Consider the following 115,373-nt stretch of genomic DNA (forward strand, 5'->3'; position numbering starts at 1 on the left):
CACACCCCATTTTATTATGACTGGAGCCCCCATTCCCTGCACCCCATCTCTGCCCCAGCCCTAAGCCCCTCCTGCACCCCAAACCCCTCATCCCTGGGACCAACCCAGGGCCTCACTCCAGAGCCTTCATCATCCCCAGCCAGAGCCCTCACCACCACCCCCTCACCCCAACTCTCTGCCCCAGCCCTGAGCCCCCTCCCACACTCCGAATCCTTCTGCCCCACCCCCACGACACATCACCTCCATATTAGTGCACATAACAAAATTCATTCCGCACATGGACGTAAAAAATAAGAGGGAACACTGCTGCACACCTCTTGCGGCAGCATATAAGATAGGTGTAGCCACATGCCACAATGATATGTAGCTACATGTATCAGTGAAAGGCTCTGTGGCGGGTGGCAGTGGGGAGCACTATATTTCTTTGCTGCCTCTCAGCTGCTGTAGCCTTTGCCCCCAGTGAGGAAAGACTCCAACAGCAGGATACTACACTGCTAAATATAGCAGTGTAGATGGGAAGGTCCTGCTGAGGTGAGTATAGAGAGTACATACCCAGAGTCCAGGAGTGTCTTTATTTGCCTAAGCCATGCCTCATCATGTACGCTGCTATTTATATCTGTGCTGGGGGTGGGATGCCAAAAGCAGTGTGCAGTGTAGACATACCAAAGTTTAGATAATTAAGAAACCATGTATTTAAAACTTAGGAAGGAAGGATGGTCCGTCCTCAGGGCGTGGCACTGGCCTTCTAGTTATGAAACTAAAAGCCTCTTCTGTAAATGTGACCCTGCTGAAGGGATAGACCACCAGCTGCAGAGCTTAAACTTGTTCCCACGGGTAGTAAACTTTAAACATACCAAAGAAGCACAAATATGAGTCACATTTCAGCTTAAACGAGGACTGGCTTATCGGGGAAAAAACTGTTGCTAAAAGCTACCTTGGATGCCCTAGTCAGACTTTATATTTTTGCCAGATAAGGGTTATCCCAGAGCTGAAGTGCACCATTTGACCAGAAACTTAATCAAATTCTAAATTTGACTTGTTCGTCAATGCTTGTGTTTTTATTTTTTTGCAGCTAAAAGTTGTATGTTCATGTATTCATTCTAATGAATAATCATTTCATGTGGATAGGGGGCTCAGATGATTTACAGTTTTACTCAAAGTAAGAGTGAAAGCCAGGGGGGTTGTGTTATGTGCTCTCCTTCAAAGCATTCTGTAGGGAATGTTTATCACTTCACTGCTATGGCATCTAAATCTTCAGTGAGAGAGAGTGAGGAGCTAATAGTTTAAATTAACTATCCAAAACCAAAAAATTATTATTTAAATCTATTTTCACAAAATACCTAGTAAAAACAAAGAATGCAGCATATGTGATTTAAGTTCTAATTGTACAAAACTTGCAGAATTAGGATTAAAGGCAGTAGTAGGCCTAGTCAAGGCTACAGAAATGGGTCAATGAAAGTTCCCTTGCATCTATCTATTTGTGTGTGTGTTTACACTGAAATTTGTCTCCTGCCAATGTGAGCATCCCATTATGGCAACGTAGTAACACCACTTCCCCAAACAATGTTGAGCCATAGTTGACACACTGGCGGGAGACAGAGGGTGAGTGTAAACACTGTGTAACCTATGGCAACCCTAACGGTCCTCAAGTAGCAATTATACAGTGCCTGACAGTGACCGGTTTGGTCACAAAGGTGAACTCCACTGCCCAGGGGTCATGGAGACTGGAAGCCACCCCTTTTCCACATCTAGCCGCTCTCCCTTGTGGTGTGCAACTGTTCAACTGCTCTAGATGTGCTCCTGCCTGGAGTAGCCAGGAGGTATTGGATCTCCTGGGCCTATGAGGAGAAGAAGCGGTGCAGGCACAGCTACGGCCCAGTCATAGAAATGTGGACATTTATGAAAAGATTGCCAGGGGGAAGCAGGCAGGCAAAGGGATCAGCACCAGTGCTGCGTGAAAGTGAAGGAGCTGCAGCAGGCATAACACATGGCCAGAGGGTCCAACAGTCAGTCTGGTGCCAAGCTGCAGATCTGCTTTTGCAATGAGCTGCAAGCCACATGTGGCTGAGATCCCACCAGCATCTTGCAGACCACCATGCGTACCTTTGAGGAACCCAAGACACAGATTTCGGCTCTGAACGGCAAGGAGGAGGGACCTGGGGCAGGGAGGAGGGAGGCGGTCCAGCTAATTCTGTGAGCCAGGATTTTTTTGAGCCTCCACCAGAGTCTAGCCAGTCCAGCCAAGCATAGATAAGCTCAATCCCGAGGAGCAAACTTGGGTAAGCGTGTGCATGAAGTCTCCCTTACCATGTTTAAATGAAGAGATGGTGCCTGGCCCATCCCCAAGTTAGCAGGGACACCAGTATCTACTTTTCATCATTTTACTCATACAAACGCCTCTACCTCTGTCTGTTTTTCATTTCTCTGTGGGATTAGGTGGGGGGACCGTGCGGAGCAATTTCCTTATGTACGTAGGGGTGTCCCTTGTATCCTCCTGAGTGAGCTTGATAAAACTTTCATGGAGATACTCTGCAGTGCTCTCCTAGAGGTTTCTAGGGATGGCTGCCTTATTTCTTCCTCTGGTGGAACGCTTTCTGATGCCACTCTGCAATGACTGCAGCAGGCACCATTGCAGTGAACAGGTCAGTGGCATACAGCCTGGGCACCTGTGTGCTCTGTGCCTTTGTGACCCTCAGAAGTGAGATACTCACTAAAATCACCAACGCCTGTGGAAAATAGTGCCACTGCTCAGTGCCATTGCCCTGTACTCCTGCCTATGGAAACTAGAGGCCTACATTTTGTTTTAATCAAACAATTTCCTTCTCATTTCCCCAGCCCTCACCCATGGCAGGCCATACTCACCCTGCCTGTGGCTGGAGAGCAGTGCTGTGCAGAGCCTGTCTTAACTGTCGTTAACCATTGTGACTGTAAATACGATGATACATCTGCCTGTTTTATCCGTAGCTGCTGCCATTGCAGCTTTGAGGGGTGCCCTCAAAAAAGCGGACTAGGGAAGACGTGTTCACCAAGGTCCTGCAAGCCAGTGCGGCATCAGATTGTGAACAGAGGGTCTAGAGAGTGAATATAGCAGACAGCCTGGAGAAGGAAAACACGGACAGGAGAAAGACCCAGCAGGAAAAGCAGAGGAAGATGCACCATAGAATCATAGAATATCAGGGTTGGAAGGGACCTCAGGAGGTCATCTAGTCCAACCCCCTGCTCAAAGCAGGACCAATCCCCAACTAAATCATCCCAGCCAGAGCTCTGTCAAGTCTGACCTTAAAAACCTCTAAGGAAGGAGATTCTACCACCTCCCTAGGTAACGCATTCCAGTGTTTCACCACCCTCCTCATGAAAAAGTTTTTCCTAATATCCAACCTAAACCTCCCCCACTGCAACTTGAGACCATTAGTCCTTGTCCTGTCCTCTTCTACCACTGAGAATAGTTTAGTACCATCCTCTTTGGAACCACCTCTCAGGTAGTTGAAAGCAGCTATCAAATCCCCCCTCATTCTTCTCTTCTGCAGACTAAACAATCCCAGGTCCCAGGACATAATGGGGCTTCTCAGGCTGCAAACACAAATGCTGTAGGCTCTTGTTGACCTGCAGGTACAATAGTCATGTGCTTGCCTCCCTTTAAAATCAATGGAGAACTCCATTTCACCCCCCACCCCGCAACATTCCACATGGCATCACAAGCCACATCCCACCCAGGCCACCCTGGGGGATAGCAAAGAAAACCACAGCTTCACATACACGGACCTGTGAGAGCCATGGTTGCTATATGTTTGGCAGAAAGGGACTGAAATGGCCACAATTCTCCCATTCTATTCTTAAGGCTCTGTTCTATAACTTTTTAAGTTTGCGCTATATTGTTTGTTTTTAATTGCATATTATTATTTTGCACTGTTTTTGCTATACAATAAGTTATTTGGAAATAAATTCATCTTTATTACTGGATAACATAGAGTGCAGAATACCTAGCGCTCCTCAAAGCACACATTACTTGTAATATAACAAGACCACAGTGTCTCTGTTCAAGGCAAGTTCAACTGTATTTCATGAGAACCGTGCAGGGCTGTGCAGGCTCCTTGCGTCTGTCAGAGATGGCAACCAGCGAAAGGTGCTGCATGGGTTTATGGCTTTTTTTTAAAAAGTGAAAATTATGGTTTAAGAATGGCATTCTAGGACAGAGAAAGTTTTATGATTGGTACTTGGCCCTTTGCTCCTAGATCCTCCCCTCCCTTCCCCCGCACGACTTGTGTGTCCTCCAAAATGTAGTGCGAAAATTCCCCAAAAGGCATTGCGCCAGAGGGTGGCATATGGCACACTGGGATACCTACCCATCATGCACCACACTCTGTGTCGACACAAGCAATCCTAGTGAGTGTCTGTGATAACTGAAGGGGGGGAAGGGGTAGCTTCCTTATGGACACCCAGCTAGACAGTTAGCTGAAAAATCCTTTTGGTGTCTGTTCTCTGCTTGCTTTACCTGTAAAGGGTTAACAAGCCCACAGGTAAAAGAAAAGGAGTGGGCACCTGACTAAAAGAGCCAATGAGAAGGTAGAATTTGTTAAAATTGGGAAATAAACTTTCCCTTTGTCTGTTGTTCTCTGGGCTGGAGGGATAGACCAGCAATGCTATAACCAGGAATGCTGTGTAAGGCTTGAATCAGGTATGAAAATTCATCAGATCATACCTAGAATTATTTATTTGAACTCCTCCACTCTCCCCCTCCCCCCCCAATATGTAAGTAAATTAGGAATGTTGGGCTCTGAATGGGCTCTGAGTGGTTTCACACATTGTTCTGAGGCGATAGATAGCTAAGTAATTGTGACACTTCTCTTGTTCAGGTCTTAGTGATCCTACCATTGTTAAAATATTTGTAGCTTTTAGCACATCAGAACTCGTGCATGAAATTTATTAGGGTCCTCCACACTAATGAGACCTTTCTACATTTAAATCAGTTCTTCAAACGATTGCTCATAGCTATTCCAATTAGGTGTGTGCATGCTGCATGCAGTCGTCGGAAAGTTTTTCCCTTAGCAGCTCCCGGTGGGTCAGCTGTGGAGCCCCCTGGAGTGGTGCCTTCATGGTGTTGAATATATGCCCCTGCCGACCTGGCGCCTCCTCAGTTCCTTCTTACCACCATTGACGGTTGTTGGAATTACGGTTGCTTGCAAAATAGCAAGTGCTTGCCTTAGCATATCTTCTAGTTTGTAGTTATAGTTTCCAGTTCACAGTTATAGTTGTATATAGTTGATAGATAAGGTTTGGGAGTGGGGTTTCCCCAATCCCTTACCCCTCCCTTGGGTTCCGGGGCATGCCTCAGTCCCAAGGATTTAAGCCCTGCAGAAACTGCAGCAAGCCTATGATAACAGGCGACCCCCACAACTTGTGCCTGAAGTGTCTGGGGGAGGTGCTCCAGACAGGTACAAAATCTGCACAGCTTTCCACCCCAGGATGAAGAAAGAACATGATTTCCATCTAAAACAACTCTTGTTGGACTCTGCTTTTCGCCTCCAGCCTGCTGCGGACCGTCAGGACCCAACACCAAATGCGTCCACGCGGAGAGCCCTGGTCTCCATACGCGACACAGTGCTGAGGAAGGACTCTGATCTAAGAGACCCTCAGCACCGGAGAGCAACAGGACTCAGTGGTCACCATGCCTCAACAGGTACTTGAGTCCCTCCGATGGTGGCTTCACCCTCGGGCAGTGTGCGAGGGAGTCCCCTTCAACAGCCCCCAGCCCTCCTTGTCCCTGGTAATGGACACATCAGCTCTGGGATGAGGAGCACACTTGGGAGGCCTCCAAATGCAGGGCCTGTGGTTGCAGGACAAACTCTCACTCCATATCAATATCAAGGAGCTGAAGGTGATGAAACTAGCATGTCAAACTTTTCAGGCCCCACTACTAGGACGGTGCGTGGCAGTTATGACAGACAACACCGCTGCCATTTTTTTACATCAACAAGCAGGGAAGAGCCCGTTCCTCTCCCCTCTGTCGGGAAGCCCTCCAGATGTGGGAGTTTTGCATAGCCCACTCCATTCATCTGTAGGCGTCCTATCTCCTAGAGTACAGAATGAGCTGGCAGACCACCTCAACAGATCTTTCTGCAATCATGAGTGATCCATCCGGCCAGATGTCAGACACTCCATCTTCCAAAGGAGGGGTTGTCCCCAGGTCAACCTGTTCGCCACCCGAAGCAACAGAAAGTGTCCAATGTTCTGCTCCTTCCAGAAACACAGCCTTCACGGACACATTCCTGCTACCCTGGGGAGACCGCCTATTGTATGCCTTTCCCCTGATTCCCCTCGTGCACAGTCCACAGAGACAAGGGGGAGTTAATTCTGGTGGTACCAGAGTGGCCTCACCAACATTGGTACACCACGCTCCTGGAGCTGTCAGTGATTGCCCCAATCACGTTGCCACTCCTCTTCAACGTGATCACTCAGGACCATGGTCGCCTTCATCACCCCGACCTCCAGTCCCTCCACCTCACGGCCTGGAAGCTTCATGGCTAAACCCCATGGAGCTCCTGTGCTTGGAATCGGTAAGAGAGATCCTACTTGGCAGCAGAAAACCTTCCCTAGGGCCACATACCTAGCAAAGTAGAAAAGGTTCATATTCTGGTGTGCTCAGCATCACACACCTCCACTCCAGGCACCCATACCAATGATCCTGGAGTATCTGCTGCACCGTCATCCATCAAAGTGCACCTTGCAGCCATTTTGGCCTTCTACCCAGGAGAGGCCAGACATTCAATCTTCGCCAACCCTATGGTTGCCCATTTCCTCAAGGACCTGAAGCAGTTATACCCACTAATTAGACAATCGCTCCCTGCTTGAGACCTCAACTTTGTCCTCTCCAGTCTAATGGGGAGGGCTTTTGAACCACTGGCGACTTGCTTTATTCTCTACCTGTCATGGAAGGTTGCCATTACCTCATGTGTCGGAATTAAAGGCCCTCACTTCCGACCCCCCACACATGGTTTTCCATAAGGACAAGTCTCATGCTAATGTCCTAGAACAGAGGCTCCATTCCTGGATGTTTGGAGGGCGCTAGCCTTTTACATCGAGCACACAAAGCCGTTCAGGAAGTCGAACCAGCTGTTTGTGGCAGTTGTGGACCGGATGAAAGGGCTCCCAGTATCATCTCAGAGGATCTCATCATGGATTACGTCCTGCATTCAGACATGCTACAAGCTAGCCAAGGTTCCATCCCTGGCCCTTATGGCACACTCCACAAGGGCGCAGGCTTCTTTGGCGGTATTCCTGGCCCAGGTTCCAACAGAGGAGATCTGGAAGGCAGCAACGTGATCCTTGGTGCATACGTTCACCTCTCATTACACCATCATCCAGCATGCCAGAGATGATGCAGCATTCAGCGGAGCAGTGCTCCAGTCAGCGATTCCATAACTCCAACCCCACCGCCTAGGTAGGGCTTGGGAGTCATCTAATTGGAATCAGTATGAACAATCACTCGAATTCTAGTAACTGTTGTTGTTTGAGATGTATTGCTCATATCCATTCCAATACCCACCCTCCTACCCCTCTGTCAGAGTAGCCGGCAAGAAGGAACTGAGGAGGGGCTGGGTCGGCAGGGACATATATTCAGCACCATGAAGGTGCCACTCCAGGGAGCTCTACAGCTGACCTGATGGGAGCTGCTAAGGGAAAAACTTTCTGACAACCATGCACGTGGGTGCACACACACCTAATTGGAATGGACATGAGCAACACATCTCGAAGAACAACAGCTACGAGAAGGTGAATAACCGTTTTTTTTCTGTTTAGTCAGAGACTATGCTAGTCTTTTAGCCATAATTTTTCAGTATGTCACAGATTAGCAACAGATTTTCATTTCCAAAATAGGAGGTGTTGCTTTATTTTCAGTGTGTGGAGGTCTGTTTCATGTTTTCTTGTATATATCTGGGCTTCTCTTTATCCTGATATGTTAGTATCTGGAGATGTGAATAAACTTTTAGTGGACACTGCCCTAACATAAGTCTCTTTTCTTCTGAGTTTTTCAAATAGAGCCTTTTCTATTCGCATATGAAATGGGTCACTGAAAGACACAACGTCATAGATAATTATGATAGTTAATGCTAACATAAATTTTGGAATTAATATTAAATCTCATGCTTCAGGATTGTGATGGGGTGTATTTCCTACACTGCCCTCAAAGAGTTGAATTAGACCAGGTGGGCCCAATCAGCCAATTAATCACAAAAGGGGGAGATTTAGGCTGTGTGGAGGGTACTAATTAGAAGGAAGCTCTTCTGTGAGGAGAAAAGGAGGACTTGTGTCACCTTCAAGACTAACAAATTTATTTGAGCATAAGCTTTCGTGAGCTACAGCTCAGTCGCTAAGGTGCCACAAGTACGCCTTTTCTTTTTGCGGATACAGACTAACACGGCTGCTACTCTGAAATCTGACATCTGTGAGGGGACAGGCAGGGCTTCTATAAAGCCAGGAGGCTGGCAACAGTGGTGGGGGCTGGAGGAAGCCTCCACTCTCCCTTTCTAAGATAAGGGAGAAGGAGGTGGGATAGGAACCCAGGAGGTTTAGCTTATAGACCTAGGAGAGAGGGGGTTGACTAGGAAGGCTGGTGAAGGAGAAGCTTAACGAAGCTCAGAAGGAAGTACTCCAGGGAAGAGAACAGTGAGATTGGTGAATACTGAGACCTTAACTGCTCCCTGTAGGGCCCTGGACTGGAACTGAGAGTAGAGGGTGGGCTAGGGTTCCCAGGTGTCTGGTTTTCAACTGGAACACCCAGTCGAAAAGGGACCCTGGTGGCTCCAGTCAGCACCACTGACCAGACCGTTAAAAGTCCAGCTGGTTGCGCAGCAGGGTAGGCAGGCTCCCTGCTTCCAGGAAGTAGCCAGCGTGTCTCTCTAGCTCCTAGGTGGAGGGGTGGCCATGGGGACTCCACGCACTGCCCCCAGCCCAAGCACCGACTCCGCAACTCCCATGATGGGGCAGCTCACAGAGCCCCCTGGCCATGGGGGCTCCACGCACTGCCCCCAGCCCAAGCACCGGCTCCGCAACTCCCATGATGGGGGCAGCTCACAGAGCCCCCTGGCAACACCTCTGCCTACGAGCCAGAGGAACATGTTGCCACTTCCTGGGAGTTGCCTGAGGTAAGTGCCACTTGGAGCCCACACCCCCTCCGACATCCCAACCTCCCGCCTCAGCCCAGAGCCCCCTCCAACATCCCAAGCCCCTCATCCCCAGACCCACCCCAGAGCCCACACCCCCAGCTCAAGCTCTTACTCCATCTTGTGCCCCAACCTCCTGCCCCAGCCCAGTGAAAATGAGCGAGTGAGTGAGAGTGGGGAGAGCAAGCGACGGAGGGAGCAGGGATGGAGGGCCGGGAGGGCCTCGGAGGGAGCAGGGATGGAGGGCCGGGGGGGCCTCGGAGAAGGGGCAGGGTTGGATGGGACCTCAGGACAGGCGCAGGGCAGGGGTGTTCAGTTTTCTGCTTAGAAAGTTGGCAACACTAGTTTGGGCCTGGGTTCCCCTGCCAACCACTGCAGAGTGGTATTGGTAGGAGCAGCGAATGGGAAGACTACCTGAGTCACTGTGGGAGTGACATAGGGCAGAGGGCAGGAGGACTGCCTGATGCTGCTTGTGCAGAGAAACTTTGAAAGATCTGCTCCCCCTGGAAGGGGAAATTACAGTGTGACCTGGCTGGAGAGCCAAGTCACAAGGTAGCAGTACTGTTACTTGGTGAGTGGGAGGAGAGCTGCATGGTGGAAGAGAAGTTCAACTGGGTGGAGTTAATCCCCAGAATTGCCAGAAGGTGGCATCACCCAGTGCTGAGTAGAGTACTACATTATAAGGATTTAAACCAATCTCTAACAAAAGGATTTAGGAGAAGACCTAATAAAAGGGCAGATTATCCCACAGCTGCCTAATGTAAGGTTTCTTCCATCTTCCTCTGTGACTGACCAAAAACTATTAAAGAAGGGATGCATTTTACTTATATATTTGGTTCCCCCGTGCCTTTCACAGATAAAGAATTTGCCTCTGAATCTAACCTTTGCTACCTGATCGCCATAATCTATACTCAGTTGTTTGGTTGGTTTTAATTATATTTCTAGCCCTAATGGTTGTGAAGACAATCTTTAAAATGTGAAACAAGTGAAAACCAATCCCGTGTCAAGGAAGAATTGGAGGTCAGATACAGGACATTAGTTGGAAATGTCTTTTGCATTGCATGTTGTGTTTGACGGCTTGGGGGGGACTTTTGGTTTGTTTGTTTTTTTTATAGGGGAGACCATTACATTTCTCAAGGAGGCTGGTAGGCTTGCTTTTGTGTAATAGGCATTGATAATAGCTGTTAACCAAGGTCATAATTGTCCCACCCTGATTTTTCAGCAGCCCAGTGGACAGTGTCTCACTGGCGGTTCTAATCCTTCTCAAAGCTTCTGATAATTCTATGGCTGTCATCCAATTACTACTGTTAAATTTGGGTTGTAAATAGACTCTCGGTTAAACAGGAAAACCCAGCAAATTATTTTTTTTTTGTCTTTGTGTGTGTGTGTGTGTATGTATAATCTCTGAGAGAGATACAGTAGCTGTTGGTAAACCCATACAGCAATAAAGGTTGCACCTAATTAAGATAACTATTTTGAAAATAAGTGTGTGTAAACCTACCACAGGCAGACTGGAAGAAAGCATAATATATGTGTAATTTTAAGATAGCGAGTGACTTCATAAAATGGACTGTGGTAGATTACTGAGGAAGTTGTGAGGTGGACTTCCTGTGCTAAAGCAGTTGACAGCTTGAAAAGGATGAGCAAAGGTAGAAAGGCAGAAAAGACATCATAATCAGTGGGTGATCAATTATGCTTATGCAGATCTGAGATTTCTTTATGTATTGTGTCAACCACTGAAAAAGAGAACCTGGCAGCACTGATATCAAGAATAGAATGGAATTTAAGTACACCGTGTCACGTGCTACTACAGAAGCAATGTATCCCCATGCACAAAGTTTCTGTGTTAGTATTTTGGGTGTCCACGCTTTCCTTTTGATGTCAGGAATTTGTCATGTGGCAGAACTTTATCTGTACAGCTGTGAATTTGCAAATGGTGACTGTAGAGATATGTTTGTAGAAGGTTATAATTTAGAGACATTCCTTCATAAGGAACAGTATTATGAACATGGGGATTTGGAAGTGTGCCCCTGAGGCGGGGATTGGGAACACCACATGGTTGTGTGCAGCAGCTCTCCAGTTTGTTTTATGAAAGTGTTATTCCTTTCTTATTCAGTGGTTTGCTATTTAATGCTATTTACCTTGGGGTGAGAGGCTCCCACTGGTATGGCCCTGCAGCTCCTAAGCAGCGGAGGGGCTGGGGGCAGGGCGGGGGGGGCTCTGCACCACACACTGCCTGCACCCAAAGACCCCACCCCTGCAGATCCCATTGGCTGTGGTTCCCAGACACTGGGAGCTGTGGCAGCTGGCACTTGTGCCCCTCCACCGTGTAGGAGCTACAGGGACGTGGAGCCGGGTAGGGAGCCCCTGCCAGCTCCGCCAACCCCCCCCCTCAGCACCAGTGGGGGTCCTGGGCCATGTGCTGCGGCCCGGCCCTCTCCCCACCAGCACCAGTGGGGTCCCGGGCACCTCCCCTAGCACCCCTGGACTGCCCCCCCCAAGAGCACCCATGGCCCCCCACCCAAGTTTTAGTCACAGGTATTTTTAGTAAAAGTCATGGACAGATCACAGGCCGTGAAATTTTGTTTACTGCCCATGACCTGTCCATGACTTTCATTAAAGATTCCCATGACTAAAACGTAGCCTTACTGACAATTGAGCTCTGGGAATGATTTTTCCAACCAGTTATGCACCCACCTTTATAGTAGCTCCATCTAGGTTGTATGTCGCTAGCTTTTCTGAGAAGTTCATGTGAGACCGTATCAAAAGCCTTACTAAAGTCAAGATATACCACAGCCCTCTATCCACAAGGCTTGTTACCCTGCCAAAGAATGCTACAGTAGAACCTCAAAGTTACAGACACCTTGGGAACGGAGGTTGTTCTTAACTCTGAACAAGACATTATGGACTTCAGCCACAGAGGGTTGGGTCTGCAGACGTAGGGGAGGGGAGGGTGTTAAGGCTCTGGGAAGGGGGGGGGGCTTCTGGCCCCTGGGGAACCAGGGCTCTGGGTGGGAGGTTCAGGGCTTCTGCCCTGCGGGAGCACAAGGACTCAGGGCTTTATATCTGGGGGGAGCTCTGGGGCTTGGGGCTTTAGTTAGAGGGGGAGCTCTGGCGTTCCCAGTTTCAGGGGACGGTGGGGCTCAGGGCTTTAGCTACAGGGGGAGCACAGGTGCTGAAACCAATGCTCCCCTCATAACTAAAGCCCTGAGCCTCGGCACCCCCCACAGAGCTAAAGCTGGGAATGGAGCCAGGGGCTGAAGTCCTGAGCCTCAGGACTCCCCCCGGATCTAAAGCCCTGAGCCCTGGTACATACATGGGGCAGAAGCTCTGAGGGTCCCCCTACACACTGTAGCTGAAGCCTTGTGGTCCCAGAGCTAAAGCCCCAAGGCAATACAGTATTTGCTGGGGTTTTTTTTATCTCCACTGCTTCCTGATTGATTACTTCCGGTTCCACATGGTGTCCGATAGACCAATAAGTCTGTAACTCTGGTGTTCGTATCTTTGAGGTTCTACTGTATCAGGTTGGTTTAACCAGTTGTTTTGTTTTTTTGACAAATCCATGCTGACTGTTACTTATCACCTTATTATTTTCTAGGTGTTTGCAAATTAATTGCTTAATTATTTATGCCATTACCTTTCCAGGTACAGAAGTTAAGCCAACAGGTCTGTAATTCCCCAGGTTGCCCTTATTTCCCTTTTTATAGATGAGCACTATATTTGCCCTTTTCCAGTCCTCTGGAATCTCTCCCTATGCACATATCTCTCTATGCTCATTTAATCTCCCATTTGGAAGATAGAGATTCTTATGCTTATCCTTCTGCATAGCTTCAGCACCAGAAGTGTACCACAAAACCATACATATGATCTATGAACATATTAATGGTGTTGGTACCTCTTTGGATGACATCATCCTCTGGGGTTCAAGGAAAGAGGAGCATGATCAGACTTGGGGGTGTCCTGGATGCAACTAGAGCTGCAAATTCAGACTAAATAGGGAGGTATGTGATTTAGGGGTTACAGAACTGACTTCCATTGGGGACTTTTTTTCCAACAAAAGTGTAAAACCTGGTAAGAAAAAGATTTTAGCCATTGAAATGATGCCACATCCCCAGTCAATGGAAGATGTCCAGCCATTCCTGGGAATGGTTAATTATCTTGGAAAATTTATACCTAATCTGTCTACCAAAGCAGCAGCTTTGAGAACTCCTAGAGCAGGGGTGGGCAAACTTTTTGGCCTGAGAGCCACATCTGGGTGGGGAAATTGCATACAGGGCCATGAATGTAGGGCAGGAGCAGGGCGTTGGGATGTGGGAGAGAGTGCGGGGTGGGGGAGGAGGTGTGATGTGCAGGAAGGGGCTCAGGGCAAGGGTTTGGGACAGAGGAGGGGTGCGGGGTGCAGCAGAGGGCTCAGGGCAGGAGGTTGTGGTGCAGGAGGGGCACGGGGTACGGCAGGGGGCTCAGGGCAGAGGGTTGGAGTGCAGGAGTGATGCGGGATGTGGGAGGGGCTCAGGGCAGGGGGTTGGGGTGCGGGGTGCAGGAGGAGTGCGGAGTGCAGCAAAGGGCTCAGGGCAGGAGGTTGTGGTGCAGGAGGGGCACGGGGTACGGCAGGGGGCTCAGGGCAAGGAGCTGGAGTGCAGGAGGGATGCGGGATGTGGGAGGGGCTCAGGGCAGGGGGTTGGGGTGCGGGGTGCAGGAGGGGTTCGGGGTGCTGGCTCCAGCCCGGCGCCGCTTACCTGGAGTGGCTCCGGGGTGGCAGCGGTGCACACCGGAGCCAGGGCAGACTCCCTGCCTGCCTGCTCTGGCCCCGCACCACTCCCGGAAGTGGCTGGCACCATGTCCCTTCAGCCCGTGGGGAGGGCACAGAGGGCTCCATGCACTGCCCTCACCTGTGGGTACCTCCCCCAAAGCTCCCATTGGCCACAGTTCCCCGTTCCCGGCCAATGGGAGCAGCGGGGGGCAGTGCCTACAGGCAAGAGCAGCGTGCAGAGTCCTCTGCACCCCCACTCCCTGGGGCCACAGGGATGTGGTGCCAGCCGCTTCTGGGAGCAGCATGCGGCCCGTGGTACCATGGGGGTGGCAATCCCACAGGCCAGATCCAAAGCCCTGACGAGCTGGATCCGCCCTGCGGGTCATAGTTTGCCCAACCCTGTCCTAGAGAATACAAATGAATGGTATTGGGATACAGAACAGGAGGAGCCACGGGAAGGTTTAAAACAACAACTCATAAAAGAATCAGTGTTGAAGTTCTGTGCACCAGGAAGGCCTATTAAACTTTCAGCAGATGCTTCACAGTCAGGGCTGGGTGCAGTGATTTTACAGAAGCATGAGGATTGTTGGCAACCACTGGCATATGCATCCAAATCACTGACTGAGGCAGAAACCAGATATGCACAGATTGAGAAGGACCTTTTAGTAATATTGTTTGCCTGTGTGAGATTTAATCAGTATATTTATGGCCAGATTGTGGAAGTTGAAATGGATCCAAAAGCCCCTGAGAGCATTATTTAGCAAACTGATAAATGACTGTATCTTAAGGATTTAAAGAATGATTATAATGCTGCAAAAGTATGATTTGGTTGTGACCTACATGCCTGGTAAATTCATATTCACTGCAGATGCACTTTCCAGAGCAGCGGCTCCCATGAAACTAGAGAAGACTTTAGAGACAGAGATGCAAGCCTATGTAGATTTGACTATGAAGTCAATTCCCATAGCTAACAGAAAACTGCAACAAATAAGAGAGGAAATGGAGAAAGATGAATTGTTGGGAATCCTTAAAGAAGTGGTTGTTAAGGGGTTGAAGAAATAAGCAGTTGCTGTCCAAGAAAAAGACTATTGAGACTGCAGACATGAACCTACTGTAATAGATGGGGTGATTTTCAAGGGCAGTACAGTTGTAATTCCAACAAGCCTCAATAAAGAAATGCTAAGGAAGATCCATGAGAGTCATTTAGGAATTGAGAAGTGCAACCAGAGAGCATGAGAGCTACTGTATTGGCCACCACTCAATCATGACATACTAATGTGGTAAGAAACTGCTTTTCATGCTTGAAATACAAGCCATGCCAGCAGGCAGAGCCATCCATGAATTTTGCCAGAAAGCCGGGAATGGGCAGCAAGGGATGGATCACTTGCTGATTACCTGTTCTGTTCTTTCTTTCTGGGACATCTGGCACTAGTCACTGTTGGAAGACAGGATACTGGGCTAGATGGACCGTTGGTCTGACCAAGTATGGCCGTCTTATGTTCTTACTCAGTTCCACAAAGGCCTTATGAGAAGGTAGGCAAAGACTTATTTACCTGGAAATCAAAGGATTATTTAATAGTCAATGTGACATTCTATACCTTGGGAGAGCCCTGTAACCCCCATATTCCTCATTTATATATATAATTGTGATCTTACCTTATATGGCATGCTTTATATGCATCAGCGGAAAGGTTATGATCTGATGAAAGTCACTATTGTATCTAAATCATTAATGCATATGAAATTATAAGAATTGTGTTGTATGGCTTTCACTAAAATATGCTGTCGGTTTGGGAAGTGCCCAGATACCAGCTCTACAGAGACCATGACAAGGGAAGAGGTAAACACTCCCCGGATAGGTGCTGAACAGACATCACCAGCCATTGTCCATCAGAGGAGTTACAATTCAATGACTCACTCACAGGAGACACACCACGGTATTGCTTCACCTTGTGACTCAGCAATGCCCACCAGACATGCCTGGACTTGTGTTCTCAGGGCATATGAACTACGGGTATAAAATACAACATGGGAACCCCATGCTTGGCCCATCTCCTTCCCCCACCTATGCTGCAAGCAACAAAGACACTGAGAAGACTGAAGACTCCCAACAGAGGAGACTGGCCCAGGTTTCAAGGGTGAGACCTGGGTACAATGTACTGCAATATGCAGTGGGGTAAGAAAAACTGCTTAATCTAGATGTTGCCCAGTCTAATAGGGTTGAGAGTTTAGACTGCGTGCTTATATTTTATTTTATTTTGGTAACCACTCTGACTTTTTGCCTATCACTTAAAATCACTTAATCTATCTTTTGTAATAAATAAATTTAACTGTTTATCTTTACCTTTATCAAGATGAGCAGTGCAAAATGGTATATTCCTGAGGTACGAGGCTGGGGGAATGTGGCTGGTGCCTGTCTCTGTGTGATTCCTGAGTGGCTCTGGGAGCATTCGTACATCTAGTTGGGTGTGGGGCTCCACATGCTGTTGTACTGAGTGATAACAGCACCTGGAGGGGTTTGCTGCTTGTCACTAGTAAAACATTGTGAGACAGCCCAGGCTGGAGATTTAAGGGGGCACAGCAGTCCCACAGTCCCAGGCTGCACCCCAGGATCCCATCACAGTCACAGATTATTATTCTCTGTACCCAGAAATGTGCACACTGCACAGTACTAATAGTAAGTCAGTGATAGCCAGCATGAAGGGAAACTTGACATGGAATTCCAGATGAAATCTTTAGCGATAATAGGCCACAATTTTCCAGTGCAGATTTTAGGCAATTTGCCATCAATTGGGATTTTCATCACAAAATATCAAGTCCAAATTACCCCCAATCAAATGGACTTGTGGAAAGGTCTATACAGACAGTAAAGAACCTTATGAAAAAGACTTTTGACCGGGGGAGGGGGTGTGATTTGTATAAAGCATTATTGATAGGGTTGCCAGGCGTCTGGTTTTCGACCGGAACGCCCAGTTGAAAAGGGACCCTGGCAGCTCTGGTCAGCACTGTTGACCAGGCCATTAAAAGTCCAGTTGGCAGCACAGCGGGGGCCCGGGGCTAAGACAGGCTCCCTACCTGCCTTGGCTCCGCGCTGCTCCTGGAAGCAGTCGCCCGTTCCCGGCAGCCTCTAGGTGCTGGGGCAGCCAGGGACTGGCCTGGCTCCGCGTGCTGCCCCCTGCCCTGAGTGCCGGCTCTGCAGCTCCCATTGGCTGGGAACCATGACCAATAGGAGCTGCAGGGGGAAACGCCTGCGGGTGTGAAGGGAGCAGGCACCGCACAGAGCTGCCTGACCACCCATGCGCCTAGAGGTCACAGGGACCTGGCAGCTACTTCCTCGGAGTCGCAGTAAACACCGCCAGGACCCCACACCCCCTCCTACACCACAACCCCCTGCCCCAGCCTGGAGTCCCCTCCCATGTCCTTCATCTCCAGCCCCACCCCAGAGCCCATACTGCAGCTAGAGCCCTCCCCCCTGCACTCGGAACACCTTAGCCCCAGCCTGGAGCCCCCTCCTGCACCCCAAACCCCTCAGCCCCAGCCCGGAGCCCATACCTCCTCCTGCAGTCCAACCGCCTGCCCCAGCCCGGTGAACGTGAGTGAAGGTGGGGAAGAGCAAGTGATGGAGGGAGGGGGGGATGGAGTGAGTTGGGATGGGGCCTCAGAGAAGGGGCAGGGAGAAGGGTGTTCAGTTTTGTGTGATTAGAAAGTTGACACCTCTAGTTACTGGTTTACTGAAGAACACCCCAGGAGAATGGCTTTTTTCCAGCTTACCTGTTAATGGGAAGAAGGATCAGATCTAATTTTTGAATCACTGATAACTTGCTGAAATCTTATAACAATGAAGATGAAAGAAACCAGAGGTGGAAGCAGAAATATTATTCTGACAAAAGGGGCCCTTGATCTCCCATCTCTTAACCCAGAGGCTAGAGCGTGCCTGAGGAATCACACCTCTAATACTTGGGGCCAAGAGGGTACCATTAAAGAATTGCTGCATCCAAGGTCTTATGTAGTCCGGACAGACCAGGGGGACCATTTTGATGTAATCAAAGGGATCCATGACTAATCCAAGAAAGCTCCAACACATTGATAGTAGATGTGGAGCCTGGCATTTCCCATCTAACTGATGCTCTATCATCAGTGCACCAAGGAGAAAGCTGGTTTTATATATGTATATAATCGTTAATTTGTTTTTCTTTAAGAAGGAAGATGTGGAGACACGTTTGTAGGAGATTATAATTTAGAGACACTCCCTCGTAAGGACAGTATTGTGAACATAGGAATTTGGAGATGTGGCCTGAAGGCAGAGATTGGGAACATCGCATGGCTGTGTGCAGCAGCTCACTACAGAAGCTCTCCAGCTTGTTTTATTTAAGTTGTATTCCTTTCTCATTGATTAACTGGCTTGTTATTTCATGAACCCTGAGATCATTACAATGACTACTCTCAAAGCCAGTTACCCAGACCATGGAACAACAGCTTTTAATATTGAAGACATGGGATAGAGTAGACATGTAGGTACAATGACTGGAAATGCTGCAGAGAGCACGTCAGATCTTGTCTCAATGAAAATGGCTAATTCAAACTAATTTAGGATTCACAGAGAGAGATAGAGAGTGTGCACCTAAATTTTGGATGTTGCTATTTCTCTAATAAGCCGGGCTATGCCATATAAAATTGTGAATTATGATCTGAGACTAAGTGCACTTATAAGGGTCATAGGATTCCTCATTTGGGGCTTGATCCTGCAAGATGCTGAGTACTCTGGCGCTTAGCTAGCAAATCATTGAAGGATGGGCTTAACGTTAAGTACATAAATAGTCCAACCCTATTGACATGAAAGTTAAGTACGTGCTTAAGTGTTTTGCTGGATCAGAGTCTGGGTGTTCTGCATCCTGCAGGACTGAGGCTTTATTAAGTCATGGGTAGGCAAAAATAGAAAACAATGTTCAGAAAGGTTAATTTTTCTGCACATTTTCCAATTCAGTCTTGTTCTTTTGTCACTGATACATTAGTCTTTTGGAGCAGAGAGTGGAGAGTGGGAAGCCAAGATATTTAGTGACTAAAGCTGCAAGTGCTGACCAAATTTCCTTCAAATACCAGTAAGTGAAAGAACTATCTGCTGTCCCCTTGTAAGGTTTCCGTGATTTTTCTACCTGGTAGGTGGAGAACAGAATGCACTCCCTCCTCCTGAGATCGCAGGTTCAGTTGAATGACCTAGAGACCATCCTAATTAACTTTTCACAATATCTGCTGATCTGTCTGCAGGGATAGTCAGTATCACCACTATTGAAGACAGACAGATAGCTAGCTAAGAATCTGCTGATTCTGTGAAAATATAGCTTGTGATGGAGGTGGTCCATGCAAAACACCAGTGCCCTGATCACATTAGTTAGCAATGATCTGTAGCTGTAGTAGCCCTCTTATCATAGAATATTAGGGTTGGAAGGGACCTCAGGAGGTCATCTAGTCCAACCCCCTGCTCAAAGCAGGACCAATCCCCAACTAAATCATCCCAGCCAGGGCTTTGTCAAGCCTGACTGTAAAAACCTCTAAGGAAGGAGATTCCACCACCTCCCTAGATAACCCATTCCAGTGTTTCACCACCCTCCTACTGAAAAATTTTTTCCTAATATCCAACCTAAACCTCCCCCACTGCAACTTGAGACCATTACTCCTTGTTCTGTCCTCTGCTACCACTGAGAACAGTTGAGCTCCATCCTCTTTGGAACCCGCTTGAGCCCGATGGTCTAGCCAGCTTTCTATCCACCTTATAGTCCATTCATCCAGCCCATACTTTTTTAACTTGCTGGCAAGAATACTGTGGGAGACTGTCAAAAGCTTTGCTAAAGTCAAGGAACAACATGTCCACCACTTTCCCCTCATCCACAGAGCCAGTTATCTCATCATAGAAGGCAATTAGCTTAATCAGACATGACTTGCCCTTGGTGAATCCATGTGGTCTGTTCCTGATCACTTTCCTCTCCTCTAAGTGCTTCAAAATTGATTCCTTGAGATGAAAGGAGGAAATGCATATTGCTTCCTACCTAAAGGTGGTGGAGCTGGTCTGGCAGAGTATAATCCCAGGGAGTTCTAGGACGAATTCTGGCTAAAGTCTGCCAAATTTCTTACTTGCGACACGAGCTGCAGGATGGCTCTGCAACACCCACTCCTGCAAGGGCTGTGGCTTAAGTCACAATCTTGTTTATAACTAGCAGGAAACAGGGCTGATACAGATGCATAGCAATGAAATAATTAACAGTCAAAGGGCTTTACATTTGGTCTTTATTTTCTCTGTAGTCATAGTCACTTTCCAATTACTGATGAGTTTAAGTGTCCCAAAATAAAGAATTCAACAAGAACACCATGCCGCATGACCCAGAGACATCCCTGAGAAGCACCAAAATGTAAGCACTGTATCCCTTGTATGAAGCTATTGCCACTTTCCTGTAAGTGGAATACCTCTGCAGTAGGCTTCTGGATCTGCTGTTCTGTTAGCAAAGAGCTGTTGCTTGCTCCTGGACAGATTATATTATTATTATTTGTTTATTTATTATATGTTCTCCTTGCTTTTCTCCATAATTACCAGTTGTTCAACCCTAGTCAGATGATCAAGCAGGTTTTCAACATGAGAAAGGGCCAGACTGAGTTTTCCTTTGTTTTCTCAAGTCCTCCCTCCCCTATGCCCAAAAAACAAAACAAGAGCAACCAGACAAAAATCTGCTGAATGAGTGGAATAACCAATTCTCAGAATGCTATTTCAGCACTGATTTCTTAAGTGGCAATCACCCTTGAGTTCACGTAGAGATGTTCCATTATGATTCATTGGCCAAGTAGAAAATAATGCCTCTCCAATTACAACTCATTCAAGGAGGAGTGTTAATGGGCCACTTCACCTTGAATGGTCCCTTGAAATATGTGTTAACTACTTATGCTAAACAATCTGTTCCACTTTGTATTTAGCTGGGACATGGAGTAACATGGAGTTAGTTTCACAGACCTGAAGAAGAGCTCTGTATAAGCTTGAAAGCTTGTCTCTCTCACCAACAGAAGGACCTTGAGTTCACGTAGAGATGTCCCATTATGATTCATTGCCCAAGTAGAAAATAATGCCCTCTCCAATTACAACTCATTCAAGGATTGCTATTTTGTTAAGAAAAATCTAGTGTGCCATATAGTACACATTTGGCTTCACTATCTTGAGTAAGAAGTTGCACTGGAAGGGTTTGATTATTCAACGATTCAGTGAGTCTTTCAGAGTAACAGCCATGTTAGTCTGTATTCGCAAAAAGAAAAGGAGTACTTGTGGCACCTTAGAGACTAACCAATTTATTTGAGCATGAGCTTTCGTGAGCTACAGCTCACTTCATTGGATGCATCCGATGAAGTGAGCTGTAGCTCACGAAAGCTTATGCTCAAGTAAATTGATTAGTCTCTAAGGTGCCACAAGTACTCCTTTTCTTTCAGTGAGTCTTGTGATTTTTCACTACCTGTGTGGAAAATATATATTCTATACAGATGAGGGTGTTTAGCCAGTTCTTCTAAATTTTGTAGAGGCAAAATCTATCATTTTGCCAGTGAGCACAGAAATCTTCCTAGCTACAGAAATCTAGATTTTCTGGAAATTCAGTTTTATCTAACCATTCATTGAGCATATTGCAATTTTGATTTCCTCTCCCTGTCTACCTCTTTCTTCCTCTAGGGGGAGTTCAACTCCTTTTAATGTCCATGAGTCATGACTAATCAGTGGTAAGCCTAAGGCTGGAGAATTTGCATAGGCAGAGATACTTCTGTGACTGCTGGCCAGCCCCCATTCCTAGGCTGTCTACTTTCCAGGTAGCCAGGCACTCAGATACCGCAGAATATGCTCCACAGAGAAAGTCTGGGATATACACTCAAAACTGCTTTCACCAAACAAGGACACTCCCCCAGAGAAGTAGTTCCCACTATGGAATGATACCCAAATATCCCAAAAGAACCTGCTTCAATGTAAAAATAAAACCCCTTCGGACCACAAACCCCTAGTTGTCATCTGCCACACTACACTGGAACCCATACAGGCTCTCATCAAACAACTACAAGCCATTCTTGATGAGGACCCCATATGAAAGAAATCTTTCCTGAACCCCCTCCTCTGCTAATCAAACACCCCCCACCCCCCAACTTCACCAAGCTTATCATCAGAAGCAAACTCCCCACAGACCAGGACATACCAACTCAAAGCAGCACCAGAATCTGCCAGAACAACAGAGGTAAAACCTGCGGACAGATCTCCACTGCTACAGTGATCAACACTGCCCCCACAACACACTTTTCAAGATGCATGGGCCCTACACATGCCTCTCACAATATGTGATGTACCTCATCCAGTGCACTAAATGTCCCAATAACAACTATGTGGGTGAAACCAGACAATCACTACACTCTCAAATGGAAAATGATAAAAGACGAAAACACCAGATCACCTGCGAGTGAACACTTTTCACAAAGGGATCACACTATATCTGACCTCTCAGTCCTCATCCTCAAAGGAAACACGTTCAAAAAATGAACCTGGAGTTTAAATTCATAACTTTGCTAGACACTAAAAAACATGGACTGGATAGAGACATTGGATGTATGGCTTATTACAACAATCTGTAACACTGACAACCCTTCCCTCCTCCCCTTGGCTGTCTTCCTTTCCTCCCTATGACTGGAGGGGTGTTAATGGGCCACTTCACCTTGAATGTTGAAATATGTTTCATCTTGAAATATGTGCTAACTACTTATGCTAAAAGAAAAGGAGTACTTGTGGCACCTTAGCCCTGGTCTACACTAGGACTTTAGGTCGAATTTAGCAGCGTTAAATCGATTTAAACCTGCACCCGTCCACACAGTGAAGCCCTTTAATTCGACTTAAAGGGCTCTTAAAATCGATTTCCTTACTCCACCCCTGACAAGTGGATTAGCGCTTAAATCGATGTTCCCAGCTCGAATTTGGGGTACTGTGGACACAATTCGATGGTATTGGCCTCCGGGAGCTATCCCAGAGTGCTCCATTCTGACCGCTCTGGACAGCACTCTCAACTCAGATGCACTGGCCAGGTAGACAGGAAAAGAACCGCGAACTTTTGAATCTCATTTCCTGTTTGGCCAGCATGGCAAGCTGCAGGTGACCATGCAGAGCTCATCAGCACAGGTGACCATGATGGAGTCCCAGAATCGCAAAAGAGCTCCAGCATGGACCGAACGGGAGGTACGGGATCTGATCGCTGTTTGGGGAGAGGAATCCGTGCTATCAGAACTCCGTTCCAGTTTTCGAAATGCCAAAACCTTTGTGAAAATCTCCCAGGGCATGAAGGACAGAGGCCATAACAGGGACCCGAAGCAGTGCCGCGTGAAACTGAAGGAGCTGAGGCAAGCCTACCAGAAAACCAGAGAGGCGAACAGCCGCTCTGGGTCAGAGCCCCAAACATGCCGCTTCTATGATGAGCTGCATGCCATTTTAGGGGGTTCAGCCACCACTACCCCAGCCGTGTTGTTTGACTCCTTCAATGGAGATGGAGGCAATACGGAAGCAGGTTTTGGGGACGAAGAAGATGAGGAGGAGGAGGAGGTTGTAGATGGCTCACAGCAAGCAAGCGGAGAAACCGGTTTTCCCGACAGCCAGGAACTGTTTCTCACCCTAGACCTGGAGCCAGTACCCCCCGAACCCACCCAAGGCTGCCTCCTGGACCCAGCAGGCGGAGAAGGGACCTCTGGTGAGTGTACCTTTTAAAATGCTATACATGGTTTAAAAGCAAGCATGTGAAAGGATTACTTTGCCCTGGCATTCTTGGTTCTCCTAGATGTAGTCCTAAAGCCTTTGCAAAAGGTTTCTGGGGAGGGCAGCCTTATTTCATCCTTCATGGTAGGACACTTTTATCACTCCAGGCCAGTAACACATACTCGGGAATCACTGTAGAACAAAGCATTGCAGTGTATGTTTGCTGGCATTCAACCAAAATCCGTTCTTTCTCTCTCTGTGTTATCCTCAGGAGAGTGAGATATAATTCATGGTCACCTGGTTGAAATAGGGTGCTTTTCTTCAGGGACACATTCCTGCTGGGCTGTTTGCCTGTGGCTGAACAGAAATGTTCCCCGCTGTTAGCCACGGGGAGGGGGGAGGGTTGAGGGGGTAGTCACGCGGTGGGAGGAGGCAAAATGCGACCTTGTAACGAAAGCACATGTGCTATGTATGTAATGTTAACAGCAAGGTTTACCCTGAAAGAGTGTAGCGACTGTTTTATAAAATGTGTGTTTTTAAATACCGCTGTCCCTTTTTTTTTCTCCACCAGCTGGATGTGTTTCAATGATCACAGGATCTTCTCCTTCCCAGAGGCTAGTGAAGCTTAGAAAGAAAAAAAAACGCACTCGAGATGAAATGTTCTCCGAGCTAATGCTGTCCTCCCACACTGACAGAGCACAGACGAATGCGTGGAGGCAAATAATGTCAGAGTGCAGGAAAGCACAAAATGACCGGGAGGAGAGGTGGAGAGCTGAAGAGAGTAAGTGGCGGGCAGAAGACAGGGCTGAAGCTCAAATGTGGTGGCAGCGTGATGAGAGAAGGCAGGATTCAATGCTGAGGCTGCTGCAGGACCAAACCAGAATGCTCCAGTGTATGGTTGAGCTGCAGCAAAGGCAGCTGGAGCACAGACTGCCACTGCTGCCCCTCTGTAACCAACCGCCCTCCTCCCCAAGTTCCATAGCCTCCACACCCAGACGCCCAAGAACGCGGTGGGGGGGCCTCCGGCCAACCAGCGACTCCACAACAGAGGATTGCCCAAAAAAAAGAAGGCTGTCATTCAATAAATTTTAAAGTTGTAAACTTTTAAAGTGCTGTGCTTAATGTGCTGTGTGGCATTTTCCTTCCCTCCTCCACCACCCCTCCTGGGATACCTTGGTAGTCATCCCCCTATTTGTGTGATGAATGAATAACGAATGCATGACTGTGAAGCAGCAATGACTTTATTGCCTCTGCAAGCGGTGATTAAAGGGAGGAGGGGAGGGTGGTTAGCTTACAGGGAAGTAGAGTGAACCAAGGGGCGGGGGGTTTCATCAGGGAGAAACAAACAGAACTTTCACACTGTAGCCTGGCCAGTCATGAAACTGGTTTTCAAAGCTTCTCTGATGCGTGCCGCGCCCTCCTGAGCTCTTCTAACCGCCCTGGTGTCTGGCTGCGCGTAACCAGCAGCCAGGCGATTTGCCTCAATCTCCCACCCCGCCATAAACGTCTCCCCCTTACTCTCACAGATATTGTGGAGCACACAGCAAGCAGTAATAACAGTGGGAATATTGGTTTCGCTGAGGTCTAAGCGAGTCAGTAAACTGCGCCAGCGCCCCTTTAAACGTCCAAATGCACATTCTACCACCATTCTGCACTTGCTCAGCCTGTAGTTGAACAGCTCCTGACCACTGTCCAGGCTGCCTGTGTACGGCTTCATGAGCCATGGCATTAAGGGGTAGGCTGGGTCCCCAAGGATACATATAGGCATTTCAACATCCCCAACAGTTATTTTCTGGTCTGGGAAGAAAGTCCCTTCCTGCAGCTTTTGAAACAGACCAGAGTTCCTGAAGATGCGAGCGTCATGCACCTTTCCCGGCCATCCCACGTTGATGTTGGTGAAACGTCCCTTGTGATCCACCAGAGCTTGCAGCACTATCGAAAAGTACCCCTTGCGGTTTATGTACTCGCCGGCTTGGTGCTCTGGTGCCAAGATAGGGATATGGTTTCCGTCTATAGCCCCACCACAGTTAGGGAATCCCATTGCAGCAAAGCCATCCACTATGACCTGCACATTTCCCAGGGTCACTACCCTTGATATCAGCAGATCTTTGATTGCATGAGCTACTTGCATCACAGCAGCCCCCACAGTAGATTTGCCCACTCCAAATTGATTCCCAACTGACCGGTAGCTGTCTGGCGTTGCAAGCTTCCACAGGGCTATCGCCACTCGCTTCTCAACTGTGAGGGCTGCTCTCATCCTGGTATTCATGCGCTTCAGGGCAGGGGAAAGCAAGTCACAAAGTTCCATGAAAGTGCCCTTACGCATGCGAAAGTTTCGCAGCCACTGGGAATCGTCCCAGACCTGCAACACTATGCGGTCCCACCAGTCTGTGCTTGTTTCCCGAGCCCAGAATCGGCGTTCCACAGCATGAACCTGCCCCATTAGCACCATGATGCATGCATTGGCAGGGCCCATGCTTTCAGAGAAATCTGTCTCCATGTCCTGATCACTCACGGGACCGCGCTGACGTCGCCTCCTCGCCCGGTATCGCGTTGCCATGTTCTGGTGCTGCATATACTGCTGGATAATGCGTGTGGTGGTTGATGTGCTCCTAATTGCCAAAATGAGCTCAGCGGCCTCCATGCTTGCCTTGGTATGGCGTCCGCACAGAAAGAAGGCGCGGAACGATTGTCTGCCGTTGCTCTGACGGAGGGAGGGGCGACTGACGACACAGCTTACAGGGTTGGCTTCAGGGAGCTAAAATCAACAAAGGGTGTGCCTGTACATCAAGGAGTATTTCAGGCAGGACTGCACGGAGGGTTCCAATAAGAAATGGTGCACCAAAGTTATCGTTCTTATTGGAACAAGGAGGTTAGCCTGGCCTCTGATTGATACATGGCTAGATTAACCTCGCTGCGCCTTCTCTGTGACTGACTGCAGTGTGATCTAGACAGGGGAGGAGGAAAATGAGTCCAAAACAAATCTGGTCTATGTCTTGTTCTGACCCACTCCATCGATCCTTTACATCTTTGGCTGGCAACAGACAAAAAAGGCGCGAAATGATTGTCTGCCCTTGCTTTCACGGGGGGAGGGAGGGTGGGAACGGGGTCCTGACGACATGTACCCAGAACCACCTGCGACAATGTTTTTTGCCGCATCAGGCATTGGGATATCAACCCAGAATTCCAATGGGCAGCGGAGACTGCGGGAACTGTGAGATAGCTACCCACAGTGCAACGCTCCAGAAGTCGACGCTTGCCTCGGTACTGTGGAAGTGCTCCGCCGAGTTAATGCACTTAATGCACTTAGAGCATTTTCTGTGGGGACACACACACTCGAATATATAAAACCGATTTCAAAAAAACCGACTTCTATAAATTCGACCTAATTTCGTAGTGTAGACATACCCTTAGAGACTAACCAATTTATTTGAGCATGAGCTTTCGTGAGCTACAGCCCACTTCATCGGATGCATACCGTGGAAACTGCAGCAGACTTTATATATACACAGAGAATATGAAACAATACCTCCTCCCACCCCACTGTCCTGCTGGTAATAGCTTATCTAAAGTGATCATCAGGTTGGGCCATTTCCAGTTCCAATTTCTGTTAGCCAACGGCCAAGGATGTTTGGTGAGGTGCCAGCTATGCCCGTTTATACCATCCGTGACTTTAACCGCTAGGACGCACTGTCCCTTCGCGGCGGGCAGCCCGGGCTAGGCTGACGGATGCCCCAAGGTCCTAACCACCCGTGACTTTAACTGCTAGAGCTCAGAGCTCCTTCGCAGCGGGCAGTCAATACTGACTGACAGGTGCCCCAATGGCAGCACTAAGAGCCTCTCCACACCCGTGACTTTAACTGCTAGAGCTCAGAGTTCCTTCGCAGCGGGCAGCCAGGATTGACTGACAGGTGCTCCAAGAGTTTGCCCCGTGGAGACGGCACAACTCAACGCTAGGCTCTTAGTACTCTCACCTAATGGCCAGGCTTTAGAGCCAAAACGGCTGAGGTTCTTTAATTGTGTTGGCTGCTTTACAGTAAACCAGAGAAAACAAGTCAGGCTTATGCACAAATGGTTACCAAAATTTATTAAGCTAGATTCTAATCATGTGGTTACAAAATTGCTAGTGCCTACTTATTTAAATGTAGAGATGTTACACACACAAACAAGTGCAGGAAATGGCCCAACTTGATTATCATGCACATTGTGTAAAGAGTTGTCACTTTGGATGGGCTATCACCAGCAGGAGAGTGAATTTGTGGGGGGTGGGGGTGGGTGGAGGGTGAGAAAACCTGGATTTGTGCTGGAAATGGCCCAACCTGATGATCACTTTAGATAAGCTATTACCAGCAGGACAGTGGGGTGGGAGGAGGTATTGTTTCATATTCTCTGTGTATATATAAAGTCTGCTGCAGTTTCCACGGTATGCATCCGATGAAGTGAGCTGTAGCTCACGAAAGCTCATGCTCAAATAAATTGGTTAGTCTCTAAGGTGCCACAAGTACTCCTTTTCTTTTTGCGAATACAGACTAACATGGCTGTTACTCTGAAACCTGTACTTATGCTAAACAATCCGTTCCACTTTGTATTTAGCTGGGACATGGAGTAACATGAAGTTAGTTTCACAGACCTGAAGAAGAGCTCTGTATAAGCTTGAAAGCTTGTCTCTCTCACCAACAGAAGTTGGTCCAATAAAAGATATTACCTCACCCATCTTGTCTCTCTACCTTCATGCTGCATGAAGGCTTTCTATGGCCTGGTCTAGCCTACAGACTAAGCAGCCTTACGTCGACCTAACTCTAAGCATCTGTGATGGGGTGGATCACAGAAACTCCCTTGGGAACTGCCAACACTATGTGCTGAGACTACCTCTAAGCCTGTCTTCCCTGCCAGCTTGGGACTCCAGAACCCTGCCTGGTTGTGCCAGAGATACTAGCCTGCTACAAACACAGACCCAGGTCTGAACCACGTCCCCCACAAGCTGCAGGCTTAACTGAAACAGCTTAAGAAGTGCTCCTGTCTCCAACACTCAGGTACCCAGCTCCCAGTGGGGTCCAATCCCCAAATAAATCCATTTTACCCTATATAAAGCTTATATATGGCAAACTCATAAATTGTTCACCCTCTATAACACTGATAGAGAGATATGTTTGCCCCTCCCCCAAGGTATTAATACATACTCTGGGTTAATTAATAAGTAAAAAGTGATTTTATTAAATGCAAAAAGTAGGATTTAAGTGGTTCCAAGTAATAAGAGACAGAACAAAGTGAATTACCAAGCAAAATAAAACAAAACATGCAAGTCTAAACCTAATAAAGTAAGAAAGTGATTACAGATGAAATATCACCCTCAGAGATGTTCCAGTAAGTTTCTTTTACAGACTAGCCTCCTAGTCTGGGTCGAGCAGTCACTCACACCCCTGTAGTTACTGTCCTTTGTTCCAGTTTCTTTCAGGTATCCTTTCGGGGGGGAGAGGCTATCTCTTGAGCCAGCTGAAGACAAAATGGAGGGGTCTCCCAGGGGCTTAAATAGACTTTCTCTTGTGGGTGGAGACCCCCTCCTCTCTCCTGTGCAGAATCCAGCTGCAAGCTGGAGTTTTGGAGTCACGTGGGCAAGTCACATGTCCATGCATGACTCAGACCTTTACAGGTGGCAGCCATTGTTCACATGCTACCTTGAATGTCCCCCGGTAGACTTCTTAGGTGGATTGGAGTCTTCCAAGGTTCCATTGTCCGTTAAGTGTTTCTTGATTGGGCACTTAACTTGCAAATTCCTTTCTCAAGAAGAAAAGGAGTACTTGTGGCACCTTAGAGACTAACCAGTTTATTTGAGCATAAGCTTTCGTAAAGCTTATTCTCAAATAATTTGGTTAGTCTCTAAGGTGCCACAAGTACTCCTTTTCTTTTTGCGAATACAGACTAACACGGCTGTTACTCTGAAATTTCTCAAGAAGCTGACCAAATGCCTTACTAAGGCTACTTAAAATCAAACAAGTACACAGCCAATATTCATAACTTCGAGTACAAAAATGATAAATGCATACAAATAGGATGAATATATTCAGTAGATCATAACCTTTACAGAGACATGTTACATAGCATATGTAGCATGAAACATATTCCAGTTATGTCATATATACATTCATAAGCATATTTCCATAAAGCATTATGGGGTGCAATGCCACAGCATCTACACTAAAATGTAGCTCCTGCAGATGTAAGTCACCCACTACACCAACTTAATAATGCCACTTCCACGAGAGGTGTAGCGGTTAGGGCAATGTAGTTAGGTCGACACAGTGTCAGGGTAGACATTGTGTTGCTTACATCGAGTGTTGCTGCCTTTCAGAAGCTGTCCCACAATGCCCCATACTGAGAGTTAAATCGGTGCAAGCGCTCCTGGTAAGGACGCACACCACTGACACAAGGAGCCTAGTGTGGACGTGTAAAAGCAATTTAATTGCTGCAATGGCTGTATGTCAACATAACTTATGTCAACAATTTGGTAGCGTAGACTTGCCCTAGTCTCCATCCCCTGGGGGCACGTACACACTACCACTTATGTCAGTATAACATATGTCGCTCAGGGGTGTGAATAAGCCAGCCTCTTGAGCGATATAAGTTACACTGACCTACGCGCTGGTGTGGACAGCACTATTTTGGCAGGAGAGTTTCTCCCTCCAGCATAGCTACTGCCACTAGCGGGGATGGTTTTATTATGCTCATGGGAGAGCTCTTCACCAGACACACTATAGCAATGTAGCTGCATCAGTGTAGCAAGTCTAGTGAAGACTATCCCTGAGTTCCTTGTTTCCCTTTTGCTCTGCTCCCTTTCCAAACTGCTCCTGTTTCTGTATTTCTGGCCCTTTCCCACTTCCGCTCAGTGCTGTTTTCCTACCCACTGTCTGAGTGCCATATCCCCTTATGCTCCATCTGCGCCACCATCCCCACCCCTGACATCCTTGGTGCTTCGTGGCACACAGTCATTCTGAAGCAAATTGGAAATTAGGTGGCAGCCTGAAACATAGCGAGAAAACACCCTGTCGAGTGGCTTTTAATAGATTCAAAACACAATCAATTCCGCTTTATAGAATTCAGTTTAAAAATCATTTTCTGTCTATTTCCCTGTGCCACTTTCCCATAGAATTCTGGGCTACAGAATATATGGCCCCTGAGCTAATTTTGTGTTTATTATCTTCACAACATGAGTCCTGATACTGTAAACGTGCAAGTGAATAGACCCATTGAAGCTAATAGGACTATTCCCATGAGTAAAATTAAACACGTGTAAGTGTGCTCAGGATTGGGACGACAGTTGAAGACCCCCAAATTTGTGTGCAGAGTGCTGGTTGCCACTTTAGTTCAGTGGTTAGTGGGGAAGGAGATTCTTTATTAGAATTATAATAATTGTTTTCTTCAAATCTCACTAATGTTCTGGGTTCAGCTTCAGTAAATATATCTTATGAATGTTTGTTTCTTTAATATTTATTTTTGCAATGCAATGCTTTGCTAGGGTTATATGGAATTGTTTATTAAATAACATTTTATTTATTTAAGACACATTCTTAGAAAAAAGAACATGGCATCTGAGAGTAATTCATTGTTAATATACAGTGTTTTGAGGGGTTTTTCTGGTGAGACAAACTATCAAATATCAACTTTGCCAGCAGACTGAAAGTAAACGTATACACTGAATTATTCATTAATCCTGTGGTGAAGCGAATGCAAATTCTGGGAGCCTCCTCGGCAATGCACACAATGATTTAACCAGTTATTCTAAAACAGTGTTTCTTGACCTTTCCAGACAACTGTACCCCTTTCAGGAGTCTGATTTGTCTTGTGTACCCCCAAGTTTAATCTCACAAAACCTATTTGCTTGCAAAATCAGACATAAAAATACAAAAGTGTCACAGCACACTATTACTGAAAAATGCCAACTTTCTCTTTTTTACCATATAACTACAAAAAAATCAATTGGAATATAAATATTGTACTTACATTTCAGTGTAATACTTGAGCCTGCTTTTCACTTGTGAACCTTGTCTGAAGCCCAAGCCAGGCGGCAGGGCTGAAGCATGGAACTTAGCTTCACAGGACCCCTGTGACAAGGGGCCCTGGGCAATTGCCTTGCTTGCCAACTCCTAATGCCAGTCCTGCACTTGCAACCCCCCTAAACCCACCCCACAGCCCCCCTGGGGGTCACAACCACCAGGTTAAGGAACACTGATCTAGATGAGTTGAGTATGCCCTGGAAGACCTCTGCATACCCCTATGGGCACATGTACTCCGATTGAGAACCACAACAGAAAAAAGTAAACACTGAAAATCTCTGTTGCTCTGTAGTTCCTAACAGGAAAAAAAACCCTTTGCATTTCATTAGACACTTAACATTCATAGCTAATGACTTGGGTTCAGAACAGAGTTTTTTAGTCTGAAAAAAGTTAAAGGCACAGTAAAGTTTTTCTACAAATAAAGATTCAAACTAAACAAAAGTCCTGGGCTAGAACTGGTTCCCTGGCTCCCAACCCAGCAGGGCTGTAAGCATTGTTCCACTTCTGCAAAGACACATAGATGGTGGCAAAAGATTTTTCTAACTGGATAACACATAAAATAGAGTAGATGGACACACAGATTTCTGTGGAGCCATGCTCCTTTGGAAGCAAAGTCACTGCAATACAGGGCTTTGATGAACGTAGGAAAATGGAAGTGAGAGAACATCATGGACCTGATATATACAAACAAACAAAGAGTAGCATTTCCAGATGTTAGAAAAAGGAAAAATTGTGGCCTGAATTATTTCACCCTTACACTAATCTTGAAATTTTCACCTATCTGCTAACATACAACCTTGGGTCCTGATGCTACAAACAATTGCACACCTAATTGTATAGACACTAGTGGTTTCCTGGAACTTGCTGGGACTACCTGCATGTGTAAAAAGAAAAGGAGGACTTGTGGCACCTTAGAGACCTACCAATTTATTTGAGCATAAGCTTTCGTGAGCTACAGCTCACTTCATCGGATGCAAGTAAACAAGTGTTTGTGGGATTGGAGTCTAGATATGCGTCTTCGAAGAAAGCTGGCTTTTATAGCAGCAATAAAAATGCTCTTAATGAAAGGCATAAGCCAACCTTTATAAAAGACATCACAAAAAAGTCACCTGAAGCATTCAAAAAGCAAATGTATTAACTAGAGCTAGTTTTTAAAAAAGCAGTTTCAAATAATGTCACTTTATTGGAATGTACCAGTGTATGGTGGAACTTAATGACAATTCCGTTTTTATATTAAGTCTGAGAATTATTTGATTTATTTCACTTGCATCTTAACTACATGTTCTTTGCAGCTGGTTTATAAAATAATATAAATGTGGTTGATATGGCTTTAAAAATGAACTTAAAGTGAAACTTAGTTACCCTTCCCCACACACACGATTAAACTAAAGAAAAACAGTTGAGTTTTCATTAAAAAATGACATATTTTAAAGGCTGAAAAGTTAATTAATTGTTCTGTTTAGTTATCTTCTTTCTCCCCATCCCTGTACCACGCACTGTTCTGTTTACTGTATCCTGGTACACTTTGTTTGGCCATAGAACTTCCAAATAATTAGCTTGTAGGGTAGTAAATCCCTACCGAAGCCTAGTGTTGTCTCCTCTCTAGTGAGACCCAAGTCCTGTAATTTGCTGAGGCCCAGATCCACAAAGGTATTTTGGCTCCTAACTTCCACTGAATACCTAAATACCTTTGTGCTTCTGGGCCTGTGTGACCAATGATTTCAGTGGAGCTCTGCAGTGATGCAGGATCAGGTCCTGTGATTGTTACGCTGTGGCTGCCAAATGTATTCAAGAATGTTTGGGTAGTACGGAGGTGGTAGCATTGCCCAAAGTAAATAAAATAATTGCAGCCGAAAACGGCTTGCTTTTTTGTTCACTGTCTGTGTCATATAAATCTAGAGGTTGCTTAATCAGTAAATGGCAGTGGTAGTCTGCTCATTAATTGGTGTATCTTACCTTGAGCAGGTGACATTAGTGCTCCAGTGTGCACAATGGCTACCTGTTGGTTTTCAGGTGGCATTCAACATGTTGAACTTACCACTGCCAAGTTATAAAGCAACTTCTGGGCTTGTTCTATTTGACAGAGAGAGTGAACAAATAAGCAAGCAGTTTTCTGCTGCTAGCATTTTAAAGTCTTAAATATCAACTTTATTGTCCATTAAAATTTATAAAAAATATTCACATTCTGCCAAGCCTCATTATGTCCTGTAAAACCATCAGATATTTGGTACATCCTTATCTGAGAAACTGCCTTTCTCCAGATGTGAGCCTGCCATGTTTGAGATGCATAGAGGTGCTAGAGTTGGACTTCCCTTAGCATACCACAGAGGGAGCTGCTGGCAGAGTATTTTCTGTGAGAACCCAGATTTGTTAACTTCTAGGATTTTGCAGAATGCTCATCTATTTGGGTCAGAGTTTAGCGAGTGTTGAGATGTGGGGGTGTCAGGTGAGGGATTAGGGCTTTGCAGGAGCTGAGGTTGGGAGATATTGGCTGTGTGGACTGGCTTCTTTTGTGCAGAGAAAAGTTGTTGGCTTGCTAATGCCATTTCTGCCTTAATTGGAAGGTACATTAATTCTGTCAGGGTGCCTAGAACCTGGGACAGGTTTTCCTTTCATGTTTCTACGTTGAACTAGAAATATAATTTTTTAAAACAAATATATTTTGGTGGGTTTATTTTTCTGCATTAATTTTATGACAGTAAACTTGCCCTTACTAGAGTCATAAATAAAACTTCAATCCTGCAGCTGTTACTCACATCAGTAATCCTTACTCATGCAAATAGACCTATCAGCTTCAATGAGACTAGCTGTATGAATAAAGATTACTTGTGTGAGTACACATTGCAGGGTCAGGACCTAAGTAAGGATTTATAATCATAGGAATACAAATGTAAGCATCAATAAATCAAAACCATTTCAGGGATATAAAGGTGGTAACCCAATACAGCGAGAAGTTTCATTAAGGTACACCACTTTCAAAGGAGACAGGAGAGACATTAAACCAGAATGACTCTGCTTAAAGATTTTTTGCTTGTTTGTTGTTTTACAAGACCTGTGGGCCCTCTAAAGTCTCCTTTCGGAGGGTGTGTTAGCAACTCTGCAAAATAACTTTAAAACTTAAAAAATAACTAAAATTTAATCAAAACATGCTTCTGATTTTCAGAGAACAAAATCAAAGGTCCTGCTTAATAAAAACCATGTGATCAGGAACAAAAAAGCATTGTTTCAGCTTCAATCACCAGGAAATGATGGAACAACCAGAAGAATGTGTATGTTGAGAAGTCCAAAGATAAACTCTGCAAACTGGTGTCGTCAAGACACAATGCATTTTATCATATAACTTCAGTCCTCTAACACAACTTGCATTTCAATAGCTTACTAATTGTGAGTGGCCACTACAGCCAATAAAAAAAAGAAATTAGTCCTAAATGGCATTGTTTAAAGAAACCTTCTCAACTCGGTATCTTGCCTATACTTTGTAGTTCTTATGAAGGGAAACTATTTTTAAAAGGTAAATTGTAGGATTATTTTTATTGTGGGGTAGGGGAAGCCTACAGACAATATCCTTCTCTAGGAAGGAAACTGCCGCAAAGCTCATTTACAGCTTTGCTCTGATGCTCAAACATAAATGGGGCGTTCTTGTGCACATCTTAAATTTTGGTCTTAAATAATGCTTGCTCTCACTGGTAGGGTTTCGTATGGTTCCCTCTTACTGCCATTCCCGATGAATGTTTCTTTGCAGTCACATGGAGAGATGGGGGCTCAATATTGTGTGTTCAGCTCTTGGAGGAACTGAGCATAGTTGCTCAATATTCCACAGAATGCCAAGCAAGACTTAGTACTATACCCAGCTAAACAGGATGGCTCACCATCCCACTAGACTGTGCTGGCAGTTGGAGCTAGAAGTCAGGTACTTAAGTGTGAATGCAGGTAAAGAAATAAGGTACTTTTAGCTGCTATCTCAGCCTAAAAAAGGAATGCCAGGTCCTGACTGTACTAGCTCCCTAGGCAAATACTCAGGAGCAGAATTTAGTCATGGCTGTACAGGACCCGTTCGAGACCTTACCCTTGGAAAACACGTGGAAATCCACCCAGCCACCTATCAGGCCCCTGTTTTATATTGTGATTTGTATCTTTAAAATATGTTGAGAAAGTTACAAAACACCAAATAGAAACTCAGGATTCCCAAGTGCTTTAGAAAGAGGGGGAGGCAGAGAACACATACAAATAGCAAATTTGATTAAATCTATAGATTTTTCTGCTTTGCAGCTCCTGAAAGCCACCCTGGACCATAAAAATGCAAATGATTAATAAGCAATGTGGGAGCATGGAGCCTTCTGTACTCATTCATTGTAAGGTGTATATTGTCTTCATCAAGCCAGAGACAATGGTGAATGTTCTCTACTATCTTCTATTCAAAGTAAAGCACCTTAGGCACAATAGGTTTGCTCTACCTGCAAGAAAAACTTCTTCCTCTTATCTGAAGGGAGGGGGTTTGGGAGCAATGGAAAATTACCAAATAGCACAACAAAAAAGACAGGTGACCCCAGCAGGGGTCTGTAAAGGGATTTACAGAGGGGAACTGGGAGAGAGTGCCATTTTGCACCAGATTAAAATGAGGGAGTCTGTTCAAGGGCAGAAGAGCCTGCCTTCCAGAACAGCTGATCTCCCAAGGGAAGGATGAGCTAGTGAGGGACATTGTGTTTAGGATGTTTTATTGTGTTGTATGATCTGTATTCTCCTGTGCTTTATCTGTTAAGTAAAGAACATAAAGTTGATAGATTGAACAAAATGTGTGTGTGTGTGGATGCACTCACTGCTTCACAACTGATGCATGCCCCTGAGAAAGTTGACCTGTGAACCAGAAGCATCATACCTTCTGGGGTGGAGCTTTGGGGAGTCTGAAGGGTCAGCACTGTGCCCAGAGGGGCTAGATAGCTGGGCAGTGGGTTCAATACTCAGAAGGGAGGGGTGCCAGTTAGAAGTTTTGTGCCCTGAGATTGTGCCTAGGAACCACAAGACTGGGGCAGTGGCTGGACTCAGTTCAGGCTCCAGGAGCTTAAAACACACTCAGGGATTCCAGAGCACAGTGTCTTAGATTCCCCTCACAGCTGTTCTAGTGGATGGCCAGGAAGGGGCGCATGCTGGGATCTCTCACACATTACACAATAGAAGTGGAAATAGCAGGGAAAACAAAATCCTGCCACCACACAAAACAAGGCCAGGTAGCCCTAACAAATTACATAGCATGTTATGCCTGAGAGATAATATAGCTGTACATGTCCCCCACTTATAAATATAACCTAACTATATTATTTTACTGGGTCAACATCAGGCTGTTTGGTTAAATAGTGCCAGGAAACAATATCTGTTTGGTGCCTGACAAACTCTGTTCACACACAGTTCTAAGTACATCAACAGCAGTCTCAGATCTGAAAAGCCACTGTAAAAATGCATGGTCCTTTCTGAACACAATTTTCTCCTCATACAAATATTGGTGAAAGCAGTATAGAGATGGAATTGCTGCCTAAAGTTTCTTTCCAATAGTGCAATAATTTCTCTCTTCAGAACTGACACTTTGGCTATAATGTGGCCACTACCTTTTCCAGCTAATCTCATTCTTTGGGGTTGCAGAGAAATTACTCTCAGTTTGAAAGCACTTACATCTGTTTCAGATATGGAAGGGGTTTTGAAAGAAGGGTAGCAGCTCTGAACTTTGCAAATGCCAAACTGCATCCATGCCTACTTAACGCGGTTTTTCATTTAACTTAGGAAATGGATTTGTGCTGTTAGCAAACCCAGAAAGAAATCTTTAATAGGAGCAGAGCCCTAGAAAATTCAATACATCTGAGCCAGTATTGCCTCAATTTTCTTTTTGTCAATCGAAATTCCTGCTTCGCTAATCAATTGGAAAATGTGATCTGGGCACTTGAAATAGCTCACATTTCTTTAGGTTCATTTTCAAATTGCCATTCTTGACCTTATCACAGACCATTTGTAAATGCATCTGTTCCTGTTCAAAAAATTTAGCACGTACCAGGATATCATCGGGTAATGACAAGATGAATGAAGCATGCTATGTAGTACCCTCTAGATGAGTGATTCAGATCATGGCCCTTTTTGGTGGGAAATCTCCAAACACAGACAATGCAGCTCTTTTAATTCAAGAATATTACACTCAAGACAAATTGTTCAATGATTACATAATGTTCTGCTGATAAAAAGAAAGGCCTTTTAACTAAATATTTTATTTTAATTAATCTATCTTAATTTGACTTAAGTAAATTGACAAAAAGTGGCTTATTACATTTACTACAATTGTTTGAATACATATACAGTATTTATTTGTAATACCAAATAAACTGTGTAAGTATACAGGACCTTAATTTTTTTTTTTTTTTGAGGAACTTTTGCAAACCTGCTGCATTAAGAAGTAAATTTTATCAAAAATGTCAAATTTTACTGGGTAGGAAATGTGACTTCTTATATTTGTATAGAACCTAGCACAAAGTGAGACTGCTGCAAACAAATAATCAAAAATAAGAGAGAAACTATTATAAAAATAAAGCCAAATAATTCAATACAAGTGTCCAGCAACTGCACTTAGTAGAGGACACAAACAAAACATAATTAGGCTTGGAAGGATTAGATTTTTATTGGCAGATGTTGGTAACTGTCAATTTCAGTGACCAACAACTGACAAATCTATTTCCATCAGTAATAATCAACATTTACAGACAGGCAAAGTTAAAAAAAAATGCTGCTTAAGAACTTAATTTAAGACTATTTACTTTGTATATTTTGATATGTGGTGTTGATAACTTTTAACTGTTATAAACTATAATTTTTAAAATCTCAACATTTACTGTCATTAAATAATTACTCTCTGACTCCCCCCCATTGCTTGACTCATCCATAATTTCCTGCAACCGTGAAAAGTTAAATTGACAAAAAATGCTTAAAACCCATAATTTTGCACAACCGTGAACATTTAAATGCATAAAAATTAAAAATTAACATAGATACTATCCAACAAAATTATAAAAAAAAATAAAAATCACATCCTGCCAAGCCTAACCATAATTTAATCCAGCAATGTCTTTCAAATAAGCAGGTAATTTCTATGTGTGCTAATAACAGGAACAATGTCTAGCTGTCACTGCTTATTAATTTAAGAGACCATTTTGCAATAATAATAATTGACAAAATATCCATAAAATAATCAGACTCACAATCAGGGCCAGGGACCTAGCCTACCATATTTTTATGGATATTGATTTTAAAGGCCCAAACAATTAAAATTAAACTCTTTCACTGTCCAACATTAAACAGTGATAGGTAGGTTGCAGGTCATTTAAAACAGAAACCTTGGGGTTTTACTCGGTTACTTGGGAAACACCCAAAAGCACTTGTTCACATTAAAAGTTTATTGAATAAACACCAAAAAAAACCCCAAGAAATTAAAACAGATATTTTTGTTGGGACTGGTGTTGAGTGATTATGCAAAGTAAACTTAGTCAAAACCTTTAAAGCCTTTCTCATTTTGGAAGCAAAATCAGTTTCTTATTTTCAGAATAACCTTTCTTCGATGAAAAGGAAAGGGTTCATTTCACTTTCTCTTCTGATGCATTGAGGGTATTTACTTATCCTGTTCTTAACAAACAGACAGACACAAACTGGAGAGGCAGGACAGAAAAGATGGGTAAAATACAGCTTTTGTGGATGTCTTTGAAATACTGAACCACTGATTAGTTACAAGGGGATGCTTTTTGGTTGGCAAGTCAACCCCAACACCTGCTGCTTGGATTCTGGTTTACGATCTGGTCAGGGAGGTCATCTGACTGGATCTTTTCTTCTCAGACAAGACAAGCTTGGATGAATACAGCATAGTTGACTTCAGGATTTCATGAAAAGCCAAGAGAGTGAGCGATAGGATAGAAGGAAAGAAAATAACACAAGGGAAGGGAAAACAATGCAGGGTCTTATGTGCCTCTGCAGTGCTGACAGTTAGATATCCCCACTGATGGGCTGAGGATTGGATGTCATGATGGTGTGGTGACTTTCAGTACTCACTGATGAAAACAAAGTTCCTTGAACAAGACTAAGGCCAGCCAGTCTTCCTCTCAGGAATAAAAGTCCGTTAGATGAGTTGACATGAATTGCATGAATTGCAGTGCTGGGTAGGGGCAGGGGATAGGAATGACTGCAATGCAAGGTGGGAGAGTTGATCTGAATTGAACTGATCATGTCTTTTTTCAAAGTCTCTTTTTAACGAACCCAAAAAGGGGGGAAAGTGGCAGTCATAGTTCATTTCCCTCATTATTTTGTCCTCCAATTAGGCCTAATATCTATCACACCAACCTTGGTCTATTAATTTCTAGTTCCACATTTTCTGTTTTTATACAAACATAATTTTAACAGTCCTTGGATTATATCCAGGGGCACTTTTTGGTTTAGACTAATTCAGCTTCTTTTGTCCAGGTCTTTTGCACTTGTAACAGTATTCAACAGTGGTAAACAACTTGACTGGTTGTCATGGTTATTGTAACATCTTATGAACTTTCAATACTACTTAACATTTGCACTTACGATAGAGATACACCTGGTATGCCCAACAGTCACAACAGGTCCTACTGGACCAACGCAAAATAGGGCAGCTATGGATTCTCTCAGCATGGGGAATCTTTGCCTTTTTTAAAGCCAGAATAGCAAACTTTATCCCAGCTCATACTGCAGTGGGCACATTGGGGCCAGTTGGCAAAGAGAAGCGCAGAGCTCAACTGTGATATACTCTGCCAGTCCCTAGCTACCAATTTTTCTACATGTATAAAAACAATGTTTTGCAAACTTATTTTTTTTAGTTTTTGGTCAACTGAAATATTATTCTACTTTTTGGTGTAATCAAGTCTAGCATTTTTAAAAATAAAATTGAAATGGCAAATATTTACTCTTGAAAACTGCTTTTGATGCATGTATAGGTGGATCCTTTCAATGAGTCTCATGCTGCTTTTTACTGATCACGCTTAGTGTTGGTTGCAGCAGGTAAAAATACATATTGACTTGAGAAACCATCATAGGATTATCTTTAAAATTAAAAATCAAAAATATATTTTTCACAATAACTGCTTCCATCAGCCCATTGGATAAAAAATGCCAGTGTATTACCGTCCCTTCAAGGCAATCACTTGGCCCTAACTTAATCCACTTGTAGTTAAATTTCCTAAAGTTGAGGAACTGAATATCAGTATTAATGGAATTACTTCAGATTTACACCAGTACGTGTCCTACATCAAAATCTGGCTCTCTAGCCTTAACCTCAACTATTATTACCCATAGAATGAAGTATATGCTGTATTGTAAAGTGCACAGACCCTCAGTGCAATATGTAGCCAGTCAGGGTGAAAACCATTTCTCAAGGAGACTTTTTAAACCAAAATTCTATTTCTATGACTTTAGCTCTCAGTGGGACTCCTCAAATAGACATATCCAGTAATACAGCCTAAGATTGTGTAGAACTCAGCATGCTTTGATGACATAAAGTAGGACGTTACTCTACTACAGATGACCTACAATAGTAAAAAAAAAAAAATTACATCTGAATATTTTAATGAGAACATCAGCAAATTTAGGTGAGGCTATTGACAAACCAAGTGCAGTTCTTTGTCTTCATAGGAGTATACTGAAGTTTCTCTCATGCTTGCTACAACTTCCAAGCTCAGGAGGATGCTTTTGATTTCCACTGTTGGTCTAACTTAGTTTTAGAGGCATTACTTGACTTCACTATATTTAGTTTGTCTTTGATCTATACAACATACTTCTTGGACACACAGAACACATAGTTGCTTGTTTGCCTTTGCCCAGGATAAAAAAGTACTGCTTGCACAGTTATTATTCACCTTTGATTGTTTTTTGATTTTTTGGAACAACTATCAAGAGTGTGTGTGTGTGCATGTTAAGTTTGTCATCTGTGGCCATTATGTGACACAAGATTGTCTGGGCATACAGCACATGCCAATCAGGGAGCAGTGCCCCATCATTGTAGACACGGCACACAAATACAACAAAAAAGATGATCCCTGATACAAAGTGCTAGCCATCTATGTAGAGCTTACATTCTATATCTAGGTTTGTGTAAGGTCACCCATCACTAGTATCTGAGTGCCTTCCAGAAGAAATAATCACAAAAAAATTATTTTTCCAGTCCAGCAAGAACAAACCTAAATGTTTCTTTTAAAATAAAATCTATAAAATGAGTTGTGTCAATGTTCTTTGCTGGCACAAAGGGTGTGTGTTTGTTTTGTGCAGGGGAACTGTCATCTGAAGTTAAAAAAACCCCAGCATAGTTAAGTGCTGACATACAGGAATTTAACAGAGTTAAAAATGCACCTTTCAAAAAGCAAAAACTGTGCTCAGTAGCCATTGAGAGCAGAATACACCATATACCAGGATAGGTTTATACTGGAAATACACAGTGCAGAGAGATAAACATGAAGAACAGGTGGCTAAAGCTGATTTTTAAAAAAATCCCTAAAAAATAAATAGTAGAAGCAATAAGGCCCTCCTCATTACAAAAGAGTGAAAGGACTAAGAGGGAAAAATTAGAGGATGATAAAATAGCAGAGAATGCAATTTTGTAGCAGTGTTTACCATAAATGGTGAGTCTACGTCCAAGGACATTTTTCATGTGAAATCAGAGCATGGCTTTAACGGAAACTGAAGTTATGAAGCAACTTTAACAGTTGAATCACTAGCACCGGATGAAACCCACTAAGGAGATCTAAAGGAAATGTAAAATAGAAAGAATGAGAGATTCTTTAAAAACAGCAACTGTTCCTAAAGACATCTCTAGTGTGATGGTCATCTTCAGAAAAAGAAACCAGTGGAGATCCTAGGAATTACATCATGGAGTCTCACCTCAGTTGAGGGGAAATGACTGAATGTAATTAAGAATACAGCAGTACAACACTTGGATAGTTATAAGATTATTCTAATAATAGCCAGCATGACTTCAATAATGGAAAAATTATGCCTGTTGGACTTTGGAAAAGACTAATAAAGATAAGCCACTGGGGACAGTACCTTTATTAAAAGATTTTTGATTATCTTTCTGTAGGACCATAAGGACAATGGTGAGTAAGGATCCAAGTCCTGTCATGTATTAAAATGTGTTTAAACATTAGGAAACAAACAGCTGTTTTAACCTGGATGATGGTATTGGGACTTCTAAAAACATTTCAATTAATCATTTAGAGAAAAAGTACAGTGACCAGATGAAATTTCCCAATGTTAAAATGGAGGGGTTAGCAGTAATTGAGCATTGGGGAAAAATGCCATATGGATTTGGGCATCCCACACAACTAGATGAAATTTAACTGGAAACCATATAAATTGGCAAAAAACCACTACTCAGTAAACTGATGGTCTCTGCATATGAATGATCCTCTTAGGTCTTTTTCTTAAGAGTTATTGAAAATTTCTTAATAAAGCTGTGTGCTCAGTAATAGTGAAAAAATTAAATCTTGAATACATAATGCACAGAAATTTATACAAAAATGACCTTCAGTAAAATAAGTCTACTGTGTAAGTGCTAGGTGGAATTTTTACCAGCTTCAGCTTATAAAACAAAACCAAGATTGAAGTTTTATCTACATGCTATTGCTATTTCAGCTCTGATATATATGTTACACTTGCATAAACTAACCCTTGCTCCCAAGAACAGTTGTTTTAATTGAATCAGACAGTTCCATATGACTATGGGGAGAGAGAGCACTTAATATAATTTCCACCTTCTTGTGTGTCTTTACAAGATTCCCTTGGAGGACCACTAACAAGCACCAAGATCTCTGACCATTACTTGTGAACGTCAGAGAGACTCTGAAATCTGTTCCAGTCTTCACTGTACTAAACTATTTTTGTTTTTTCTACAGTACTTCAGCTATATATATGGCACTTTACAAACTAATAAGAAATGGCAGATTCTTGCTTAAGGAGTTGACAATCCAGATTAGGCAGACAGTCCCACAAGGTAAAAAAAAAAATCATATGCTTGTGTCATGCACACGGTTAATATTGTGCATACAAATAGGGTTTTTAATATAAAAATGTAAAGCTACTATAATGTTCACATATTAGCGAGAAGGAGCAGAGTTGTTCAAGCATGGAGATCAGTGCCGGAAGGTTAGTGGGGGCGAGGGGGAAGCCATGAAGGGATGTGAAGGAGGAAAAGTGAGGTTGCCTAACAGAGAGAGAGAATCAGAATATTAGACATTGAGATGGCTTTAAAAGATTGCGTATAAGCTTATAAAAAGAACAGTAGGGAAGAAAGAGGCAAGATATAGGCAGCAGCAGAACCTCTAGGATGAGAAGTTTGAATTTGATCCAAAGGGAAATCAGGGATTCAAGGTAAAGAACGACAGCTGCAGTGGCAGGCAAGAACAATTGTTGTTGCAGTATATTTAACAGAGGCATCTAGTGGGGACATAATATAGAAACCAGAAGAACAGAAATGGCTGCAGTAGCAGAGACAAGAAAGCCAATATTTTAGCACATGGGATGGCATGGAAGGGCAGAATTGAGCATCAGCCTGACTGAAGGAGTATGGACAGGAAAGACAGACAATGAAAAAAGTAGAATTACTAAAAATTATGAAGACTGGAAGAGGAAAGATGTGGAATTCCCTTTTAACTATATTCAGCTTCTGTTGACAACTTGATATCCAAGAAGGAATATCAAAGATAGCTACAGACTTGAGACTAAACAGAAGGGAAAAAGTCAGAGGTACAAAGAGATGTATTAATTATGAGATCATGCAGAAATACGAATGTAGAGAAGAGACAGAGCCCAAGCTGCTGGTTCCCTATTATTCATTCAGCATTGTGAAGGTGGCCTATTCAGTTTTTATCTAGTCCTAATCAGTTGCATACAATATCTTACCATAGGTTGATATTAACTTAAACAATATACAAAGCCAACAGCAGTGTTCTATGAAGGCTCATTCCTATAGAATAAAGAGCTTACTTGAAAATATTTTTATTCTCCCTTCTGAAGAAGTTTGGTCATTTTGATTTTTACCAGTTTAAGAAAGTTATATTGCTATACATGCTGTAGTTTGGCACATTTGCTAAATTAATCATGTCTCTCACAAACCATATACAATTTTAGATGCTCTAAACATTTGTCCACATTGAGGGGTTTTTAGATTTGACATTTTATCAATGTATGCACCACTTTCATTTCCAGTGTATGATCTTTGCATATCTGAGGACTTGCACTACAAGACATGGAAGCATATTTAAGGAGTTAATACTACAAGATAAAAGGGTGTTTTATTAGGACTGTTATTTTGTTGTGCAACAGCACCATCAGGCTATAAAACAAAATGGTGAAATATCTTAATATGAAGCACTTTCTAGATATGATTATAATTCTTCCATGTAAAAAGAGACTACAGTGAAGAACTACCTTGAGGCTGTAGTACTACAAATTCAAAACACATTTTTAGAACTTGTTGATACAGTTGAAAGCAGGGGCAAACATGCTATGGCCCTTTATTGCTGTGTTAAAAAACAAACAAACATACATCTAACCCATAGCTCCCAACACTATGGCTTACCTCACTTTATTAAAAAAAATGGAATGTAAGCTTTGTGATGTAAGGAAAAGGCCAATATCCTTGGCTCACAAAGATAATCACACAATTAGTGGAAGAACTCAAACTGTTGCATACATAAGGTTGTTTCATTTTGATAATTCATTACTCTACTGCATTAAATATGAACACAGCAGCCCCTGGTGAAGAAATATATATCACCACAATTGAAAGTAAACTTATGGAGAACTATTGAAAGGCACAATAATGTAATGTAAAAGCATTTGATCTCTTCAAGGAATTTTCATATAAAAAAAGCTTGGCTGTTTCTTGACAATGACAACGCATTGAGGTGTCCTAGAAATAGGATATATTTCTAGAAGTGATGACTGGCTATCTTCTACAAAGCCACTTGTACATATAGTCTCTGCATTCAAATCTTACCTGTAGATCCAGTTTTGCCATGACACCTACAAGAAGCTACAACTGTCCACAATGGATAGTTGATTGATAATTTGGATGTCTACAGCGATCCTTTTATTACCAAAAACAAACTGGCCACTTATGTCCTATCAGTTCCCATTACCCTGTGTCTTCCTTTTGTTTTATGAGCTCCTCAGGGCATTAACAGTGCATTCTTTTCTGTTTGGAAAGCACCTCGCACCCTGGTGTAATACTAGAAACAAAATAGCAAAGTAAACATTTAAACACCGGTTTCCTTCATATTGGAGAGAAAGAGGAAGATACTACTCCTGCCCAAATCACTTTAAAATGTAATATACAGCCCTTGGCCAAAAGAACAGTTTTACACTTGGTGTTTTAATTCAACAAACTACGAAGAATATTTTATTCAGTTTTGAAGAGCTCTCTTAGGTTATGTCTCCAGTCATCCAAAAATTACAATTGCCAAGGGTTTTATGTTCAAGGGGGCCATCTGCTCTTAAGTTTGATTTAAAAAAAAAAAAAAAATCAGTTGTCAAGCTTTGTAGGCATGGCAGGACACAAATGGCTAGTGAAGATCCAAACTTTGAGACATGTTGTTGGTTTTTTTTTAAAAGTCAGGTGGTGGGTATTAAAGGCAACTATGAGAAAGCTGAACTTCACGCAAAAGGCAAGAAGAAATCAGTAATGGCATTGAAAGAAGAGTAAGATGGGAAGCAAGGTTTTGCATTAACTGAAGCAGGGTGGGCAGAAAAGAGATGACGAGATTATCACAATTTAGTGAAAGGGTTTTAAGCTATAGGAATGAAGAAAGTTGTGTGACATAGGTGAGAAAAATAATGCCATGATCTTTCTTTAAGGAAAGACTATGTTGACTATAAACTTTAGTAAAACATACAGCAGATGACAGTGAAGAAGCAGTTCAAAACACAAGACTGCACTGACTGGGAGAGGGAAGTGCAGAGTAGTAGTAGCAGCTGAAGCCATAAGAGCAGATACATCTTGCCCAAAGACACAGAGTGGAGGAGCCATGACAAAATGCTAGTGATCACACTGGAAGATGATTTAACATTGACACTGAAGAAATGGGTGAAGAGCTTAATGGACCAGGACAACTCACATGACAAAGCCAAGAGGAGCAGTCAACTCTTTCAAAACTGTAGACAAACAGGAAGATTAGTACCAACCCAAGGCCCTTGCCTTATCAGACAGAAAGCTAATGCTAAGTGTGACTAGCAAAGGGAACAGAAACCAGCTCTCTAGTAAACCAAAAGGGGGAGAGGCAGTAAGTATTAAAGCATGTATGCAACATTCACAAGCACACCTGAGGCAAGACAGAAATGGTCCAACAATTAGAGAGGCCACATAGGCCACCAGAAGTATGTCCTTGTATCCTCTTTCCCTTAAATGGGCAGGAGAAAAGTGGAATGAGAGGACAGGAGGAGGTCAAAAGGCTAGAAGGTAGTCAGAATGAAAGTTGGTAACAAGCAGGGAAAAAGAAAAGGTTAGTAAGGGGCAAGGGTACTAAAATGTAGTTGGAGATAGTGATAGACTACATCTGGGAGAATTCTCTGGATATTGTCAATTTTATCCTAAGAACTATTGTGAACAATGGTGAAGTTTGAGTCAGAGGTGGGGAAGAGATGCAGGAGTAGACTTGTTTAGAAAGGGGGCAGGAGTACCAAGTTCAAAAAAGCAGCAAGCTTTAGGGCAGAAAGGCTGTAGGGGAGCCTGGATTCCCAGCAGAAATGCTCTTCAACATAGCAATAGCAAACAACCAAAGCTGTGGATTTGGGATGCCAGGGAGAGAGGAGGAAACAAAGTGCAGCAGAGCATGCAATAACTAGCACTAAAAGGAAAGGCAGCGAGAAAGGAAGTAAGAGCTGCAGAGTAGTCAGTTCAATCACATCCATTAGTTCTCCATCCCCAGTCAGACAAATGCAGGGAAGCCAGCAGCAGCATCCAGGTACATGAAGTGGTGAAAAAGAAATACACAGTAAGAGCAATGCTTAGCAAAGACAAGGCCAAGGGTCACCAACACACTCATAAGGCACAAAAAAATGGGATATATCAGATGGGCACTAACCATGCAAACATGAAGAAAGCCAGGATGAAAAAGAGCTAGGCATCCAACAGAAGAGTAGTGAGAAAAACAGCAGACAATTGCAGGGAGAAACTGGAGACCATGAAGTGTTGTCAGTGTAGTCCATTACATTACAGACAAAAGCAACCATCCGATCAACTGGAACACACATGCAGCATGAGTGGAAGTCAGCCAAGATATTCTTGCTAAGTCCATTGCAACAGGAGCCTTAACGAACAGTTCCACATTGTAGAAGTTACTCCCTCTGGCAGCATGGGACGATGGTTCACACTTTAAAGCCAACACTGGGGATTTTCTTAATGTTGTAAGATAAGGTGGTTGATTAGGCAGCAACATGAACTGCAGCTCTCTGCCTTGTTTAATGCATGATAGGTCCAGTAATCTAGTGTCACTTTCAGAAAAAAAATGTCAAAGGTGCTTTATGTACTATACATGCTCAAATTAAATTTAAAAAAAAGTGTGAAGCCATAAAGTACTTACGTTGCTGTTTGAAAGTTCCATAGAGAGGAGGAACTGGCTACACAGTGCTATTAAATGCCCAAAATAAGATTTTAAGATCTTATCTTAACTGAAAAAGCTTAACCTATAATTAATGTAACAGTTTTTTGTTAATATCCACTACTATTTACCTGCTGGCGATGGTATAAAAAAGTATGTCATGGAAGGTAAACAGGTAATCAGAAAGCAAGTTATTAAGAGCAATGGAATTCAACTTTTTCCCCTCACAAGCCTTTCCCTAGACAAGCAGATGGCTACAAATCTGATTAAACTTTTTTTTAAAAAACTAGAAATTTGTTTCCATTGAAATCCATTTATGTATTTTTTTCTAGTAGTAGCTTGTATTTTTTTTTAAGTTGTAACTTCAGTGATTGCACTGTTGTCAGATGCCTCCAATTAGAGCTGTGATAAGTGTGACTCATGTAAACATTGGTTTTTGTACATAAATATGAAAAAGTAGCAGGTCCCTATTCTGCATTTAACTATTACACAAAACAGTAGGGTAGTAATCAGTTAAGTTATACCAAACCAGTCTCAGTAGTTCCTCTTCCTCTGTAATTCTCGCTCTAAGCAGCTGCTCTGTCCCCCACCAGATATGCCGCTATGCCAAAAGTTGTTTTGAAGAAGCTGTCAAATATCAAGGCCAATTATGTGGTACTCAGCATTAAGTGAAAGATTAAGAATTATTTCCATAACTGCCTCAAGGTAATCTTTGTACATGTCTGTAGTGAACCTTTTAGGCACATAGTAATTACTATTTAGTTGCATCATGGTGGCACCTAGAAGCCCTACTCTGACCAGGATCCCATTGTGCTAGGAACTGTACAAACAGAAAAGCTGTCCCTGCCGCACTATGTCCCCTTGCCTCCCAAAGAGCTTTACAATCTAAGGTAATGTTCTTTTTCAGTTGGCAACATCTTATGATAAAATAAACGTAGAGGCAATGTTAAAAATTTTTAATGCCTAGCTGACAGAAATCTTCATATGTACATAACATATAATAGTAAACAATACAGATTGTGCAATCAGTATGGTGTCCCTCCTATTGACTTCAATATATTCTCTCTCTCTCCTGCTGTAGGCATATTTGGTTTCACACCATCTCTTCTCCTTTGTATCATAACAGCATGCTGTAAACAGAAGAAAGCGAGTATGAGAACACACTGATTTCTCAGAAGTCTCTGCCTCTAATTTAGCTCCGAGTGAATGTACTTCTTAGAAGTACTTTATAGCAGAAACTAGGTCCTTAACTTCAGTTAAATGCACTGGTATTAGTTAAGTAACATCAGATAATCCACTTTATCGTTTCAGTAGACAGTGAAAGCAAATACTTTTAAAGAACTACAGTATTCTCATGGCAATATGTCAGATTAACTGCATAATTGTGCAACCCACCAAAAAAGCTGTTTGCAGACAAGAATTATTTAAAGTCATTAGCTAAAGGATGTTGCTAGTAGAGCACAGGAGTGATTTCTCTGCTGATATTCCCACTGCAGAATGTTTTGTCTGAACAAAAAAAAGCTGGAGTTAGAAGGAAACTTAAGTGGCAGCAGCAGAACACCCCATGAGGAAGAAAAATAAAAGTTAGACTATATTAATAGGAAGCAAAATAAAGTGTAGGAGAACAATGTCAGGGAAGACAAAGTGAATAGAATGGTGAGGGAAGTTAACATAGGAAAGAAAACTCCCTGATTATATTGTTTAAAAATTTTGTTCTAATATATCCATGAGATTTGGGTCAGGATATAGTACCAGTACTAAATTATAAGATTCAGAAGGAGACAGGGGTATTTAACACTGCAAAAAACATTTGAGTAGACCCCCTCAGATTTGTAAAAAAGGACAAATATAGCAGTTTAAGACTTGCACCTATGCATTACTTTAACTTCTGAAAATTAGTTAGTATAATCATTGTTCTTAAAATTACACTGTGGCAAAACTAAAATTACTTTTGTTCTAGTATTTTCATTTTAATAGTGCTAAAACAGTAATGAAAGAACTTCAATTCATGTCAGAATATTGACAGGATAAACTGGAATTATCTAGTGCAAAAAGTTTGATTAGTGTTAGGCCTTAGTTACCAGGATAAACTCAAAGGACTGTTTTGTTAAACCAAAATATTCTGTTTGAGAATTTTGCTCAAGACTACTTACCCAAAATTTTCTGCAGTTTTTGTACTTTAAAAAATAAGAGGCACACATATCCTTTCTGTAGTTATTGTCATCCATACATTGTCTAGAAGCATCTGTTTCCTTTAATATGGAAGACAGGTCACACTTAAGAGCTGGTGGGGATAAATATATTTACACATTTTTAGTGTAATATTTCATTCTAAAAAATCCCCAGAGTATTTTATAAATTAAGATTAAGGGAGGCAGCCAACTTGTCTGAGTGCTACAAACAATAGTTGGGGAAGTAGGAGAAACTTTGCATCAAGGATACTAGGGCAAACTCCTGCTCTTACAAGAATCATAGAATATCTGGGTTGGAGGGGACCTCAGGAGGTCATCTAGTCCAACCCCCTGCTCAAAACAGGGCCAATCTCCAATTTTCCCCCCAGATCCCTAAATGGCCCCCTCAAGGATTGAACTCACAACTCTGGGTTTAGTAGGCCAATGCTCAAGCCACTGGGTTATCCCACCCCCCAAAGAAAGGCCAGGGAATCTGAAAGCAAAGACTTCAATTAGGAGTTGTGGCTGCTCAGCACCTGTGGGGGAAATTAAAAAATCAGGTCATCTGTCCTCAGAACACAGACAGAAGTTCTGTTTGGTTCTTTCAAAAGGTATCCAATGCAGTAAACAGCAAAATACTTGGGGGGTGGGGTTTTTTTGGGTAATTAAAAAAAAAGAGGGGAACAAATCCAAGCTACAAGGATTTAAGTCTGTCCTTGAAACCACAATCAGAATCCCAAACCTGATAACTAGAAGCCTACCCCATCCATTCGTGCAAGAGCTATTAGTTTCTGAACTTAATATTTTCAACTTAAAAGGTCCAAATATTACTGATGTTTACACGAACACATACACCCCTTCAGAAGGAATATGAAGCAATATAAACGACTTGCTTTTAGAAGGAACTATCTGGGTAGTTTTCATACCCCTATAATAATGCATCTTCAGACTAAACCATAACCGACCAATCTTACCGCTAGACATGGATTTGTATCGTGGTCTCTAAGTCGCTGCACATTTCTGGACATCCTAAAATGTCTTACTGCAGCTAGAAGCAGGAAAGAAAAGAAGTTTTTTTTTGTATTTGACCCACAAGCGCCATTAATGTTAACAGTCTCAGTTTGAATTTCCATTTTAAGTGGTTTAACACAGAAACCTCTACCATAGTACATACACGCAAGATCTGAGAGAGATTTTTTTTAAACATATAATTTAGAAAAAAGGAGTATAGAAACTTGTTTGGTTTTCTGCATACAAGAGGCCCAGTTTTCTACTATATAAGGATGGTTCATGCTCCTCTGATAGTACGAAGCAACTCAGACCAGTTTAACCAGTCCTAGCTATGCAGTAGCTCCTATGCCAACTCCTGACTATTAGTGTAGGGATTTGACTGAGGAAAGGGGTATGTCTCACATATTCCTACACCTCCAAATTCGCCAGATACTACAAAAGGCCCTGTGGCTTTTAACAGCCACTGCATATTTAGAGAAAACTCAAATTGTTCTAATTTAAACTGGTGACCAGCCTAGTACCCAGATGGCACAACACAGAATTGAAAAGCAACAATGTGCACACGCAAAGCCCTCCTAGCTTGGGCCAAGTGCTCCTTGGCCAGTCCACAAGAATCAGGGCCATAGTGGAAACTAAGCTTTGAGTACAGAAACATCTAGACCTACTACTATATTACCAATTAGTGACATGTCTGACACACAAAAAATAGTTCCCTAGGGAAATATCCACTTAGATTCTACTTAACCCACATTTAAAAATCAGATTTTTAAACAATGCTTACCTACGAATATTGTAGCTAGTTTCCAATTGCTAAACCAGTGTAAAATAAAGTAGAAAACTAGTTTCAGTTTGACACTGAGCTTCCTACTTGATCTCATTTTTCTACAAAAAGCTGCTGTTAAAGACAAACTTAGAAATATAAATATAATTTAAGAGTATCTAAAGTAAAAATAGCATCCTGTACTAACTCTGCTTACATCAGTAACAAATCTATTTAGTCCTTTTTACCACTGCAGAGCCAATACACAGGAAGTAGTGGGATTCTATTCCTTTTTGTAAATCAACTGAATTGTTAAGTTTCAGCTGTAGGCCATATTCTGCCCTTAGGTACACTTGGGGAGCCTCTCTGAAAACCAGGTTGCCCAGGAGCTACTAATGGCAGAATCTGGTTTCCTAGTTAGTTTGGGGGTTGTTTTATTTACACCACAGGTAATTGTGTACAAGGGAGAAAAAGCTACTTCAGTTTCAGATCTAAGACGAGAGTATATAGTTAGAACATGTTTTTTAAACAGAGTTTGAAGTCACTGAAACAAACATGGAACTCTGATGCCTTTTTAATAAGCACTTTTCCACAGGAGAACCATACTTTAGAACAGTTTCTTTTGAGAAGTATTTGAACTCTCAGATTTTAATGCTGAGGGAAGACTGCATATAAGTTAAAAATGTTAACTCACCTACTGAAAGTTTTTTTAGCAACTGTTTTCACAGAGAGCTTGATATTTTAGTTGTATTTTAACTTTGGTATCCGGAGCTAAATATTCCGTTTCTTTGCTAGAGCAAGAGTGTTTTTGATCACACAGGGTTTAAAAATAAATGGATGTACACTAACCAGACAACCAAGGATTGCAGAAAAGGCCAAAAGAACTTACATCCCATCAACATCAATGCTGTTAACATGAAATTTCAGAAGTTTGCCCAAGTATTACTTATAACTAGTGTGTTGTGCTCATTTTAGAAAAGCATGATCAATAAGGGAACATTGCTGGTATGCTTTTAAGACTATCTTCATGAAAGTGACCATTCAATGAAAAGGCTGAAGGTAACTTACTGGAAGCAGATTTTGTCTAGTGTTCACACTATTGTCAGTCAGTCCACAAATGACTAGTAGCTCATTTAAAGCTGAGGTATTTCCAGTGCTTGTCAATCGATCTAGTCCAATTGACAATGAAATGTAGGAAGTGTACCGATTGTAAATTGAGGTTTAAAAAGTAGGTTTTGTTCTTATAAAGTTGCTTAATGATTTGATTTAGAATGTGCAAAAGCTTAAATATGCTAGTCTATGTGCAAACATACTAGGCACTACTACAAAAAAATACTTCATAGATAAGGGCACACAGAAAATAATCTGATGGCTCCTCAACTGATTTTTCTATGAAGTGCTTCAACAACATTAGGAGCACAACCTACTATCAAGCCTGACAGGCAGGTAGGTCACATGCAAATGCTACTACTATTTGATTTAAGTTAACAGGAAGTAATCGCTCCTCTCCCTCCCCTCGGTTTTTACACATCTACAGGCTGACCTTCCTGCTTTAGGAATACAGGGCCAACCCCGAACACATCAAGGGTTTGTTTATACTACAGTTTTTAATTATGTTTTACTAAATTAGTGAACAGTTGTAAACAGCACAGGCAGGGAAAATATTACTAGTACAGTTTAACCCTAGGGCAGACTTGCAGTTCAAGAGCCATCAAGCTATTTTCCAGGGCTCCCACTGCTGCCAAGTCTTTCAGCGGAGCCTAGCACCGTCAAGCCCCTAACACGGTCATTAACGAGGAGGGCTGAATTAACACCTCGATCTGTGAGGGCGGAGGAGGAGGCTACAATAGGTGGCTGAGAGCGGTTTAGGGGCGGCCCCTCGCCTGGCCTCTCCCTTCCCAAAGCGGGGTCAAGGTGGTGCCCCCAAACACCTGCTTACGGGCAAGTCGCTTTCGCGGGCGCTGCGCTCCGGGAGCCCGGCGGGTCTCGGGCGGCCCCCCAGGCTCCGTCCTTGAGCTGCCCCCCGGGGACACGCAGCACACGCCCGGGGGCCTGCCACACGCTTGCGCCCCCGTTTCGCCGGCAGAGGGTCGGCGCCGCGCGCCGAGGGGCGGGAGGGGGACGGGGCGCCCCCGCCGCTCGCAGAGGAGAGGGGCTGCGGCGAGGATCACTTGCTCCCGTGACAGCGAGGCCGGAACTCCGGGCCGGGCTCGCCCGCCTCTCCGCCCAGACCCCTCAACTGCCCGGGGCGCCCCCTGCCGCCCGGGCAGCCGGGGAAGGGAAGCGAACGGGCCCCGCTGCGGCTTCCTCCCCTCCGCCCCCAACCCTGAGGCGGGACGGCAAAGCCCCGCTCCTGGAGCGGCGGGTCCCCGGCCCCCGCCGCCGCCCGGGCCGGGCCGCAGGGGGAAGGCGGCGCGGGACGCCCGGGCGGGCACGTCCCGGCGGCGGCGAACAGCCCGCCGCACCCCGGCCCCGCACTTACCTCACGGGCGGCTCAGTAGGCGCGCGAGCCCCGTCTCCAATTCGAAAGACGTCAGCGGGGGCTCAGGCGGCAGCAGTTATGTAGGGGCGCAGCCTAGCCCGCTCCCGGCCCCGCGGCTCCCCCCGGACTGACACCGCCGCCGCCCACTCCCGGCTCCTCGGCCGGCTTGAGTGACAGCGCCGGGCCCGCGGCCGGGCCGCCAATCCCCGCCAGGCCCCGCCCCTCTCTGACCTGAGCGGCGCCTCCTTCCACCAACCAGGCGGGCGGCGCGGGCCGCAGGCGCCTCCAGCGGGGCGCGGCCGGAGCCCTGAGTGACGGGGGGAGGCGGCCAACCCGCGGCGCGTGTGGGTGGCGGGCGGTGTGGGCGCGGCGTGTGCGGCAGGCTGGGCTGCACCGCAGCGCATACACTACAATGGCTGCTGGAAAGAGGGGAAAGCAAACAATTTCCAGGCCCGCCGCGTCCAGCCCGAAATATGGGAAAAAAATTACAGAAAAATCGGAGAACACTGTAAAGGGTGGAAACGGGGCGCAGAGGGGATGCTGAGGCTCCCGCGGTGAGTCTGCTGCGGGTTTGGGGGGCAGGCGCCGGGGTTTAGCAGGGAAATATCAGGGTTATTTAAATTATGAAGGGGGAGGAGGAGAAGGAGGAGGGGGGAGCGGAGAGCGGAGCAGCGGCAAGGAAAAGTTTGTGTTAATCGCGCCCCCTCCCATCTCTGAGCTGCCCCCACCATCCTTCTGGGGACCCCAGGGCAGAAAGTAGGGGAGAAAAATACATTGCCCGGAAAATGTATTTTATAAAAATATATCCTAGGAGTTTAGTCCACCCACCCCCCCCCCTCCTTCCCTCCTGCACCGTAGTAGTTAAAGAGGGAGAGAAGTTTGCCTGGGGAACTCAAGGAGGGAGAGGGGTTCTCTCCCCCCCCCCACCCCTTAGCTTCGTTGGGGAGTTCTGAAAAGTTTTTTGCAGAAGTTTTTTCCCCCCATCTTCTAGCACCCCCCCCCTCCTTCTCCAGGGTCTGTGCTGTGAATAGAGTGACAGCAGCGAGAGGGAGCGGAAGACATTAGAGACCGTGTTGCCCAAAAATGAGGGAAAAATTAATATAAATTCACCCGAAGTATCAAACCAGGCGCATTTTGCACAAAAATTTCCCGGGTGGACCCCAGTCTCCCGAGTGTGTCCTAGGAAGTAGGCAGCTCACTCTTTTGGGGGGATCTGGAGTCACTTTGGGGAACTCGGCCCCCCTTTCCTTCGTTTTGTGTGTGTGGGGGGGAGGACTAAAGTTTTTCCCTTCATAATAAGGAAAAGAATGTATCTGCTCTCCCCCCTTCGAGTCGCCCAGGAGCCTTTTGCTTCCCTCATTCGAGTATGTTTAGAGGAAAGTGTGAATCCAAGTTAGTGCTGAGTGTTGTTGCATTGGGGAGAGGGGTTTGTTAACTGAAAGCAGGAGAGATCCGGAGAGAGAGAGAGCAGGGACAGCTTGTTGTCAGTATCATAAACAACCAAAATGGAGGGAGAACTGAGGCATATAACAAAATAAAAATTAGAAAAAAATTCCCAAAAATACTTAAAAATCGGGGCCGATCCCCCTTTTCTTCCTAAGGGTAGCAGAATAAACCCCGTGTCCTTGCATGCCCCTATTAACGTTTCAGGGAGCAAGGAGTTAATATTTATTATTTTTTTTGTTGATGAATTCTTTGGAAAGGCAAAAGCCTCTTATAACTCGCCACCGACAATAAGAAAACGTGAAAATCCCATTCAGATGAGAGTGGTGGGGGGAGATGATACTGTAGAAACTACATAATTTGGGGGTAATGTGGAGTGATTTTTAGATAAGATAAATGCTATAGTTGCTCCTTTATAACTTCCTTTTTAATGCTCTTTGTGTACAGTTGGTTTCTCTTTTTCTTGTTTTTTGGCCGGAATGTAATGCCTTTGTAGTGTCACTTTCTTGATCTAATTAGGATGTGTGAAGCAAAGAGTAAACCTTTCCGGTTTATAAAGTACATTTTCGTTGCATTTGAAATTCAAATTTTACTTGTGACTCCATCCTCTATTTAAACTGGATTCTTCAGTGTAGTGCTGGATTGGAACATTACCTCATAGAGAGAAAGTGAGGGCACCTCTTCTGGCGTAGAGGGCGCAGAGTAAGGGCACCTCTTCTGGGGATGCCTTGTGATTTCACTGGCATGCTTAGTTCACCTGTCTGTGTCCCATAAAGAATGTATTCAGCAGCCTTCTCGTTTTATTTATATAAAATGATGCCTCATCTTGCATCACATTGAAGTTAATGCGAAAGTGCTGCTGATGTTGGTTCCACGTGGGATCAGGGACAGAGCAGGGCATTTTAAAGAGACAGCTTCTCTTTTCTTATAGTTCTCACCTATGCAGAACCTCTGCCTAAAGCAAAGGGGTGGTTCTGGGTTTTTTTTAGATAAAGACATTAAATTGACCTTTGTATGATAAATTAATGCCACATAATAGGGATAAACTTGCAGATTCATTTGGATCCAAGCATTTCTTTTGTGCGTAGCAAGCCTTCAGGAGAGTTTTCTTAATGCATTAGTTATAAAACTGTGTTTTGGAAACGATTTTGGAATGGATGTTCCAGAAATTAAAAAGTAACATTATTAATATAAAATATAGTATACTTCTACTAGTTCTCAATTTCTTGAAAGGAGACTAAAGGCTATTATGTAACAAAATTTCATAGCCATCTTGTAAAAAGTTATTAAGTGCATAATTTTCACTTTGAGTAATTTCAGCTTTATGGGGGACATGTAACTGTCTGTTGAAAAGCAGTGCAAAGCTTCTTCTGTATTTAAAACCTGTGAACAGTTCCAAAAGGTTTTGAAAATAGTGCAATAACTGTTTGCTTTTAATTGGCCAAACTAAGGGCTTTTTACATGTACACCTTAGCTGTGTAATTCTAACATCTCTTGAAAAATTACCTTCAGTTTTTTAAAGAATCTTAACTACACTCAAGCTCCATTTATATGCATTTAACATCAGTATGGTAACTGGTACAGATTCCTGCTGTATTTTTAATTTGTAAATATTTAACTACTATGATGTGAATTGTTCCACTTGTCTATATGTCTGTATCTTGCATGTATTTTAATTCTCAGTAAGACATCTAACTTTTAAAATTCTTAGCATAACTTCTTAATATACTAATTAGATATCTTTATCAGAAATTATTACATTTTTTCATTACAGTTGATTTGTTTGTGTAGCCTTTATATTTAATTCTAAATTAAAACTTAAATACAAGGAATCCACTTCCGGAGATAGAAGGAGGGCTGAACTTGTAGGGAAGCCTTTTCAGCAAATGGCTTCTTTTGCCCTATAGACATTAAATATGAGTTGTTATAGGCCACTGTGTTCAACAGGCTGTGCTTACAAGCAATCCGTACCTTTATTGTAAATGTGACTTGTTGACTGGGATAGGCTTGTGGTTACAGATTTGGAAGAAATCACACAGTTTTCCAGTGACTCAAGCTTTGAAAATTAAATCACATCAACTATTCTTAGGGGAAAAAAAAGCTCATTAAGGGGGAAGGATTAATCTGTTAGTATGAAGGAATGAAATTGTACATTTTTACAGAACTGTCTTTCCAGGTTTTAGAGATCTTTCATATATTTACAAAAGAATTCAAATTTAGAAGGGCCTCTCCAATTATTTTTCCATAAAGCTTTTCTTTTTTTGTTGATTAAAGTTATACTTACCTAAAAAAACCCAGAAATTTGACAAAATTCTTTAAGTGTCATATGTTTATTTAGTGTAGTGCAATTTTTTAGTTCTTTAGTTATATAGAAGTAACTTTATTACACTAGTTAATGATACCGAAAATAAGTTTTTTTTTTTTTTAAATTTAAACTAATACTACATTGATGATTATCGGAAGTATTTAATGTAAGACATCTCATTTATTTGGAAACTTAAATTATCATTTACTTTTTGTAATCCTGAATATAGATATAGGCATTGTTCATAACATCAAGTGTGGTGTAACAGTTGCTGGGTATCTTTCTTGACTCACAACTGCTTATTGTGAAGTGAATCCAGTACACCCAAGTGTAGAACAAAATTCAGACGCTCTAATTTGGGTTTGATCTATATTCTATTTTTCTACTTGAGTATATGTTAAATGTTACTTGATAGTATTCTTTATACCCCTAGTTGCTCTCATTTTGTAGAATACGGAGTTATTCTTAGAGCGATGAGGTGATGTTTGGTAGAAATAAAAGTAACATTTCAGGGAACTGAAGGTTTTAGAATTTAGATTTCCTTTTTCTAATATCTATAGCTCTGACTTGATACATGATAAATCATTTGAAAATTTGCCCTTTAAGTATCTAAGGAAATAAATGTTCATGGGCTGTTGTTGGTAAAGTTGTCCTAGTTTCTGTAGGTAAACTAGAATGTTCTAAATGCATTAAAAACTTTTGTAGGCATTTATCTGTCCTATCAGATAATGTTTGCATAGGTTTTATTAGCTACAGAGATTCTAAAATTGTTCAACAAATGCAAGAATATAGATTCTCATACATTAAACTTTTCTTGCACACTTAATCTAAGTATGGTTCTTGGCATGCACACTTTATTTAGTAAATTAGCCTGAAAAATGAGTTTCCCCAAGCACAGATTTTTCAAATTTAAATTACAATTTTTTTCAAGTTTTTCACTTTATTTAATGCAAAAATTCACTGCATCCAAAGTGGAACTATTTTTAATGGTCATCCATCTGCAGAGCTATTGAGTCAAAATGGTGCCCTTAAGTCTCCTCCTTTCAGTGCAGTGCAGATGTTTTATAAAATGAATGGGATAAAGTGGGTGACTACTTATGTTCTGAATTAGCAAGTATTGTAATGGTTTTAAATGATTTTACTGAAAGACTTGTTTTATTTCAGAAACTAAAACCTAAGGTTTTTTATCTGTTATCTATAACATGGTAGATCTTAAAAACTAGCTTTCATGATTAGAAAAATTTTGTTAGGAAGGTGTCCTAAACAAGTTAATTTGTTTACCAAAGGATAATATTTTGGAAAATGTAAAACATGTAACAGTGCTTAAACCATCCTCAGATGCATTGTAGTGTTAAAAGGAACTAGCAACCATCTCTACTGAGGTGACAGTATACTTGGTGAGAATATCCTCTTGAAATAGAATAGTGAGCTTTTAACTTTCTTTACTTTTGATATTGCATATTTCTATCTGCCCAGTGAACTGCTAACCATCTTTAACCAATTACCAAATGTTTAGGTAGCTTTAGGGAACTATTTCAAAATAATTCAAATATGAGAACAAAGTAACATTTTATATTGATCAGTTGTGAAATAAGTGTTTTGGAGTTCTAATGTATGGCAGAAGATTGCTGCATTTAGCTAGTAAAATATCTTGCTAATAAAATGTGTGTTTTTTCCTGTTAATCTAAAATCACATCTAGGACTTAGTCAAATGTTTAGTGATTTTATAAATTATGCAAACTTGGGGTTTGAACTTAAAACATATTACTTATAACTCATTAGACTTGCTCAAGCAGGTTCCTATACTTTAAATTATTTTAATGTAATGGGGAACATAATTATCTATTATCTACAGTTGAATAGATTGCAATTAGTAATGGATTTTAAATGACCACTTGTCCACAGAACATCAAACATAACTACACCAAATATGAAAAGAGTTCTAATTGTTTTGTATTACAATAATTAGAAATCTTCTGCTATGAGAACCTAATAATGAATAGCTTTGATCATAATAATGCCATGTTAAGTTCTGCTTTCAAGTATATTAATCTGCTACTTGGATTCTTTTCTTCCCTCTACCCTCAAAGTGCACACCTGCCATTCTCATCTTTTTAGGGCATATTAGCAGAAACTCCAAGTACAATTTAATATTTTAAAAAAAAGTTGACAAGACATTCTGTAATACTGTAAAAACCCCAAAATTGTGATGTGATACTACTTACAAAGATGGGTCATTCTCACAGAATCTATTAAAATTGTTAATATTTAAATGGTCCATGGATAACTTGTAAACAGAGTTACTGCAGGATCGTGGTATTAAAACTGCACACAGTGACTGAGGGGAATCTGAGATGACTACATATGAAGTGTGTGTGTGCATACTTGAACATTGAGAAGTGAGAGAGCTTATGCAATTATACTCCTGTTAATAGGATAAATTAGCTTGTTTTGTAAGCTTTCCTAATATCTCTTATTACCTTTAAAATACACTTATTTGTTTAGAATTTGAATACATTTTGTCCAGTATATTTTAATAAAAAGTGAATGGATAAAATTCTGTTCTCCGATGCACCATCAAACCCTGCTGATTTCAGTGGAGTTGCATAGGTATAAATGAGGGTAGAGTATGGTCCAATGTTCATGATTTTTTTTTTGGTCAAAATAATAAAGCATAAAAACAAAGACTAAAATAGGTAAAACAAGTGAATGTACCCAAGGTAGACAATAATGCATAGAACAGTAATTTAAAACTATGAAGTAAAATAACTTTATTTAATTATAAGAAGTTAAGTGGGAACCAGAAGAGCAAAGTTTAATATGACCATAGAAAGAAATGAAGAAATACATATGTAAAGGAACTTGGAAAATACAAAAAGTGTCTATTCCAGTAAATTGAATTGTTATAATCTTCTTTTGCACTTAACATGCCAAATGCCTCTCTGAGGAGAATATCCCTAGAAATCAGATTAGAAAGTGTTTAATGGGAATTTTGTCATACTTGTTTTGAGTAACGTTAGGGTAACTAAAAATAATTTGGTGTTTCTGTAAAAGATAGGTCATCTAGTTGTGTAGTTTGCATGCTGATAGTGACCTAGAATTTTCAGTAAATGTCTTTTCAAATCTTTACTATCACATATACTACAATCAAACAATTTACTGTAAAGTTCTACTCTGCATATAGTGCGTACAGAGTCGTACATATTTTGATGTGGGGTCAAATTTAATATTTTTAGACTGTCAAAAACTCTAGATTTTTCATTAATACAATTTGCGTAGTAGAATCTTGCTTATTCACATTGATTAGGGATCCCATTCCCAATTACTGAATTGTGCAAATCATAAAGTAAGCAAATAAAAAGCAAGGATAATGCATCACAAAGCTCATCTTGTTTGTTGATTTGACAAGTGTATACTGTGGTGTATCTAATTTAGTAGTAAATGTTCTGTAACATATTTTGAGAAAGCATTCAAGTCTGAATTAATGAGACATCACTACAACATCATGCTGTTAAGCCTTTGAGAAGTGCAAAGACCAATTCCTATATACAAATTAATGAGATTTTACTAGACTACTTTTAATAAGCCAGTGCTTACTGTGGTATATGTATTCATCATGGCTGTTACCAATTTCTTTAAAAATGAGGCTTTTCTGATCTGTTAGGGAGGATGTTGCAGTCGTTGAATTCTGTATAATATAGAAAACTATTCCAGACTACTAAGACAGACCTTTTGAAAAGGACCATTTAAAAAAAGAAAATAAAATTCTATCCCAAAAGTAAAGGAGTTCTGGCAGTTTAATAATAATCTTCAAAACTGTATATTTAGTAATAAAATATATGTTAGACTTGGTAAATTTTTATTATTTTTTGAAACTCTTAATATAAATAAAAATTCCTAAAGTGATATTAATTGTACATTTAGTAAAATTGCTTCATCTCTAGCGATTACACTATTCATCACTTGTAAGTATGGATTTGCATTTTCATACTCAATATCTAAAATTGAAAAAATTAACCTCTACAGCTTGCAGTTATTCTTGTGTGTTTAGTCAAATGGCATACTACAAAGGGTTTCATATACATTACTTACTGAATATTATCAGATACTATTGTCCATTTCCTCCAAAAAGTATTTTAAACAAAATGAATGAAAAAGCCCTTAGAATTTAGCCACTTTGTCTGAAAGCCAAGTATAGATATTGTCAAAGCTGATTTTGTTCACTGGAAGATATTGTAGTTAATGCAGATTTAATTGATCTCATCCAGGAGACGTTAAGAAACTGTGAACCATGGAGCTTAAAAAACAGCTCAAACATGGCTGATCACAATAGGTGCCAGTTTAATTTGAATCTGGTGGACTTTTCTTAGTGACTTGACATAATTTTCTTTAGTGTCTTAATACTGGGATTATGTATAGGCTAAACCATTCTAATTAAACCCAATCAAAATATATTATGGGCTACTTTTCAGTTTCAGAAAGAGTAATAAAAATATTGTTGCACATATGAGTGCATGATATTACTACATACTGCTTTAAATGGTGTTTAAATACAGGTATAAGCATACCAATACAATGAAATCGAGAGGACTGTTATTCCTAAGTGATAAAACTTCATGATTTGTTACTTAAGAAGTTATTGATAAGCATATTATGTTATATCTAGTTATTCAGATTGTTCTTGCTGATGTAAAGTTCATGACTGTAGCAACTACCATAAAGAGTTCATATAAAATAATTATCTAGTGTTACACTTTCGTTCTTTATGCTTTTCCAATGTAATTGCTTCCTTATAATAATTTTTGAAGATGTGTTGCTTCATGTAAAACGTTTGTGTATGTTTCTCTTTGGTCCAGAAATCAAAGTCAAAAAGTGGTCTCGACTTTTATTCTCTCAATTAGTTTCTTCCTATGCATGACATCACTCTTGCTGGTAGTATTACAAATATAGAAATTGGATTGTAAGCTAAAATGGAAGACTAACTACCACTGGTAGTTGGGTGATGGGAGAAAGCCCAAACTGGATGAATATTGATACTAGCCTCTGAGAAAGAGATGTGAGTTCTTGAGGACTTGGAGTACTCCTTGCAATCAAATATATGATGTATTATCATTTCCCATAGGAAATACTTGAGCATACTCGTTGCTACCAACTGCTGTAGAAAGCAAACAGAAAAATAGATTGTGGTTTTAAAAAAAGATGCACTGTGAAATACATTACTTGGTAAGTATCATTTGTATAGGTAACTCATTTCCCTGAAATGTAATCAATTTTTCTACCTTTGAAAACTGGACCACTCTACAGTATTTTTTTAAGAGAGCAAGTAAGCTAAATATATCTTGGATAGCAAGTAGATACAGATGGTACTAAAAAGTCAGTGTGTTCATGTAAATCTAACTTGATTCTCTTTGTTAAATTTATATGCTGAAAGAGAAGTTGATTTTTGAGTAATCTTTAACTGACGAGTTTACTAGTTCAGTTGTTTGCAAAAGAAGTAAGGGTAGTTTGGCATATGTATGAGTCTTTTCTATTTTTAAGATATTTTCATGGAAGTTTTTAAAATCTTGAATATAAAAAGAGGGTGTATTTTTCATGATACGTGGTGGGAGGGGCGCTCTAGCAATTTAATCTGGTGGGGATAGACATTTTGAGAAAAATGAGGCCCAGTAGTTTTTACTACTTCAATCACACTGTTAGTTACAGCCATGAAGCTCTCAATATATTCAGTTAGCTTGGGTCAAAGTCCACAAACCCTGCTTGGGAAAGTTGATGTCACTAAGAGTTTTGTCTCAGTAATGACTTTAGGATTGTATTCTTTGTTCTTCATAGGGGTGAGTGACAAGCAGATGGACACCTCTTCGTTGATATAGATTATACAGTATTAAGCTTTCCTCTGATATATGTGTACATGTTTTCTGAAGGAATTAACTCATTATGTTAGATAACCTATTTTAGTGATAAATCTCTTTATTCTCTGAATTAACAGAGGCTTCTTTTATGTCCAGAGTTTCATGTTAAGATCGTAGTTAAACTGTGCTTGAATATGATGAAATAATCATTTCTATCAAACTGTCCTTTTAGTGAAAGGGTTGATAATAACGTCATTTATGGTGTTTTAATAAAGAAAAAAGTCATCTCTTTGAGTAGGAGTGGAATACTCTAAAACTAGCTCCTTAAGTAGTACTTAAACTTAATTATATTCAGCTCTTATGACAGTTGTGGGAAATGTGCATTGCAGAATGTAGGGCTTAGCTGATTTGTGAATTCTTCCCTCCCAACACATGGTAAATAGGTGTAGTCCCCTCCCTCCCAAAAAAAAGGAAAAAAGCTTTAAAGGCAGTTTATTTGCATGTATATCCAGCCTTTCTGAAGCAGAGGCCTTTGCAAGAAATTAAAGGAACTAACGACAAAAATAGGTTTGCATCTCTCTTAAAGATTTGATGTGCTGTACATATTTGTAAATGCATGCTGTGACTTCATATAAACTCAGATATTTAGATTGGAAGACAGAGAACAAAATATATGCACAGCCTGTTGTGTGCAGCCATGCAGTGTATGACAGTGCCCAATTCTTTAGCCCAGTGGTCTTTTGCCCAGGGAACTGAGGTTGCTGCCTTTAGATGCTAGTCTATTTCATATGTTTCTCTGCATTTGATAGGCTTGTTAGTAGCTTAAGTAGTTTGTTTCACGTGACTGCTTATAAGGTGCTCTTATGGGCAGTGTCAATAATAATATATGGTCTGATCTATAGAACTTTTAGACAAAAAATACGTAGTTTCCCTTTGTGCCCTCAAGAAGTAAAGCCATCAGCTGTTCTTCATTGCAAGCCAAAAAATACCCAACCACAATTAAATTCAGCCAGTACTCCCCTACCTCACAAGCCCTCTCCCCTTTTCATTCCCAAATTCTAAGTAAATTGATAGTCATTACAGTATGCCCTGCGGATCAAGAGTTTCATGCTGTTTCAGTCCAAGGACTAGATTCAAAATAGTGAGCACCTGCCAGAGAACAATCTAATGACAGCTCCCCTTCTCTTTATATCAAAGGGACTCCAGTTTGTGTGTCTTCTGATTGTTGGCATGAGAAGAGAAGCGTGTCTCAAGTAGGCAAGAACCAAGTCATTTAGGGCTTTGAGTCAATACCAGTACTTCAGACTCCATTGTGAACCTAATCATCAGCCAGGGCAAATCAAGGAACACTGGTGTCACGGGCTTCCAACAAGATAACACAGCGACTTGGTTAGTAAATAATTTAACAGATTACCTCTTTCCACACTGAAGGGCAAGGGACTCTTCTTTTTTCTTGCCACTTTCCTGTTCAGGAGTGGTGACTTTTTATAGCCTTTTTCCAAAACTCATAATTGTATGCTTGGCTACATGCAAACTGGTGTGTCTAAGGTCTGTTGATATCCAGTCCATGTACTGAGTCTTTGGCCTCCCCCTTGGTTGTCTTCAGTCCACAATCATTGTAAAGGCCATCTTACCAATATAACTTGGAGGTCTCCGCTGGACATGTCCATACCAATGTAGCCTCACCTTCCTCAACTTGTCCTCAGTTGGGGCAAGCCACAGTAGGCCCCTCCCAGTCTCATTTTGTTTTTTATATTGGAGTATCCAACCATTTGACCATCTGAACATCTTCATTTCTGTGGTAGAGGGCATACTGATTTTTCTTATGGCTGGCCATCTCTCTTTGCTCTATCCATTATGCTGGGTCAAATTACTGGCATCTTTTTATCAGAGAGAACTGGGGTCAACTCCTGCCATTTGCACCAAGCAGCTTTGGTATAATGCCAGGCATAACTCAGGAGGGCACCAGTGATGGGTGGGGAGCTACTGTTAGGAATTTGGTTGTTTGTAAATAAGGAAAAGTATGAGAGTTTTCAGTAGGAAAACCATCACAATTAGTCCAAAACAGCATAACTCCACTAGCAAATATATCCCTGAAATGGTTTTATTTATTTAATTAATTAATTAATTAAAAGTACTTGCTGAATTCTGAAGCTCCATGTTGCTACAGCAACATTGTCTAGCAATGTGTTAATGTTGTATTTAAGAATACTCAAGAAGTTTAATATTGATCTTGAAATCTAAAATGATTTCTTTTTCAAATTTCAGAATTAAAAGGAAATATTGAGTGACATTGTTAAAGCTAGAAACACTTAACAAATTAAATACACTATATACTCTATTTGAGTCAAATATTTTTTCTAAACAAATTTTAATATATGTATTATGTAGCTTCAATTGATTGCACAATACTGTGGATTGGACATAGAATAAAAACTTCTGTTTGTTAAAATTACTGTACTCAGTGTATTTGCCTTCGTTGGAATGTTGTTCTGTGATTGCATCATTTTTAGTTTATACAGCTTTGTGCTAATGTCTTATTTCCCCAAATGAATTTAATTACATTGTCCTCCCTCTCTGATTATTGTATGTAGCATGACTTATTCAGTAGATCAAAAGTTATGTTTATTGGAAAACAGGATTAATATTTTATACTTTTGCTAACACCACCTTAAAAATAGCCACATCAAAGATTATGCTTTTAAGTCTAATGTTGTAATCTATTAAACCATACATCATTCTGCGTGGAATGTTTTTAAACTGAGGCAGTTGTCCCTTACAACGGTTTGTCTGAGTGGTTTCAAGTTATTACAGAAGTACACATACAACATTTGAACTGTATGGGGATAGAATTGTGCTACAAGGTCTCAATGGAGTGCAGTGAGTGGGTAGTGCCAACTTAACAGTATTTCCAGGAATTGTATGAAATGTATAGCTCATGTAGTTTGGCTTACATTAAGGCATTCTGGATATTGCAAACAAAATTGTTATTAAAACTAGTATTTTTTAAAAGCTAAATTTTTAAATAGCAGCTTGCTGCTGGTAGACGCTCAAATTCTGCCCACTACTTGTATCTTCTCTCAGGTAAGCAGTGAAGTGTTTGTTTTATTTTAAATGAGTTATATTCCTGAAACCAAATATCTAATATTGTATATTAAAATTTTTCCAGAAATATTAGAGTTTTGGAGGCTCATCTGAAGTAGAAAACTCTGGGCAGGATCAGTAACATCTTCCATACTTTTGTTTCTTTCAATCACATATTCCTCTTTTTAATTTTTGTAAAAGTGTCTTCTGTTGCTGTATAAAAGACCCTCAGCAAACATCATGGGAAACAGTGAAACGGACGATGCACAAAATTCTGAGAAATGCATAAAATACAAAAATAGATATTTTCCTTATCTTTTCACTTCAGTAATTTTAAGTGTTACTTGTAACAACAGTAGATTAAAAAACTGAGGTTGGTGTGCCTTTCTTTTTTAAGATGACTGTTCCTTTAAACGTCAAAAACTAAAACCTGCAATATGTTAAACTGTTTAATACAAGGACATTTGCATGTACCTAAGTTAATTTAGATTGAGAAGTCTATTGAAGAAGCTTAGCAAGAACAGTTTTCATTCTAAATTATCGTCTAACAGCAAGAGGTAGAATATCTGAGAAATATTCAATTAGTCATTACTACTTGACCGTAGTAGTAGGCTGTCTATAGGATTTAGTGATACCTAAATGGCAGGTTAAAGTATATAACTTTACTCCTGTGCCAAAAAATTAAAAATTCTGCACACAGTGTTTTAAAATTCTGCATATTTTGTCAAAATAACACTACATAATCACGCCAATTTCAGTTATTTTGGTAATTTATTTCAGAATACTATCAGCAGCTATGTCTGTAACAATACAGACACAAAAAAAGTCCTCCGGGAGTAGTGTGTTAAGGAAACCCCTATGACAACCCAGTTCCTGTTTCTGTGCCCCTTCCCCCAGAGCCCAGCAGGAGGGCCAGACACCCACAGCTCCTCCGCACCAGAGCCCAGCTACGGCCTCCCCGCCCCCAGATCAGACACTCACATGCACCTCTTATCCCACACCACTCAGAGCCCAGCAGTGGGGCGCCCCCAGCCCAGATATCTGCACTCCTCCCCCTCATAGCCCTTCTGTGGGGCCCCCAGCCCAGATACTCGCACCCCCTCTCCCCGGAGCCCAGGGATTCAGAGGGAGAAACCGCCTAATGCTGGGTCCTGGGCTTGTATGGAGTTACCTGCATGGCGCTGCCCTCTCCTTCCTTGAGGACGTACTGGGAACTGCAACTGCCAGGAACCCTCCAGCTCCCTCCCACTTCTCCTGGCAGTGTCTTCTATTTGTGAGCTGGGCTCTGCTGGATCCAGTGCCCCCTAGTGGCGGTCAGGAGCTCTGCAGCCCATTTCAGGGGGGCAGAAATTCTGTGCAAAAAACATTAATTTCTGTGCCAATTCTGCATTGTGCAGTGACACAGAATTCCCCCAGAGTAAACTTAGAAGTCTTCCTGTTGCATGATTGATGAGCTGTCATATTATCCACAATGATGTGCTATTGCTAAGAGCTCTGAGGAGCATATAGAGCCAAACTCAGCCCTATTGTAACTTTACAGAAACCAGCAGAATCATACAAAGGATGAATGTGACATATATTGCTTACTAATGTACTTAACTCCTTTTAAGATAAGAGCAGTGCATTTTCAAACTGAAGAAAATTTCAAATATGCCTTACAAATTTTGCTAATAAGTAACAAACTAAACTATGTTTCATTATTGTTTTATTTCAGAGCTGCACCTACATCCACAATCATATGCCATTCAATTAGGAATCACAGAACAATGAGGGTTGGGGAAAAGGTGGGAGATGAGATAGAAGTATTGGTAAACATTTAAAGGTAAAGCCACAGTGCCCATACTGAGAAAATAATGACAAGCTAAGAAATGTTATTCTAACATATTTTGCTGTAATCCTGTATCTGTTATCTGTGAAAATATTTATCAGATTAAATTGTGTTGAGAGGGATATAGATAATTTAAATATTTTTAACCTTAGTCATTTTATAAACCAGTATCATGGTGTTATAGCAGAAGAATAGCAAAAGACAAATTATTAACAACAAAACCTATGTAAAACAAATGTCTTTAAATAGACTGAAATAGGACTTGTCTACACGTACAGTGATGCAGCTGCGCAGCAGTCGTGCTTCAGTGAAGACAGTATTACACCAATGGGAGAGCGTAATCCATCTCCGCAAGAGGCAGTGAAGCCTTCCCGTTGACATAGCGCTATCTAAACTGAGAGTCAGGTCAGTATAACTACGTCGCTTGGGTGTGGCTTTTTCACACTCCTGAGTAACGTAGTTTTACCAATGTAAATTTCTAGGGTAGACCTGGCCTAAGACTATTCCCAATACACATTCTGAACATTTACAGTATAAAGCCTTGGTGGGAAAGCTGTTGCATTAAGCTGTCTGTTTCAAAGCTGTGCAGCGAACCTTTCTAGCAGGTAGGATGTTTGGTTCTTCTAAGATTATATCTTAACTCAAGCTAATTCTGCAGTAATTTACGCTCCAATTAAATCCTTTCTAGTTAGGTTAGCTAAAATGAGAACGGCCATACTGCAAAATAACACTCAAGCAGCACAGTGTAATTGGATTAACAGTGGAGAGTAACTATGTCCCAACTGCATTACTAGCTTGAGTGTCATCAACACTTAAACTTCAGCCTATGCTCCTTTATGGTCCAAGTAGCTTGAGTTAGAGATTTTTGTGTGTGTACAGGATTGGGTTAATGGCAACACTTGAGTTATACCGTGAACTAACTGCACTGAAGACAAGCCCTAATATCAGCAACTGGTATATGTAGCTCCCTAAAACAGCAAGTGAACAGTGGAGCTATCTCAATCAGCAGCTCTGCAGCAAGATTACAGAGAACTACTGTCTGCACATTCCCTTACTAAGTTGATAAGATAAATGCTAAATCAAAGCTTTCCCCCCAAAATAACTAAAGTGCATTTACTCAATAAAAGAATAATATTGTATAAACTTAGAATGGTAGTTGAGGGTTGTATATCTGTCTGGTTGGGCTTGTTGGTTTCTTTGTTTTGGTTGAGGGGCAGGAGGTGTTAGGAAACTTAAAACTAACTCACTCCTCTCAGGAGATTCTTTAGTACTTTTGTTTTCTCTCAAACACACTCAGTAATCTTATATAAAATTAAAGGAGACCATTGCTTATTTGCAGACTCTAATTCTTCCAACCAGGAAAGACTTATGACCGCTGTAGTGAATGAGATTTCTTAATAATAAGAATTGTTTTCAAAAAATACTTTACAGCATGTTTAAATCGTGAAGTATTATTAAAATGATCCAAAAAATGGCAAAATAATAAACACAGATTCTTTTTACTTGTTCACTTGCTAATGTGCAGAAGTATTGTTCATGATGGGTTTCCCAATCACTATGAGCTTAAGAGGTTACTGTGTCCTCCAAGTTTCCTGACACACTAGCCTGGCTTAATGCAGGAATTGGCAACCTTTGGCATGCAGACCGCCAGTGGCCGGTCCAGTTTGTTTACTTGCCGTGTCCGCAGATTTGGCCGATCACAGCTCCCACTGACCGCGGTTTGCAGCTCCAGGCCATTGGGGGCTGCGGGAAGCGGCGGTCAGCACATCCCTTGCATCAGCCAGTGGGATCTGCGATTGGCCGAACCTGAAGACATGGCAAGTAAAGAAACTGCCCGGCCCGCCAAGGGGCTTACCCTGATGGGCTGCATGCGAAAGGTTGGCAATCCTTGGATTAATGTAACATGTATTATCTTTACAGAGATTCCTCAACTTTTCCTAACCTTAAAAATATCCTAGTTTAAATTATTTTTATTAAGTAACTTGTTTCTTAGGAAACTGTTAAATACTTCCAAATACCTTGCCCTTTATATCTAATATTTTTGCAACTAAGTATAGATTTTTACTTTAGTATTTGTGGCTGTATTCTCAAATTGCCACATTATTACATACATCTATTCAAGTAATATAGGCCTTAATCCATTGCTGTACACCTCACCGGAACCAATTTCAGTCAAAGGACATAGCTTGATTGTCACAGTCCAGTGAGTTTGCAGTTAAAAAACAGCACAACAAATGAAAAAAGAAAGCTAGCAGCTCAGGGGAAAAACCCATAATTTTACTTGTTAATTTACTAAATTTGAGACAGAAAACAGGACATGAATGGGAGTCTTCAATGCTATTTTTAGTCTCAATTTTCAGAGCAGAACTGTGCTTTAAAGACAAGAATGTACTTACTGAAACAGTTTATATTTAAACAAGACATGACAGGCAACAGGTCAAGCCTCTAACAAACTCATTGCAATGAGGAAACGCCAGGAGGACAGTTAGTTGTTCATTTTTTTTTTAATGTGGCTTGAACCAGGTTGCTTTTCTTTCTTTGCTACTTAATCACTGCTGCTGTGAGGTTTCTCCTTTTTTTCTCTTCCTTACTTAGTAACAACTTCTTTTCCATACCTTATTATTCTTTCTTGCTTTATTCCAAGACCTATTAACTTTTTTCCTCCTTGACTGTTGCATACATACCTTTAATATACTAAACAGGGAAAAGGATAAAATAGGGTAAAACTGTCCAACAACTTTGTCAGTGTCTAAACTTCCCTTTCAAAACATAATCCATTGATTTTTAATTTTTGTTTTTTAAAAAACTCTCCTTGATCTTTCTTTTTACATCCTTTTACATAGATATAATCATTAAGAAACAATGTGTTCAATATTTCTCTGAAATATTTGATTTAATAACTTTCCATTTATTCCTCAATTCATCCTTTTTATTGTAGTTTTTTTTATTATTCACCATTTCCATTGATTTTTTTTAAAATTTTTCCTTTGTATTTAATGTATATCTTTTTCCTGTGCGTGTTTTGCTGATCTCATTTTTTCTCTTTCCTCTGCTTGGATAGTTATACTCTGTCTCCTCCTCCTCCCTCTCAAAAGAAAAACATTAGGGCCCTGATTTCTATTCTACTTAGCTCCACGTGCTACCTGTCATAAGAGTGCTATGTAAAAGAGAGAGGTAGGGGTGTGTGTGTGTGTGTATATATGTGTATATAGTTAGTGCTAAACACGTCATAGGAGTGCTATGTAAAAGAGAGAGGTAGGGGTGGGGGTGTGTGTATAGTTAGTGCTAAACACTATGTAGTAGTGTTTTGGGGTTTTTAGGACCAGTACAGTTGCTTTTGTTTCACTCTAGTGGCATTACTAGGGCTGTCAAGCGAGTAAAAAAAATTAATTGCAATTACATGATTAAAAAATAGAATACCACTTCAGATTCTTAAACCTTGGGTCGAGTGCTGTATCTATCCTTAGAAATCCCACATTGGTACCTTCTTTGCATTTTGTCAAATCTGCTGCAAAACTGTTCTTAAAATGAACATGTGCTAGATCATTATCCAAGACTACTATAACATGAAAAATATGGCAGAATGTGGGTAAAACAGAACAGGAGACATACCCCAAAGGGTTCAGTCACAAAAAAATGTGTTAATTAAATTTAACGAGCATCATCCGTATGGGAGCATGTCCTCTGGAACAGTGGCTGAAGCATGAAGGGGCATATGAACGTTTAGCATATCTGGCATGTAAATACCTTGCAACGCCAGATACAAAAGTACCATGCGAAAGCCTCTTCTCACTTTCAGGAGACATTGTAAATAAGAAGCAGGCAGCAGTATCTCCCGTCAATGTAAACAAACTTGTTTGTCTTAGCAATTGGCTGAACAAGTAGTAGTACTGTGTGGACTTGTAGGCTCTAAAGTTTTACATTGTTTTGGTTTTGAGTGCAGTTATGTAACAAAGAAACCCTACATTTATAAGTTACACTTTCACGATAAAGAGATTGCTCCGCAGTACTTGTATGAGGTGAATTGAAAAATGCTGTTTCTTTTATCATTTTTACAGTGCAAATATTTGTAATAATAATATCAAGTGAGCACTGTACTCTTTGTATTCTGTGTTGAAATAGAAATCAATATATTTGAAAATGTAGAAAAACATCCAAAAATCTTTAATAAATTTCAGTTGGTATTCTATTGTTTAACAGTACGATTAATCGTGATTAACCCAAAAAAATTAACTGTGATAAAAAAATCAATCACGTGAGTTAACTGCGATGAATTGACAGTCCTAGGTGTAACACATCCCTTTGTTCTTGTTTGAAAATTTAACAAATGGGTGGTGGAGACTAGAATCATGGGCCGATGAGAGGGGGAGTAGATATCTTGATAGTGAATGATAGGTCACAAAATGGCCCTGAAAGTGAGGACAAGCAACTTATATTTGATGCAATAGAGAAGAGAGAGCCACTGGAGGAATGCAGAGAGAGGGGTGACATGTTCAGAGTGATGTGCTAGGAAAATGATATCTGCAGTAGCATTCTGAATGGAGATGAACTGGGAAAGATTGCATTTGTCAAGACCAGAGAAAAGGATGTTGCAATAATCTAGATATGAGATGAAAGCCTGGGAAAGAGTTTTAGCTATGTGGAGAGGAAAGGCAATATTTTAGCAATTCTATGCATAAAGAATCCATAGCCTGGGTGTGAGAACTAGGTCAGAGTCCAACATGGTGCTGAGGTTATGGGCCAGAGTGATAGGTAGAATGATGAGGTTCACAGTGATCGAGGAATGGCTTGCTGGGGAGATTAAGAGCTCTGTTTTAGTCATGCTGAGCTTGAGCTGACAGCTAGACCTCCATAAGGAGATGTCAGAGAGACAGGCTAAGACTTTAGTATGGATAGGAGGAGGTAGGATAGGAATAGCGGAGATACCAGCCCTGTCAATTTTCTGTAATCTTCCCAATTTGTACATGTAATTATGAAATTATGAATTCAGGCCTTAAATCTATGACTTTTGCATCATTCCCCACGACTCGGGTCCAATGAACACCGCAAATAGTGCTGCAGGGGGCATTCTTCACCACCACCCCCCATGGCAGATGCACAGACTGCGCAGTGACAGGTCTGACAGGAGGCAAGCAGTGGCAGTTTTGAATGGGGTTTGAGGCCCCAGATCCATCACCTAAGCAACAGGCTGTGTGTTGCACTTTAGCTGCTAGATTGCTGGATTATGTTAATGTGCTCTAGATATCTTGTAGAGCATGCTGGCAGGGTCCAGACGGGGCAGTTAGAGCACAACATAACAACCTGTGACTTGGGTGGTGAATCCCATGCCCCAAACTCCATTCAGAATGGTTGTGGCTTGCCTACTACCAGATCTGTTGCTGCACAGTCTGTGGGGGAGGAGAAACCAGCAGGGCAGAAGGAGGAGGCGGTGGCGGTAGTGGTGGTGGTGGATGAGGATCATCCTGGGAAGCAGGTCTGGGTCTGGGTCTGGGCCTGGCCAAGGTAATTAAGAATCTAGGTAGCATAGCAGAGCAGCTTTCCTAGGACCGATCCTCCCTTTCTTTCAGTTTGGGGTGCAGTGAGGGGGCTTGGTCTTAGACAGGAAGGGTGGGGGCCCCATACACACACACATGTCTCTCAGGCTCCCTCCTTAGAATCATAGATGTGTAGGACTATAAGGGACCTCAGGAGGTCATCTAGTCCAGGGTTTCTCAACGTTTTTCTCCCCGAACCCCCACCCCCCGCCACATGCTATAAAAACTGCACAACCCGCTTTTGCCACTCCACTGTTTTTCTGCATATAAAAGCCAGGGCCAGCATTGGGGGGAGCAAGCAGATCCCGTGCCACATAGGGTCCCGCGAAGCTACATTGCTCAGGCTTTAGCTTCAGACCCATGCAGTGGGGCTTCTGCTTTCTGTCCTGGGCCCCAGCAAATCTAATGATGGCCCTGTTTAACAGCCCCCCTGAAACCTGCTCACAGCCCCCCAGGTTGAGAACCACTGATCTAGTCCAGTCCCTGCACTCAAGGCAGGATAAGTAATAACTAGACCATCCCTGACAGGTGTTTGTCTAACCTGTTCTTAAAAACCTCACAGATAGAGATTCCACAATCTCCATAGACGTCATAGCAATGCAAGTTTCCTGGGAGCGAACTTCCCTTTCACCATGTTTGGGGTGAGGCGTGTAATGGGGAAAATTCGGATTGAATCCCTGGAGAGAGTAGTGCCATGGGGGCAAGTAGGGTGCAGAAAGAAAATCGTGCCTACTTGCCCCAAAGCTTAACCACCACTGTTTATCAAAACGACTGGTGCAGGTGATAAACATGAGCCAAATATGCCAAAAAAACACTCAAAAAGGTTTCAGAAATTCAAAAATGAACTATACAACCAAATCTGATTAAGCTGTCAAGAAAGGACGATGGTTATGTGTGGTTTGACGTTTTGATGACGGCAAATGTAAAGTGATCACCTGGTTGCTATTGGTCCCAGCATGTCCAGAGAGTGCCACTGGAAAGAATATTTTTCAGCTTCCTGTGGGCTGCCCGTGTCACCTTGTGTACATCATGGCTGAGAAAAGTGTGAAGCACCTGTACATCCGTGTTAATTTTTAGCCTTGCGTGTGCTTCATCATTTGTGCCTGGAGGGAATAAACATTTTTATTTTATTTGCTCGCTGTCTGGACTTTTTACTGCCATTTCTTGTAAGTGTGGGCCATAGAATCATTACACTTAGTTCCAAGTCCTGTGAGCCTTCTGAGCTAATATTCTACCCAATTTACTGTGTAGGGTAATTGCCAAGAATACCATTCAAACAATCAAATAAATAGTGTGTAGTGATCCCTGTTGCACTTTCATATAGAAATTCCCACTAAAATTGGGAAAAATAACTTCCTAACTCATTGTTTACTCTCGAATGACTAATATTTTTGAAACTTCAGGTTTCTTAATCAGAAGGAGGTATCCTCCTTTTTGGATTAAATAGTCTCAGATGGTGTTCTCCAGTGTAAATGACACTCAGATACCACATTGGTGGGGTGTAGTGAATATGGATACACCTATTCTCCTTTGATTTATGGCTTGAATCCTTTATTATTTGTAATGCGGTAGGGCCTGCGGGCCCCCATCAGGATCCATTGTGCTAGAGGCCGTACAAAAACGCACACACGTCACATTACAGTGTAATTGTGAGACTAGATGCAACAAACAGGGAATGGGGAAGAAAGATAAGAGTAATAAAATAAAGTACTTGCAGTACTTTTGTAGTAATTGCACTTCTTGACAATTACTGAAGCTACCAAATATTTAGTAAATAAATAAAATCAGCTATCCCTGACTAATACACAGCTAAATCATTATTCCTCCCATCTGACTCCAAGACAGGATTCTGAACAAAATTTTCTCTGGAGGGAAACTTTGTGAAGAATTAGAATGGTCTGCTGAGACAAGCAACATCAGAAGTGAGAGTTAAGTCACTTATAGAAAACCGATAACCTCCAAGTTTTCAAACCCCAGGCTATGAGGGAAGATGTACAGTAGGGTGTGAGCAGATGATTCTTGAAGCAACCTGAACCCCAGCTAGGGTGTGCTGAGATCGGAGCTTGTGCGGTAGTTGGCTGGGGACTTCACTGTGCCCATTAGGCAACAGAACATATTTCCCTGAAGCTTTGGTGCACCAAATAACTTGATTGTCTGTCCTTTTCCCTGGGCTCTCTGCATCCTACCCTCTTATAAAACATCCTAGTGCACATGCATTGTGCAGGACAAGACTGAGCCCGAAGGTTCAAGAGAAATTTCTATTACATTTTGACAGGAATCTTTTAATTAAGGGACGTGATCATTCCATCAGTTATGCTTTAACAACAACTGTTGAGGTCAACTGAGAGGATGACTGGGCCCATAACTTCAACGAATCTAGGAGCATTTTGAAGAAAAATTTTTTTTTCTATGTAGCACATTCTCAAAAATGTCATGTCTTCAAGAGTACTTATCAGCTGGAAGAGAGTGAAGTGAAACAAACAGGTAGTTGCAAAAAGGCTGCTTTAAAGCTGCAGCTATGCCTTCTAAATTTAAAGGGCTATCCCCAGAAAGGCATGCTAGGAATATCTTTCTATCAGAAGGCAACTCAGTTTTATGGAGGGTCAAGAAGAAATCCCCAGAGAAGGTGTCCTCAAGGAAGGAGCTGTTTTTGTGTTGTATGCAAATCCACTGCATTATGACTTTACTTTTTAAATTATAATTTTTTGCAGCATATAACTCTGTGCATGATATGTTATACCTCACCTCTCACATGTTGGTGCATATTAGATTCATAGATACTAAGGTCAGAAGGGACCATTATGATCATCTAGTCTGACCTCCTACACAATGCAGGCCACAGAATCTCACCCACCCACTCCTGCGAAAAACCTCACCTATGTGTGAGCTATTGAAGTCCTCAAATCGTGGTTTAAAGACTTCAAGGAGCAGAGAATCCTCCAGTAAGTGACCTGTGCCCCATGCTACATAGGAAGGTGAAAAAGCTCCAGGGCCTCTTCCAATTTGCCTTGGAGGAAAATTCCTTCCCGACCCCAAATATGGCGATCAGCTAAACCCTGAGCATATGGGCAAGATTCACCAGCCAGATACTACAGAAAATTCTTTCCTGGGTAACTCAGATCCCACCCCATCTAACATCCCATTACATTAGAAAAAAACAGGGACTGAAATATTCAGTCAGCCAAGCTGCTTCCAAGAATCTAGTGTTTTCCAAATGTGTTGAAAGCTGAGCCTCTCTTCAGGAAAATGAAACAAATCCCACACACAATCCTCCCCTCATCCCCCCCAGCTGTGCCATGTGTTGTTAAAAGCCTACCTGTCTTATTTATATGTCTTCCGGATACCCCAGCTAATCTTTTGTACACCATTGGGGATGGGGGGGAGCACATCTAGCACTTAGGGAAATGCTGAGGTAATCTAACCAGTAGCATCTCCCCCTCTTCTATCCTGCTTCTCACCCCCAAAAAGTGAGAGACCAGCAATCTGTTCCATTCAAAGGCAGACTGACTAGCTTGGATATGTCTGAGCTAAAAGTGCCACCGGTGGGTAAAATATGGTCTGTCTACAGAGACCTTCAGTGGCCTACAATAATGCCTTCTCTAAGTGCGCGATGAAGGCAAAGCAGATCACCTGCAGGCTTTATTGTTATTGAATTCAAACATTTTCAGTTCCTCTATCATGGAAAAGGAAATACTGTTTTGAGACTTATTTTTTATTTTTTAAAATGTACATTTGCATTAAAATTAGTTTTAGCACTTAAGTTCATGGCAAATTTATCTGTTAACTCTTACTTTCTATAGTCTCCATCATCAAAGCATGTAGAAGGTTTAGGCCTTAAAATATTTTTTTTATTGCACTTGTGGAACTACATAATTGACTGCCAAATTAAATGGTGATGGTATATGCCCCCTTCTGTGCAAGAGCAGCCCATCTGCATTAAGAGTTTGCACTGATGGAACTCTCCCAGTGCTGTAAAAAACCCACCCCCATGAGGGGGGTAACTGTCAGTGCTGGGAGCACAGTCTACACTGCCACTTTACAGCACTGAAACTTGCATCGCTTAGGGGGGTGTTTTTTTCACACCCCTGAGCGAGAAGTTTTCAGCCCTGTAAAGTGGCAGTGTAGACAAGGCCTTCGAGAATTCTTAAGTAGCTGCCAATATCAATTATCTTGTGGCTGTCAATTGTTGAGATGGAAGTAGTGTGCAGATCAAGGCATATCTTACATAAATTGGTGAACAACCAGTTTGTTCACATTTGACCACCCTTGTGTACTTTTAACTTCCTTTAATAATCTAAAGTTATTAAATATATGTTGTATGTGACAACCATTACCATTAATGGATTATGAATGCAGAGCTCCTATTGCATCTCCTGCTATCAGATGTTTACCTGTTGAAAGTTTTGACTTATTGATGGTGCACTTCATTTCAGTGTTGGACAAATTTATTATTAAAGGTAGTCTAAAGAAAACTGGTGAACTTGATTCATTTCATAAATAAACTAGTCGACATTATTCAGTACTTATCTCAGAGAAGATGCACTGGGACTATTCTGTGGCATCCCAACTAAGGAGCCCTGATGGAATATGTAGCAGGTGAGCGGCTTTTTAATTATGTGGTGTATTTGTCAAAGTAACGTTTTTTTCATAGCTCAAGGGCTATAAAATTATATTTTTTTAAAAAAGTTTTGAAAACTGCTGTATAACTTTTAAAAAGCCAATTCCATAGAACATGCTACGCTCTAACAGGGTTTTCATTATACTGTACTGTGAAATCATAGAGTGACACATTCAGGGGTGTTGCAGTGGAGTCAGCCCAAAGTCAGGAGGAACCCAAACATGAAAAAAGTATTTATGCACTGAATGCCAAACCTAACCTGGTTACTGGGGAGATATATTTCTGCAATTGATCACATTTTTTAAGAGTAGAGGTTGATTATCTTTCAAAAGAAGGCTTAATTCTTTTTTCTTACAATAGTCTGAAAGTTCTCAAGATATAAAATTTCTTCATGTATGTAATAAACATGTGTAATTATACATACACCAATACTACAGACACAGAATATGTTAAAAGAACAAGATTAGGGTTGCAAAGTCAAGCACTCAAGAGTTAGGAAATGCCGAAATTAAGACTGCCCATGCAACCTCAGTTCAACCCCCTGTGCATATGCATTAGGATAATCTTTAACTGCATGATCACAAACTTTTTTTTTCGACAGGTCCCCTGCCTCATTCAGTGCACAGAATGGAGAGTGCTCAGTTAATGAACAGCCATTCAATATTTTGTTTTTTCTTGTTCAGTGTGTAGCGCTATGTCTTATTTGCTTATTTACATTTATTATTCAAACCTTGCTTTGAAATCAGAATTATTGGTATCCTCATGGGGTTTCTTTGGTGCTCGTCACTGAGGCTGCTCGTTTGTCACAGAGGTTACGGAAGTCGCAGATTCCATGACTTCTGGTGCGGCTGGCTCTGGAGCTGCGCGAGCAGCTCAGGCAGCCCCTGAGCTAGTTGTACTGGCTGCTGTTGGGGCAATCTTGGGCCACTGTGGCCCACCCCCCCACCTTCCCCAGCACCAGGAGGAGGAGTTTGGGTGGGGTGCTCAGGGTTGGGATGTGGGAGAGGCAGCACTTACCACTTGGGGGGACTCCCCGAAAGTGGCAACATGTCCCTCCCGCAGTTAGTGACCACCTGTGAAAAGCTTGGTTTAAATTACTTGACCAGCGTCTCATAAGAACTATGTGACAGAGGCAGGGATAGAATCAAGTTCTTCTGGGCAGCATTCAACTGCTTTAACTGCAAGATCTTCCTTTCTCTTCCTACATCCCCTACTTTATTCACTGCACACCTTCCAACTTCTGCAACAAATGAGGCAAGGTTCCCAAAGACCACTCAGAATAGTCTCTCACGATGCAATCCTCATTTATCCCCCAAGCAGCTCCATCCTGTGCACTGAATGAGGCAGGTGGGCCTGTGGGGGAAAAATAGTACATGATCATGTAATTAAAGACAGCATCATAATGCATATGCAAAGGAAACCTTTAATTCTGGCATTTTCTTAACTTTTGAGTGTTTGAATTTGCAGCCTTAATGTTCCTTTAACATAGATATTTTTTTTTGTCTGTAATTTCCTCGGTTTTAAAAAAAAAATAAATTGAAAAAACAGATTCCATCATGTGGCATTACATTGATATCCACGTGGGTTAGTAGCAGAGTTGGAACCTTTAGATCAGTGTTTCCCAAACTTGGGACACCGCTTGTTCAGGGAAAGCCCCTGGTGGGCCGGGCCGGTTTGTTTACCTGCCGCATCCGCTCCAGCTGGCTGCGGTTCGCCGCTGTAGGCCAATGGGGGCTGCGGGAAGTGGCGCAGGCCTGCAGCGGTGAACCGCTATTTGAGCTGAGTAACTTATGGCTATAGTATGCTGTCCCCTTCTGTGTGAATCAGCACTAGGGCGGGGAAGGATACTTTGCCAGAGGGTTTCACAGATACTTGCTGACAGCAGAAGAATGGGTTCCATTTCATGCTCCTGAGGGGAGTTTACTTTGTTGTGTACAGACTCTTCTGCACATTTCCCTCAAGCTTGACCCCTTCTGCTTTGACCTCTCCAACTTGTCCTTCCACTACCTCTGTCTTGTCCCCACTCCAGCTGTCTGACCCAGTTGCCAATCTTTGGATATCTTATTCTAGACCCAAACCAGCAATTGCTAATCTCACCCCTCTACATTCCCCATCCCTGTCCCAGTTTCCCTCACTCTTGGTTTTCAGACCTAGTCTCTATGCCCAGCCAGTCCTGGTCTCCCACACATCCCAACTCGCAGTCCTAGTTTCCTTCTTCCCCACTGTGAACATCTAATCCCAGTCTCCCTTCCCCTCCCAAGGCTCCTTGTCCCAATCTGTTCCTTCAGTCTATCTGCAGGTCTGGTTCTTGTTGTGCATTTGAATCTGTCAGCTTCCTCTTTCAGGCTGTCTGGCCCCAATAGGGGGTCATTTTAAAAGCGCAGGAGAGTGTGTCCCAGCTCTCATTTTGTGAGCTCAGGCTTGGCATGGCCCATAGCTCATCATCATCACTCCCATAAATGCATTGGTCGTTGGGGCACCATCATTGAGGAGCAATCGACGATTGTGTGTCAGTGCTTGGGTCTCCGCGAAGTCCATTCCTGTCCACTCTTACGTTGTCAATCCATCTCTTCTTCTGTCTACCTCTTCTTCTCTTCCCCTGTACTGTCCCTTGGAGGATGATCTTGGATACGCAAGATGATCTTGTTGCATGGTTATACCACTTCAGCTTGCGCTTCTTCACGGTTGTCAGGAGGTCTTCATATGACCCAGCACATTGGGTGATGATGTTGCGGACCTCTTCATTAGTGACGTGGTCGAAGTAGGAGATGGCCAGGATTTTACGAAAGTATCTCATCTGTACTACCTGTATTTTCCGTTCAAGTTCTGTTGTAAGAGTCCATGTCTCTCACACATACAGAAAAATGGAGATGAACGATGTGTGCAGCAGTTTCAGTTTGGATTCCAGGGAGATGGTCTTATTCCTCCAAACTGGCTTTAGCTTTGCCGCTGCTGCTGCTGTTTTTTGCGCAGTTCTTTCCCAAATTTCTGCATTGGATCTTTCATCAGTGATGATTGCCCCCAAGTACTTGAACTGTTTCACTGTCTCCAGCTGTTGTTCACTGACAGTGATATGTGAGCTGATCCCATCATGATTCTTTGTCATCAGCTTGGTTTTCTCTGCACTGATCTCCATGCCATATTTTTGCGGAGGTTTCGTCCAATCGTTTCACAAGATTGGCAAGTTCATCTTCATTGCCTGCCCAGGCCATCAATGTTATTAGCGAACTGAAGATTTGAGATTGTTCGCCCCCCAACGCTGATTGTGCACATGTGATCTTCTAGGGCATCAGTCATTATGTGCTCCAAGTAGATGTTGAACAGTGTGGGGGAAAAAGAAGGCAGCCTTGCTGGACTCCAACAGTGGTGCAAAACCACTCTCCTATTGTGCCATTGATGAGAACTGCACTGCTGGCCTTGGCATACAGTTGTTTAATGGTAAGAATAAGCTTACGACCAACATTTACTACTTCACGGTTGCCCAGAGAGGTTTGCGCCATACTCTGTCGAATGCCTTCTTGAAGTCAACAAAGACGTGGTAGATGTCGTGCTGGTGTTGTAAGTACTTCTCACATAGAACACACAGGTTGAAAATCTGTTCTGTGGTACTTCTTCCAACATGAAAGCCAGCGTGTTCTTCAGCAATGATAGTCTCTGCTTGTGGCTTCAGTCTGTTCAATATGACTTTCAATATCACTTTGCTGGGATGGCTAATTAAGCTTATGGTCCGGTAATTTTGACATAATTGCAGATTGCCTTTCTTTGGCAGAGTGATGATGAGTGACTGTGGCCACGTGAAGGGCCACTCACCAGTCCGCCAGATCTTGTTGCAGATCTTGGTGAGTACATCTATTACCATTTCTCCTCCAAATTTCATCAGTTCTGCTGGGATGTTGTCAGTACCTGTAGCCTTTCCGTTCTTGAGTGATTTCACAACTGTCTCCACTTCTTCATGTAGTATTGGAAAGTCATCCTCCTTTGTTGAATCTGGGCTAAGACACTAGGATCTCCATTTGTTTGGTGGTTGTACAGATCAGAGGAGTAGTTTGTCCACCTATTGATGATGTCCCTTTCTTCTGTAAGACTGTTTTCTTCTTTGTCTTGAATTGAATTAGCTTTGGTCCATCTTTCCTTCGTCAGATATTTTACAGTCTGGAAGGCTTGTTTGCTAATTTTATTATTAATACACTCTCCAATTTTAGAGCAAGGTTTTTCAATCCATATCTCCTTGGCCGCCTTCATTCCTTTCTTGATCTTTCTGCCAATCGCTCTGTATTTATCAGCTCCCTCAGTGCTGTTCTTGTCTCAAGTTCTCTTCTAATGTCACACGTTTGTAGTATTTCATTTGTGACCCATGGTTTCGTCGTCTTATGATGTTTCCCAACTATGTCCATTGCTGCCTCCTTTATTACAGTGTTGAAATTGTTGGTCATTTTTTCTACGTCTTCCTCTAGAGCAAGCAGCGGGGCAAATTTTCTCCTGATCATTGCTTGGAATGACTCTGCAATGTTTCGGTCTCTGAGTCTTTCTAAGTCCAACTTGGTTCCGGTGAACTTTGGCCTGACAGTTTGCCTTAGCCGCAGCCAAAACTTTAGCATCACAAGGTCATGATCACTTCCAATATCAGCACTGGGAAAGCTCCTTGTTTTAGCTCTGTTAATCCCAGAATGAAATCATTAGGTGTATGCCATGTTGATTGTCTGGATGCTTTATATGCTCCTAATGTGTTTGCAAGAACCAGATTGTTATAGCTGTTAAACTCAAAGTCTCAATGCTCTCTCATTGGTTACCATATTACAGAAAGGGCCACAATAATCTCACCAGTCTGCCTATGCATCAGTACCCACGTTAGCATTCCAATCTCCTTGTAGAATTAGGGTATCTTGTGTACCTTATTGATGATGTCTTGGAGCTAATTGTAAACATCTTTCAATTTGCTCATCGTCACAGTCTGTTGTAGGGGCGTAGACTTGTACCACTGTGATATTAAATGGTTCTGCCTTTAGATGGATGGAAATAAACCTGCTGGACATTGGGCGGCATCTTAATACTGAATTCTTGATATCTTTATGCACAAGAAATCCTACACCGTTGACATGTTTGTCCTTTTCACTGTAATAGAGGAAAGGTACTTCCATTGGTACCTCTCCAGAGTTCTTCCATCTGACCTCAGAGATTCCTAGGGGGTGCCAGGTGTATTGTTCCATTTCGTACATGAGTTCTTTCAACCTCTCTATTTGTCTCAATGTCCTTACGTTCCATGTGGCTATGGTGATGTTATCTCTTCCATGGATTCTCTTTGTTGGGGTTACACCAGTAGTATACTTGTAGCATCTACCCTGGTGGGAGATGGATGGCGGGGTCATTATTAACCTGGGCTGCGATCAATCCGGTAGGAACATCATTGACTTGCTCATCATATGGTATGTCTTGGGCAAATTTCTAACCTGGCAGAGCCCATCCCTGTTAGTCTCCTCTTACGACATGCAGGAGGAGCAGTGGGCCTATTCTGTCCCCAGACCCACAGGGAGGGCCCATAGCTAGGGCCCTACCAAATTCACGGCCATGAAAAACATGTCACGAACCATGAAATCTGGTGTCCCCCTCCCCCCCTTGAAATCTGGCCATGTATGCTTTTACCTTATATTATACAGATTTCACGGGGGAGGCCAGCTTTTCTCAAATTGGGGGTATTGACCCAAAAGGGAGTTGCAGGGGGGGTCACCAGCTAATTTTGGGGGCGGGGGGTTGAGGTATTGCCACCCTTACTTCTGCACTACCTTCAGAGCTGGGTGGCTGGAGAGTGGTGGCTGTTGGCCTGGCACCCAGCTCTGAAGGCAGTGGCCCTCCAGCAGCAGTGCAGAAGTAAGGGTGGCAATACCATACTATGCCATCCTTACTTCTGCGCTGCTGCTGGCAGTGGCTCTGCCTTCAGAGCTGGGTTCCCAGCCAGCATCCACCACTTTCTAGCTGCCCAGCTCTGAAGGCATAGCCGTCGCCAACAGCAGCACAGAAGTAAGGGTAGCAGTACCGCCAAGCCCCCCCCTCCCCCCCAAAAAACCTTACCACCTCCCCACAACTCCTTTTTGGGTCAGGTCCCCTCCAATTACAACACCATGAAATCTCAGATTTAAATAGCTGAAATCTTGAAATTAATGATCTTTTAAATCCTATGACCGTGAAATTGACCAAAATGCGCCGTGAATTTGGTAGGACCCTACCTATAGCAGACACCTGCAATTGCAGGGAAAGTCCTGCTCATCCCCAGGCTGGAACATACTGAGGGCAGACAGAATCTTCAGGGAATTCAGATCTTAAAATCTAAGGAGTCTCTACTGAGCGTCAGTGAACTGTAACTTTTGAAAGGCACATTTCCAGGGGGTGGTATCACATTACATCACTGGTGCAAAGACCACGCCCTGTCAAATTTCAAGTTCCTACACCAAAGTATAGGTATGCTAACAGCATTTCAAAGACAAGGCACCAGAATTTTTTAACATTTTTTCCATAGCCTTGTTCTTGGAAATGGCTGAACTGTTTTGGCTGAAATTGGCCATGCTGGGTGTATGCCTCAGGCTTAATTTTTTGGAAGATTTCAACCATATAGTTTCCCAATTATAAGAAACTGAAAATAGGTCGTACAGTGGGAAGTGCCAGGCAACCTTAATAAGCTTAAATAGAATGGGTTAATATTTCTGAGCCTGTGGCAGGTGGAATCAATATTACTGAGTGAAATCCTGTGTAAGACAGGAAAGAATTATTGTCCTGCTTTTAGTCAAGGTTTGTTAACAACCCATTTTGTTAGGGCTTATCAGTCTGCTTAGGAGCCAAATGAAGTACAGTGCATTTCACACCACTGTTCATTATTGGATTGATTAAAGACTGGGTTTCTTATAATAGGAAATTTTTAAAAATCAAAACCATTTTCTTTGAATTTTGGGACCTAACATGGTTTGATAATATTGGTGTCTGAGATGGCCACATGTTGAATCCCTTTGCCATCCATTTCATGCACCTCAGGCTGGCTACTGTTAGTCCACTTCACTTGGGAAGACTGCCAACTACCCATTCCCATCTCCTGCAGCCCTAATATGTGTGGAGACCACCAGTGGAGTGCATTCTTCTCATCACACCCACTGGCATGAGAAAAGCTTCCAATGACAGTCGTCCACACCCCTGCAGAGCACCTTCACTTTTTCACTATCACAAAGCTTGTGAGGAGGTTACCAGCAGATTTCTTCCCAATATGGCACATCAGTTTGCATGAGGATGCTGTTAGTGGATTGCTTCCATTTGGTAGTGAAATGTCCAGTGAGATCAAGGTGTTAAATGAACCATTCTGAGTGTTGCATTTGACACCGTGTCCCTTTCATTTTAGAAGCATAAGGTTAAAATGTTAATATATTGATTCTCAAAGGTGTATTAAGATAGATAAAAGTTTTCAGTTGATGTTCATTTCAAATGATGTTTCTTCAGAAAAACTGTCTGCAGCCTATCGGCACAGATAGGACATAAAACATTTTCCAGGCATAACTAAATTACATATTCTCAGTGTAAAAAATCTTTCATTGCTTAAGTCAGGAATTGTGTCTTTTGGCTGTAAAGCTTCAGTTTTATTTCCAGCTTTAGGCTAATTTTAAAAACAATAGTACTGGTTTTTTTTTAAATTATCATGCAAAAATGTTTGTCTTGAATCAGAGACAATGCAAATAGATTTGTAATTATGGATAAAGGCTCTGTTCTACAACAAAGTGGGTCTTTACAAGATTTTTGTGGTAGGTAACTTCTTTGTTAACCTTTGGGTTTTTTAACTAAAAATATTTCTTTTTCAGATTGTTCATTATGCCTTTTCTCGTGTTGGATATTGTTTGAGTGTTATAAATAAGCAGTTCTAAATGTCTTAATTTCTGAATTTTTTGTATTTATTTCAGTGAGACTTTGTCAGTTTGAGAAAGATGGGTTCTGATTAGCAGATTACCATCATCAGGCTGAGACTTTAGTAACGTTTAGCCTCGAGGTGTTTATTTTTGAGAACTTAGCTTTTTTGTATTTAGAGTCCTAAGCATCTGTTGATTATGGAGTATAATTTTACTTGGTTGATGTCATAACTATGAATATGATAAACTAGAAAGTTTGAAAAATATTTTTCTTTTAAGTAGATAGAAAAGATAGGGAGTATTAGGTGGTGGTTTTCAGGATCAGTGAAGTTCAGGAATTATAACTGGTGAGCTCCCTGACTCCCTTTTCTGCTATCATGTTTTTTGTGAATGGAGAAAGTGCTGGCTTTTTAACAATGTGCTGTCCCTGGTTCTTGCCTAGGAGCTCCGTCTCTTCTATCACTCTGGTTACTAGATATTTGACCAACTCCAAACATCACCCATCCCTTTGGCTCCTGGAAGGAGCAAGGACCTTTCTCTCTTTTTCTCCACTTGTTGTACACTTCTAGCTGCTATAGGGAATTCTTCCTCTTCCCCAGCCTCTGTTTTTGGGTCTTCTTACTCTGCGAATAACTCTAGTACATCTGCTGTGGTTTGCAGAAGCAACATGAAATTGAAGTGACTGATAGTTTCACTAACACCTAGGCTTTCTGTAACAGCTGTGAAACTGACCAGAGTTGTTAATTTCATTCCGTTGCTGCTACTTGGCTAGACTTTGAGCAGCAGTAAAGGCACTGACCTAATTTGTCTGCAGACTGAAGAAGATACTACTGCATCTTTTTACATTTGGTTCATGTTTGGGAAAGTTTTCTTCAACTAGTTATCATTTTTTTTTAAATGAAAGCGTAATGCCTTTGAGAATTCCCTTTATTGAGATCCATGCTCTGTAGTTGCCTGCCTTTGGTGTAGAAGCTTGGAAGTTTTTGGTCCTTTCTTACAGCCTTAGGAGCAGCAAGCTGGAACCGAGAACTGTCCATTGCTTTATCTCTTAGGCATCTCTTAGGTTTTCTAGGCTTGGCATTTGATGTAGGTGGTTTGTGGTTTTGTTGTTTTTTATTTTAGACAACATACACTTTTTGTGCGGATATGGACTTAGTTTGGCCCTGTTGGTTAGCTCTCAGCAGCTGGGATGTCCACTGCTAAGATCAGTGCATCATATGAAGCTATAATGTTGGTGACGGTGAACTAATCCAGTGCTTGATCTGTTGTGGTGAGGGATATAATAGCTATAGGTCAGGGATCTCAAACTCAATTTGCCTTAGGGCCAGTGCCAGTCCTCAAATCCTCCCATCAGGCCAATAATGTCACTGAAGATGGTGTTCACACCATCTCCCAGCCCGTTTTGTTTCCCACCCTTTTCCCTCACTTCCTTGGCTTCATGACGCCACAGCTGACTCTGCCCAGTGACTAGTGACGCTGCCTCCATGGCTGACTCTGCCCAGCAACTAATGATGGTACCTCTGTCCCTCTCTCCCAGCCAATGGGAGCTGTGCGGGGCGGCGCCTGCAGCAGGCACCATGGCTGCATGGGTCTCTCCTCTGCCGGCAACAGGAGGGATAGGGAACTGCTTGCAGGGAGCTGAGCTGCCTGAGGTGAATGACACGTTGCCAAGTACAACCCCTGGGAGTGTCCCAGGAGCAGCAGGATGGAGCAACATTGTGGGGAGGGGCACGTGAATCTCTCCTGCCCGCTCCCCTCCCACCCCCACTTTGGCTGGCAACCTCGAGGGCCGGATGAAAAAACTTTTTAAAAGTTTCCGCAGGCTGCAGTGGAGAGGTTCTCTGGCCGCAGATGGCCCGTGGCCCGGGACTTTGAGACCCCTGCTATAGGTTCTTACAACTCCCCAAATATAGGTGTCTCAAAAGCCCTTGTTTGAGGAAACTTTAAAGACTCCTTCATTCCAGTCCAGTGCTAAGCCCTTGATGTGATCAACATAAAGGGATTCTGAAGAGTCTAAGGGTAGGTTTACACTTAAAATGCTGCTTAAAACGCAGTACAGCTGCAGCACTTCAATGAAGATGCTGTTATGCCAGCGGGAGAGGTTCTCCCATCGGCATACTTTAATCCACCTCCCCGAGAGGCCGTAGCTATGTTGATGGGAGACGCCCTCCCGTCAACAGGGCGCTGTTTACCCCAGGGGTTAGATTGGTATAACTGCATTGTTCAGAGGTGTGGATTTTTCACACTCCTGAGAGACGTCGTTATACCGATGTAAGTTTGTAGTGTAGATGTGGCCTGAGTCCTAGTTGGCTAGCTGTAGTGCTGATTGGCGAAGTCAGTGCAAAGGGATTTCTTGATGTCTAGGTAGCAGTTGAGGTGGAAAGGTGAGTTGATGATGAGCAGCTTCGTGCTGAAGTCCAATACTGGTGATCAGGAGGTCTGTACTGAGGCTGCCTCAGCATGGACTTTTGCACTGAGAGCTATAACATAGGATGTAGAATCAGCCTCTTTGGCTTTGTTGCCATTCTGAGAACAGGGGATCCAGTGATCATCTGTGCCATATCTGTCAGTGCTGGATTGTTCCACAGCATAAAAAAACGCAAACCAATCCATTAGTGTGGGAGATGTCACGGTATTGCTCTCCTTGGCCTCAACCATTCTTGAGGCCTAGGTGTCAGCCTTCAGTATTGGCTTCTTTGGCATTGGTATTTCCTTCTGGTCTTGTCCCAGAGACGGTGGAGCAACACTCTCCTTAATATACTGTATCTGGCTCTTATCTTCCTCATCTTCTGTTACTCTGAACAGGGAACCTTCTGCAGTCCAAACTTTGACTGTGGACCGTCTTCTGAAGGAAGACTAGATTTTGTGTCAAGAACGGCCTGGGTGATAGACACTGAAGATCTTTCTAGGGCAGTGGTTCCCCAACTTGTTCTGCCGCTTATGCAGGGAAAGCCCCTGGCGGGCCGGGCCAGTTTGTTTACATGCCACGTCCGCAGATTTGGCCAATTGCAGCTCCCAGTGGCCGCAATTCGCTGCTCCAGGTCAGTGGAAGCAGCTGCCAGTACGTCCCTCAGCCTGCGCCACTTCCAGCAGCTTCCTATTGGCCTGGAGCAGTGAACTGCAGCCACTGAGTGCCGCAATCGGCCGAACCTGCGGACATGGCAGATAAACAGACTGGCCCAGCCCTCCAGGGGCTTTCCCTGCACAAGTGGCAGAACAAGTTTGGGAACCACTGTTCTAGGGTCCTTTACTACCTGGAGATGCCAGGTGTAGCTTATGCCTCCTGACTTGCTCTCTCTGGTCAGGATGATGGTCTGTATTCTGGCCTTGCAACAGACCCACGTAACTGCCTAGCAATCTTCTGACCCGGGGGTGGAGGGGTCTCTGTTTTTCATCTCCCTTATCAACAGGGAATGCTGTCCATACTGGTCAATGTGAGCACAATAATCCTGAGGTCAAAAGCTAAGACAATGGCCTCCTGAGAAATCACAAAAGAGACTTCAGCCAGTTTCTTATCACTGAAAGAGGTGCCTTCCACCAGATGTCTTTCCAGGTGTTTTTTCTTCCCTAGGCTCTGATCAGATTTATGGGATTCTGAAGATGAGAGTGGTGCAATGCAAGAGACTTCGGAGGGTTCACCACCTTTACCATCCAGGATGAGGTGTAACTTCTCCACCTGAGGCTATCAGAAGCTTCCAGAAGGAGATCTTGGGACAGCTTTCAAAGGTGCTTGATCTAGAGTCTCACAGTAACCTAGGACAATTTAGGCAGGTGGCCATTCCAAATAACGGAAGCATCTTAGAACCTGCAGAGTATTTTTGGCTAAATTTTGCTGAAGTCATATCTACTTCCAAGAGGACAGACCTTATCTACTCTATCCCTGAGTGGAGCTTTGAATATGCCATTCACATCCTATACTTGGATCCCCGGTTGTGCCTGGTGCATCAGTTTGCCATGAACTTTCATTGGCATCCCTGCCTCTTAAGAACAGATATGCCATATACTTTGATTTTCTGGGATGGAAAAAAGGCTTGATTTGTTCTATTTCTCTCCTCATGTAGCTAATTAGCAGGGGTAATTGGCCAAATATAACTTATTGCCCTGGGATAAATTTTTGTAATTGGTGGAGCACCTTTCTAAAGAGGCCAGGAGAGAGGCAATGACTAAAGTTGCTGAAGGCTGATAAGTCACAAAATATGCACTGTAAGGGCTTTACAATGTGTTGGATGCAGCTCCTAGATTTTTAGTGACCGCTACTATAACCATGGGACTATATTTGTGACTGATGGGTTCTGGGGTCCCATTTAAGAGAGAGGCCTCTCTGAAGGACCTTCCATTTGAGGGCCCATATGTACAATGAGAAGACAAACCATTCAGAAAGGCAACCTTGAGATCGTCAGACCTGTTTCTTTTCCTTCTATAAACACTGAACTTTCTATTCCATTTCCTTCTGATAACAAGAATGAGGAGTACTTGTGGCACCTTAGAGACTAACAAATTTATTTGGGCATAAGCTTTTGTGGGCTAAAACCCACTTCATCGGATGCATGCAGTGGAAAATACAGTAGGAAGATATATATATATACACAGAGAACATGAAAAAATGGATGTTGCCATACCAACTATAATGAGACTAATCAATTAAGATGGGCTAGTATCAGCAGGAGAAAGAAACCTTTTGTAGTGATAATCAGGGTGGCCCATTTCCAACAGTTGACAAAAAGGTGCGAGTAACAGTAGGGGAAAAATTAGCATGGGGAAATAGTTTTACTTTATAATGACCCATCCACTCCCACTCTTTATTCAAGCCTAATTTCATAGAATCATAGAATCATAGAATATCAGGGTTGGAAGGGACCCCAGAAGGTCATCCAGTCCAACCCCCTGCTCAAAGCAGGACCAATTCCCAGTTAAATCATCCCAGCCAGGGCTTTGTCAAGCCTGACCTTAAAAACCTCTAAGGAAGGAGATTCTACCACCTCCCTAGGTAACGCATTCCAGTGTTTCACCACCCTCTTAGTGAAAAAGTTTTTCCTAATATCCAATCTAAACCTCCCCCACTGCAACTTGAGACCATTACTCCTCGTTCTGTCATCTGCTACCATTGAGAACAGTCTAGAGCCATCCTCTTTGGAACCCCCTTTCAGGTAGTTGAAAGCAGCTATCAAATCCCCCCTCATTCTTCTCTTCTGCAGGCTAAACAATCCCAGCTCCCTCAGCCTCTCCTCATAACTCATGTGTTCCAGTCCCCTAATCATTTTTGTTGCCCTTCGCTGGACTCTCTCCAATTTATCCACATCCTTCTTGAAGTGTGGGGCCCAAAACTGGACACAGTACTCCAGATGAGGCCTCACCAATGTCGAATAGAGGGGAACGATCACGTCCCTCGATCTGCTCGCTATGCCCCTACTTATACATCCCAAAATGCCATTGGCCTTCTTGGCAACAAGGGCACACTGCTGACTCATATCCAGCTTCTCGTCCACTGTCACCCCTAGGTCCTTTTCTGCAGAACTGCTGCCTAGCCATTCGGTCCCTAGTCTGTAGCTGTGCATTGGGTTCTTCCGTCCTAAGTGCAGGACCCTGCACTTATCCTTATTGAACCTCATCAGATTCCTTTTGGCCCAATCTTCCAATTGGTCTAGGTCCTTCTGTATCCTATCCCTCCCCTCCAGCGTATCTACCACTCCTCCCAGTTTAGTATCATCCGCAAATTTGCTGAGAGTGCAATCCACACCATCCTCCAGATCATTTATGAAGATATTGAATAAAACCAGCCCCAGGACCGACCCTTGGGGCACTCCACTTGATACCGGCTGCCAACTAGACATGGAGCCATTGATCACTACCCGTTGAGCCCGACAATTTAGCCAGCTTTCTACCCACCTTATAGTGCATTCATCCAGCCCATACTTCCTTAACTTGCTGACAAGAATACTATGGGAGACCGTGTCAAAAGCTTTGCTAAAGTCAAGAAACAATACATCCACTGCTTTCCCTTCATCCACAGAACCAGTAATCTCATCATAAAAGGCGATTAGATTAGTCAGGCATGACCTTCCCTTGGTGAATCCATGCTGGCTGTTCCTGATCACTTTCCTCTCATGCAAGTGCTTCAGGATTGATTCTTTGAGGACCTGCTCCATGATTTTTCCAGGGACTGAGGTGAGGCTGACTGGCCTGTAGTTCCCAGGATCTTCCTTCTTCCCTTTTTTAAAGATTGGCACGACATTAGCCTTTTTCCAGTCATCCGGGACTTCCCCGGTTCGCCACGAGTTTTCAAAGATAATGGCCAGTGGCTCTGCAATCACAGCCGCCAATTCCTTCAGCACTCTCGGATGCAACTCGTCCGGCCCCATGGACTTGTGCACGTCCATCTTTTCTAAATAGTCCCTAACCGCCTCTATCTCCACAGAGGGCTGGCCATCTCTTCCGCATTTTGTGATGCCCAGCGCAGCAGTCTGGGAGCTGACCTTGTTAGTGAAAACAGAGGCAAAAAAAGCATTGAGTACATTAGCTTTTTCCACATCCTCTGTCACTAGGTTGCCTCCCTCATTCAGTAAGGGGCCCACACATTCCTTGGCTTTCTTCTTGTTGCCAACATACCTGAAGAAACCCTTCTTGTTACTCTTGACATCTCTGGCTAGCTGCAGCTCCAGGTGCGATTTGGCCCTCCTGATAACATTCCTACATGCCCGAGCAATATTTTTATACTCTTCCCTGGTCATATGTCCAACCTTCCACTTCTTGTAAGCTTCTTTTTTATGTTTAAGATCCGCTAGGATTTCACCATTAAGCCAAGTTGGTCGCCTGCCATATTTACTATTCTTTCGACTCATCGGGATGGTTTGTCCCTGTAACCTCAACAGGGATTCCTTGAAATACAGCCAGCTCTCCTGGACTCCTTTCCCCTTCAAGTTAGTCCCCCAGGGGATCCCGGCCATCCGTTCCCTGAGGGAGTCCAGTTTGCAAATTAATTCCAATTCTGCAGTTTTTCGTTGGAGTCTGTTTCTGAAGTTTTTTTGTTGGAGTATTTTGACTTTTAGGTCTGTAATTGAGTGACCAGAGAGGTTGAAGTGTTCTCCGACTGGTTTTTGAATGTTATAATTCTTGACGTCTGATTTGTGTCCATTTATTCTTTTGCATAGAGACTGACCGGTTTGGCCAATGTACATGGCAGAGGGGCATTGCTGGCACATGATGGCATATATCACATTGGTGATGTGCAGGTGAAAAAGGCTCTGATGGTGTGGCTGATGTGATTAGGTCCTATGATGGTGTCCCTTGAATAGATATGTAGACAGAGTTGGCAACAGGCTTTGTTGCAACGTTGTCTCTGCCTCTCTTTTGCATGCAGCCCTTTATAAGATAGTTTTTTTCCACAATAGTTATGGATGTTTGGTGTGGTAATTGGTTGTGTTCGTGAAAGGAACTTAACTGGATTAAAGATTGGTATCTGTAGGGGACAGAATTAAGTTTGCAATGTGTGGTCTGTAACGTGTGTATGATAGTTGTTGTAATGGTACCGTATCTATGGTTGAAGGAGAAGAGGGCATGTACTTCTAGGCTTAAATTTTTTCTTTGATTCAGAACAAAAGTATTTTGTATTAATTTTCTAGGTGGTTTTAATAGCTAGGTAGACCTGTGTGGGGCAGAAATGCAGTGCTGATGGAGAATATTTTATCCAGAAATCTGTGTATTCTTCTGTCATTGCTTGTTTCTGGACCTCTTCTATTTCTGATGTTTCTTTTTGAGATGGAGTAACCGTAACTGGATAGTATTACAAGCAAGGCTGCATTTATAGATTTCTGTATAGACTCATTTTGTTCACAGTCTTCGTACCTTTTAACATTAATTGTTCTTCTAGCTGCCACTGAATATTGAGCATATGTTTTAACTGAGCTGTCCACAATGGCACCCTGGAGTTTTTTCCTCTGACTGGCTAAAGTTAATACAGAACTCCTCAATGGGTATGAGAATAGTTCAGATTATTTCTTTCCTTGCATTTTATCAACACTGAATTTCATCTGCCATCTTGCCACCTATTCAGTTAATTTTGTTAAGTCCCTCTGCATTTCTTCACAGTATTCTCTAATCTTAATCAATTTTATTATCTACAAAAACATTATCACTTTATTATGTATTGTCCCACAGTTGTCCACTCAGGAATTTCTTATGCCTTTCTTTCCTGGTACTGGTCACTGTTGGCCAGGATATGGGTCTAAGTGGACCACTAGTCTAATTCAGTTTGCCATTTCCTATATTCATTTCATTACAGTTGCTTAAAAAAGGCTGCATTCTTGATAGTTCTCACATAAGCATGAAGAGTGTGCATGATCCAAGCTCTCATGCCCTCCCCTTTACCCCCCACCCCCCGACTGTTCCATAAGGATAAGATGGTTCTGTGCAACTCCAAGTGTTTTTAGTAAGTAATTTATCTATATTTTCACCAATCTTCATTCAGTTTTGGAAGAAGGTAGTTTGCATTGTTCAGATGCTAGAAGAGTTCTCAGTTATTCCTTGGACAGGAGTAAGTCTTCTGTAAAACATGTGCGTTGTTCATAGCCTACAGGGATACATCTAGAGGGCAGAGAGTTTCCACTGAAAGATTAAATAGATGAGATTATGTATACATCTTTGTTGTCATCTGGCAGGTATCCCAGTGCCTGAGGTCTTAAAACATATTCAACTATATCCAAGGCAGATTCAACTGTATGTCTCAAAAGAGACTCCAGGGAGATACGAGGCTGCTACTTGGAGTTCCATGCATACATTTACATGGTATTACTCCATCAATTTGGCTTGTAGATATATGACCCAGGAATTCAGACTGGTGTTTCATCTAGTCCAGCATCCTGTCTTGATAGTGGCCAGTCCCAGATGCTTCAGAGGAAGATACAAGAAACCCTACAATAGGCTGTTACAGGATTACCTTCCCAAGGGAAAGTTCCCTCCCTACCCGCATTTATTTGGTTTATGCCCTGAAGCATGACAGTTTATTGCCCTTCTGAAAAACTTGTTTTTAAAACAATCCTTGCTGTTATAATTCTGGAGAGTCTAGTTATCTATGTAAATGTCCAATCTTTTTTTAATCCTGCTAAGCTTTTGATCTTAATGATATCTTGTGGTAATAAAACTCACAGGCTAATTTTGTTTCGTGTGAACAAGTTTTTATTTTAAATTTGCTGAATTTAAATTTCATTGAGTGACTCTTCGGTTTTGGCATGAGAGAGGGTGATGTGAGTACCCTCTCTGTACCATTAATTATTTTGTAAACTATTACCATGTCTCCTAGCTAATATAAACAGTCCCAATCTTTTCAGTTTCTTAACATGAACGTTTTTCCATGCATCACCTCATTCTCATTGCTTGGCTTTCAGTCTCTATTTCTGCTAGAGCCTGTTGGAGATAGGGTGACTATAAATGCACACTGTATTTCAGGTGAAGGCACACCTTTGATTTATATAAAAGCGTTAAAATTTCAGTGTTCATCGCAGTGTTATAAAAGCTAATAGCAAAATAAACCAAACCAAAACAAATAGTAGTGGATATACACGTGGATTCTAGCATTGGAAATAGGCTTTTGCAACTCAAGATTGGGGGATATTGCATTGACTCGCCATTAAAGTGGTGGGAAACTTTGAGGTGGGTACCGATGCCATGGCTACTGATGAACAGTGAAGATTTTGTAATAGCTGAAATAGGTAGCAGTGTCACATTAGGAGCCCATGGTTCCTGGTTCAGGCTTCAGCAGGAATGGATTCCTAACAAGGATGCAGACTGGATGCAACCCCTCAGGAAAGGGCAGGGAGCCAGCATCTACTGTGTGCCATGCAGCACATCTTAGTGATGGCTCCCTGTGCTCAATCATGGAGGGATTTAGGAAGTGGGGTTGTGGCAGGAACTAGTGGATCTGTTAATATATGTGGATTCCTCCACCAGCCCCCTTCCCAACTTGGTGGAACAGAGGAAGCACAGCAGGGAGTTGTGGCTACTATAGCCCTCAGTCTGCAACAGTAGTCATGAAGTGGATCCAAAAGTCTGGGAGTGATTCTACTTCCTTCACCTCCTACATACCTTTTCCATAGCACAATTCGTTTATTCAGGTTGCATGCTGGGATGAAGGCTTTTCTCAAAGAAAGAAATGCTGCATGAAAAATATCCCTCATTTGTCTTTTTTTAAACTCACATTTGTTTTTTCTTCTGAATACAGCAGTGCAGTATCTTAAGTATTCCCACGCACATCAGATGCACTAGGGCAACTGGTAGCTTGTGCTTTGTTTCTTCACAAACTTCAAAATGGGTGTACAGGTGATATAACTAGCAGCTAAAGAGGATGGTGGTTGCTTGAAAATAGGGATGGTGGTTTCCTTATGTGTTTGACTGAATTGAGCCAAAATTTGACTGTGTTCTGAGTTGTTTCAAGTCCAGAAAGGCTTGCTGATACCAGCTTTGTGGTTTGTTCACCTTTTAAAAGGCAGTTTTTGCATGCAACAGAAACCTGATCCTCTTTACAAACCCCACCTTTTTTATCCCCATTCAAACCACGAAAGTTTAATAGAAAAAATAATTAAACTATTAATTGAATATTACTTGAGATTTAAAGCAACAAAAGCCATGAGAACTCTTTCAGAATGGGGGGCGGGGGAGATGGAGGGGGGGGTTTGTCCTAAGTGTGCTGCATCTTTAGTTATGCTCTCCTAAGGCTTCTGTATTTTAGCTCATAGGGTCACTTGATATACTCAGCCAGCATCAGAGCTCCAGCAGTAGTAGCAATGGCCATCTTGAATAAATGTAAGTGAACAATTTTCTTTAATATAAATCATCAATTTTCTATAAAGTTATTTCCTTTTCGGGTAGAATAGCAGGTTCTTGGAGAGTGGAGTGTTTTTAGGACATTTGCTGCTGCATAGCAACTGAAAAACTTAGGCACGCACGCACCCTTTCTACCCCAGTGTTCTACCGGGAATAGCTTCAGTGAGAAAACAAATTTAAATACAAGGCTAGAATAGGTTATTCTCCAAATCCTGCCCCAGTTTGCACCCCATGCAGTCATAGGCCATGTCTGCACTATGGGGGCACAGCTTCGGCGCCATAGCTATGCTGCCATAGTCCCACAGGGTTTATGCAGACTACAGCAATGGAAGGGGTTTTTCGCTTGCTGTAGAAACTCCATTTTCCAAAGTTCCAGTAGCTAGATCAGCAGAACCATTCTTCCATCAGCCTAGCTGTGTCTACACCAGGCTGTGTGTTGGCATACCTACCACACTCCAGGGTGTGGATTTTTCACACCTCTGCACATTGTAGCTACGTCAGCGTAAGTTTTAAGTGTACACCAAGCCTTAGTGAAGTCAGAGAGGTACTCAGTTGCCATCTGACATAGGGCAGAACTGGGCCCTTAGTACACTTTTTTTACTGTTTGTATTTATATGTATCATGTACATTCAATACATGTGATGTAAAACTAATTTCTGTTTGATAGCGTTATTTTGGTCACTTGTGAGTTGTACAGTTGTCCCAAATCTATGGGAACTTTTTCTGTAGCAATCTGTCTAACCCTCCCATGTAGGGCATTGTACTGTGCTTGCCCTGTTCAATACTACTAGTTAGCATTTATATTAAATAGCTCATTACATAGCTAATCCTCACAATGTCCCTGTTAGGCAGGAAGATAAATATTATCCCCATTTTACAGCTGGAGAAATTGAGACAGAAAGATGACGTGACTTGCCCACATGGTGAATCATAGGCAGAGTTGCAATTAGAATTCAAGACTTTCTCATTCCAAGTCCCATGCTTGATTTTTCAGACCATGCTACTTAAAAACTGGCCCTGCCTTTTGGCATCCTGCTAGCTTTTCCAGCACAGCCAATTCCTTTGTGCTGCCTGCATAGCAGACTTTCAAAGTGAAACTGCTAAACTCGTTGGTATGTTCTACTTTTCAGCACATGGTATGAATGCAGCTCAAATGAACAGAGAGAAGTGATGTGACTGGGAGCTGCATTTTCCATGCAATTCCAACTCTGGGTGCCTCTAGAACAGACGTGTCAGTTGTGCTAAATTATTTAATAAAAACAAAACAAAGAAAAAAAACACAACACTGTTGCCATATGCCATAAAGTGTATGAATGAAAGATTAGCATGAATTCATCAATTTCATTTTCACTTTCTACCAATGGACTAGAACCTGACAACTAAAATGTCAGTTGACTTTACTGATTACTGAAAGCATTCAGCACCAGGTCAGGAGTATAGAATCCCCTTCACAAGAAGTGAAAATGTATTACTAACCTATTATACCACTTTGCCTTGCTCTGCAACCTAATTATAATTGTTAAACAGTAAACTTCAAAGATACAGTTACATAAAACTTCTTTTGAAATTAATAGCTTATGGCTATTAGAATCTGAAGAGATTTTGAGAAGATTGTATTACACTTTGTGCAAGATAAATGGAAAATGATATTACCAATTGCATAAATGAATTTGATTCTGATATTACTACTGTGCACTCTGGTTATGTTAATTCATGCATGTACAAAATTCATCATTGCCTATCATTTGTTCTGTATGTAAAGTGACATTTTCCTACCTGTAAATAACATTTTGCTACTGCAGTAGCTAAGAGTTTCTTTGCCTTTGTTAGAGAATTTCACCATATTAAACATGAATTTGTGCAAATTATTTTTATTTTGAGCTTGAAATATAAAAATCTACCTGTATACAGGCTTTAGGCACATTGACAGTAGTTCAGTTTACAGCTCTAAAATTGTTTTCACCATGGTCTGCAGAGTTCTCAGAAAAGCATCCATGTGGTGCCAGAGAAATCCTAGAAACAAAAAAACAAAATCACACAACACGCTGCAGGGATCAGATTGGTTTACCCTAATCAACTCATTTTTTTAAATTCCGTATATAATTTGGGCTATCTAGTAACCCAAACTGAGCTCTGAAGATTTCAAATTATCTAGGTCCATTTTAAACATTGAAAGCACACACAGAGATTTCAATATTATGGCTTTTTAAATAATAACATATTAGATCATGGTAAAGTTTGGTAAGTTCGTTTCTTACATGTCCACAAACTAACTAAGATATACATAGCAAAATGTTTCTGTTCTTTGTGTTCAGAAAAGGTGATGTACACCATTGTGCTAGTATTCATAGTTATGTTGCTATAACATAGTGTAAAAATGAGTTATTTTCTAATATGCAGAAAATGGTGCTCTGTAGTTTAACAAGCTTAATATCTTTTTTTTAAACTTGCCAATACTTTTATGGCTAGGATAGAAGAAAACTTTAAGATTTTGGAGGCAAAGAAGCCCATGCAAATAAGTCCTTTCTTATATATTGGCTGATGTACCACAGCAGTATTGTGCTTTTTCTCCCAAATGCTTGCTTAACTACTAGTTGTAAGATTATTTCTGTTCTAACTTTGGAAGCCCAAGCTACATGTTACCAATGCTGTGGACAAAAAACATTCTACTTGACACTTTTAATCCTGCTTTTTCTTAGCTTAGAGAGGTGCTTTCTTGCTACTTGTGTTTGTCACTAGCTTGAAAGAGACCCAGCTCCTATTCTTTCTAAATTTTGTGCACTTCAACCTATTTCTGTCTACTGTGAATCTCTATCTTGCCAAGTAATAAAGGCTTAAATTCTGTAGTTATGAATTAATGAAATCCTAAAATCCCTGTGTTTTTTGTACTTTCTCTGACTTTATATTATACCAACACCAGCACAACCATAATTATGCGTCCAGTAATGTGCTTGCTAACATGCTCTCGCTCCTTCCTGATACAATTCTAGAATGATTTTCTCTGTTTTACTTTGATACCTATGTTTATCTATTCCCTAACTGGAAGAGGAACATGTTATCTATTAAGTAGTTTGCCGGAGGCATAAATTTGATCTCTCGCTATCTACAGGTCATTCTCCTGTTTTTGTTTCTTAGGATCATTGAATATATTTTCATTTTTCTCTCAGATCTTTTCATTGCTCTACAATGAATTTCATAAACCACTCACCTCCCCATGTGCTTGGATTTTGTTTTCTTTTCTCCAACCCATATGTATGTTGCCATTTTACCGCAGTTTCACCTATCTTTTTTTTTAAACTAGTATTTAATCCACAAAAGCAGGGTTCTTTTGTATTGTAGTTTATAGCATATCTAGGAATCCCGACATTCAAGTAAAATATGTCAACCTCTTTAACGGTTCCTTTTGTTCCTCAAACCATTAAAAATATTTCAAATATGGCTTGTCTCTATAATTCCATTATTTGTATCATTAATTACATCCTTATGCCTCTGATTAATGTTTGCTGGATCTTTCCCCTGCTGAAGTCTAGTTTACAAACTGATAGTTCCTTTCATCTCCTTTAGATCCCTTCATAAATTCAGGAGACCTAACTCTCACTAATTATATTAAAATAAATACATATTTTTAAAAAGTGGTGAAACTAATTATTTGTTGTAACATAATTGAAATTCCTATGGAAGTAAAAATTTTAGGCAGCAAGCCCTACTGAGGAATCTTGTCTGTTTCTTCAGCCAGATAATTCAGTTGTCTTGGGCTAGATTTTTGGAGTTCAAGTCATTTAAAAATGTTTTTAAAATGCAGTTAGTTTTCAAATTAACAGTTACCTGTAAAGGGCAAACAGAGATTTGTACCCCTTTTTTTTTATATATACAAATATTAGAAATTCAAGTCTTGTCTGCCTGAGAAGATTCTCTGGGATAATTGGAGAACTAGTAGAATTATAGCATCACAGTGCCAAGGAAGTAAAATCTGATAAATTTGAGAAAAGTTAATTTTATTATCGGTTTTTTGTTTAACACCCCGAGAAAGCCCTTACTTCAACGTGTCTCTGCAACTATTCATATTTAGCATAATTGTTCTTCTCCATCAACTTGCCTGTGATCTAGAATCAAAGCTTTCATGATAAAGAGATTGCACTATGGTACTTGAATGAGGCGAATTGAAAAATACTATTTCTTTTGTTATTTTTACAGTGCAAATATTTGTAATAAAAATAATATAAAGTGAGTACTCTACTCTTTGTATTCTGTGTTGTAATTGAAATCAATATATTTGAAAATGTAGAAAAATATCCAAAATATTTAATAAATTTCAATTGGTATTCTATTGTTTAACAGTGCGATTAAAACTGAGATTAAACGCGATCAAGTTTTTTGAGTTAATCACATGAGTTAACTGCAATTAATCTACAGCCCTAGTTTAAAAATATTCCTCTTGTTGGAGGAACATTGTCTTGTTCTTGTTCTTTAGAGAGTGGGTAAATAAGCGCAGCTGACTTATACCATTCACTAATTTAAATACATCGGTCATGTCCTCATTTATTAATCATAGAATCTTAGGGTTGGAAGGGACCTCAGGAGGTCATCTAGTCCAACCCCCTGCTCAAAGCAGGACCAAGCCCCAATTTTTGCCCCAAATCCCTAAATGGCCCCCTTGAGGATTGAACTCACAACCCTGGATTTAACAGGCCAACACTCAAACCACTGAGCTATCCCAGTTATAGTTTTCTCACTTTCTCCTGGGGTGGTAGTCCTTCCAATGCCTCTGATAATTTTTGTCTATCCTTGTCCATTATCTGAACCCTATCTATTTCTGCTGGGACTCTTTTAGATGGGTAACCAGAATTGAGCACAATATTTAAGGTGAGGGTGTACCAACAACTTTCATAAGAGTATTGTATTTTCTCTGTAAATCTATGCAATTATATCTGCTTTTATCTTCAGACAGCTTGAAACAATAGCTCTGATAGCAGGGAGCTGTCCCGTTCACTTCAGTGAGGAAGCTATCTTAAATGTTATCTATTTCACTGCTGATCATTTTAATAGAAATATCCATTTAATGTACTCTCTTCCTGATTGGTGGTTAGTATCAGATGCTGAGACAGGGTAGAGTAGTACTAAAGTTAGAGTAGCTGGTTTTAAAGGTCTTCATGGATTGGAAATGAGGAATTTAAATCCTGTTCCCCACGTTTAAAGTTACCTATGCCTGAAAAAGTGGGAAAGAAGATCTGTATTCCCTCCCTAGTACTGAAAGTTTCAGCTGCCCTTTTCAGGACCAAAATGCTTCTTCCGCCTCCCTGGGTATGAAAAGCCTCCAATACTCCTTTCCAGGTGTCAGCAACCTTCCAGTCTTCCCCCAAGTACTTTTTAATGCAGTTATGCATTTTCCATACAAAAATCTGCAGCACAGTGGAAGTTGGGGTTGTGTGAAGCTGAATTGGATACCAAAATAAAGAACACTATACTGGAGTGGACAAGGTAGTAAAGAGGGAGAAGGTTTGGTATGAGACACTGCTACATAATTCTGGGGTTCCTGTCACAGAATTTTCAGGGCCAGTGTGCCACAGAAAACATGGGGCTTTATACCTACGTAACTGAAATAGATGGAGAGATTCAAACCTCGTCCTTACAGTTAGGGACTGAGTACGCTTGTAATAAGTCATCATTCAGGAAGCCTTGCAGTAAGAAACGGGAAGAGAGATTTGATGTTTATAAGGAAAAAACTAGGGCTGTCGATTAATCTCAGTTAATTCATGCAATTAACTAAAAAAATTAATCTCAATTAAAAAAATTAAGCTCGCTGTTAAACAATAGAATACCAATAGAAATTTATTAAATATTTTTGAATGTTTTTCTACATTTTCAAATATATCTATTTCAATCCTCTGGAATGGAAGCATCAAGGGGCATGAATCTTTAGCGCATCTGGCATGTAAATATCTTGCGACGCCGGCTACAACAGTGCCATGCAAATGCCTGTTCTCACTTTCAGGTGACATTGTAAAAAGAAGCAGGCAACATTATCTTCTGCAAATGTAAACAAACTTGTTTGATTGTCTGAACAAGAAGTAGAAATGATTGGACTTGTAGGTGCTAAAGTTTTACGTTGTTTTATTTTTGAATGCAGGTTTTTTGGTACATAATTCTACATTTGTAAGTTCAGCTTTCATGATAAAGAGAGTGCACTACAATACTTGTATTAGATGAATTGAAAAATACTATTTCTTTTGTTTTTTACAGTGCAAATATTTGTAATAAAAATAAAAATAAAGTGAGCACTGTACACTTTATATTCTGTGCTGTAATTGAAATAAATATCTTTGAAAATGTAGAAAACATCCAAAATATTTAATAGAATTGTATTCTATTATTGTTTAACAGTGCATTTAATTGCACATTTAATCGCCATTAACTTTTTTTAATCACTTGACATCCCTAGGAAAAAAATTTCATGGATTATTTATATACACCATAAAGAAGCAAAAAAGAGGAATGAGTTAATTTTTTTTCCCCTTTGCAGATCAACTTCTAAGCAGATGATATTCCCTGTATAATTTAAGCAGGATCAAAGAGTTATGTTCTTGCAATGTTGGGCCCATTCAGAAGTCCTTTCTTGGATAGTTGGTTTTGTTTTGTTTTTTTTAAAGATTAGTACTGTGTGAGGACTTTAAGGCTGGGCCCAATATTTGAGGGATTTATTTAATTTCCAAATCATTCATACATAGTCGTTTTTTTACTTTTTAGAGAAATCCTTTGCTGATATGTAACCTTTTCTTTTTATGTGTTACTACCAAATGCAGAACTAACTGAAGTTCTATAAGTGGACTAACGTAAGTTTTAGTCATTAATTGATACTTCTTATGCAATAAATCCATTCAGTTTTAATCCGCATTAGATCATTCTATACCTGGGCTATTTCTCTACCTCTTTAATTTTCCCTTCCTGTACCACCTGCTCCCCTTTCATCCCTCTTCCCTCCCCTCAACCTTTCTGAATATTTTGATTTCACTAAAGTCTAGTTCATTCTTTCTTCCTTGTTTTTCAGACCAGCAAAAATGGGAAGTACTGGATTCTGGTTTCCTCCAAGAAGAGTCAGCGGAACTGGTTAAGACCAAAATCTGAGGACTTTACTGGGCTACCATCAGGTGTGCATTAAAACAAAGGCTACTATAATTCATTTTTAAGTATGCACTTCTTTTAAAATGGTATAAAATGTATGATGTATGTAGTGCAGTAGATTTTTATAGTGTATATCATCATTCATCCTACAGTTGTGAAAGCACCAATGAGAGTGAGAATTTTAAGTGATATGTTGAGTCACAAACAGGCGTTTTTACTCATATAAAATTCGTTCAGCTGGTCTTCAGAAAATGTAATATTTGAACATCAGTGTTTTTAAGCTTTGTCTTCATTGCTCAGTCTATACATCCACAAGTGAAAAGTGGAATTTTTTTTTATATTGAAAAATAATTCTGAAGTTCTTCATTAACTATTGAAAATATCCTAGGAATAGCAATCAGACCAACATTTTTAAACGAATCACTATCATAATTATAGGGTCAAATCCACTCTTAATTTGTTTTAACAATGCACATTTGAGTACGTTTTTGGGCACAAGGAATTCAAAATCATCTTAATTCATTTGGATCATAGGGAAACTAAACATTATTAACTCTGCTTAATAGGCTTGATCCTTTTCAGCATTCTGTGTTTTATTTTTGATACAGAGATTAGAAAACTGGAGGCTTTGAAGAGGGGGAGAAATATAGTACATGTAGAAGATCAGTGACTTGAATTGCAGTGAAGTTAGTTTAATTTTATTTCTCAAATTCTGATTAAAAGAGACTTTGGTAAATCTTTTTGTCCACAAATTTAACTTAACTTTAAAGTTGCTGGGCCAGATCCTCCTCTCATATCAGTATAAATCAGAAATAACTCAGTTAAGTCATGGAAAAATTGGTCTGGGCTTTTACCCTTATGTAAGTAAAGAAGAATTTGGCCTCAGGTTTCCAATTGACTGATTCATTTTATCACTTGATAGGGGAGGAGGGTTGAAACTAAGCTGCTTCTTTGATGACCTATGTACATTCGCACTTAGGAATTGGTTCCCAATGCTCCCATCTCATGAGTGTGAATGTATGGAGGCAACTCTTGAAGAATCACCATTCCTGAAGAAACCTCTCTTCCATCACTGGTTAACTTAAAAAAAATGCTGTAGTTAACCACTGATACAGCTTTATAATAAACTTTCAGTCTGATGGTTTAAGGTTGCAGTGTTGCTAATCCTTCAAATTAAAAAAGCATAACAGCAAAAATATCATGAGATTTAAAAAATAGAATAATATCATCTTGGTCTGTCAATTCATGTTTTTACCCTTTAAGAGAAGAGGCATATGCAGACACACTCAGTGCATTTTTGGTTTAAAATTCAATCTGAAGTGTACATAAAATGAACACACATTTTAAGGATGACCCTTTCTCTCTTTTCCTCCTGACCAACAGGAGAGAGACTTTCCTTCACACTCTCTCCAGCTCTAAGTGGTATGTCTTGGACACTTTTGCAAGGTCCTTCTGCTTTTCTCTTCAAGCTGAAGCCCCATTTCACTTGGGGATTGTTCTCAAGTCCCTTTTCCGAGCAATGTTTGCTACCTCACTGTGCCCTAAACAGAAGCCCAGCGGCAATGGGGAGGAGAGGACAGCTGATCCAGGGGACAGGCTGCCTTGGAAGTTAGCTATCCTTCCTTCACTGCCAGCTAGGGACAGTTCATTTTGTTCACTAGGGGAGGTGGCATTAGCTGGGAGCAGCTGTTGCCTGGTGCTCTTTGCCTGACTCCTGGCTGCTCTTCCCCACCTGTCCCAACAGCTGCTTCTTTTAAGCTACAAGCATGCAGAAGCACACAGCAGGGAGCTGAGATATTGAAGGAGGCAGCAAGCTTGGGAATAGTGCCCTCCAATGCCAACCGAGAGCTGCACTTCAAAGCCGTCCGCTCCAGGCTACTGACATTGACCTCTGATGTCTGTGGCAAAACTGCATCTAGAACAGTGGCGTAGCCAGACTTCCTGAGCTGATGGTACTTGTGCATTGGGTTTTCAAAGACTGGAAATTACTCATTGCGATAGAAATGCCAAATTCAACTCCTTCAAATCCTGCCTACCTTTTATATTGAACTCTGACATTCATTTTGTTTCTCTCATACTGCCTTTCACCATGCTGTTGTAGATCTAGCTTCTGATCTATGTCACATTAGATCCTTTGGTATTTCAAATTGCAGTTGAGTTGTGATGTTTAAAATAGTGCTGTAGTATTTTTGGCAATAAAAGATTGTAAAGTACTGTGCGATCACCAAAGATCAGTTACTACCATGTACTACCAGATTAAGAATTCAGAACTACTCTTTCCAACAGACAATTTAAATGGGATAGGCCTCCTCCTGAGTGGGTTTCTCATGTATTTCACAGATCTTAATACCTCAGGATAGATTGTGATCCTTCTAGAATGAATGAATAAGTGTTTCCATCTTGATCTAATCTAACTTTCAACATTTTCTCTATTTTATGATGTAGGAATTGTTTGGGGAGGATGGCTGTTTCCAGTGTTGACCTGAAAAAAACCTAATTTATAGATATCTTTATCCATATCAATTTTGACTTAGTACAGTATACAGTTACAGGAAAATTTCACTAGGCATTAACTGGAACATTGTGTATACTTTATTTATATATACACAAGTACAGTTTAATCCCTTGCGAAATCTGCAGCTGCCAAAAGTCAGCTTTATCCGTATAGTTTTGAGTAAAGTTATTTTTGATGCCTTCTGTAATCTTTCTGAAATACTGCTATTCTCCATCAGTGCCCTAAGGAAAAGTTACAAGGTGTAGTGTCAGGGCACATGTGGATCTGTTCATCCTGAGCAATGCATTTTAAGAATTGTGACAAATAGCATAAAGAAGCCAACAGGTATTACATTAGACCAGCTGAACCTAATTTTATTAAGTTTTATTCAGAAGCATCACATAGCAAGTAAACTTCAAAATTAAGTTTAGTTACAAACTAGTTGTTTCTTATTTTTTTTTCCAGTCCCCTTTTGCTTTCTTTTACGACCACATGAAACTTGAGAAGCCATCTAAAGCTAAATCATTTAGTGGAGTTGGGCAATTCCCAAGTGTCCAACAAGAAGGCCTGGTTTAGGCTGCGATGGCCACTGTCATTCCTGGTGATTTGTCAGAAGTAAGAGATACCCAGAAAGTCCCTTCAGGGAAACGTAAGCGTGGTGAAACCAAACCAAGAAAAAACTTTCCTTGCCAACTGTGTGACAAGGCCTTTAACAGTGTTGAGAAATTAAAAGTTCATTCATACTCTCACACAGGAGAGAGGCCCTACAAGTGCACACAACAAGACTGCACCAAGGCCTTTGTTTCTAAGTACAAATTACTAAGGTATTAAACTCTATTTATCTTTCAGATTATATTATCTATTTTATGTTGGCCATTTTAAGCCTTGTAAAAGTATATGTTTGTGTACACATTCTTCAGCTGATTTGCAGAGAGGAAATGTTAATTAAAGTAGACATTGGTTTGTTTCTAGAATTCTAAGTTACAGTAAGTTTACCAGCTAATGTCTTTGAGTTTGTTTTTATAAATGAGACTAGAATTTTCATTTGTATAAAGAGTTGCCACAAGAAAAGTGTATGGACTGAGAAAATTTTGGCTATGGACATTTACACAAGTACTTTTATACTTGCCCATATCCCTGTTCCAGTAGCTAAAAACCACCAGAAACTAAAGTGTCAATTTAAATGTAATGTTCATGTTTTGCTATATTTAAATTTGTCAAACTATCTTTGTAGTGTCCTGCTGTCAGCTAAAAAAGATTCTGTTGTGAAGAAACGTTAGTGTAGTATTTAGCTGCCATTAAAAAAATGAACACTTGTACTTTTTGATCAAAATAATTACTTACAGAATATATCTGTGTTTAAAGGCATATGGCTACTCATTCTCCTGAGAAAACCCACAAGTGTAATTATTGTGAGAAAATGTTTCACCGAAAAGATCACCTAAAGAATCACCTACATACACACAATCCCAACAAAGAGGCCTTTAAGTGTGAAGAATGTGGAAAGAACTACAATACCAAGCTTGGGTTTAAGCGTCATCTGGCTTTGCATGCTGCAACAAGTGGTGACCTCACCTGTAAGGTATGTTTGCAGACATTTGAAAGCACGGGAGTGCTGCTGGAGCACCTAAAAACTCATGCAGGCAAGTCATCGGGTGGAGTAAAGGAGAAAAGGCACCAGTGTGAACACTGTGATCGTCGGTTCTACACCCGAAAGGATGTCCGTAGACACATGGTAGTGCACACTGGAAGAAAGGACTTCCTCTGTCAGTATTGTGCACAGAGATTCGGGCGGAAAGATCACCTAACACGCCATATGAAGAAAAGTCACAACCAAGAACTTTTGAAGGTCAAACAAGAGCCAATGGACCTTCTAGATCCCTTTACCTGCAATGTTTCTGTGCCTATAAAGGATGAGCTGCTTCCAGTGATGTCTTTACCTTCCAGTGAGCTGACATCAAAGCCATTTACAAACACTTTGCAATTGAATCTCTACAATACTCAAATTCAGTCCATGCAGAGTTCTGCATCTGCACACCAAATGGTCACCACATCATTACCCTTGGGAATGCCTTGTCCAATAGATATGGAGTCTGTTCACCCGTCTCACCAGCTTTCTTTGAAATATCCACTCAGTTCTACCTCATATGCAATTTCTATGCCTGAAAAAGAACAGCCATTGAAAGGGGAAATTGAAAGTTACTTAATGGAGTTGCAAAGTGGTATACCGTCTTCATCCCAGGATTCTCAAGCATCTTCATCTAAATTAGGGTTGGATCCTCAAGTAGGGCCACTAGATGATGGAGCTGGGGAGGTTTCCCTTTCCAAAAGCTCTGTTTCCATTAGTGAACCTCTAAATCCCCAACCGTTGGACTTTTCTCAGTTGTTCGGCTTCATACCAGTAAATGGCCCTCCCTATAACCCTTCTGTTTCAGTGGGGAACCTTGGAATGAGTTATACACAGGAGGAGGCGCATTCTTCAATGGCTCAACTTCCACCACAAACACAGGATCCTCACGATCCTAGCAATAGTATAGGTCTTGGGTCCCTGCATTCACTGTCAGCAGCTTTCGCAAGCAGTCTAAGCACAACCACCACCCTACCACGTTTTCATCAAGCTTTCCAGTAGGATGTACAAAGCTGGCTTATTACTGTCTATTTGTAGAAATGCCTTAGGTAATCATTTTTAATTTAGTGCCTACTATGAGACATTACAAATTCTCTGCTTTTGTACAGTACCAATCTCATGAAGCCAGTAAGAAATTTAAATTAACTTTTACATGTTTTGAAAGTGTTTTATTCTCAACTGTGTTTACTTTGGTTTTTAAAAAGTCTCATTGATTTGTTTGAATTTTCACTGCCAATTGACACACTGACAAAAAAAAATCAATAGAAAGCAATTCCTGCTAAACTTTGACACACACCCCTTGTTTATAACTTTTCTGAAACTTTTCAGTCATTCTGTTTTGTCAAGTAAATGGTAGCTTGACCGTTTTACATTTTGTGCATTTTGTAATAGAATCCTAGTTTTTAATTTTACACACAGCTTCCTGAAGATCTTCAAATGAACTAAATGGTGATATCTTATGTGGTCCATAATCTGAAATCAATTTTTTTTTAAATTAGTATAGAATTCAAACATCCTTGTTGGAAATATGTACATACTTTTCATTTTGACTTAGTCATTATGAAAGGTATTAAAAACTTGCTATTTTCTGGCTTAACTTGTTGCTGCCTGTATCAAGATTGGATAAGAAGCAATTTAACTTAAATACTCATCGTAACGCGACAAAATTAAAAAAACATTTATTCTTGTTTAATTGGCTAATGTGTCAAGTTAAAATTGGAACCGTTTTGTGCTTTTGTGACTCTGGTGAAGGGAAAAGAGGCAAAATTAATGGCTGACCCTGAAATATAAAAGTGTTGTAATTTAGTAGTGCGGAATATTTTGTCACAATTTTTGATTTAATTCTTAACTTGCTGTCTTTCTTTTTAATAGCATAGAAGGAGCACTGCATAGGAGTCTTCAGATTGTATATTCACGTCTGTAGGCATCAGTCTTTCCTAGCTGCCACAGCCAAAGTCTGGGTCAAGTCCAGCCTGAAGTTTTATACCTAGTGTCCGTTCAATGTGAGCCTGCAGTCAGAGAGTGAATGTAAATTTGCAGATATCCATTTTAATTTTTTTTTAAGCGGAGTGGGTCTTTTCAGTTGTGTGACGTGATGTGTTATGTCCTCCTAAGCAACAAGTTAAATGTTAATCACACTTACTACACCTGGGTACTTGGCTAGGGACTTTTTTCCCATTGCCAAGGTTTAAAGACAGGACTCTTAGGAGTGAAGTAAAAGCATATTGCTTACACCACTTTTACCTAACCTGATATACTCACGTCTCCTACCCCTAATAACCAAAAGAGAAATAACTGTGATGTGTAAAAGCAAGCTAGATTTGCTTTAACTCAATACTAATATTCATTTTCCTTGTCATTTTTTGGATAAGGAATTAAAAAATAAAAATGAAATACAGTCGTATCACTCAGTCAGTAGTGAGGACGCATACAAGGTTTTAAGTGGTTAAAATAAATGTACTTCACAGAAACAGAAGTTGCTCCCATTGAAGGAGCTTTTGCTCCCAATATTTTATCATTAGCTCCTCCTTTTTTTCCCTCTAGGAGCAATATGCAGGTGTAGTTTTACTATTTTATACTTATATGTATTTAAATTTTATTACTGAAAGATAATGTTTTTATAAATGTGTTTGTGTTCCAAAGGCATTAAAATAAGGATGTATTAATAAGGATAATACCTTTTCAAATTCTGGGTTTAGGAGCATATGATCTCAAAGTGGACTTTAGCTCTGCTTCATGACTGCTTCCTTTAGTTTCTATGAAACAGATTGCTTACCTACATCTTTAGTTGAATGATGTGTTCAGTATTGCTTCTCCCTCCCTCCACCCCAAGCATTTTAAGGAAAGAAAACATTGTGTGAAAAGAGCACAAAATAAACAGAACAGAAATACTTTAATACTAGTTTAAACCAGCAAGCATAAGACAAAAAGCAAGTGGAAAGAAGTTACTTTATTCTGGATCTAGTTTAACCAGTTTGAGCGGAAGATAAATGGATTCCATTTCCTTAATGGGCCATATTGTATGTGGAACTGAGCATCTTTAACTTCTGAAAAGTTTTGGGTGCACAGAATCATACCCTTCGTAAGCCACATTTGTCACCCAGAAAAGGCAAGTGGAGACAGGCCATTCCATTAGGTTGTGTTTGTCAATATATGCAGCTGTTGGAAAATGAATATGCATATCACCAATTTCAGAACTACAGTGAATTGTTAGTCTGGCAGCAGGGAAGGCCACTTGTTAGTGTTGCAAATTAGTTTAATCTTAACTGCCAACACAGAACATTCTGACAGCCTATCCCATTGCTTAAGGGGATGGAAGTGGTGTGTATTTAGCATTTAGAAAAAGTGCCATTTGTTTATCAGTTTTAGTTCTGATTAGACTTGATTGAAATTTTTTTTGCCAGCATCCATTTTCTTAGTATATAACCAGAATCTTTACTACTAATGGTAGTGCCTTAGCTTTGTAAAAAGGGATTGACTTTTCACTTCAGAAATAGGGACCTCAGACAAGATATTGAACCTCATTCAGTCAGGGCTTCAGTTGGTGGCTCCATGATGTATGTTTGCTACTGAACTAGGATGTATGAATATGTGGAAGCAGATTGACACTGTTAGCAATATTAACACTTAGTGCTTTAGAGTATATTTAGGCAGAATTATTATTGGCCACTATTAAAATGTCAGTTTTTAAACCCTACTTTCTTGTTACCGAGTTGATTTTTATTTTTTCAGGGGGGGGGGGGGGGGGAGGCTGGCTGATCATGCACCACTCTTTGTGCAACTTTTAAACTTCTAGTACGTTTTTTAAATATATATATTTTTGTGTACTTGTTGCTTGTGCTTTATTTAGTAGTAAATTGTGGAATAGAGTGATTTATTGTTAATTTCACAGTAGCGGTTTTTAAAAACCATATACTGACTGAAACATGAGCCAGAGCTGATTGCTTATTAAGCTAATAATGAATGTTAAGAGTACATATTTTCAGGATCATTTGCCTAGTGAGCTATACATGTATTATAGGCCAATATTTTTTAAAATAAAGCTTGTTCAACCTCTATGTTACACATATTACAAGATATAGCACTTTCAAAAAGAAAACCTAAACCTTTTAAGAAAATTTCTTACAGGTTATGCTTTTTATTATAAAAACTTTTATTATAACTTGTTTCAAGTGCCATTAGATTACATATATGTAGGACTTTGGTATAATGCTTTGTGTACAAAATGGTAGACGTAATTTTAAACAGGTACATTTTTACAGTGTTTTCTTATCAATTTGCTATATTGCACAAAACCAGTGTGTCTTTCTTAAGGCTTTTACAATGGTTTTTTACTAGGTTTACATGTTTCAAACTACACTGTCTTCTACTGCCATTTTTAACACCAATACAAAAGTCATGCGTTCCTCACCAATTATAAACTGTGCACTCTGGAGTTTTGGATGGTAAATGGTCATAGAATTTTAAAATACCCTATGTTAGCTATGCTGCTGTCTGAAGTCAACATGGGGCCCGATCTTACCCCATTAAATTAAAGGGAAGCAGGACTGCACCCTTAGTTATGTCTGTTTGTCTCATACACTGGTTTAGCAGCTCATTCTACATACTTGTCAGTCTCTAGAAGGCCTATGAAATGTACTTTTGCTATAAACTATGTAGACTCTCAGCTACCCATCCTGCAATCCTCCCAGTGTACAATGAAAACCACCACCTATTTAACATTACCTGGGGAGTCAAAATAAAGTAATGCCATTATAGTTCAAAAGTGTATCTGGAAAGTCCCAAAGCCCTTATACAATAAGGGTGTCTTATTTTGTTGGAAGGCAGTGTCTTTTGATAACAGTTATCTAGCCCTGGAAGTGACACAGAACTATTGCTAATCATATGTAAACACTTTTCAGTATAAGCTTCAGTGGTACAGTTGAACCAGAATGAATGTTTATCTTCTCAGAAACACTCCTGCAATATTGTTATATTGGATCATGCTGCTAATGTAACTTGGGATACAACTCCTCTCATGGTGCTACAAACCTTTCTGTCTCATTCAGATGTATTTTTACCCTTAGAAAAAAGGACTATACTAGACCTGTAGGTATACGATATATTTTTATACTGTGACTTAATTTGTCATTAATGAACTTTGTACACCACCACAATGTATTCATATGCACTTGCAAAAGGAAAATCTTGGACATGCAAATGTATACCCAAACAAGCCTGACTTTTGTTCACAAAACTAGAGGATGACAGTTAGTTAAAATGAAATGTGGGCTTTTTCTATGGTGTGGAGTGAAGAACATACTGTATGTTGCTAAGAGCCCTTTGAATTTAGACAAAAACTATATTGGGGAATGGATGACGCACCTGAACCTGACTTGGATTGCTGAAATTATATTTTTGGCTAGTGGGGAAAAAAATGTTTGGACTTGTATGTTAAAATGTTTTAATGATAAAGATTGAGTCAAAAATAGAAAGGAAAAAAAACAAACAAAAAAAAACCCACCCCTGCATTCCAGACTGAATTTGTATATGTTTCTTGCATTTAAAATTGCTATCCTGTGATATGGGAAATTGAGTTGCTTATCATGTATATGTACTTTAAAATGTATTCACAAACTACTGTTGTATTTGTATAAAATATAGACAAAAAGATTGCATATATATTTTTGTGTATAAGCTCTGTAAAATAGCAATCCCAGTATGAAGCTGCAGCAGAACTTCATTTTAAACATTCACATCCAAAGAAACAGACTATTTATTGTCCACATACCCAGATTATAAAATATACCTTGCTGCTATCAAACAATAGTGCTGCAGCTACAGTGTTATGTTTGCTGTACAAAAATATGTGAACTCCACAAAATATATCAATAAAGTTACAGAATGGTTTTAGTTAATGTATAACGTATGGCTGGCATTTTAATAGACAAACGTGGTTGCGTGTGTGGGGTTTTAGAAAATGATCATAAATTACAACTGACACATTAGACACATTTATTTTCATTCTGCAAAGATTTA

General features: G+C 41.5%; 2 protein-coding genes across 12 annotated transcripts; one reads left to right on the forward strand and one right to left on the reverse strand.

Annotated features, from left to right (window-relative positions):
• Positions 1-49,279: 49,279 nt before the first annotated feature.
• CHCHD7 (coiled-coil-helix-coiled-coil-helix domain containing 7) lies at positions 49,280-54,921 on the reverse strand. The gene is made up of 4 exons (XM_073331113.2): positions 54,763-54,921; positions 51,484-51,557; positions 50,492-50,590; positions 49,280-49,468 (listed from the first exon to the last, which is right to left on the reverse strand). Exons 2-4 carry the CDS (start codon positions 51,535-51,537, stop codon positions 49,364-49,366), a joined length of 258 nt encoding a protein of 85 aa, XP_073187214.1. The 5' UTR covers positions 51,538-51,557; positions 54,763-54,921; the 3' UTR covers positions 49,280-49,363.
• Positions 54,922-55,084: 163 nt separating this feature from the next.
• Positions 55,085-114,809, forward strand: PLAG1 (PLAG1 zinc finger). Of its 11 annotated transcripts, none has more exons than XM_073331115.1 (7): positions 55,085-55,316; positions 63,633-63,733; positions 64,340-65,748; positions 69,158-69,265; positions 105,161-105,260; positions 108,194-108,552; positions 109,094-114,809. In XM_073331115.1, the coding sequence occupies exons 6-7, from the start codon at positions 108,311-108,313 to the stop codon at positions 110,355-110,357; spliced, it is 1,506 nt and encodes a 501-aa protein (XP_073187216.1). In that variant the 5' UTR covers positions 55,085-55,316; positions 63,633-63,733; positions 64,340-65,748; positions 69,158-69,265; positions 105,161-105,260; positions 108,194-108,310; the 3' UTR covers positions 110,358-114,809. The 11 variants fall into 11 exon arrangements, with proteins under 11 accessions (XP_073187216.1, XP_073187217.1, XP_073187219.1 ...); XM_073331116.1 differs by having other exon boundaries at positions 65,557-65,748; XM_073331118.1 differs by lacking the exon at positions 64,340-65,748.
• Positions 114,810-115,373: the final 564 nt, after the last annotated feature.

This window comes from Lepidochelys kempii, chromosome 2, assembly GCF_965140285.1.
Source record: "Lepidochelys kempii isolate rLepKem1 chromosome 2, rLepKem1.hap1, whole genome shotgun sequence".
Taxonomy (NCBI): Eukaryota; Metazoa; Chordata; order Testudines; family Cheloniidae; genus Lepidochelys; species Lepidochelys kempii.

Coding starts and splice junctions, on each gene's coding strand:
- CHCHD7 (XM_073331113.2), bottom strand. CDS start 51,537: ATGTCCAGAAATGTGCAGCGACTTAGAGACCACGATACAAATCCATGT. Junction 50,591..51,483: donor ATACAAATCCATGTCTAGCG/GTAAGATTGGTC, acceptor TCCATATTAAAG/GAAACAGATGCTTCTAGACA. Junction 49,469..50,491: donor AAAACTGCAGAAAATTTTGG/GTAAGTAGTCTT, acceptor TTCTGTTTACAG/CATGCTGTTATGATACAAAG.
- PLAG1 (XM_073331114.1), top strand. CDS start 108,311: ATGGCCACTGTCATTCCTGGTGATTTGTCAGAAGTAAGAGATACCCAG. Junction 108,553..109,093: donor TCTAAGTACAAATTACTAAG/GTATTAAACTCT, acceptor CTGTGTTTAAAG/GCATATGGCTACTCATTCTC.